This window comes from Nerophis lumbriciformis, linkage group LG09 (genome assembly GCF_033978685.3).
Source record: "Nerophis lumbriciformis linkage group LG09, RoL_Nlum_v2.1, whole genome shotgun sequence".
NCBI classification, from domain to species: Eukaryota; Metazoa; Chordata; class Actinopteri; order Syngnathiformes; family Syngnathidae; genus Nerophis; species Nerophis lumbriciformis.
The window spans coordinates 21,084,770-21,228,948 of NC_084556.2; the positions used below are offsets into that span (position 1 = coordinate 21,084,770).

The following is a 144,179-nucleotide window of genomic DNA, read 5'->3' on the forward strand; positions in this document are numbered from 1 at the left end:
CCACTACGGCTCTCATTGGGCCGTCTTACGCTTCCTGGCGGCCAATAAGAGAAGGTGGGATTCTCTCCTCTCCATAGCAACAACGCTCCTTTTCTCCCAGTCGAGCAATCTGCGAGGCGACACCCCTAATTTGATTTTTATGAATAATTGGGACTTAATAGCTTTGCAGCAGAAGGCGGGAAGCAAGCGCCCGTTTAGATGATACAGTTTCGCTCGCCTCCGCCTCCTCTCCGTCCTCTTTGAGCGTTCAGGCAGCTTCTGTCTGAGCACCTTAAAGGAACAGGCCTGCATAGTTGATGTCCCCCCCCCCCCCCCCTCCTCCCTGTCCAGAGGCATTGTGGGTGATGATCTGGACTTGTTGACCTCACAGTGCTTGAATGGCGGGGCCTCTTGAGAGGGACATGGAATACTTTGGCATGGACAACAAGCACGTCCTGCTCGTTGAAAGAGAAAGTACAATAACAACTATTCAGCTTGATTGAAGATTTGATGCCATCTTAAGTGATGTTAGTGGGGACAGTCTCACAGCACCTGTTGCCATGCTACCCCCGTGTATTTCGCCAGGCCCCTGACTCTCATCACATTCCTGTCGTCGCCCCACTGGGACAACATGCTGCAAAGTCTCCCAAATGGCCTTAAGGACCACGAGTGCAACACTTGCAACGAGCTCCTGTATAGCGTTACACTCCTTACAGTTCTAAAATTACCTTGCAGCCTTTCAGAAGTTGTCCATTTTGTTTGGAAAACGGTGCCTGGAAAGTCAAAGACCATTATCAAAAAGATAAAACACAAAAAGGTGTAATGCAGGGGTGTCAAAGTTGTTTGGGGCCACATTTTTTTTCATTAATTAAAATTTTGCTTGCAGGTAATAACCTGTGATTAATCATAAGTGATCAAAATTCCAGTGTGATGCATCTGATTAAAAAATATCTAACTTATCCGGAAAGTGTTCACTGCTCTTCCCTTTTCCCACATTTTGTTATGTTACATTTTTACTCCAAAATGGAATACATTCATTTTTTGTCCTCACAATTCTACAGACAACACCCCATAATGACGAGGTGAATTTGTATTTTATTTTATTGAGAGGAGAACCTTCCAGAAGGACAACCATATCTGCAGCAAACCACTAATCAGGGCTGTATGGTTTAGTGGCCAGACGGAAGACATTTTTTAGTAAAAAGTTTGAATACCTGAAAGACTCTCAGAACATCCATCCATCCATTTTCTACCGCTTGTCCCTTTGGGGGCCGCGGGTGGTCGCTGGAGCCTATCTCAGCTGCATTCAGGCGGTAGGCGGGGTACACCCTGGACAAGTCCCCACCTCATCGCAGGGCCAACACAGATAGACAGACAACATTCACACTCACATTCACACACTAGGGCCAATTTAGTGTTGCCAATCAACCTATCCCCAGGTGCATGTCTTTGGAGGTGGGAGGAAGCCGGAGTACCCGGAGCAGGGCCGGCCCGTGGCATAGGCCGTATAGGCAAATGCTAAGGGCGCCGTCCATCAGGGGGCGCCACGCCAGTGCCACAAATGTTGGAGAAAAAAAAAAAAAAGTTGGTACTATTATTTATAAATACAAAAAATAATCCCACGTTAATTAAAATGCAAAGTAAAGCCTATATAATAGAAATATTATTTGTTACAACATTACGAGGAGGAGAAATGAGAAAAAGACAGAGGTAGCAGGTAGGTAACGTTAGCCTACATGAAATTATTTGTCTGTTACAGAATGTGATAGTAACCTGGCTTTTTAGCATTAAGCTAATGTTACATGATTCGGCAATTGCTAATCAATAAATAGCTAGTTCTGTTTTAACGTCGGGTTAATATTGTGGAGGGGGCTAAATTGTCATGGAAAATAATAATGTAACGTTAGGTAATTACAGTACTCCCACCTTACATTCCTCAGGGACATTTGTATTAGATCTTTTAAGCAGGTGTTTTTTGTTTACATTGTTATTGCCTTCTGGTTAGCTATTGTTTGCCCTGCAGGTAATAGTCACTTTTCCACCCCTTTATATATTAGGTATAGTTGTGAGCCTAGTTGTTAAAGTGCACATCATTAATGTTAATTAAGCAATATGTATGTAAAAAATATTGTATTTCATATATTCATTTTTTATTTTTTGCATTCATTTATTTATTCATATTTTTTTTATCTTGTTAACTATTCTGATTGTTAATTTGCTTTCTTTAAGTAAAAAAAAGGTCAAAGACAAAGCTATTCGGTTTCTTGCGAGTATATACACTTCACTGCCGATGTGGGGGGGGCGCCACCTAAAATCTTGCCTAGGGCGCCAGATTGGTTAGGGCCGGGCCTGACCCGGAGGGAACCCACGCAGTCACGGGGAGAACATGCAAACTCCACACAGAAAGTTCCCGAGCCCGGGATTGAAGTCAGGACTACTCAGGACCTTCGTATTGTGAGGCAGATGCACTAACCCCTCTTCCACCGTGCTGCCCACTCTCCACCGTGCTGCCCACTCTCAGAACAGAAGAGAAACAAAATTCTCCGGTCTGATGAGGCAAAGATTGAACTCTTTAGCGTGAATATCAGGCATCATGTTTGGAGGAAACCAGGCACCACTCATCACCAGGCCAATACCATCTCCACAGTGAAGCATGGTGGTGGCAGCATCATGCTGTGGGGAAGATTTTTAGCATCAGGAACTTAGAGACAACTCAGGATCAATCAATCAACCAGAGTTTATTTAAAAAGCCCTTAATCACAAATGCTACATTGATAGAGGGAAAGATGAATGCAGCAATGTACAGAGACATCCTGGATGAAAACCAGCACTTCTTATCCAACCTGATGGAGCTTGAGAGGCTTGTGGCATCGTATTCAAAAAGACTTGACAGTTGGGTCATTTAAGACATTTCTGTGACCGTAGAGAGGAAAGGTCTGTTGTCATGGCGGGGGGGATGCAGACGGAACACTCCCGACAAGGCGTGCAGGTAGGAACATGATTTAATCTTCAAAACACGTACCAAAAACAGAAAACAAGTAGACAAGTGACCCTAAGGTATAAACTAGCACTGGAAGCATAAATTAGAAGCCAAGAAATATCAACGTAACCTGTTGCGTACAGCAAACAATGAAGCCAGGACGAGTGTGGCGAGAGAGGTGAATAAATAGCTCTCTGATTAGTGGTCGACAACAGGTGAATGTGCCGACCACTAACCAGAGGCAGGTGAACCCAATTAATCCCCATGGAAACTAAAACAAACCCAGAGGTGCACAAACAGGAACTAAGGGAATCCAGAACTAACAGAAAATAACAAAACATGATCCGTGCTACGGATCATGACATCTGTTTCTCAACACATTTGTCATCTAGGAGGGTTACTAAAAAAATTTGGCAGGGGTGATTTTTTCAAAATGTCGGGCAAACTTTGTGAGAGCCCAAAATCCTAGATGGCCGCCGTGGAAATTAACTTTTGAATGGTGCACAACACATGATTTCAGAGCTTATTTTGGTCAAGGAATACATATTTGGTGGTTATGTAATGAAATTACCTATTTTTGACCGTCAAATCCAAGATGGCTGCCAGTTTTGAGCTCAAAATGTTGTTTATTTTTATTTTTTTAGTAACCCTCCTAGATGATAAATGTATTGAGAAACGACTCTTTCCTCTCCACGGTCACGGAAATGTCTTAGATCAGTGGTTCTCAACCTTTTTTCAGTGATGTACCCCCTGTGAATTTTTTTTAATTCAAGTATCCCCAATCAGAGCAAAGCATTTTTGGTTGAAAAAAAGAGATAAAGAAGTAAAATACAGCACTATGTCATCAGTTTCTGATTTATTAAATTGTGTAACAGTGCAAAATATTGCTCATTTGTAGTGGTCTTTCTTGAACTATTTGGAAAAAAAGATAGGTTTTTATTTATATTTATAAAGGATTTTTGAATTGTTGCTATTTTTAGAATATTTTGAAAAAATCTCACGAACCCTTTGGCATACCTTCAAGTACCCCCAGGGGTACGCGTACCCCCATTTGAGAACCACTGTCTTAGATGACCCAACTATGAGGCTGTAATTGCTGCCGAAGGTGCATCAACAAAGTATTGAGCAAATGATGTGAATATTTGTGGATGTGATTTTTTTTATTATTATTGTTTTACTAAATTTGCAACATTTTTAAAAGAAAAGACTTTTCACATTATCGTTCGGGGCATTGTGTGTAGAATATTGAGGACAATATGAATTTATCCATTTTGGAATAAGTCTGTAACATAAGGAAATGTGTAAAAAAAAAAAAAAAGTAGTATGCTGTAAATACTTTATAGATGGATAGGGTCAATGATAAAAAATGGTGTAGTGTATAATGAGTGTATTTGCATACTACTCATCTGCTTGGAAATATTAATTTGTGTTTGATTAAACTAATCGCATTGCTCATTATACCTACCAGCCAAGCCCTTCCCTTCTATAATTATTAGAGATGTCCGATAATGGCTTTTTTGCCGATATCCAATATTCCGATATTGTCCAACTCTTAACTACCGATTCCGATATCAACCGATACCGATATATACAGTCGTGGAATTAACACATTATTATGCCTAATTTTGTTGTGATGCCACGCTGGATGCATTAAACAATGTAACAAGGTTTTCCAAAATAAATCAACTCAAGTTATGGAAAAAAATGCCAACATGGCACTGCCATATTTATTATTGAAGTCACAAAGTGCATATATTTTTTTAACATGCTTCAAAACGGCAGCTTGGAATTTGGGACATGCTCTCCCTGAGAGAGCATGAAGAGGTTGAGGTAGGCGGGGTTGGGGGTGCGGGGTTGAGGTGTTGGGGGTGAGGGGTAGGGGTTAGCAGGGGTGTATATTGTAGCGTCCCGGAAGAGTTAGTGCTGCAAGGGGTTCTGGGTATTTGTTCTGTTGTGTTTATATTGTGTTACGGTGCGGATGTTCTCCCGAAATGTGTTTGTCATTCTTGTTTGGTGTGGGTTCACAGTGTGGCGCATATTTGTAACAGTTTTAAAGTTGTTTATACGGCCACCCTCAGTGTGACCTGTATGGCTGTTGACCAAGTATGCGTGCATTCACTTGTGTGTGTGAAAAGCCGTATATATTATGTGACTGGGCCGGCACGCAAAGGCAGTGCCTTTAAGGTTTATTGGCGCTCTGTACTTCTCCCTACGTCCGTGTACCACTCCGTACAGCGGAGTCATACATTTTACTTTTTGAAACCGATACCGATAATTTCCGATATCACATTTTAAAGCATTGATCGGCCGTTAATATCGGCAGTCCGATATTATCGGACATCTCTAATAATTATCATCATATGTTTATTTTTTCTGTGGTGGCATCACAAAAAAATACACTAAAAAAGTATACAAATTCCATACACGTCAGAGCTTTTCTTCCTGACACTCACACACCAGACACATAGAGAGAAGCAGCCGTGAGGCAGAGACGTGCTGGTAAAAAGAAGAGTCAATGCAAGCTAGGGAACGACAGAGGAGGAGTTACGATTCTAATAAGAAGATAATCAATGATGTCACGGAACAACTGTTAAGCTTTTATTATAATATTTTTATTTTTGAAGTCAATTTCACTTATACTGAAAGCCTGATTTCAGCAAAGTTTATCATATCTTTGAGTTTGTGTTAACTATTCCTGAAAAATAAGTGTTGTCTTATATTCAGGGACACCTGTATATTCAGGTAAATACAGTAGAACCTGATATTGGGTTTCACTATGTAAAGCGCGTTGAGTCACTAGAGAAAGGTGCTATATAAATATAATTCACTTCACTACAATACACTTTGATAACATTGTGTCACTATCTTTAATGCTCATAAAACATACATTAATGAGTCTGACGACTATGAAAATATAGATTTACACGTTTATAAATATGTTTAATAACTCTTACATTCTTTAATTTAAGTTATGCTTTGCGTGAAAGAAGACATTTTCCCTCTTCAGTAACATTGATATTGTGATGTATCATTTACCCACACAATTAATTTATACATGCTAATATAGATATACAAATATATACATATACATATACAGTACAGGCCAAAAGTTTGGACACACCTTCTCATTCAATGCATTTCCTTTATTTACACAACTATTTACATTGTAGATTGTCACTGAAGGCATCAAAACTATGAATGAACACATGTGGAGTTATGTACTTAACAAAAAAAAGTGAAATAACTGAAAACATGTTTTATATTCTAGTTTTTCCAAAATAGCCACCCTTTGCTCTGATTACTGCTTTGCACACTCTTGGCATTCTCTCGATGAGCTTCAAGAGCTAGTTACCTGAAATGGTTTTCACGTCACAGGTGTGCTTGAAGCTTCATCGAGAGAATGCCAAGAGTGTGCAAAGCAGTAATCAGAGCAAAGGGTAGCTATTTTGCAGTTTTGCAGATATTTATAATATATATGTATATACTGTATATATATATATATAATATTAAATATAAATAGACATATATATATATATATATATTATAAATATTCATTATAAATATATACATGTATATTATAAATATAAAATATATAGATATACATACTAGGTGTGGCTGGCATAATTGGCCAATAGGTAATTTATATCCAAGCTCTATCAACTCTGCCTAGCAACAGGTGGCTGGTCAAACACATATAAATTATCTGTGTGAAGCTGCTGATGACATCTTCTGTAGTTTTGTTAAGAAATGTAGACGCAATGTGAAATTAAAGACAGAAATGGAACAATAAAGTTGAACTTTAGGTTGTTGGTGGTCCACCATTTAAAAACACCACCGCCCTAATACAGTAGCTATCATACTGTAGGACTATGTTAACCTTACACTTGCTGGTCCTGGTAAGTTTCGTACATTACGTCTTGTAGCTTGAAGGCCAATCAGGGCGGCATGCAGCAAGTACCAGGCAATTTGAGGAGCGGATAATTAACTACACACATGACCTCCTGTCCTTTGGCCATCCCTCAACGTGCCTGTGGATTGTCTCGCAGCAGGAGCGACTCCCCTACAAAGCTCATTTAGGCTGCTTTTCTAGACAAGGAAAAAGCGCTACCTTTGAAGTGTGTTCAAGTGTGCCGACCTGTCCGCGGCCCCGCCTCCTGTCCAGACCATCGGACCGTTACCGCGTTACTGTACGAGCCGTTCGGCGTGCAATCACCGTTCAACCTTAGGTGACCCTTGCTCCCTTTTGCATTCCTGGAATGCAGCTGATGGGAGGTTTTTAATTTTTGCACACACACACACACGGGCCCTCCAATTTGGCGGTGCAGCGTTAACACAAGCTGACACCGCAGATTAGCCACAGACATCAGGAATGCCACAGCCTTTTTTTTTTTTTGTGCCACGCCAACTTTGGCCAAAAGAGCCGTTGGCTGCCATGGCCACCGAAGGTCTGCATTGAAGCAGCTGCACGATGGGACGGTAGACATTCTTGTGTGGCCCATGCTCCATTGTGTGCTGCCCTCTGCAAGCCATGCTTGGGTGGGTTTGGTGTGGACCCACCCCATCAAGAACCCCTGGGACGAACCAGTAGAAAGATTGTGAGAAATCACTACCCTCTGACCTCACAGACGGACAAAAAGAAACGCCAACCTCACAAAAGAAGCAAACTCTATATACAGGTTTAACGCCACTTAAGAGTGTCTTTTTTTATTTTATTTTTTTTTTTTTAATGAATTTATTAATCAATCAACAAAACAATACACAACAATACCACAATAATGCAATCCAATTCCAAAACCAAACCCGTCCCAGCAACATTAAGAACAACAATAAACAGAGCAATTGAGAGCAATTGAGGACACACAAACATGACACGGAACAATCCAAATGTAGTGAACCAAAAATGAACATTATCGACAACAGCATCAATATTAGTAACAATTTCAAAATAGCAGTGATTAAAGAACCATGATTGATATTATCATTAAAAACATTAATAAAAAAATAAAAAAATTGGAAATGAATAATAGTGTCACAGTGGCTTACACTTGCATCGCATCTCATAAGCTTGACAACACACTGTGTCCAACATTTTCCACAAAGATATAATAAGTCATATTTTGGTTTATTTAATAGTTGAAACAAATTTAAATAATGGATCCCATATTCCAATATATGACTTATTATTATCTAAACTAAATGCAGTTTGTTCTACTGATATCATCTCCATAGCTTGTGTGTACCAGTCAGTATGAGTTGGACTATCAATATCTATCCATTTTTTAAATATTACCCTTTTTGTTATTATGCATATTGAAAGAAAAGCATTTTCGCTCTTTGATGACACGTTACTAAATTGAAAAAATAAAAAATAAAAATAAATAAAAAAGAGTGTCTTGAGATAAGAGCTTTATCCATCTTTAAGTCAAGCAAAAATTTCATTTACTGCCAATGTCCCACGTACCATCGGGTTTCACATTCATGAGAAGGAAGAAAGAGAGTGAGAGGACAAAACTGAGAAGAAGGTGGATGATATTTGTTGAATTAAAAAAAGAAATCAGCAAACATGACGGAGCAATTTGGGCGTATCGCTGCTGGTCTGCACCGTACTGAAGCAGAATGAGTCTAACATCTAACACCCAAATGTTAAAATAATATCCAAACGGTGGACATTTATCCATGAAATTATGGAGAAGCTGCTGATGGTGTGTTTGACGGAAAAGAGGCTGGAAGGAGATGAAGTAAAAAGTCCACTCTCCAAGGTGAATGCTATACATTATCATTACATTACTTGATAGAACTATGGTAGTTGTTTGTACTACATTCTATTTTATTGTTTTCATACAATATTTCTTATCTAAAAGTCAGTTTTTCTTTTTAAAAGGCATGTTACATGTTAAAATGTAACATGCCATGTTCATGTCTACTGCTCGCCAGTGTTACCATATCTGAGTTATTGTGCAGAAATATGGGGATTAACTACAAACGTGTGCTTCATTCATTAACAGTGTTACAAAAAATAATGTTGACTATAGAGAACATAAAATGATATATGCATATATATATAATTGAATAACGACAAAAGAAAAATACAGCAAAAATTCACTGATATGACAAAAAAGATTATGTGCAGTAAAAATGTTCATGAACTCAACTCACCTTAATGTGTGTTCCTAAATTTGTGTTGGACGTCTTGGATGAAGAGAGCAGTTATGATTTTGGTTTACAGTGTAAACAACTAAAAACTTAGGTTTTAGGCATTGTTTTCTCCAAAAGCATACATTTGTCTAAATATGGCCAAGGACACGCATTATTGTGGGTTTTCTACATGTTGTCTTCATCACCATATTTTTTTGGGGGCCTTGGATTCGCAGTCCACTTTCTCTATTTGTAGCTTGTAGCTTTGATGTAAGCTACAAGCTACATGGGTCTAAAAGTAGCTAAGCTACAGGAAAAGCTACTCGTTAAAAAACTAGCTAAGCTACTGGAAAATGTACCTAAGCTACGTAGCTTAGCTACATGTAGAATGTAGCTAAGCTACGTAGCTTAGCTACATGTAGCTGGTTACTGCCCGTCACTGGTCACAGGTTTAAATTAGTAAAATAACTTGTGTTCTATAAATTAGGAAAACTGTGACATTATCTGATCAAAAGGCCTTTGAAGGGTTAAAAAATATGGATGACATGTTTGTCATTTTTGTTAGGGCTGAAGTTGATTGAGAGATTTAAGCAAAAATAGTAAAAAAAAAAAAATGCCCTAAAAAAATTAAGGATTTACAGTACGTCTTTGGATTATTGTGGAATAACTGCCAGTGTATCAGAATGACCGGGGAAAAATACCCTCTTGGGAAAATCATGTATAATTGAATAACGACAAAAAAAAATACAGCAAAAATTCACTGAAATGACCAAAAAAGATTATGTGCGGTAAAAATGTTCATGAACTCAACTCACCTTAATGTGTTCCTAAATTTTTGTTGGACGTCTTAGATGAAGAGAGCAGTTATGATTTTGGTTTACAGAGTAAACAACTAAAAACTTAGGTTTTGGGCGTTGTTTTCTCCAAACGCATACATTTGTCTTTGATGTAAGCTACAAGCTACATGGCTCTAAAAGTAGCTAAACTACAGGAAAAGCTACTCGTTAAAAAACTAGCTAAACTACTGGAAAATGTACCTGAGCTATGTAGCTTAGCTCCTTGTAGAATGTAGCTAAGCTACTGGAAAATGTAGCTAAGCTACGTAGCTTAGCTACATGTAGCTGGTTACTGCCCATAACCGGTCACAGGTTTAAATTAGTAAAATAACTTGTGTTATATAAATTAGGAAAACTGTGACATTATCTGATCAAAAGGCCTTTGAAGGGTTTAAAAATATGTATGACATGTTTGGCATTTTTGTTAGGGCTGAAGTTGATTGAGAGATTTAAGCAAAAATAGCAACAAAAAAAAATGTCCTGAAAAAATTAAGGATTTACAGTACGGTTTTGGATTATTGTGGAATAACTGCCAGTGTATCAGAATGCCCGGGGGAAAATACCCTCTTGGGAAAATCATGTATAATTGAATAACGACAAAAAAAAAATACAGCAAAAATTCACTGAAATGACAAAAAAGATCATGTGCGGTAAAAATGTTCATGAACTCAACTCACCTTAATGTGTTCCTAAATTTTTGTTGGACGTCTTGGATGAAGAGAGCAGTTATGATTTTGGTTTACAGAGTAAACAACTAAAAACTTAGGTTTTGGGCATTGTTTTCTCCAAACGCATACATTTGTCATTGATGTAAGTTACAAGCTACATGGCTCTAAAAGTAGCTAAACTACAGGAAAAGCTACTCGTTAAAAAACTAGCTAAACTACTGGAAAATATACCTGAGCTACGTAGCTTAGCTCCTTGTAGAATGTAGCTAAGCTACTGGAAAATGTAGCTAAGCTACGTAGCTTAGCTACATGTAGCTGGTTACTGCCCATCACCGGTCAGAGGTTTAAATTAGTAAAATAACTTGTGTTATATAAATTAGGAAAACTGTGACATTATCTGATCAAAAGGCCTTTGAAGGGTTTAAAATATGTATGACATGTTTGGCATTTTTGTTAGGGCTGAGGTTGACTGAGAGATTTAAGCAAATATAGTAACAAAAAAAATGCCCTAAAAATGAAGGATTTACAGTATATGTCCTGTTTAGCTTTGGATTATTGTGGAATAACGGCCAGTGTATCGTACACCTGTGAAAGAATGACCGGGGGAAAAAAATGACTAAACTCGAATAACGACAAAAAAATACAGCAAAAATTCACTGAAAGGACAAAAAAGTCAGCCGGGGGGTAATTGTGCAGCTTTGGGCATGTTTAGCTTGAGACAAAATGGCAGTCACTTCTAAGATGGAGGAGGTTGAATGTGTGGGACTTCAGTGAAAAGTTACCCTTGTGTCGGCGTTCAAAGCCAGCCTGCCACTGACCACCTGTGTCGGGTTATAAGAAGTGAGCTGTGATGTGCAAATAAACACTGAGATTGGAAATTCTTCTGAAGTCAAGACGGAGAAAGTAGAAGCCCGCCTTGAAGAGGGAATAACTGCTTTGTAAGGGGGAAAAAAGGCTAAAAGATGCAAGCAAAGTGCAGAGGTGCCCGTGGGGGCCAGGGGGGGGAAGGGGGTAACGGGAGCGGGGAAATGAGTTTCCCTTCAGGTCCACAATCACATACAGGGGCCCTGTCTCATTTCTATGGCAACCTGGAGGCTATTATCATACCTTACCTTTATTATGAAAGGACTGAGGGTGGCGGGGGGTAAGAGGCGGGGTCATTGTGGTGGATTTTCTCTGCTGTGCTCACAGCTGGACGACACAATGAGAGAGTGTGAATGAGAGAGCAATGCAACGCTCAAAGACCATTTACTTACAGTATGAGACTTTGGAAATGTGCTTCCTGTTCTAGTGAGTTGTTTACCGAGTGGGACTTGGCGAGGGCAAGCTCAACATGCACCTTTGTGAGAACGTCTTAGACCGTTAGATTTGTTGACCACGCTAAATACCAGGTGTGTTAGAGAAGTTCCAGGACTGTTGACACTGACCAGCTTGTCTTCTGGCCCCGCGTTTGCTTCGTTCAGTGCCCAAGAAGAGGCGAGAGTTGTGGCAGGACACGTCCTGAGCCGGTTCACTTCTCACAGTGCTCGGAGTATCGATAATCAACGTGCTGGGGCGACCTCCCTACGCACCTGACCTGGCTCTGTGTCTTTTGTTTTTTCTTTCTTAGGCTCTGGGCACTCAAGGCCCATGGGCCAGATCTGACCCGCCACATCATTTTATGTGGCCCACCATGCCATTTAAAGTATGTTTGTAGTTGGTATTTCTTGTTTAGCACTATGCAATACTGCTACATGATGCTTAGTGTTTCACTAAAGCTGGATCTGTTTAGCAGAGCTTCTAAAACTTGTAGTTCATACTCATTGTATTCAGGATCAACAACATAAGTTTCTGAATCATAATTTGTCCCAAAGTAATCGTTGTTGGCTTTCATAAAGTCTGCATGATCTGCATTATTGTTGGTGGGGAAGAGGTCTGCGGTTCCTACCTCAACGTACTGCGATCATGTGACTGGCTTCCTCATCATCTCTCAAAATGGCTCGGGTATCTCCGTGAGATTGACACAATTTTAATCGTATCCATTTACTCAAAAACTTTCGGAGTCATACACGAGATATATATGATCTCTCAGTTGGCCTCAGACGAGCTTCCATCGGAGTCTCCAATCATTACGGTTCTCCATACACCCGGCCAGCTGCGTAGAGCTTTCAGCTCCCGCATCTTTCTTCAGGATGTCCACGTACGTTAGCGCGGGAAGTCCTCGCGATCGATGCTCGTGCGTTGGTTCCCATAGGACCAGCCTGCTGGCCGGGAGCTCCCGATGTCTGTGGCAGTGGCCGGCCAGCCTCATCCTCCGAGCTGTTACCTTCTTGCTGAGCCTCGGCAGTTGCCCGTACAGGTCCTTGTTGGTGATGTGGATGTTCCGGTCCACATTCAGAACAGCTTGTATCATTCTGGTGTAGCACCCATCTAGGGACTTCTGCAGGGTGGGCGTCAGGGTCCAGCTTTCGCAGCCATACAGGAGGAGGACAGACTCCACAGTGGCGGGGAATAGACTCAGCTTTATGTGTCGGGGGAGATTCGAGCACCGCACTCTTGACATACCGTTGAGGGCCCTCCACGCTAGTGCCTTCCTGACCTTAAGGTCTTGTTCTGTGGAGTTATATATATGATAATAGCTTCAATGTAGAGGAAAATTGTTTTTCCACTATACTGGTACTTTAACGTGGCCCACCACTAGTGATGGGATCAGCAGTTCTTTTGACTGAACTGAATCACTAGAATCAGTTCCTTAAATTGAGTCGTTCAAAAAAATATAGGGTGAACACGAGTCCCTGCACAGCTCTGTGCATGCAGTACACCAGGCAGTGAGTGACACAGTCAGCACAGTTCAGTACGTGAACCTGAATCACTTCTGCAGCAGCAGTTCTGTGTGCAGGTCGGCGAATCATGAGTCAGTCAGTAACAGCTTCCCCAGCGGCAGATCTCGGTGCGTGTCAGTTCGCGAACGACACAAGCCCTCAGTACCCAATGAACGATGCACACAGTGACTGAACGAGAAACTCAATGTGACGTCCTCCTCCGCGACACAGTCAGTTCTCTGTGTCAGTAGGTTCGCGAGTCCTGATTCTGTCGTTCACTGAGTGATTCATGTCGTTAATCCGCGGTGAACGAATCGTTCGCTCAGTCCCTCCCCCCGCCCCCATGATGAGTAGCTGGCTGCGTCGTTCGCCGACGTCATAGGTTCAGTGAGTCACAGAATGCGCCAGTTCCACTCATACCCGCATGGTCGCGGCGGAGCTCAACTGAACTGAGAAAGGAACGAATCAGTTCATGAAGTGATTCGGTTCAGTACGTTCACTCAAAAGATTCGTTCGCGAACGACTCAACATTACCCACCACGTCATTCAATGTGATCAGCCACATCATTCAATGTTGACCGCCACTCATTTAACATGGCCTACCACACTATTTAATGTGGTCCACCACGTCATTCAACGTGGTCTTCCATGTCACTTAAAGTGGTCCGCCACATTATTTATTAAGTTCTGCATTAAATGTGGCCCATCATGTCCTTCAATGTGGTCCACCACATTATTTAAATTGGTCCACCACTTTATTTAATGAGGTCTGCCACATCATTTAAATTGGCCTGCCAGGTCACTCAGTGTGGTCTTCCACCTTGTTCAATGTGGTCCGCCACATTATTTAATATGGCCCTCTGAGGGCAGCCGTAATTGCGATGTCGTTCTAAAAAAAAACAAGTTACACACCCTTGCTAGGTATTCATTACGGTAACCCGTTTTGAAAACTTTGACGACATCAAGATGGCTGTGACAACAAAGGCGCAGAGAATCCCTGAAGAATCCTTCCAAAAGTGCATGAAGGAGTGTTAGAACGGGCTGCGAAAGTGATTCCAGGGAGATTATTGTGTCCTGGGACTTTCCTGACACACCTTCTATTTCCCTTTAGACTTAGACATACTTTAATGATCCACAAGGGAAATTCCACTGATCCATACATTTTTTATCGCATGTCCCTTTGGGGGTTGCGGGGGGGCTGGAGCCTATCCCAGCTGTAGAGTCACCACCTCATCGCCGGACCAACACAGATAGACAACGTTCACACTCACATTCACACACTAGGGCCAATTTGGTGTCGCGATTCAATTCAATAATAATAATAATACAGAAGCAGAATATTGATATCGGGCTGATGTCAGAAAATAAGCAAGTATCAGATTACATCGACTAGCTTCTAAAATCTCCGATACAAGCTATGATACAAACCTGCAGATTGTCTATTTGTGCAAAGCTGGACAGACAGTTAACATCTAAATATCCTCCAAATAACACACAAGGGGGAAGCACGGTGGCAGAGGGGTTAGTGCATCTGCCTCACAATACGAAGGTCCTGAGTAGTCCTGGGTTCAATCCCGGGCTCGGGATCTTTCTGTGTGGAGTTTGCATGTTCTCCCCGTGACTTCGTGGGTTCCCTCCGGGTACTCCGGCTTCCTCCCACTTCCAAAGACATGCACCTGGGGATAAGTTGATTGGCAACACTAAATTGACCCTAGTGTGTGAATGTGAGTGTGAATGTTGTCTGTCTATCTGTGTTGGCCCTGCGATGAGGTGGCGACTTGTCCAGGGTGTACGACGCCTTCCGCCCGATTGTAGCTGAGATAGGCTCCAGCGCCCCCCGCGACCCCGAAGGGAATAAGCGGTAGAAAATGGATGCATGGATGGATGGATAACACACAAGGTGGGGCTTCTCTTGCATTTTAGTTAAGTCATTTACAAAAGGTAAAAATGGTAGACTATAGGCTACTAGGAGCCAGCAGCTACACGACTGCTAAGCACACAATAGCACACAAGCTACATTTACATAGTACGTGTCCTTAAATGAACAATACTGAAGTCTAAAACACAACATTTGTCAATATAAACAAATATCAAAAAATTATAGTTGCATATTACTTACACATAAAAAGTATCCAAGGCATAACGTTTCCAGTAACATGTGTCCGCATCATTCAACTTACATGAGCTTACCTAATGAATTATTGTGACCACTGGGCGTCGTCAAAAACAAATGATCACTTCATTTCAAATTAAAGACAGCATAATAATAATTTGCATCCATCTAACCGTTTTCAACCGCTTGTCAAGATTGTTAGTAATGAATAGGTGTGTGTTTTTCATACATACCATTGTTAACTGCTTGAATAATTTCACTTGAACAAACCTTTTCTGCATTCCACACTACAACATAGTAAAACTATGTACAAAGACTTATGCTGATATCGTATCGGTTAATATCGGTATCGGCCAATACTCGAGGCTCTAAAAACGGTATTCTATCAAACAGAACAAAATGTCATTAAGGAAAGGACAATCCCTTGATAATTATATTTGTACAGCACACAATGGATTATACTTTTCAACCATTTCTAAGACTGTACACACTATCAATGTTTATTATCATGAACGTATACATCTTTGCTCAAGTTGTCATCATAGCTAAGTTTGACAGTACTGAGGTCAGGGCTCTTAAGTTCTTTCAAGCCCATTCTTCCAATTGTTTCAGAACTAGGACACAGGTAAGAGCCTTCCATCAATTGTCCCAAAAAGTTGCTTGATTAAGAATAAGTCATTTTATGTTTACAAGAAGTACAAGCACAGTGTACTCCTGAATGCAAGTGTTATGGTTTGGCATCGACAAGTGCTGTATTACTTATACACTGTCGGCAGATTCTGCTCAATAAATCTGACAATAATAGACGTGGCAAAGCGCCATCTAATAAAAATGAAAATATAGACTGAGTCACCAACGTGTTCAGTCGTACTAAAACTTAAGAGTGTGTATGAAAACGCTGAATTGGCATCTCCAAGTTCGAGTTCATGGTTCTCTCCCAGAAAAAAAAGAAAGAAAAAAAAAAAAAGAGTACCACCTCCAGGTTGGGGATGAGATCTTGCCTCAAGTGGCGTAGTTTAAGAACCTCGGGGTCTTGATCTCAGGTAAGGGAAGAATGGATGATGAGATCGAAAAAATAAATACAATACATATAATTATTTAGCACGCACAGGGCCTAATTTACTAAAGGTTTGCGTATACCAGAACACGTACAAACCTGATGCAAATATAATTATTTAGCACGCGCAATGTGACTTATCAACGCTCATCACCGATTTATGAGCACTATTTTGCATGTTATTTAGGAAATAAGGCGGTCTGGTCAGAATGGCTCCTGAAGGCCTCCTTGGGGAGGTGTTTAGGGCATGTGTAGGAGACAAGGTGGAAGACCCAGGACATGTTGGAGAAACTATGTCTCCCAGCTGGTCCTGGAACAAAGAGTTGGACAAATTAGATGGGGAGAGGGAAGTCTGAGCTTCTCTGCTTAGGCTGCTGCCCCCGCGACCCAAATTTGGATGAGCGGAAGAAGATGGATGGACGGATGAATGGCCTGCACCACTTTTCAATTGCACAGGCAGTCTTAGTAGATCACATGCAACACGCCCACTCAGAGTACACACTAATTTATTTGTTGCATACGCTGTCTATCCATCCATCCATCCCTTTTCTACCGCTTATTCCCTTTGGGGTCGCGGGGGGCGCTGGAGCCTATCTCAGCTACAATCGGGCGGAAGGCGGGGTACACCCTGGACAAGTCGCCACCTCATCGCAGGGCCAACACAGATAGACAGACAACATTCACACTCACATCCACACACTAGGGCCAATTTAGTGTTGCCAATCAACCTATCCCCAGGTGCATGTTTTTGGAGGTGGGAGGAAGCCGGAGTACCCGGAGGGAACCCACGCAGTCACGGGGAGAACATGCAAACTCCACACAGAAAGATCCCGAGCCCGGGATTGAACCCAAGACTACTCAGGACCTTCGTATTGTAAGGCAGATGCACTAACCCCTCTTCCACCGTGCTGCCCGCATACGCTGTCTAGCGTGTGGTAATTGGATCTTAGTAAATCAGGCCCACAGTGTGATTTATCAAGGCTGAAACTGTTCTTTGCAGCTTTTTTGCATCTTTATTTAGTATGTCTAGAAAGGATGTGCAAACTGGTAGTTGTGCACTAATAGCTGTGAGAAAGGAGGCGATGGCACTGCAGCTCCGTACCGTGTATGCTTGTCAACATATATGAACTGTCAAAAATACAAATATTATACATATTGTATTTCAGCAATATCTTTTTAAAAGTTTATAGCTGCTGGAAGACTTAGAAGGTTCATACCATGATTTTTTTCTTTGGTGAAAAATGTGCATGGATTTTGTTTTACAGACATATTTTCAAGCCATTTTTTTCTGCCATTTAAAACGTCTTTCTTTTTTGAGAGGCGGAGCTGTTTTATGCAAATTAACCCCTCAAGCTCAGTAGGTATTCCTCTCCACCCGGTAGAAATGTTTTGTAGTTTTTAGGTCTCTTTGCTCTTATTGTGCACTTTGGACATCGGTGACCGCCACAAGCCATCTGTTTTGAGTGACAACACAACATCCCAGATGATATAACGAGATCAGCGGCTCACTGAGTTTTGTTGCCAGCACTACTTTTTAATGCTATATCTTGGACGTACACATATGTATATTAACAATAAATGGATTTTCTATTCACCATCATGTACATAACTCGGCTGCTTTGAGTTGTAAACAAATAGAGGCTCAAGGCTACAAGGTACGCTATGAGCGCTTGTACGATACGAGCAACATCGCAAACGTAATAACGGATAATATAACCTACTCGTCCATTGCCAACACAGTAGGCATTGATCCAATTAAAAGTAGTTTTTAGGAAAATCATTCTTTATTTTGCCCGTGGATCGTGATGCTTTTGTCTTACAGTAGAAGGCTAAGCTAGCTACAGCTCAATTTTTGTTTCATCTGACATCACATGGACAAAGATAAGACCTTCTGGAGGAAAGTTCTGTAGTCAGATGAAACAAAAATTGAGCTGTTTGGCCACAATACCAGCAATATATTTGAAGGAGAATAGGTGAGGCCTTTAATCCCAGGAACACCATCCTACCGTCAAGCATGGTGGTGGTAGTATTATGCTCTGGGCCTGTTTTGCTGCCAATGGAACTGGTGCTTTACAGAGAGTAAATGGGACAATGAAAAAAGAGGATTACCTCCAAATTCTTCAGAACAACCTAAAATCATCAGCCCGGAGGTTGGGTGTTCCAACAGGACAATGACCCCAAACACACGTCAAAAGTGGTAAAGGAATGGCTAAATCAGGAATTAAGGTTTTAGAATGGCCTTCCCAAAGTCCTGACTTAAACATGTGGACAATGCTGAAGAAACAAGTCCATGTCAGAAAACCAACAGATTTAGCTGTCAAGAGGAGTGGTCAAAAACTCAACTAGAAGCTTGCCAGAAGCTTGTGGATGGCTACCAAAAGTGTCGTATTACAGTGAAACTTGCCAAGGGACATGTAACCAAATATTAACATTGCTGTATGTATACTTTTGACCCAGTAGATTTGGTCACATTTTCAGTAGACCCATAATAAATTCATAAAAGAACCAAACTTCATGAATGTTTTTTGTGACCAACAAGAATGTGCTCTAATCACTCTATCACAAAAAAATACAAGTTGTAGAAATGATTGGAAACTCAAGACAGCCATGACATTATGTTCTTTACAAGTGTATGTAAACTTTTGACCACGACAGTATATGCTAAAATTTTGCAAGATTTGCTGAGGTTTGGCCTGATTACCTGCAACTTCAGGTTTTTGTTTTTGTGCGACTTTAGAGGTGAATCTCACCCAAAACCTTTTGCTCAAACTGAAGGGGACTACCTACCTTTAACAAGCCTGTGACTGCACATGAACCTATTTTGGCAAACACTCAATACCGTGTTGTGTGTAATCAGACAATAGGGTTAGGTCTCCTTTACAACACAGTAATGACACATGAATGCTACATGTTGAAGAATAAATGCTGCGTAATTTTAAGGGCAGGTAATGCGAGAATTAGATATGCTTTGGAGCGATTCGTAAGGATTTACTTAAGTTAGTCTCAGCTCAGCTCTTGTAAAAAGAGCTCAGCAGCGCATGCACTTTTTGCGTCGGATGAAAAGAGCACAGCTCCCTCCCCCCATTCTCACCACATTCTACAGAGGCACTATAGAGAGCCTGCTGACCAACAGCATCTCTGTCTGGACTGGAGCCTGCAATGCCTCAGACTGGAAGTCTCTCCAGAGAGTGGTGAGGACAGCGGAAAAGATCGTCAGGACTCCTCTTCCTCCTATCCAGGAGATTGCAAAAAGCTGCTGCCTGACCAGGGCTCAGAAAATCTGCAAAGACTCCTCCCACCCCCACCAAGCACTGTTTTCACTGCTGGACTCTAGAAAGAGGTTCCGCAGACTCCGAAGCACAACCTCCAGGTTCTGTAACAGCTTCTTCCCTCAGGCCGTAAGACTCTTGAACGCATCATAATTAAATTAAATTATCCCCTCAACTCCCCCCAAAATGGATTAACTCGCTGGAATAAAAAAGACAATATAACATACATCCATAAACGTGGACACATGTGAAAAAGTGCAATATATTTATCTGTACAGTAATCTATTTATTTATTTATTTATATATATATATTTATTTTATATATATATTTATATATTATTAATATATATTTATTTATCTATAAATGCACCTTATTGCTTTTTTTGCTTATGTAACGAAATTTCGTTCTTATCTGTGCTGTAAAGTTCAAATTTGAATGACAATAAAAAGGAAGTCTAAGTCTAAGTCTAAGTTAGGAGTGCAGTTAGCTGGCAGTATCATGCTCTATGTTACTGTTGTGTGTGTGTGTGTGTGTGTGTGTGTGTGTGTGTGTGTGTGTGTGTGTGTGTGTGTGTGTGTGTGTGTGTGTGTGTGTGTGTGTGTGTGTGTGTGTGTGCAAGGTTAGTGTGACAGTGCATTAGCAGCCAGAGTCCATTCTCTCCGTCCCCAGAGAGACCAGATCGGCCATATTAACATTCTTCTCAGAAAGGCCACAGGATCTCCTCTCAATGCTGTCTGACTCCAAACAAAAGTCGTACGTGTGTGCGTGCGTGTGTGTGTGTGTGTGTGTATGCGTGTGTGCGTGTGTGTGTGTAACACAGAGACAGGCTGGCGGTGTATGTAAGTGTGTGTAAGATGAGGAGGAAAAATACTGGGAGACCGAAGCGAGAGAAGAGGCTACAGTAGGAGGATGAGTTTGATTCTATAATGTATATTTTCTTCAAAGTGTCACATACGTAGGTAACTTAAACCAATCCCTATTAAGTCCAAGCAACATATTTGAGAGGAGCATTTGGAATTTGCATATGCACTTAACGCACTCGTTCTATTTTTGTCCATGCGCATGCATGGATGTGGTGCGCTGCTTTCAAACAAGCTGTAATGTGAGCGAGATGGTGCTCTGTTAAATTTGATTATACAGTAAATACCGGCGCCGGTGCCTGCGTGCATCACCGTCTCACGCAGCAGCAAGTGTAGACAATCCACATCCTATGCACAACTCCAACATCTGGACTCTATTATGGAGAACGTTTGAAACGTGCAAACTGCACCCTGACAGGAAGCCTACTGCAGTCTTCATACTTGAACATATCCGCGACTATTTTGTGCACTACAGCAGTGTTTTTCAACCTTTTTTGAGCCAAGGCACATTTTTTTCATAAAAAAAATACAAAGGCACACCACCAGTAGAAAAGGTTAAAAAATGAAACTCCACCAGGTTGTCGTGCCTTATTTTGAGTTTGTTGTTGTTTGTCGCTGTTATTTTGGTGACTCTTCCTGTTTTGTTGGTGTTCTCCTGTAGCAGCTTCACGCCTTCCTTTGCTATTTGAGTGCTATTGCCTGCACCTGCTTTGTTTTCGCAATCAAGACTATTTAAGTTGTGGGTACGCTATCCTTCCTTGTGGGGACATTGTTGATTGTCATGCCATGTACGGATGTGCTTTGTGGACGCCGTCTTTGCTCCACACACTGTAAGTTTTTGCTGTCGTCCAGCATTCTGTTTTTGTTGACTTTGTAGCCAGTTCAGTTTTGCATAGCTATGCTTCAGTGCCTTTTCCTAGCGGGACTTGTCTTTTGTTCATTTTTGGTTTAAAGGGGAACATTATCACAATTTCAGAAGGGTTAAAACCATTAAAAATCAGTTCCCAGTGGCTTATTTTATTTTTCGAAGTTTTTTTCAAAATTTTACCCATCACGCAATATCCCTAAAAAAAGCTTCAAAGATACACCCGTCCATTTTCCTGTGACGTCACATAGTGATGCCGATACAAACAAATATGGCGGCTAGAACAGCAAGGTATAGCGACATTAGCTCGGATTCAGACTCGGATTTCAGCGGCTTAAGCGATTCAACAGATTACGAATGTATTGAAACGGGTGGTTGTAGTGTGGAGGCAGGTAGCGAAAACGAAATTGAAGAAGAAACTGAAGCTATTGAGCCATATCGGTTTGAACCGTATGCAAGCGAAACCGACGAAAACGACACGACAGCCAGCGACACGGGAGAAAGCGAGGACAAATTCGGCGATCGCCTTCTAACCAACGATTGGTATGTGTTTGTTTGGCATTAAAGGAAACTAACAACTATGAACTAGGTTTACAGCATATGAAATACATTTGGCAACAACATGCACTTTGAGAGTGCAGACAGCCCAGTTTTCATCAATTAATATATTCTGTAGACATACCCTCATCCGCTCTCTTTTCCTGGGGGTCTGGCGGCAGATTTCTTTGACTTTATCGTTGGAAATGCATCTGCTTTGAGTGTCGCAGGATATCCACACATTCTTGCCATCTCTGTCGTACCATAGCTTTCGTCGGTAAAGTGTGCGGAACAAACGTCCAATTTCTTTGCACTTTCGCATCTTTGGGCCACTGGTGCAACTTTAATCCATCCTTGTTCGTGTTGTTACACCCTCCGACAACACACCGACGAGGCATGATGTCTCCAAGGTACGGAAAACAGTCGAAAAAACGGAAAATAACAGCTGATTTGACTCGGTGTTTGAGAAAATGGCGGATTGCTTCCCGATGTGACGTCACGTTGTGACGTCATCGCTCAGAGAGCGAATATTAGAAAGGCGTTTAATTCGCCAAAATTCACCCATTTAGAGTTCGGAAATCGGTTAAAAAAATATATGGTATTTTTTCTGCAACATCAAGGTATATATTGACGCTTACAAAGGTCTGGTGATAATGTTCCCCTTTAAGCGTTACATACCTTTTACATACCAAAAAAGGTTGAAAAACACTGCACTAGACAACGGCACATTATTATAATTATTGATTTGCAAAAAATATTTTTGGACCAATTAAGTTGTTGCATAATTTCCCACGGCACACCAGACAATATCTCACGGCACACTAGTGTGCCGCGGCACAGTGGTTGAAAAACACGGCACTACAGTATATACCAGGAACGTGCGGTCGGGGCAGGCAGGTGAGGCTCAGTCTCACTTGTCATGATGGGAATTAAAAGAATAAAACCATAAAATAAATATTAAAATTTGTCCATTAAATTGTCTTGTACATGTATTTTCTGTATGATTAAAATCGCTTTTTAACATTCACTATTAAACAGGCTTCTATGTGTGTTGCCACTTCACCTTCTTGCTTGTGTATGTGTGCATGTGCATGCATGTGTGTATGTGTGTGTGTGCGTGTGTGTGTGTGTGTGTGTAAGAGCAAAAAGGCGTAGGTTGGTCTGCTTGCAGAATGTCGCTAAAATAACGTTTGCGGATACATTTTTACACCATGAATTTCTAGTTTGTACACAGTGGAATTTACAGCATGTTTGATATTTTTAATGTAAGTGTGACATCATTATTCTTGATAATCAGACTTTAAAAAAGAGGAGGGAGAAGCTGGACGCATAAGTCCTCCGATGCCAAAGCAGTACTCTGGGAGAAGTGGGGGTGATCGAGCTAGAAGACGCATTTCTTTACAATGTTTAACCAGCAGAAGCCCGGGTTTTTTTTTCAAACAACTTTATTAATAACAAACACGGCATTTGTCATACAGGAAGCTAGAGTTCATGCTTTTTTTTTTGTCAGATCCAAAAACTTTGTTTTACTGCTTTGAATAAAATAAAATGAAATAAAATTAATGAATGGGACTGCTAACAGGAAGGATTATATATCCAAGTTTAAATACTACTCTAAACTGGACTTAAAGAGAAAATGAATGTGATCATAAAAAAAAATAATGACGAGGATGGAGTATAGATAGTGCTGCATCAGATAGAAGTACAGAAAGGTAAAAAAAACCCACTTCAAAATATTTTATTAAAACAAATGTGACCAAAAAGTATTTGATAACATAATCATATACTTTATGGTCCCATTTATCATATCATAATATCATTAACGTAACGTTTTTATGAAAGTTAATTACTCCCTTCTTTTTTTGTTATTTTAATATGCAACCTGTGTTAACAAAGATTAGTGAATATGAATTTAGTAAGTAAACTCCAAAGGCATCTATGCCTCACCTGGTGTAGAAGTCTCCGCAGGTCACTGCTATATACTACTATTGTACATTGTAGTGCCTTGGTTTCTGTACACACCGCTTTTTGTGGGAGTCAGTTTTAGACAAAAAAAATGCCCCAAATGATATTTCTGTCATTTTACAGTATATATTCATTTATTTTACCTGACTAAACTATTATATTCTTCCACTTTGCTACTGCAACAATCTCACAACTTGCTATTACTGTTGTTTTTGTAAATGACTAATTTGATCTAATTGTATCAAAACATAATCTCCTTTGTTACTTTAGTATATCATAACATATACCGTATTTTTCGGACCATAGCATGCACCGTATTAAAAGGTGCACTGCCGATGAGCAGGTATATTCAGGTATTTTTTCATACAAAAGGTGCACTGGATTATAAGGCGCATTAAAGGGGTTATATTATGATTTTTTTCTAAATTTAAAACACTATCTTGTGGTCTACATAACATGTAATGGTGGTTCTTTGGTGAAAATGTTGGATAGATGATGTTTTACAGACCATTTTCAAGTAGCTTTCTGACAGTCGCTTCAGGATGCGCCGTTTTGTGGGCGGTCTTATTTACGTGGCTCACCCTAGACGGCGTCTTCTCCCCGTCATCTTTGTTGTAGCGGTGTAGCGTGCAAGGACGGAAAAATGGAAGAAGTGTCCAAAGATGGAGCTAACTGTTTAAATGACATTCAGACTTTACTTAAATCAATAACGGAGCAGCATCTCCTCATCCGTGGCTCAATAATGCAACATCAACACAGGAAATGTGTCCCGTGAAAAACCGTCCGACCGTAACCCTCTAATAACTAAAGTTCCGTGGTTGAATTATGTAAACTCACTACAGTTTTTAGCGCTTTGATAGCTAGTCTTCTGACAGATATAAGTAAGAACTTTACGTTACTTTATATTAGAAGATGAATGCCACATAAGAATGTAGAGAAAAAGAAGAAGCTTATGACTATGGCGTCGGCACGGACTACAATTGTGGAAGCGTGCACATTTTCAGGACTTACACATCAGCGGGTACCAGAAGGTAAGAAAAGTTGGTTTTCCATAATATTGCGAAACAAAACACCAGATAATATGTCTGCTAACAGGTGCCATTTTGCGGTCCTTGTACACACACCATAATAATACTCGTATGTTTAATGCGCCGACAATCCATCAAGCGGTGCGGCTTCATAGCTAACCGAAGTCGTACTAAAAACATTTTGACAGATTTTTGAGCGCCGTGTGTAATGATCTATATTCTCAATGGAACATTTAACGTTTTGGTGTTGTTTACTGCCATCATATTGCAGTCTACACGTATCTCTTATGTATGACTGCCATCTACTGGTCACACTTATCATTACACCATGTACCAAATAAAATTGCTTCGAGGTCGGTTAGCACAACCAGAATTATGCCGTATGTATAAGGCGCACTGTCGTTTTTTGAGAAAATGAAAAGATTTCAAGTGTCCCTTATAGTCCGAAAAAAAATAAATAAATAAAAATAAATAAATAAAAAAAATAAAATATATATATATATATATATATATATATACATATATATATATATATATACATATACATATATATATAGACATATATTGTATGTATACATACTAGAGATGCGCGGTTTGCGGGCACAACCGCGGAGTCCGCGGATTATCCGCGGATCGGGCGGATGAAATTAATAAAATTAGATTGTATCCGCGGGTCGGGTCGGGTCGGGTGGTTGAAATAAAGAAAAATTAGATTTTAAATAGATTCAGGCGGGTGGCAGTTAAACCAATTCGGAAATATATATACATAGTTAAATGTTGTTACCCACATACGAAAAACGAGCAGGCACCTGCAGCATATGCCACAACAGAAGGAAAAAAAAAAAAGAGATGGACACTTTTACGGAGCGGAGAAGGGACGCCTCGCCGAGGTCCGGGACCGAGGCCCCTTCCCCCGAGAGGGCCCCACCGGGAGCCGTAGCTGAGGCGATCCGCGAGAAGGGCCCGACGCACGTCCAGGGTCACCACCGCGGCCACCGCACCGACACCCCGCCTCGTCCGCCTTCGCCGCGGCCGACGTCACGCGCAGCAGGTAAGCAGCTCACCTGCCCGCCACCCCCGTAACAGGGGTCACTCCGCGCGCTCTGCCCGCGCAGCTTACCTGCCCGCCACCCCTGTTGCCGGGGGCGCGTAACAGGGGTCACTCCGCGCGCAGTGCGCTCACGAAAGGGGTGGGGCTCACCCTGGTTGATATAGACAGCAGCTAGGACGGTGGCCATGGAAGTTGGAACCCGCTAAGGAGTGTGTAACAACCCACCTGCCGAATCAACTTGCCCTGAAAATGGATGGCGCTGGAGCGTCGGGCCCATATACCCGGCATATCGCCGGCAGCGAGACGCGCTTGGAGGTGCGCTCAGCGCGGCTCCCATATGATTGCGCACTGGTGTGCGTCTGGGTCGTGACAGCGTGGCACGCGAATGTCTGTGCTGCATTGGATCAGTCTCCTTTCTTTAACAGGCAAAAGCTTTATAACCTCACTAATGCCTTGCATCGTCTATATTAGATATATAACAACGGGCGGATGCGGTTCTGATCAAATGTTAGATCGGGTGGATTGCGGATGGTTGACGACTTTCTGATGCGGTTGCGGATGAAATAATTGCCTATCCGCGCATCTCTAATACATACACATTTATAGATACACACATATGTATATATTATTATATTATTCAGTTTGAATAATTCGCATTGTTTTATTCATTTTAATATGTGAAAATGTGTATTCCTTTGTTTATTTATTTATTCAATACATCCATCCATCCATTTTCCACAGCTTGCCTCTGTCGGGGTCGCAGGGGTTGCTGCAGCCTATCTCAGGCGGGGTACACCCTGGCATTTATTTTTTATTTTATACATTTTTTATTTTTTTTGGGGGGGTGTGGGGGTGTGGGGGGTGCGGCGTGGGTGTTTCCGCTATTAAAAAAATTGGGAAAAAAACCTGAGCATTATAACTTTTGTTTTCCTATGCTCTGTGTTGTACTACATTGTTGATGCTAAATGAATCTTATAAAAAAATGCCCCAGTTTTTGTATGTTAATTGACACTGTGGTACGTTTAGTGGTACTCCAAAGAATGACTTAATTAAATATTCAAGCAGTTTTACTGTTAAACTGTGTGTAAATTTACAGTGGCCAAAAATATTAAACCTCTGTCTTGTTTTAATGAATACTTAGGCCTTCTATGATACTGTATTTTAATGTTGGTCGTTATGGTGGTACTTGGAGAGCCAAGTGTTTTCTGAGGTGGTACTTGTTGAAAATAGTTTGAGAACCACTGATATAGGTCAAACTACTGTGGTCTGTTTGCTTGCGTATCATTCCGCGGAACAGAGAATCCCACACGTTGGTGACTCGGTTTCGGCTTTTTTCATTCTATTGGGAAGTAAGACACCCTGGAAATACTTTATGCACTCTATTGTAAGCATGTTCAAATAAACCAATACCAATACAATGGGACAGTACCAGCACTTCGATGAAGAAGGTGAGAAACACAATTGAAAGTGGAGTGTGTTGACCCTTTCCTGTCCTCTTTCCTCACAGCTTATCACCCTCTTCACCAAAAAACATTTTCAATAAAGGTAAAAATTACGTTAAATGTTTGTTATTCTATTTCAATTTATAAATACATTTACAGTTTATCTGTTATATGTACTTCCCATTGTTTTCTGCATGTAAAACTGTATAATTGCTACAATTTGTTTTGTGTTTATATTTTTGGTGTCTGGAACGAATTAATTGGATTTATGCCAAATAATTCTTCAAATATTGCGGCTTCACCACAATGCAGATTTTTTAAGCGTATGCTATAACATTTTTGCCTTTAATTAAGCATTTTCGAGCAAAAAATCGCTAAATGAATTTAAAATATCAATACTAGTAACTAGTATTGTCAACTAGTTCGATATCAATTCTGTACACTGCTGCTGGAATTTTAATTTTCCTGGGGGAACTCTCCTGAAGGAATCAATAAAGTACTACCTATCTATCTATCTATCTATCTATCTATCTAGCTATCCATCCATCCATCCATCCATCCATCTATCTATCTATCTATCTATGGGAGACCAAACATCGAGCACTTTGTTCAGTATCGTGGCCACTGATTGGATCAGCCTCATACAGCATTACTATATTCATAATGTGGAAAAATGGTTTTATAAGCAAGTTAACATGTTTTCAATGTGCTAGCTATGACAGTATTTGATTAATAAGTAATGATACTTTACAGAAATTCATTTAACGCAGTCATGTCTGGAACCAATTAACAGTAATTAACGAGCAATTCAGACCCTTTGGAATTGAACATAAAATGAATTAATTTCGGGGAAAAATAGTGCAAGAAAACATGTTCTGACTCAGTTTTGACTGTATATTATTTGTTGTGTGTTTTTAAGTCACCGTTCAACTTGATTTGATCAGGGGATGTCGTTGTGGTTTGTGAAGCCCTTTGGACACTTGTGTCTAAGGGCTATAAGTGTATAATATTTACAGTATTTATGTACAGTATATATGTGTATAAATAATATGTACAGTATTTGTTATGTTGGCTGACAGGGTGACGGTACAAAAACTTTGCTAATATTGCTTATTGCCAATATGCATTGATGTATTACTCACAACAAGTGAGCATACAGGCAATGAAGGAATGTATTTGGCAGCAAAATGTAATCTAAACTCAACATATAACAATAAATTATGAATTAGATTGGGAGTGTATTTTTTTATATTATTCTCATTGTTTTCATAAATATGACATCTTTCTCCAAGTCTACATGGACCGCCACCCACTCACATTCACTTGTTTTTCCCCCGAGCACACTTTAATACAGCTGCAATGTATTAATTTATACACAAATAACGTTTAATTTGCTATGTAGTGTGCTGTACTATATATATTACTCTGTACAATGCCTTTGGAAAACTAACTTTAGGCCAATTATTTTGGGATTTTTGGTGTGTTGCATTCAGTTATGTTATAGAATGTTATAGCACGTTATTATTATTATTACTGAGAGTTTATTGCGTTAGGAAGGTTTCTAATACACATCTGCCTGGGTGCAGCACTGTAGAGTGATTACTAGCTGCAAAAGAACAATTCCTGATTATCGATGCACGATTCAAGTAGTGAGGCGACGTCGGGTGAAGCATTTAGTTTGAGCGCTGCTGAGGCGAGCAGACCACCATCACATGCACTAACAAGATGGCGGCGGTCTGCAGCAGACTAGTCATCATGTCCAGCGAGGGCAGACAAAAAAAAAAAAAAAACACAGCGAGCTACTGATGGCACCCAGATGCCAAGTAACACAGTGATTTGGAGCATGTCCATTCCACAGGGTGGGGTGGACAGAGTGGCGCCCTCCGCCCTACTTCACCTAGAACATCCTTTTGCTACGAACAATAGAATGGCTGCCTCCCAGACAGAGCTGCATCACCGCAGTGATAAGGGAACAGGAAGGAGGGAAAGAAAGAGAGAGGATGAGGAAGGGGGAGGCGGGGGGTGGCACATAAGGTAGACACACCTGCTTTTCTGCTGCAGCTGCTGGAACAAGTGCAGCCCAAGCAGGCGACACAAGCGACTCAACCAAGAGGGCATCTCAGGACGCCGCCTTCACACACGAGTGAGACCGTGGCGTGTTAAGATGGAAATGGCTGAAGGGAGGACAGCACGCTAACACGATCGCGCTTGCTCGTACATGCACATAACATGTACTAATGCGGCCAACAAAAAAAATGGTATCATAAATATTAATGACTGCATCATACAACAAATATGTTTCCGCACTGTACTACAAAATATAAACTGTACAGTACATGCTAGGAGTAATCTATTTTAAACACCCAGTCAAGTCAACAAATATGCTTCCTTGCCCCTAAAGATACAGTACTAATGCACCAAATACAGTCAGCCAACAACAAGAGTGGGTGTTTGGACTTCATCAATATTTTGATTTAAAGGTCTTCAGCCTTGATGTTTCAGTAATAAGGGTGGAGGTAAAAGCTCAAAGTGTGCAACATGTTAAATATTCATATTTTGGTATGTGATCATATTTTCTTTTGCTTTGGTTTATTCAGTGTTATATTTCTACACTGACACCGTGACCTAATACTGCAGTGTGCAGACCCAACTGCATACATTTGCATATTACTGCTAAATATTTCAAAGGAAATAGCAATTTTTTTTACACTAAATCCACTACCGTACATGCAGGGGGCATTCTTCTCAAACTTTTTTTAATTTAATATCCATCCATCCATTTTCTACTGCTTGTCCCTCTCGGCGTTGCTGGGGGTGCTGGAGCCTATCTCAGCTGCACTCGGGCGGAAGGCGGGCTACACCCTGGACAAGTCGCCACCTCATAGCAATTTTTTAATATACATTTTCCAACATACATTTTCTAACTTCTGCAATGATTAGTCAATTAAATCGACTAGAAAAAGCCTTGATTTATATTCTGTTGCTTCGATTAATTGTTTAATGAAAATGTATGGAACTTTAAAAATGGCGACATTAGGGCTGCAACTAACGATTAATTTGATAATCGATTAATCTGTCGATTATTACTTTGATTAATAATCGGATAAAAGAGACAAACTACATTTCTATCCTTTCCAATATTTTATTGAAAAAAAAAACAGCATACTGGCGCCATGTTCTTTCAACTTGCAAATAAAACAAGGAAAATGTTACAAAAATGCACACTTTTGACACCCCTGCTATAGATAATAACAAATTAAATCGACAAATCTATGGATAAAAAGCAGAGCCTGACGACGCATGCGCGTTTCTCACAACTCTCTTGCTCTCTCTGTCTCTGCCCCTCCCTCACGAATGCTGCTGCACGCACAATTTGTTGTGTTTTTAACCTTCTTAACCCTGAACGTACATTGAAAATACACGCAACCCTAACTCAAAATGCCGGACATTTGAGGCATTTAAGAAACACCGCCCGGACAAGCCCCGCAAAAGAGGACATGTCCGGTGAAAAGAGGACGTATGGTCAGTCTATCCTAGCCCGTTAGCTGCTAGCATGGTCAGTATGGTCAGGACCGAGCTCGGTCGCTGCTAACATGCTATCACCGGACATGTCCTCTTTTGCTAGCATGCTAGCAGCTAACGGGCTAGGATAGACTGACCATACGTCCTCTTTTCACCGGACATGTCCTCTTTTGCGGGGCTGTCGGGCGGTGTTTCTTAAATGCCTCAAATGTCCGGCATTTTGAGTATTGTTTACACAACGTGCAGTGCGCTACTTAATTTGTTCGTGTGGAAACTCGTTCGGCACACCTCCGCACCCAAACAAAACCCCCGTACCGAAACGGTTCGATACAAATACACGTACCGTTACACCCCTATTATTTTGATTATTGTTTCTCAGCTGTTTGTAAATGTCGCAGTTTATAAATAAAAGTAAAAAAAAAAAAAAAAACCTAGCCTGTGCGCATGCGCATTGCATAGATCCAACGAATCGATGACTAAATTAATCGCCAACTATTTTTATAATCGATTTTAATCGATTGAATCGATTAGTTGTTGCAGCCCTAGCCGACATAGTTTCCGCACGGCCCCTGCAATAAAGTGCACATGAGGGCGGTGGTGTGTGGGTGCCGTGATCTTTGTGGAGAGATTAAAAAATATATATATTAATGCATGCATGTTAAAAATGCATGTCCAATATTGATGATGTGCATTTATCAGAAAAAAAGAATGCCGGTTATGGTAAGTAAAACAATAATTAAAATATTTTTCCTAAAATCTGCATCGAAGCTAAAAAAATTGTTTAATCCCATTACTCAATTAATCATGCAAAATAATCGATAGATTATTCGATTACTACAACAATCAATAGCTGCAGCCTTAGTCACTATAGTATAGAAGAGGCAAACAGAACAATTTTAGGGCATTTTCATTGGCAGGTTTCCTTCTCTATTAGTTCAAATGCAAACGTCAAAGAGAGCATTTTTTTAAACTCTTGTACGTATAAGCATTTTGGCATATTCTCTAAATCTTTGAAAGGATTTCTGATCGCATAGAATTACCACGGTCAACGTTTGTATCAGGGATATCCAACTCACAGCACTGCTACTTTAAGCTATTTTAGGTATATTTACTTATGAAGAATATCTTCAGTTAAACAATTGTCTTTATACTATTCTGTGGTAACTTGTCTATAAATGTAGGCTTTAAAAAATATATAAAAAAACTAAGATTTTAAGCAAACATTCTACTAATTGGAGACCCCTGGCTGATAGTGTTTAATGCAAATATGTGTTTGTTTGGTTTTTTTGTTTTTGTACAGTCATGCCTCGCTACAACAGGATTCGAAGTTTGCGGCTTTACTCTATCGCAGATTTCTTCTTAAAGTATGTTCTATATATTTTTGGCCTAAATTAAGGAATGTCAAGCATACAAATGGATAAACAAACTAAAAATATAAATACCAAATTAGTATTGACAACTAAATGAGACTAAACCAATCAGGGTGTGCTGCTTACTTTCGTGGACACTAATTGTCTCAGTCTCAGGCAGCATTACTATATTGCACAAGTGTGACACTCAAGGCCCAAGGGGGCCAGATTTGGCCTGCCACATCGTTTTATGTGGCCTGCCACATCGTTTTAGGTGGCCTGTCACATCGTTTTAGGTGGCCTGTCACATCGTTTTTTTATGTGACCTGCCATGTTTTATGTGGTCTGCGAAAAAGGCGGAAAATAATGTTTTTCAATAAACTTCAGTACTTCATTCTTCTTACTAAAATTCAGGGGTGCCTAAACTTTTTCCACCGGGGGCCGCATACTGAGAAATGAAATAACGTGGGGGGGCCATTTTGATGCACAAATGCTAACACCAACTCAGTGTAGATCATTATATGCTAAAATCCATTGTGACGGTGTGGCGCAGTTGGGAGAGTGGCTGTGCCAGCAACCTGAGGGTTCCTGGTTCAATCCCCACCTTCTACCAACCTCGTCACGTCCGTTGTGTCCTTGAGCAAGACACTTCACCTTTGCCCCTGATGGGTCGTGGTTAGCGCCTTGCATGGCAACTCCCACCATCAGTGTGTGAATGTATGTGTGAATGGGTGAATGTGAAAATAGTGTCAAACCGCTTTGAGTACCTTGAAGGTAGAACCCATTTACCATTTGAAAACAACATTATCTTTGCTTTTGTGTTATAGGAGACACAGCAAATACCGGTAGTTGTTAGTGTTACATGTAGATATAAAATGTACCTCAGTAATAATGAATTAATTTCATCTTTAGAATATGTCGAGGGCCAATAAAAAAACAAGCTGCAGCCCAAAAAAGGCCCCCCGACTGCACTTTACTAGTTGTATTCGCTCTTTCAATTTTGACAGAAGAATTGCATTTGCTGCATGCTATTGCATGTCTTTTAACATTAATATTAACTGATCATGCAGCAATCAAATTAAAATATGTTCCAAACATGTTTTGTTATCCATCAATTAAAAATATAATCAAACGCATAGGCATATCATGAGGTGATTATACATGAATATTCATAAATATTTTTTGTTACAAGCCACCTATTGAGGGCAGCCACATGTGGCTCTGATTGAAAACAAAGTTTGACACCCCTTCTATATATTGGAGTGCAAAGGTGACTATTTCATTTCTAAAGGGCTTTCATTATGTTAAAATCGTACCTACAAAGTGGTAAAAAGTTTTTTTTATGCTCAAGCTATGAACAAATTAGATTTATGATTAATGATTCCTACTTTGCGGAAAGGCCTGGAACCATTTAACGGCAACCCAGGGTTTCCTGTGTAGCAGACCTGGGCATTCAGCGGCCCGCGGGCCACATCCGGCCCTTTGTGCGTTCCTGTCCGGACCGCGAGTGAAGCCAATCATAAAGAACAAAATACATTTTAAAAAGTATCTATGTCTAGTGTGCAATACAACGGTGCTGCTTTTGTTTTGAAAAGCGTTATTTGCATTACTTCCGTGTGGACGTATGCGCGTGTGTGATTGCGAGTGAATGTGAACAGCGGCAAACACAAATTACAAAATAAAAATAAAAACATCTATGTTGTGCGTGCAATACAACTGTGCTGCTTTTATTTTGAAAAGTGTTATTTATGGGCGTATGTCCGAGTGTGACCTGTGAGTGAAGGTGCACAGCGACAAGTGATAACCGGTTACCACCGAGATGTCAGTTTACGCTAAAAAAGAAAAGTTGATGACGAATGCCGTTTTTTCAACAAGATATGGACTGCCAAGTATTTCTTTACAGAGATGAAAGGTAAAGCCGTGTGCTTAATTGGTGGTACACAGGTTGTGTTTAAAGAATATAATTTGAATCGGCACTACACGACGAAGCACGAGGAAAAATTTGCCAAATTTCACACCCCCAGATTTGCAGCCGTCAGGACAAGTTTCGTAATTTCTCACAAAATCGCCAGAAAAAGGAAGGCGTTTCCTGATGGAAAGTTTATTAAGGAGTGCTTATTGGACTCTGTTGCGCTGATATGCCCGGAGAAGAGGGGCGCATTTGAGAACGTGTCACTCTCCCGACGCACTGTAACGAGGCGGGTTGAGACCATCGCTGGAAACTTGGAGCTTCAGCTGAAGAACAGAACGGCCGACTTTGACTGTTTTTCGCTGGCTTTGGATGAGAGCTGCGATGTACGTGACACCGCCCAGCTGCTCATCTTCTTACGTGGGATAACTGCAGACTTTCAAATCACGGAGGAGCTGGCAGCCATGCAGTCAATTAAAAAGACAACCACAGGTAATGACTTGTTCACATAGGTAAATGCGTGTTTGGACATGTTAGGACTGAAATGGGACAAGCTGGCAGGTGTGACAACAGATGGTTGTCCAAATCTGACGGGGAAAAATGTTGGACTTTTAAAGAGGATGCAGGATAAAGTGACATAAATTGACATTTTTGCATTGTATTATACATCAGGAAATGTTCTGTAAGACAGTGTTAAAAATAAAACCATCAAAAGCAATCTGCTTTTGTATAAAGTTAAGTTAGGTTAAATTAAATTATTATTATTATTATTATTATTATTATTTATCTTACGGTATATCAAAAATAGTTTGAGCAAAATGTAATTGAAATATTGTCGGTGTGGCCCTCCAGCAGTGCTCGGGTTGCTCATGTGGCCCCCGGTAAAAATGAATTGCCCACCCCTGCTGTATAGTAACACATTTGCTTAAAAATGCGCAATTGTGTGTAACATATTTACAAGCTTCTGGTTCCACACATAAAACAGAAATTAAAAGAATGAAAAAAAAAATTAAATAAAATGAGAGTCTGACTTAAAAGTCTGAGAGTCATTGGCGAGTCCAATCAATGTTTCTTTTATTTGTGTATTCACTCATTAGGAGCATCCATACTGTTTTTGTGTGATCACTAACCTGCGCGGGTAATTCTGGATGAAATACGACGGCATCATCCTGACGGTGAACTAAAAAAAGGCTGCAGAATTAAACATCATGTGATCACAGACCAATTATAGACACAGACATATGCCCCCAGACACATTTCAACACACCTAACGGCAATTTTAGGAGAACTGAGCAGTGAGGCAACATGACATGCAGAGCTTCAACTAAATAAGTAAAATGTGGACCTTGTCTACTTAGATAACTGCTGCTGCTCTTGTCCTATAATCCACTTGTGTATCACCCATACTGCATTAAGATCTACCTATTCTGCAGTGGACATTTGTTTTTGGTCAGTTTCTTTTGTCAGAGTTTAAAATTTCCGGATAAAATAGCCGTGTTATGCAGAACACAAATGTCCACTGCAGAGGACACTGGTTCTGAGGGGTATACACACAAAGCGCTGCAGGTGTAATGAGGATTGTCATGAGGTCAAACACACGTGTACCGAGCTTCGAGTGTCACGCTCTCAACAGTACTTTGTGTTGCTCTCAAGAAGAAGCATGAAGTTAGTTACGTACTACTTGAATGAACGGCGTGATGTAATACAGCTTTTTGATGCTATAAGGTATATCTGTGTACAAAGATATCGTAGAGCTGTACAGTGCTGCGTGTCTTTACAGCTGTGGGGACATTATTGTGCCTGGCTAACTCAAAAAGAGAGAAGAATACAGCAAATGTGTCAGCATTTGGTCATATCACCCCACCTCATGTGGACATCCCTCCATCTTAGTCACGTGTCCTTCATACCCACATTCCTCTATCTGTCCCCTCCCCACCCCTCACGCCGTGCTTGCCACTGAGTCCGTAACCCGAATGAAAGCCAATGTTATACACCCTTCGATCGCTCACTTTGTCGCCAGCTCAAATTAACCTCCCATGTCAAAACGCATCACTCCATAAGGCGATGATGTCCTTTCTTTGTTGCGCTTTCCGCCATCTTGGTGGTTTTTTTTTTTCTTGGTTTGGGTTTTTACAGTCAAAAGATGCATTTGTGCCCCTCGCAGCTCCCAAGAACCCAACCCGTGCACATCGCAGCAAAACGTCACAAGTTAGGGTCTCAGGGAATGAGAGAGGTACAGATTGTTGTCTGGTGGCATTGGCTGTTTGCGACATACTCAAAGATCATCGCGTTGACCATGACTACGAATGGTATGGCTGAGACTAAAGCAGACAATTGCACTCTCCTCTTTCCTTACATGATCTCAGTATGTTCGGACGCATAACTTTTGTTCAGTAGCTCCATAGCCTTGAGTTCAATGCGGACAAAAACATACTGCTGAATGGCCATACACACCCAGTAAGGTATCTCTCATCACATGACATTCATAAGAAAAGCTCTGCCTCTGCACATCCCGGCCTCATTGTCGCCGCAACATTTGCTCTAGAGAAGCATGTCATGGTAATCAATGGTACTACACAAGCATGCGTGCTGGCCATGTGACAAGCACAGATTAAAACGTGATGCCGTGACAAAAACCCAGGCAAAGTTCCTTTTTTAAAAAAAAAGCATCTCGTGCAAGGCTTGAGCCTGCACCTGTCAATCATGCAGCTCTGACTTTCTAAAGGGGAAAGCTCATTCATATGGCGAACAGAATAAGCTCACAGAGGAGGCAGAATGGGAGGCTTGGAGAGTGATGAGGAGTGAGGAAGGAGAGGAGACGACTCACCCGGCTGACTGCCGTCTCGATGGCTGCCGCAGTCGTGTCCGTGTGTCTCTCCTGCTGGTCAACCCTACTGGAGCAAAGGATGCAGCCCGACAAAATGACAGGAAAGCCATCTCTGCGACAAAAAGAGGCAAGAGAAAGATATTTTAGCACAGCTTGCTTGGGCTTTGTTGAAACGGATGAGAGTAGCACATGAGGCTGCTATAGCAGATTGCTGCTGTCTAGCCGTCTGCTGCTCAGACATGCAGGGGGACTGTACCATGTGCAGTCAGAGACAGACACGGGAAAGATTTACAAAAGAGGTGCACAAGAAATATTGTCAGAATCAATATAGAAACCAAGACATCCCAGTTTAGAAACTAAGGACGAAAGATGATGTTGGAAGATAAAAAGCAGCAACAATAACATTAACAATCAGAATTATAATAAAACGCAACATTTAATGCTTTGCAGATAGCGACGGCAGAAAGATGAGAACAAAGAGCAAATCGATGAGTGCATGCTGCTGTTGCAAATGAATGACAACTAATGAACGTAAGCAGAGACCAATGATGCAGCATGCAAGAAGAGAACATTGAGAAAAAAGGAACATTCTACAGTTGTAAAAGGATGCATGCATTAAACAGACTTCACGTGAGGCCACATTTTTTCAAATGCTGCTTTTTCAACAAAGGGTAGTTCCCATTATCATCAGATTCTTACCGATTATGAAAAAAGACCCACACACACTGAGTGGTGAATAATAGCAGAAAAATGTCTAACGCCTGTTGCTGCCTGCTGCTCCCCTCCTTTCCTCGACGCATGTGACACTACTACACTGTTTCTTCCCTCGACGAAATGTCTCACACTTTCTTTCTGTCATCGCTTCCGTCTTGCCATATCACACCTCTGTGGTCTGTTCCCCTCCCCTTGCCTTCATACACTGCAAGCTCAGGTCCCCGGGGCAGAGAAACTATGGAGCCTCTACTCGCCATTCTGCCTGCTACAAGGAGCGTCGATACAGTCAAAGCAGAGCGGGGAAGAAGAAATAAATATCTTTTCATCTCCTTTCAAACAGCTGAAATCACTCAAAGGGCCTAATGTATGCAGCAAAAGAGCGAAAAAGAGGGAGGGAGAAAGTGAAAGGGAGAACAAGAGCATACAGAAGTAGCACAGGAGACAAAAGAAAGAAATCAGGTTTGTCTTACGATCCTTCTTTTCAAGCTTCTTTTTTCATTTAAGAAAAGAAAAAAAAGTCCTTCCCCAGTCGGCAAGTCCAGTATTCTGTTCCTGTCTCTCGCTCCCTCTGTGTAAGTGTGTGTGTGTGTGTGTGTGTGTGTGTGTGTGTGTGTGTGTGTGTGTGTGTGTGTGTGTGTGTGTGTGTGTGTGTGTGAGTGAGTGAGTGCCTATTACAGCATGTGTGGAGAAAAAAAGGGAGGGGAACATGACGGGGTACAGAGGGAACAGGAGAAGAAAGGATGGTGCAAAAGAGAAGAAAACCTACAAGTTCAAAACACGTTAGAGGGAACATAAATATCAGGAAGTCTGACGCGCCAGACCTAAACTGTAGCTGTATTAAACGTTGTAAATCAAGCTGCGAGGGTTTGTGAAACGGAACAGGAGACAAGATGGTAGGAGAGCGGGACAAATAGGGAGAAAAGGGAATTACAGCAACAGGGTTTCTCTGACGGACCACATATGAGGCTGGGATCAGTGACAGCACAAATATGGCGTGTGTGCTTCTGCACGCAAACACTCTTTGCGACTACACCTTTAAATATGTTTCTAATGTATTAATACAGAAATACATACAGTATATTTAAAATAGAATGTAATGCAATAAATGGAATTTCAATTTCTGACACATTTTGTCAGACACAAAGAGCTAACATTAAAACATGTTTAAAAATGTTCACTTAGATTCCACAATGGTAAATCAGTGTGTGTGTGCCGTCGGTAAATATTCCCTATGACTGTAAGTTGCTGCTTGCTCGCTCGCACTGCAAACAACTGCCCCTTACAGTAGGCCCCCATTTCTTCTGGCCAAAAAGACCCAGCAACCCCCACCAAACCACTCCCTCCCACCCCACCTTCATCGAACCCGGTGGCCTTGAGACAGAGAGCGAAGAGTTTAAGTGGAAACAGTCTTTCATCATCGTACCACTCCCTGGACTGCACATCTGCACACAGCAGCCCACCACACTACAGCACATCCATATCACAGTGCAACACCCAGGGGCTCCTTTTATCATCTACATTACTTCAGATACAAATTAAAAAGAAAACGTTTATTTTATGATAGAAAATAAACATTTCAGTTATTTACTTAATGGTGTGCATAGGAAAAGTAACACAATTCACGAAAAGAAAAAAAATGCCAATCATCTAAAATATGTTAATAGAAGTTTCAATCACAATTTATTTGTATAGCCCTCAATCACAAGTGCCTGAAAGGACTTCAAAAACCACAATGGCATGATCTGAACACAGTAAGGTAAAATAACTATATAAAACATAAATTCAGTGCAAATTCACAAGAGAAGTTCAGGATTCTGTGGTTCTGTGAAAAGTTATTATTGGCTCTTTAGATCCCAGCAGTGCTTTTACCACATGGCTGCACAGAGAAAATACATCATATTGGTTAAGTGAAACTGACCATTGCACATAATTGGCCGCCAAGACACAGTTCTTTCCCCTGCGGTTGCATGGTGGTTCCCCTCAGTTGCGTCTCTTTCATTAGGCTGGTCCATAGAACTTGCTGCTACAGCGTGTTGGTGCTATGTCCAGATTGCCACATTTTTGTTCACTTTATTAACCGCTGTAACATTTGAATACAAAAAGCACCTGATTTAAAGAGTGGGGCTGCTTTTGTGTTACAAAAAACGGTGCTCGTTAGAAGGATCCAAATAAAGAGAGGTGGTTCCTCAGGGAAAGCTAGAAGGCTGTACAGTTATCTCCTGTGGTGTCACTCTGAACTATACAACCTACTACCTCAGCCTGCGGACCACTGGAAGAAAAAGCTGCAGGGATCCTTTCCTTAAAACAATCCTTAAAAGGTAAATATTATAATATGTACATTTATAGCTAAAATGATTTAATGTCATTGGATAAATTATCTGATTATCGTTAAACCAATTACAAGCACTGCTGTGGCACATTGACCCAGTACCTATTTAACTGTGGGACGCTCAACTTTTAAGATCAAAATGTTAACAACAATGGCAAACACAGCTTCGTGTTGAAAATGAAATTTCCTACAGATGATCCACATGATTTTAGCGGCAGGTGTTGCTTCTGCCAAGGAGACACATACCTGTAGATACGAGCTTGTGCAGACTGTCACCACAAGTTCGGATCTACGGGTTTGTGGCAGCTGGCATTATCACTTCAGGAGCAAACACGGGGGAAAACATCATATTGCCTTGAACCAATAAACCCTATTAACATATTGCTCATATCACTCACTAGAGTCTATTTTCTGTTGTTGGTCTCAAATGGCGTCATGCAGAAACAAAAATACAATGCTAAACAAAAACAGGCTGGCTGAGCTCATACAAATCAGATGTTTTTCTAATAATAAATCGCGATACACTAAAGCTCATGACTGCTTTGTTTAAAATGTGATTTTTATTGTTTGTGGTCAGCGATAGCTTCTAAAAGGAAATATAATTCTAAATGTAGCCATAAATGCAGTGAAAGAAATGAGAAATTCCAATCATAATCATGTGAAAATGTGAAATACATTAATCAAGTTGAATAAAGAAGTATTGTTTAAATGACATTGAGTTTTTGACGAGCATCGATATTTTAAAATGATTCAAATTTCTTAATGTGGGCTGTTACGAAAAAACATACATTAATAAAAATGTAATAAAAAAAATCTAATTAAAAAGTATTATATTGGTGTAAAAAACATTCTCATTCTGGGAATAAAATAAAATTAACTAGTATCAAATAGAGCAAAATAGACAAATTATGTGCATTAGTACAGTTTTTCTAGCCTTTAATATATCGTCTAAAATTTAAAGTAATAACAAAATATCATAGCCTCTGTGCCGTCCAGTCTGCACAGTGGAAAGTATTCCAAATGGCCAACATACCAACAGGGCACAGGCTGGACACAGACGATCAAACATCCTCTGGTGTCAGATGGACTCCCGCTTCGAGATCCAGTGCAGGCCAGCGCTTCGATGTAAATCTACAAACCTGTGAAACAAACACAAAACACTACAAATTGAATGTAAGACTATAAAGAGGAGAGACTAACATTAACAGGTAAGAAATCAGCGCGCCCACGTTGTCGAAACTTTTAAACACGCGTAAGCTTAAAGAGAAAAATAACTAAAAAAATAATTTACTAGCAGTTCAGTAAATAAAAAGACAAATAATAACCACAAGTAGATGAAAACATCCTCTCGTTTTGCCTCGTTACGCCCTCCTAACCAGCTGTTCAGTCCTTATTTTCCAGGCTTCAAAATCCTTAAATCGTTTAAAAAAAATGTACGGCAAGAGAGAAATGGCAAAAGGTTGTAAGCAGTAAGATGTGGATGAGGAGGAGTCGCAGTGCTGGCCACAGAGAAAGTGGAATTTGTGACTAGGCAAAGGGTGGTGTTTTTTTTTTTTTTTTTTTTTTGGTGCCTCATTTTGCATGGCTCTTTTGGATCCCAGCAGGATTCTTGGCTGCAGCTCCGTCTCTCCTTAGTGAAGCAAAAATTGGACATATTCCTTTGTGTTTAGGAGTAAATCTACTCAATTTGAGAGCTAAGGCACAGCAAGTGTGAAAGTGAACTGCATATGAGAGGAACAAAGCAGGAGCAAGAAAACTGAAGAAAAAAAAAAGAATAAATAAAGTGGAAGACGCTTCCCCCCTCCACCTCTACTAACATATTATCTCTAAAACGCGAGCTGCGAAATATGCGTCCTCTACTACTACAAATACGTAGTCAAAGCCTTTCCAAATCTACACCACGTAGTGAGAGAAGGAGAGGCAGGCACTTTTTCCTCGCTCCAAAATGGCTGAGGGCCGGGCGAAAAGCAGCTCTGAGCATATGAGAGCAAAAGCGCTTCTTGCCGTCCCGCTTCAGGGAGGGCTGGGCAATTCAGCGAGCATCTCTCCCAGGTTTCCCTCTACTCATTCAAATTCTTTGTCCCCTACTTAGACCAGACCCAGGGTGTACACAGCTGGGTCGCCAACCCATAAGAACCAGTGTTAAGCTGTGCAACAAGGACTGATAAATTAATATTTGTACCACATGACAACAATGTTTTATAGTCTAATGTATGGTGAATCAAAAGTCTATTCATTATACTGTGGATGTAAAAATTAAGGAAAATGTAGTTTATGATGTAATAAACTCAGAGCTACAGTGCACACAATAGTCACAAATACAGAATTCCCTCATAAATTGTTTCTAGGGCACTGTTGAAAAAATATTTATTAAATCAGTGAGCAAAAATAACCACTAATTCACATGGAATATGTCAGAAAGCATTTTAGGCAAACCTGATTTAATGCAAAACGTTGTGGAATGACTACAGTGTATATAATATTGTCTTTGTTAGTTTTTGTGTTTTTAATTCATTATCCTGAACAGCCCTTTGGTATATTGGTTATTTTTTAAAGTGCTCTCCAAATTAAGTACAATTATCTTCATGTCTGATGACTTATTATCATGCTTTTCTGTCTTCTGTGGACTGGTCAGATTTCTCCCCTGTGGGGTCACCTATATAGGCCAAATCAGCTTTGTAAATGTTAAGAAAGGAAGAATTGCACAGAATATTAAGCCTCTCACATACTAGTTTAGCCACAGCATGACAATTGGCTGCTGTCTGTTCTGTGGTCACCACTTGAATCTAAATGAACAGATTTGACTTTCAGGATATTGCCAAAAAACCCAGTCACAGTGCCGACATGGACAAGGGCCTCTCCAAAACAGAAGGTTAAAGAAAACAGAGCCATTGACGTGGGCATAACCCCAATCCTTAAAGCCACTCTCAGAGCCTGGGAAAGAGGCAACAAGAACAACGGTTAAACAAAAGACTACATTTTAGATAAAGCAACATAACAAGAAGGCAAAGTCTGAATTCAAATCAAATACGCGTAAGACAGCTGAGCCACAAACAGTGCAGTAAAGTTGTATGCGTTTTAAACTGACTACCTGCACAGTGTGTATCTGAACTTCATTCAACAAAAGACATCCTTTTAACGTGCAATCTGAAATCACAGGGGTCTCTTCCAAATCTATTTTATCTGAAACAACCCTCCACTTTTTCTGTTTATACTACTGCATTTCTGCTTTAAATTTGCAGCAAAGTATTTTGAGAGCCATGTTTGATAAAGTGAGGCTTGTCAAAAACATTTGAGAGCAACATAACTGACAGCAATAAAATATTGGGCAAAGAGTGAAGCTTTAAAAATGTGCATAGTCCTCAAGGAATGTGAATTGGGTTACATTCTAAGGATTGGCCTTTATTGATAAAGCAAGGAATTTGAAAGTACTACCAGATGCTGTAACTATAAAGTTGTTGTTAATAACTGGTCTTAAAACGTTGTTGAGAGCTGTCAATTTGGCACATTTAGGAGTACTGATGCACAAGTGTGTCTGTTTAGTGCAGTGGTGTCCAAACTATGGCCTGTTGGTTAAATGCGGCCTGCCAGCGTCTTCAATCTGGCCCACGAAACATCACAAGTTTAATAAGGAGTTTGGCCCGCAACATTTTCTGGGTTACACTTGCTGCCATCTTGTGGATGACGGTTGTAAATTTGGTAAAGGTTTTACTCTGAAACGTTATAGCATCAATCTCTATGACCCAATCCAAACAAGCTTTCCCGCTCATGGTGCAAATAAACTATATCCAACACAGAAAGTCAACATACATGGTCTCACATAACACACACAACCTGGCCACTGAACTTTGTGAACATTATAATAAAATATCTCAGCAGTAGGAATGTATATCATTAGAATTTTATCGATATCAATACACACATCAATATTACTTATCGATACCGGTATTCATCTGTACTTTTATCGGCCCTATATTTATGACATTTATGTGCATAGCACAGACCTTTTACATGGAATATTATATCAATTATATAATATGAGTTAATCAAATCAATCAGTATTTTAGGTGGTGTGCATTTTGTAACAATAGGAATTGTTATTTGTGGTAAAGTTGTACACAGACGTATTTGAGTGAGAGACAATGTATGTCTGTGTCGTGTGTGTATTATATAAATAAAAAGACCCAATGATTATTAACATTTTTGACTTTTTAAGGTGAATTAAGGTGGATTACCCGATCGTTTGGATGAGAGGTTCACTTCAAACTGACACTAACTCTTCTTGGCGTGCGTGACTTTGAGGGACGAGAAGGAAATATTATGTTACAAACTATAGTGTGGTGTTGCTTCCTTATTTGTGATTATACCAAGCTGATTATCAAGTCCTTCCTTTGACTTTTTTTATGCGTAGCACCTGAAGTGAATGTGATAGCCTTTCATAGTTAAGACAATTAGCTGGATAAAAAAAAATACTGATAGCCGTATCATTAGTCCAGAATCATAAGGATCTTCCTGGACCGACCCAATTAGGAACCGGTACCAAAAAATACCTGTGCACTGTATGCATTACTACAAAGCAGTATACACAATTTAAACTTACACCCATGTAAATCCAAGCATAATGGGTAATATGCAAACACTCTATACACTTGACATGTTGGAAACCTTTTAGCTGGTTCACATTTCTGATTGATTACACAACTTTAAGGAGGTTGTCACGAAAGTAAACAAGGTAGGAGTCAACAGTTAGTTATGTGTTGTTGTTAGTCTCTTAGCTATAGTTTGCTTAAATCAATGCAAACTGAAATGTCTCTAATAATCCATCCATCCATCCATTTGCTACCGCTTGTCCCTTTCGGGGCAGCGGGGTCTCAGCTGCATTTTTACTGATAATATTGTAAATCATACATTCTTTATTTGGGTACAATTCATTGTTGCTACGTCACAATCAATGCTCTGCTGAGTGGAGAAAAAAGTGTTGTTTGTGTGTGCATATCTATGTATGTGTGGCTTTGAGTGTGTGCATTCTGATGAGTATGTAATGACGATTACCTTGGAAAAACCGGGCTTTATTGCAGGTTGTACTGTATCTTTATATATTTGGTGAACTTTCCTCTTCAATTTGGTATGAAATTAATATGCAGACTTAAATCATTGCGGTCGGCGATGACGTGTAAAAACATAGGCATTCGATCTACATGAGAGCACACAGAGTTGAAATAAATAATAATAAAAAACTGTGGTTTTGCCTTAAAATTGCCACTACAACTGAAGTTAGTGTAGTGATTTCGATATCAAATTTATTTAGATGCTTTATCTAATTACATTACATACATATTTAATGTCTATCACTACACTAACTTCAGAACTATATAAATACATATTGTTTATACATTGTATATATATATATATATATATATATATATATATATTTTTTTTTTTTTTTAATTATATTATATATGTAAATATTATTATATTATGTATGTTTACTGATATATTTATAGGCTATTCTTCACATTAAATCAACCGCACTCACACGATCATTCAGTCAGACATTTAGCTTGTTATGGACCTCATCATGGAGAACACACAACAGAATGCATACGACGCAGCCCCAAAGCCGAAGGCAATCGACCCGGCAATCGGAAAAGGAAACAGTCACCGCACGAATCAGAAATCCAACACCACTATTGTGCCCTAAAAGGCAGGAAAAGGATAAGGACAAAGACCAATTCTTTGGGACGGCGACTGTATGCTGTGTTACAGGTCTTTTGACACATTTGTGAATAAACACAAACATCTTTGTAAACATTTCATATTTCAATGTATTCATCTGCGGCCTATAGACTTGTACGACCAATATGTACAATATAAAAAAACATTAGGTGGTCGTTGGTGGGGGTCTATAGCGCGGACATTACAGTAATCGTGTTTATTTCCTGGATTTCTATAGCAATCCCAAAGTAAGTTTTGACTGTATGACAGATGGTTAGAAAGTCCATAATAACTTGTCTTTTGATTCTTCTTTTCATCTTAACTGTAGTTATTTTTCTCATACAGTAAAATAACTAAACTTGACAATAACTCGGCAAAGAAATCAGAAATTTAGGCTAAAATATAAACTTATCTTACATGGTCCTCTCCTCTTTGCTTTTGGGTTAACAACATTCGTTATAAGACTATTCTAGTATTTTTGGGAAAAATTACCAGCTGAGTTTATTGCCTCCCAGGGGGGCAGGCACTAAAAGTGGCTGAGTCCAATTATTTGGATATAGCAGTTAAAACAAAAAGGAGATAAACGCCCACGGTCCAGCCTGTCATTGTTTGGTGCTGCATGCACAATTGAGTGAAACTGGTAAAACTACTTAAACAGACATCAATAGCGCTGCTGCAGGGGGAATGATTGGTTGTGGGTGATAGTTGTCAAAAATACTGTACATGTTAAACGGTTTTGAGGATTCATTGAGTATGGACTGGGTTAATGGAACTATGATATCCTACGTCTCAATCTGATTGAGAATCATACGTGGTAATGGAGGGCGGTGTGGCTTGGTTAGTAGAGCGGCTGTGCCAGCAACTTAAGAATTCTAGGTTTGATTCCCGCTTTCCCAGTGCCACCCACACTGGTTTAAATATAGCTTAAAAATTTAGATAATGTGTTTCGCTATGTAATGTGCTTTGAGTGTCTAGAGGAAAAAGTGCTATATAAATATTACTCACTTCACTATTAACTATATAAAGCAGGTTGTAGTGCTTTGGAAAATTGTCAATGCATTCGTAGCCTGTCAAGTAGGAATGGGTACCAGATTCGGTACTTTTGTAATTCATACTAACCGAATTCCGTGGTAACCACCGCGTAGCAATTCAAAACATGAGAAATCACACAAGCAGCAGTCAGAGCGGACTTAACCAAACTGCTTTTAGAAAATGTTGCAATTTTAAATGCCAACAAAGCAAACATTATGCCTGATAGAAAACGCTCATAAATAAAGTAAGTCTTCTCTTTTCCAAAATGCGCTAGCTTGATGCTAATTTACTTTGGCTTTGCCAAATACATGCAACTGATAAGCATTAGCGATTTCCCATGGCAATTTTAACACCTCCAAATTTGGTAATGAAAGCTACAAAAAAGATGCCCATTATAATGAAACAGCTTGTGTGTAATAAGTACACTACTTAGGACCTGATTTACTTAAGGTTTGCATGTACTATAACACGTGCAAACTTGATAGTAGGGCTGGGCGATATGGTCCAAAACTAATATTCTAGTATTTTTTAGGCTGAATGCCAATATACGATATATAGGATAGGATAGGTTAGACTTTTATTTATTCCACAATGGGGAAATTACATTGTTGCCTTGCAGGTTTTTACATACAGTAACAGAAGTAAAGTGCAATGAAAAACAAATATAGTAATAAATATTACATATTGCTCACTAATATGTATAGATATACCGGTACCTTAAACTAAACATGCAAAGTGCTTAAGGTTGCCTAAGTTTTTGTTGTAAGTAGTAAGTATGTAGTATTCTTATAAAGTAATTGGTTAGCCGGTATTATGTGAAATCATTTTTTGCACATTGTATTCATTAACGTTAGGTTTATAGCCTCACGATTATGCACAGTGATAGATGGAGCTTCTACTCTCTCACTGCTCACTGCTGTTCAGTTTAAAACTTTTTTTTAGCCACCCAGCACTAGGTTCGTCCGCACGGGCTATTGGGAGAGGTACTTTCACACTGAGGAGCAGCTAAACATTTGACACACCAAGTGAGCAGCAGAGAAGAGCTATCGCTAGCTGCTGTGCTAAGTGGCTAAGTGGATTGTATCTGTTAAGTGAGAAGAATAGGGCCATTTTGCATATCTGTCTTAATTAATATGCAAAAAATATGCTGAACATCAAAACGTCCACAATACTGGGAGGAGAAAATGCTAATAGAATTATTTAGCATAAGCAATATGATTTATCAAGACTCATCACTGTTTTGCAAGCCTTATTTAGCGTTTTATTTAGCACGTGTCAGAAGCACATGCAAACTGACCGTTACAGCTGCAGGATCAGTGCTCGCTCTGCACAGAAAGACGATGGACAGATGAGAATCCTCCTTTCTACACGTGTGTCAACATTTTGGACGGTCAAAAATAAAAATAAATATTTGACATATCTACTATTCAGCAATTTCCTTTTATAATCTTATTGCTGCTGGATGACTTATGGAACTGTTTAAATATAGTTCAATTTATACGTTTTGGTGTCTGCTGGCGTTTTGTTTTTATATAGGAAATATATTACTATAAATGATGTCCTACATAAAAGGACGTCTTTCATTGTGCATTTTCTTGCGTTTGAGTCATTCCAGACGCACAAACTCGCTGGTGATGCGATCTACAGCCTCGCGCCCAGAATTAAGTGTCAGTGTGCATTTGTGTGTGTTGTCCAGATTGCGATTCAGAAAAGGTGTTACGGATTAGAGATGTGTGCTGCTGGTTAAACACATTGCACATAGGTAGGAGCATGATAACATGAATGTTCAGAAAATGAAAACCAGGAGGGTGTGCCTGAGGAAGGATGGTTTCGACCTATCGTAACGAGAAAAACAACTGTTTTGATGCAAATGAATAATCCTACTGTCAAAACCAACGAACGTCGTTGAAGTGTAATTTCCCTTCGTTAGCATTGAGGTATTGTGTGGCAGAACGATTGGTGTTGATCGACTACTACCAGTCCAAAATAGTCGGAATCCTGTGCTTAAGTATTCCACTAATTTGTAAACAAATGGCACAAATGGCATACTGGTCACCTTCTGTGACCAGAATGTTTCTAACTCCTGTTATATGTTGGAGGGAAAATTGCAGAGTCTTTAAGGAATAGTTGAAAGGACAGTGTTGTATGTGGGAGAAAGGGGGTGTCGCAGACCACCTCCTCTGTTCAGGGATGGTTTTTCAATCTTGACATAGATGGCTTCCCTCACTGCTCTTTCATACCATCCGTCCTCCCTTGTCCAGAATCTGTACATTTTTGTTCTCAAAGGAGTGCTGTTTTTTCCTGAGGTGCAGGTAGACAGCAGAGTCTTGGCCTGAAGAGTTTTCCCGTCTATGTTGTGCCATGCGTCGGCTTAGAGGTTGTTTTGTTTCCCCAATATATGAATCAGTGCATTCATCATTACAATGGATAGCATACACAAGATTGTTTTTGTGGGTGTGGGGTGGCCGGTCTTCAGTATGCACTAATCTCTGTCTCAGGGTGTTGCCTGGTTTGAAGTGTACTGGGATGTTGTGTTGGTTAAAAGTTCTTCTGAGTTTCTCAGATACACCTGATACATATGGAATGACAACATGTCTGCGTCTGTCACATTTTTCCTCTTCATCCACTATGTTCTTGTTATTTCTGGAACTGGATGCACATTTCACAAACAACCAGTTGGGGTAACCAAAGCTTTTGAGTGCTTCCCTCAAATGCCTATGATTTTTATCTTTGGCCTGTGGGCTGGTAAGAACATTATCAGCTCTGTGTTGTAGGGTTCTGATAACGACCAGTTTGTGTTCCAGTGGGTGGTGTTAGTCAAAAAGTAGGTATTAATCGGTAATTGTGGGTTTTTGGTAAACCCCGACATGGAAGCCCTGGTTTTCGTTTAGTAGATCCACAGCGATTGTTCTGACACAATACCTAAATGCTAACAAGGGGAAATTACACTTTAACAACTGTTGTTGGCTTTGACAGTAGGATTGCTCATTTGCATCAAAACAGTTGTTTTTCTCACCATGATAGGGCGAAACCATCCTTGCCCAGGCACATCTTCCTGGTTTTGGAATATAAACATTTGGGGTTTTGGCACCAGCCGCTAGACTAGATCTGACTAATCTAATTCCAGGAGCATGAACTGATGAAGCCTATTCGGATGAGAGGCGAAATGTCTTCCAAGTCAAACCAAACAGTCCAGTTGCGTTCACTTCGTTTCACCTACTATATAATACTTGCAAATGAGACTCAGAAATGTTATAAGAAAACAATATGTAACAACAGGAAAGCACAGTTATCATAATCAGCTTATTTTTAGATGTTTCATAAAAAAATGTAATCTTATTATTAAGCAATTAACATTCATTAACATACACAATGACGATTCCTATATGCCAGCAATTGGTGCCGTATCAGTTCAAATGTGAAAGGTATTCTACTGTCAAGCATATGTAAAATAATGGTTTAGTCATTCACCCATAAAAGTACAATTACAACAAGGAAAAGCGTAATCCCAAATGTTAACTGGTCGTGAAGTGAACACAACAGGTATTTTTTTTTATAAAACATAAAGTTTACATCATACGGAGATAGCCATACAAACTGTGCATTATGCTTTATGTTGTGCATAAAAGCTAAAAAAATGATTTAGTATAGATGCCCTCAAAACTGAGATGGCCTATGGTGAAAGTCCAGTTTTACGCAAAAAAGTGTTTAATTCAGAAAATGAAGTTTTCTAAGAAGGTATGTAGTCATATAAGTATCGCTATTGCAAAACTGATAAATATAGTAAAAATGTAGCTAAATGATAAACGTGTTTGTGCAAAAACATAGACCGTTCTGTTACATTTCCTACATTAGTTATCTGGCAAACTCATACAATTTGTGTGATATTTCCTCCAGGGTACTTGACAGAGAAGTGGGCTGGGCAGCCTGTAGCTGATGCCTGCGTGTAAATAGCATTCTAATATCCAGTGAAATGCCTGGATAAAGCCTGCAGTGAGATGGATAATGTACCAGACGGGGATGTGAGAGAGCAGTAGTATTTATTACTGCAAGTTCTCATTCAAAACATCTTTAGTCTGTGATGTTTCAATATGTTTTAATATATTTTCCCCGCTTTCATCTTTTCCATCTTTTGCAGTTGCTTGTCCCACCCTGATCCCTCCACTCACTTCCCCTCTCTAATATTCTGCTCACGCACAACTGCGGCAGCATTTCTCCAGTCCTCCCATTAATCCACACCACAGACATATTGGCCCACTGTCTTGTCTCTGGAAGTCTGGGCCATTTCAACCGAAGAGTGTTTTTGTTTTAACTACACTGGCACTGCTGGCAATACAGCAGATAGAACATGGACAATGATTCAAAAAGAGGTTTACAGTCAATGTTTTACAGTATTAAGATAAACAGTATGCTAACCAAGAAACTCTTTCTAATATGCATATTGTTAGGGGACGCTTTGCAAATCATGTTCACATTCAAGAAAACTTCCATAAAAATCTTTGAAGCTTGTTTTAAGTCAGGTCTGGTCAGGCCGTAGTATTGCAGGGTTTGCCCTATGTGTATTTGATTGTGGTGCACCGTCACAGCAAAAGAAAAGCTGTTACACCTTCAAAATACAGTTTTTATTTTCACATGAAAACACATTTAAGTAATATAGTGAATGGATATACTGTATGAAGCCTATTATTTACATACTATTGACCATAATAGGTTGAAAACCATTGCAAATGTCATCAAAATGTTCCTCTATGCTTTATTTAAAAAAACAACAACAACAAAAACATACATCTGAATCGCCTGTCAGACACGCTACACGCTACGTGCTGTTTAGCGCACCTAAACGGAATGGACACCCAGCAAAAGTAAGGAGAAAGTTGAAGAGAAAGGTATTTCAGGTCAATTAATACATTTATTGTTTAAGTCTGTGTAAACTATCCTAGTTTTGACATTACCACCGACTATAACGTCTAACTTTACAACGGGTACGGAGGATTCCTCCCACATTTGAAAAATATGCATGTTAACTTCATTGGAGACTGTAGGTATGAATGTGAGCGTGAATGATTGGTTGTCTGTATATGTGCCCTGCGATTGGTCCTACTAATTATTGTTAGCATGTCAATGAGCTGGTCCATTATATTTTAGCATTCGATTAAGTTAGCGACATTTGAGCCCACTTTCACCCTGAATAATTGTATTGCTCTTTTCAGTTTAATCCGAACTGTACTATTAATTTAACATGATTCCTACATGTATGTGCACTTCATGTGTATATATAAAGTACGTTCCTTAGTGTACTTAGTTTTACCGTGACTTCATTGTGGAGAATATCGATAAACCATCTAGTTATTTTTTCCATCTCTAATTCAAAGGACTCTTAATATATTTGGCAAACTAAATTCCAACATTCAGGGAGGGCAGAATATAGTGTACCCTGTGTTACCTTTTACAATATGCAGCAACATTGAAAAATAGAGCAAAACAATGTAATATAAGAAAAAATATATTATTACTAATAACTAATAACACAGGATAGATGGATGTAAAATATTTGTTTAGCCTTTTAAAAAAATATGCATCATTGCCAACCAAATTAATCATGACATCATAAATATGTGATTTCATATTGACCATACCCCTAGCCACACCCCCGCTGCCACATATATAGTGGCAATCTGTGGGAAACCCTGTACTGTTCTTTGCTGTACGTAGTTCAGTTGGCCATTTCTTTCAGGTGGTAAAGCTAAAGATATCATATCACAATACACTACATTGATACCTTTTGCTTAGCACACATGACAGAATTTGAGCAGTAGGAATTAAATGTAACAGGTCTTTGTTCATATATATAACTGCATTGTTGATTGAGGGATAACAACATCAAGAATCAAGTGTTTACGATCGTCATGAATTTAAGATCCAGTTTGGGTCAAGTACTAGAGATGTGCTGGCATATTTTAACATGAAAAAAATATTTACGTATCCAATACAGTACTGTGATCAGAATGTTTCCATTTTCATAGCGCGTTCATTAGCAGTTTAAGTTAGTCAAGTACACCACTTGAGCAATAGGCACTAACACAATTTCACACATGATAATCAATTTCTCAACTCAGGTTAAGTTTGCAAGCTGAAGTGTGTACAGGACAGTGCAATCATTTTCTAACGCTCTGTCTTTGCCGATTAACACTCAGCAAGATATCCCTATTAAATGTTTTTGCACTCCAATTTGGACAGTAAAATCTTACTTACAGACTTGTCTGTAACAAAACACAATTTAGCTTGTTATTTTTTATCTGATTATGCAGGCAATGACTGTTTGGAACAAAATGTCAATGTGGAGGATGTTTTGGTTCTTTTACAGCACTTAACACTAAGAAATAAGGATGCATCAAAATTAAAATTCTTAGCTGAAAGCAAAATTGAGGAAACCAAGGCCGAAAATCGAAAACACTGAAATAAATTATAATGCAAATTATTATTACCATTGCATTTACGGCTATGACTGTGTACTATAAACCTCACTAAAATCAAGGCATTGGAATTGAAATTAAAATGACTATTTATCATTCAAAGAATGAAGGATTATAAAATTATAAAAACAAATATTTCCCATTGGTATTGCAACGATAAAAAAATAACATACAGGCCAAATACTGAATGGCACCACATACAGAGTCAACACAATTTTCTGTGTGGTGCTGTATGATGATTTTAATCTACACTTTCTTCTGGTCTAGATAATATGTTTTGGATATGCTTTGGTGTAGATTTTTCTCCACAGTCGATTTTATAACCAGGGGATTTTGACGAGCAGGGAAACCTGCGAAACAGGCTTGTAGGGATGATATAGCCTCTGTTTTTTCCTGACCTAAGGTATATTCCGCTCTACCCCGGTATTGAGCACTGTATAACGGATAAACCACAGAAACCTAATGTATACATATATATATATATATATATATATATATATATATATATATATATATATATATATATATATATATATATATATATATATATATAAACATATATATATATATATATATATATATATATATATCTTGAAGTTATCACCGCTATTTCTTAAGACACGGTCGAAAATAAACTTCATAAACATTATATAGAATCAAATACACCTGTACACTCGCCAATCGAGTCGGATATGCATGAAAAAAACTGCTTTTAGCTGCAATTATGTCACTGCATGTTGCACGTTACAGTTAGTATGCACATGTTTTGATAAGTTGAAAATAATACTTTATCCTTCCTTATTTTCTGTTTCCTCATAGCATGGAGCAGAAGGGGAGTAGGAGCTCTTCCCACTCTGGCAGAGAGCCTTACTTAATGTTAATTACCGGTACTTTATGTCCAAATAAGTATGTCCACCTTGCTCTGACGTCACGACGTAGCCAGAATGCAAACCCCGAGAACAGAGACATCCAAAACTTCCTGCTAGCTCACGCCAACATGTATGAACCTTATGACTTGTTGCTTTGGCATTGTTTAACACAAGTATCCAACATTGTAACACCATTTAGAATGTCATTATCTGGCAGCTATGCTGCCGCTTGTCTGCTTTTTGTTGGTTTTGTTGGCCTGGTTTCTGGGTCACGGGGCGCAGCCACCTGTGCGCACACCTGATACTAATTTCCTCCTGACTACTTAAGCTCTCCAGTCCATACACTTAGCGCCAGTAAATTCCTGATGTTTCACCCTTCCAGTCTTCTTCATCTCCTCTGCTTTGGCTCCAATCACGCTTCTCGTATTCCTGTGGCTTTGTCCCTGCGCTGCCGTGCAGTGTTAACCGTCTCCTCTCCACATCTTTTGTGTGCATTTTCTGTTTTTTCACACCATTTGTATGCATCGTTAGTTATTCTTTTCTCACTTCTTTTTGAGTGCCCTTTTTGTTATTCTTATTATTTTTGCTCTGCGTTGGGGTCCTACTTGGCTAAGCCGATCGTAACATATAAGTCAGAAAAGACGAAATTCATCATAGGTCTCCTTTAACATAATTAGAATGGCATTTGGATGTTTGGATTTCAGGTGAGTAAACCTGATAACAAGGTGATATTTCCTCAATGTACGTTTTTGCAGATCCCTGTCTTTCTCGGATATACTGTATTAAAGTACTTCCACACCGCAGACAGGTTGCATCCCCTCCAGACAAGCGCATGCTTCCTGCTTACATCATCACAACATCCAGTTTCGGCAGTGTTGTTTTGGTGATGAAAGTCTTCCAGTCAAAAGCCGATGGGCCAAACATTTTTAGAGGCCGAAAATTTGGTAATATCTACCATTACCAATATGCAATCTATAACACAAATCTAGAAAACCAATATGTAATCTATAACACAAATCTATAACAGAAAAAAAATCTATTTTCCTATAGGATGCGTTTAATAACAAGCTGTTGAACTTGAAAACACACCTGCCCATAGGGCTTTTTTTCCAAGATAAAATACTGTTTTATCCAACATATGTTGGTCTGTGATAACAATTACCTCAGTTGGTGGAAGTCAAAGTAGCAGAGTAGAAAGTTCAATCACTCATAATGGGTAGCACACTGCCAAATAAAGATGTTTGTCAAAAGGATTGAGAGAAGATTGAGAAGAATGATTTCGCAGCGGTAAGGGAGTAGGAATAAAAAGCTTCTAATTACTTAACAACTTAATTTATTTTTTATTTGAAGGATCTGCTGGCCTTAAGAATTCGCAGATATAATGGTAAAGAATGGTCAATATTAACACACCATTCATGACAGGAATGTGTGATAACAGGGAATTAAGGTGAATTTTTCTGACAAAAGCAAGCCGACATTAAGAAAAAAATTCTTCATTTTATTGTAAGTGCTCATTTTTTTAAATTTATTCTACCTGGTGTGGCAGGCTGCAGAAGCAAAATACAGAAAAAACAAAACAATAATTTCAAGGTAGAGTCAATTTTTTACTTCGAAATTGCTCACGTCGCCTCAACAACCACCCTTCGTGTATTCAGGTTCTTTCACCTTCCACTCCATTTCAGAACCTTATTTTCCTACCCTCCCTCTCTCTCTTCATTCAGTTAATTTTGAACTCTGCAATGGTAGACAGGCAAAGAGGGTAGGCTCCATGGTTACCTGGCACCAGGCCATCTCATTACACTGCCAATTGATTCTGGCCTGCCGCCATGTCCGCTGCCTCACCCCCCACACCGTCCACCATCTCTGCATCCCAGACTGTCTGCAGCAGGGGAATTTCAACACACAGCTCCAAGTCATGCGTGCCACCGACAAAAAAATGCAAACACAGACTAAAATATGTTTTAAATAGCTTTTTCTATAACCGCACACTCCATTCAGTGTGAATTTTAACTTTTGCTCAAGCACTAGGCATATCTAATAATTACAAGGACAAACCAAACTTGAGTTTTGTATACAGTTTTTACACTGCTAATGTACATGGCTTGTTAACTTTGACTGAAAATGCCAAAAAGACCCATTATTTTTATTTATTTTTTGTTGAAAGAAATGATAATGTTTTTAGCTAAAAACATTATCATTTCTTTCAACAAAAAAAAAATAAAAATAAAAATAATGGGTCTTTTTGGCATGTGTGGCGGAGAAACCCTGAACAGAAAGCAGATTTGTCAATACAGAAGAGTGTTGTTCCTTTTTATAGTAAACACTTCATTGATAAATGTTTGAATCACTCATTATCAATCAGGAAGTGCTCCCCCTCTACCATCAAAACACAAAATAAAATAGTTTCAAACATTGAAGCTGATGCACTGAAGCTATCTTAATTTTTGCCAAAACCTTAGTAAAATGTACCTAAACATAATTTACCACAAAGCAAGTTCTGTCAAAAATCCCCAGCTGAGTAGAAATGGCCATCCTTGTAAGGGTACATTGAGCAAACACGAGGAGATGTTTAACTTCAGACTCATATTTTAAACTACACTGGAGACACAGTTCATAGCAGTTTTAGACCAAACAGAATCCTTACATGGTGTTCTCAATAACTAAACTGTCTGCTACAAATATTTGTGTGCAGTTTGGAGCCAAAGTCTCTCTTGGATCAATGTCTAATGAGTCATGTTGCCCCCAAAAAATATCTTATTCTGTAAAGTGAAAGGCAGTTTCACTTTTCTTACATATCATCTGTCTCGGTTTGACTCACATTGGTACATACGGTAGCTGCCTGCTCCTTCTGCCACTGCTGACAGATGCAGAGGTCACGGCTTCTTGATCACACATGATTTGAGAGTAACTGGAGTCAAAGGGATCATAAAGCCATTCGACAAAGTGGCTGCTGTGCATTCAATTTTAAGATACCAGTTTTTCATACTACAATGACAAAGACAGTGTCAAATAAGTAAAAGATAAACAGTTTGTTTGATTAACCTTAAAATACTATATAAAGTCAGGCAGATAATTGTCACCATCATGTTTGATATTCTGACTACTATCTGCAACAAAAATGAATTTCACCCACTTTGGCATAAACATGTAGGCTAAAAGTTCAATGATAATTTAGTCTTGAAAGTGTACTGAATTGCCAATTAATTGATAAAAAAAAAAAAACTGAATACAAGCAATGACCCCGACAGTAATTAAATACCACAAACTGAAATATTTTAAAAGTAAAAGGCTGTTCAATTAAACACAGCAGTTACAAAAATCATTTTGACACAGGAAACTATTTTTGGGAAACATGTAGTAGGAATGAGTACCGAATACTCTTAAAGGTACCGACCAAATTTCTTTGGTACTACCGAATACCAATTGAAGTAAAATCAAGCATGTCAAACTTAGATACCTGAGTTGCAGGTAAGAACATTATCAAACACAACATATTCATAACGGACTCTGCCTCTCTGTAATGTTGAAATTTTCCAAGCCAACAAAATAAATAGAAAAAGCTCGAAAGTTAGGCTCAACTCTTTAAGCTCGCATGATGCTAATTTACATTGGATATGCCATATACATGCTACAGATTAGCATTAGCAATTTTACATGGTGATTTTACCAGCCTCTAAATTTGGTAATCAAAAATACAGCTAAGATGCACGTTACAATCAAACAGCTGGTGTGTAATAAGTACAACATATACAGTATAAACACTTTGTAGGGCTCAACAAAAGCTAAGACTGGCACGTTCAATATAACGCTAATTGATTACTTCCTGGCTATGGAAACACACCTAAGACAAACTGAAATTGCACAAAAATGTTAGCATTAATCATGTTTACACCCAGAATAATCACTCAATTAATTTTGACTGCACATGCTCCTTTACCTTTCCACCATCAAATAAGTTTAACACAAAAATTTGAAGGGGTCATATTATGCTTTATTTTCTACATTTAAAACACTTCCTTGTGGTCTTAATAACATGTAATGGTGGTACTTTGGTCAAAAAATTTTTCTTTGATTATGTTTTATAGACTATTTTTTAAAGACGCTTTCTGACCTTCTCTTCAGGATAAGAGCGTTTTGTGGGCGGTCTTATTTACTCTGCCTCTCTGTAATGTTGCAATTTTCCAAGCCAACAAAATAAATAGAAAAAGCTCGAAAGTTAGGCTCAACTCTTTAAGCTCGCATGATGCTAATTTACATTGGATATGCCATATACATGCTACAGATTAGCATTAGCAATTTTACATGGTGATTTTAACAGCCTCTAAATTTGGTAATCAAAAATACAGCTAAGATGCACGTTACAATCAAACAGCTGGTGTGTAATAAGTACAACATATACAGTATAAACACTTTGTAGGGCTCAACAAAAGCTAAGACTGGCACGTTCAATATAATGCTAATTGATTACTTCCTGGCTATGGAAACACACCTAAGACAAACTGAAATTGCACAAAAATGTTAGCATTAATCATGTTTACACCCAGAATAATCACTCAATTAATTTTGACTGCACATGCTCCTTTACCTTACCACCATCAAATAAGTTTAACACAAAAATTTGAAGGGGTCATATTATGCTTTATTTTCTACATTTAAAACACTTCCTTGTGGTCTTAATAACATGTAATGGTGGTACTTTGGTCAAAATTTTTTTCTTTGATTATGTTTTATAGACTATTTTTTAAAGACGCTTTCTGACCTTCTCTTCAGGATAAGAGCATTTTGTGGGCGGTCTTATTTACGTGCCTCCACTTTGACTGCGTCTAGTCCCTGTCAGCAATGTTGTAGTTTTTAGCGCTTGCATAGCAAGTTTAAGACAGATATAAGTTAGATCTATACGCTTTCTATTAGTAATGGTAAAAGCAGAGGATGCATGTGCATGTACGAGCCAGTCTGACCCACAACAAAAGGATAGAGAAAGAGAAAGAGCTTATTGACTACAACATGGTACTACAATGGTGGATTTGCTAAAATCGCATGGGTAAATTTATATCATATATGGAGATATCTGCACACGTGAAACTTGGGAAAAACGTCACCAATTGGGCAAATTCCAAACGGCTCATTTGTTGGCAGTATGAAAGAAGGCGAAATTGTTTTAAAAATATCACCGCCATGCCTACAGGGTTTGATTTAAAATTTTCGGGACTTATGCAGATTCCAAATACACAAAAACAGGTATGAATCGGTAAGAAACGTTGGTTTTGCATATTAGGTCCCGTAAAAAAAAAAAAAAAAGACATGTTCTTTTATTTTCATATTGAAGATCCATTCAATTAGGCAGCACGGTGGTACAGGGGTTAGCGTGTGTGCCTCACAATAACAAGGTCCTGGGTTCTATCCCCAGGCTCTGGGTGTTTCTGTGTGGAGTTTGCATGATCTCCCAATGACTGCGTGGGTTCCCTCCGAGTACTCCGGCTTCCTCCCACCTCCAAAGACATCCATCCATCCATCCATTTTCTACCGCTTATCCCTTTCGGGATACTAGGCCCACCTCCAAAGACATGCACCTGGGGATAGGTTGATTGGCAACACTAAATTGGCCCTAGTGTGTGAATGTGAGTGTGAATGTTGTCTGTCTATCTGTGTTGGCCCTGCGATGAGGTGGCGACTTGTCCAGGGTAGACTCCTTCTTCCGCCCGAATGCAGCTGAGGTAGGCTCCAGCACACCCCCAGCGACCCCAAGAGGGACAAGCGGTAGAAAACGGATGGATGGATCCATTGAATTGCCCAGGACCCACTCATAACACCACATGTGGGTCCCGCGGACTCACTACATTGAAAACTTATCAACATTACTGACATGGTAATTCTGCTAATCAGTCATTGTCATATCATGTTTTCTTACACTTCTATGTCTCATTTGCAAGTATGCATATGAATAATATTAGTTAACTTGTTTTTTTGACAGCCCTAATAAAAAAAATTAACAACCTAGTAAAGCATCAGAGTTTAATCTATTAAACTATAGAAATGCTTTATTATCTGACTGGGTGTTGTGTTCTTTTGCTCAGTACTTTATAGATAAATACATACAGTATGGGAAAATGTTTCCATCATAAAAAAGGTGTGATCCTATCCTAAAATAATTGGAATAATAATAATAACAATTTGTCCAAATTCTTGTTAAACATTATTTGTTATCTCAGCTGCATCCTTATACTGTACTGTATGTTAGATTTAAAGCATTTATATGTTTACATGGTTGTCACCGTACTCCCTTTGACATAGAGAGGGCAATAAAGACATTTTCTAATGCAAGTGTGCCTCTCATTAAAAAAAAGATTAGGAGATGTGACTCCCCAACTTTGGACCCCTTTCCTGTACATGCACATGGGTTGTTTAAGGACACAGTGAACTAGGCTACCCGATCAAGTAAAGGGGCCGTGCAGGGGGAGTAAAGACAGGACGGCCAAATGGAAGAATTTTCATGGAATCCAACGAGCTAAAGCTGCTGGCTTAATACGTGGAGGGCGTGGAAAGCGGTGAAAGAAAGAGAGTGGATTGGCTGAATCTGAACAGGGAGGGAGGAGCCTGTTACCCAGGAGGAGCGGCACATAGGTTTGTGGTTGGCGGAGGATAGTGGGTGTGCTAGTATCTACCAACAAGACAAAAGTTACAGTAAAAGTGAGAGGCACCATAGAGACACTGTGACATGAAACAGCCGTTTGAAGACTTCAGGTGTGATTATTTAAAACTCCAGATTCAAGCTCAGTTCAGAGCAGTTTCATGTCGATCTGGTTTTGAAGTATACACCCCGTTCCACCTTCGCTCTCAGGAGAAGAGAAGTGCCACAAAGACATTCTCCTGTTGCCCCCTTCTGTTCTCCATTTTCCTCCCCCTTGTTACCTTGTCTCCCCCTCTCCAAGGTCCCTCTCCTGTTGCTCCCCTTTCTGTGTGAGTGTGTCTGGGTCCTGCAGGAGAGGCTTTGTCTGTGAACACTGGAGCCCAGACCGGCTCATGGGGGCCATATCCATGAATACCCACACTGTTAGACCCGCTCTTTTACTTCACACCACTTTCTCTACTGGAATGCCTGGGCAGTGAGGTAAGAAACACACACACACACACACACACACACACACACACACACACATAGACACACACACGCACACACCAGACACAAACTGAGTGAGTCATGCAGTGATGAAAAGCCAGTGTTTTGTGTGTGAACCCGCTCACCCTGGACTCACATCCTGAGATCCTTTCTCCTCCATCAGTCCCTGCCAAGTTCTCCCTCTAATTAAAGACTATTGGGTCCAATAGCAGTGGCCCAATCGCCCCCAGACCAAGCCTCATCCCCAATCCAAAGAGTTCCCGAGTATAGCCTCCACGGAATGTGAATGACTGGGGTGATTAACAAATTCTCAGGGTTTCTAATTCCTTTGTTCATGGTGTACTTGGCTACAAGATCCTTGGTAGCTTTACAGAAAATATGTCCAAATAAACAACCTTGAACCGAATAAAAAACTCTAAGAAGGAGCTCATTTTTTAAATAAATATTATTGACTTAAAGGAGGTTGAATCATGTGACTCAAACATGGATACATTCAACTGATGATATAACTGTATCTCTGGATTTACACTTGCACATACTTCATATGACAAAATAAAAAAAATTTTGCTCCCCAGAGGCAAAAATATGGGTCATGGCAGCGTAAACTGTCAAAAAATGCTTGGAATTGGACATCATCAGGTCAGAATCAGGCTGGATGTCTATTTAAAAAATGATAATGACTGCTGTATGAATCGATCAATACGGATTGATATATGGTGATCAATGACAAGCAGGTCTACATAGTCAATAAAAACAATTAATCGAACAATAAATGAAAATGAACTCGTTTAGTTTTCCGGCATCAATAAATTGACGTTTGATTGTCTATGTGTGTTTGTTTTTTTTCAACCCTCAGCAACTGAGCGTGTTTATTCAATAGTAGGATGAAATGAACAGAGTGAATCTTCTTATCAGTCATCCACAGTCTTAGTCTCGGTGGGCGGAGGCGGGACCGCTAGCTTACACACATGCACAGACAGAGCCTCGCTAGTTGCAAGTGAGAAGCACTGGAAAATAACACAATTGAGGAGGAAAAAGTATGATTACAGAGACAAAAAAATCAAATGAGCAAGATGAGCTCATCAACACAGATGAACAAGCCAATAGGCCAAATTTGTTGGAAAGTGATGGCAAGAACAACAACAAAAAAACAACTAACTGGCTAGGATGGGAATCAAAAACCAGTTCCTGTTCAGAACCGGTTCGCAGTGTATCAATTCTTTGGAACCATTTGTCATTTTTTCAAACGATTCCTTTAACAATGTATAAGGGCAAGAATGACGTCATGACGCAACATGAATAGTGACGTCAGAAAGCAACATGTCGCCCATGCCGCAACAACGCTCCAAAGTTTGGCTACATTTTACAAGAAAAGATTGCAACAGCGCTACCTATAATAAATGCAAGCGAAGGACATACGAGCAATATGCTGAAACATTTGAACTCACAGCATGCGATAACTATAAATGAATGTTGTGATTTTGAACTGCATCAATCTTGTCCCTGTAGCAGTCATCTGGCGTAACTAAAAGGTACTAACACCGCCTACAATGTTAGCGCTATTACCTGTTAACTTGAAATAAATGCCTTCTCATTTAGATGAGCATGAGGAGAGACACATTTTGACTGTTCACGTCTAAGGTCCCACTCTCCTTCCACCACGGCAGGGAAGAGTGGAATGACTCAGGCCAGGATAGACGAAATTCATCGAGCTTGCATCAATTTGCCACAGTGCTCTTGACTTTCGGTGAGTGAATGTTCAATTGTAGTCAGAGAAAAGTTGCATGTTTTCCTTCAACCAAATTTTTACAGTCATTTCCATTATACAGGTGGAACTCATAAATTTAGAATATCGTGTCAGAGTCAATTCATGTCAGCAATTTAACCTCAAATGTGCAACTGATATGTTATATTAACTCATTACATGCAAAGTAAGACATGTCAAGCCTTTATTTCTGATCATGTTGATCATTATGGCTTACAGTTTTTGAAAATCCTACATTTTCTGGGATTTTCAATTCAAGTGTAAGCCATAATCATCAAAATAATATCAAAAAAAGACTTGAAATATCGTGAGTTGCATGTTATGAGTTTATGTCATATTTTAGTTTCACATTGTAGATCTAAACAACCCTTTGCACAATATTGTAATTTTTTGAGATCACCAGGATATTTTCGAGGGAGATTCCTAAAAGTATTTAAAATGTTAATAAGTATTAGATTAATGTATAATTTCCACATATGTTTTTTTTTTTTTTTACTTCTACAGAATAATAATTTATTTGTTGTATTTATTTATTTTTAAGTTGTTTTTATCTATGCTACTGTGCCTCTTAAGACCTCACTGTTGGCTTTGTTAGGTCACGTTACCTCTAAACTAAACAAAATTGATGCTAATCCACCTTTTTGTTCTCTTTTTTTTCCCAAATGAGAATCGATAAGAGAACCGATGAAGAACCGAATCGTTAAGCAGAAACGAAGTGGAATCAGAACCGGAAACATTTTAGCAATTACCATCCCTACACCTGACCCAGTTCTTCAAACTGTGGACAAACTGTATTTTAAGACGTTAAATATTTTTTAAGTGCAAGTCTTACTAACAGAGAAAAAAAGTCAATTTTACTTTTATGTTTGTTTATTTATTTAGAATAATTGAAAGGTATTCACTTTCCAATTACTGTACAAAAGTAAAAATTAAATACTACTGACAGATAAAAATGTATTATTACATATTATTACATTATTATTACCGTATTTTCCGCACTATAAGGCGCACCGGATTATAAGGCGCACCTTCAATGAATGGCATATTTTAAAACTTTGTCCATATATAAGGTGCACCGCATTATAAGGCGCGTATAATAGACGCAACAGTAGAGGCTGGGGTTACGTTATGCATCCATTAGATGGAGCTGCGCTTAAGGGAATGTCAACAAAACAGTCAGATAGGTCAGTCAAACTTTATTAATAGATTACAAACCAGCGTTCTGACAACTCTGTTCACTCCCAGAATGAATAAACAGCTGTTTTATTATTTTCCCCGAGGTAAAGTCAGTGACGTGGTGTTTTGTTTATCTTTTAACAACAGCAAAGTATAACATGTAGTGCAACATTTATATCTCATAGTAGAGGGGAACTTTTCCCTGATTCAATAAACACATAAAAAACAGTGATACTGTTACGGTAAATCAAACGTTAGTGCAATCACAATATAGTAACACTCGAAATAGTGCAGAGCAATAACAATATATCAATAACTCAACGCTGCTCAAACGTTAATGTCACACAACACAACACACAAAATAAACATGTAAAGCCCACTTTATAAAGTTCTTCTTCATCCACGAATCCCGCAAATTCTTCTTCTTCAGTGTCTGAATTAAACAGTTGGGCGGATACGGCATCCGTCTCGTCGAAGTCGTCATTAATCGAGTCAGTGTCGCTGCTGCTCTATTCCCGTGTTCTACTGCGTGACTGATCGTCTTAAGTTTAAACTCTGCGTCGTAAGCGTGTCTCTTAATAGGAGCCATTTTGGGGTCTTTACATAAAAAAACTAATGGAAATGAAACGGCACGCCTCGTGCAGTCATATATCCCAGCATGCACCGCGCGCTTCGTCTTCTACGGGGGCGGCTGCTTATTGTAGAAGAAGAACTTCTTCTTCTACGGGGGAAAATTAAGACATGGGAAAATTAAGTCAGTGGCTGCTTACCGTAGTTGCGATTGATTGATTGATTGAAACTTTTACCTGTTGGAGGCTCAATATTGGTCCATATATAAGGCGAACCGGAATATAAGGCTTTTGACAAAATTGGAGGTTTTAGGTGCGCCTTATAGTGCGGAAAAAACGGTACATATTATGTGTTACGTCTGGGTCACATGGTTTTGCGGTGGTCGCTTCCCCAAGATGCAGAAGGACGTCAGGAAGCAGTGTGCAGGTAAGATAATGATTTATTCTAATAACAAAGCAAAATAATGTAGAAGGTTGTGTTGCTGGGAAAGTACACGTGAAGCTCGAGGATAACTTAGCATAGCAAAATAGAGACAATAGAAACAATAGTTGTAGTGTAAAGCCAATACAAACAGTCACATGTAACGAACAAGACTGCCAGGACGAGTGCAGGTATAAATAGCTCTCTAATTAGTGATCAAGAGCTGGTGAGCATCCCGACCACTAATCAGAGGGCAGGTGCAGAGTATCAGTGTCCATGGAAACTAAAAAAACTAAAGAGGTTGCTGAAAACAAAAATAAAAAATGAACTAAGGATATTATAAACTAAACGTAACATTAACCGGCCAACAGATCATAATGATTACATTATAGCTTATTTTGTTCTCAAAATAATTCTGATCATAATGTCGTTTATCAGCAAAAAATTGTGGGACAATATATCGTAAGGCAAAACTTTATCGGCCCAAGCCTATGTTTACCCAAACCTATGGGCAGGCAAATCAGCTATTTAGTATTTGGAAATCACTCTGCCATAGCCTTGCAATGATGTCAAAAATGTAAATCTCAAAGCAACATTTATTCATCAATGACAGCTTAGTGACAATTTAAAACTTGCTGAGTAGTGTTGGCACAACTGTCAAGAAAACAAAGCATGTGAGGACAGATCGTGACAGACCTGTCTTAAAACCTTGGTTTCTCGAAAACAGGTAAGGACACATCAAAATGTAACACCTTCTCATGCAGCCTTATGCTCTTGAATATAGTGGTATGATATTATTTCATGTGGAACATGAAACAAATTGGAACTAAAATTTAAAATATAACAATATGGTTCTGTTGCTTCATAATGTGTTTATTTGACATATATTCTTCATGGCCCATCAAAATTCTTAATGTTGGTAAAAGTAGCAGGCAGATCTTTACAAAAATGTGAATTGGAAAAGACAGAGCTAGGTTGGAAAATCTCCTAGGTTGGAAAATCTCCTTTCACAAACCTGTGGATGATGTCATAGACACTGGGCCTTTGCAGCATCTACAGTCTGCGGTCACTCATTTCTTCCTCAACAAGCTACTTCTTTTCATTTTGGACAACGCTCTCCAGAAATTGCGTCACCAAGACATTCTAGTAAACAACTTACAAATGACTCCGGTTTGGAAAATGCCAACTATTACACAAGCATTACCAGACTGTTACAAATGTTTGCCATGGAGGCAGAGTAAGCCAGCCAATGAGCTGCGTCTAAGCGGTGCCACTAATTACAACGAAAGAATGAGACCAATGAGTGTATCGAAAACAAACAAGTGCCAATAAGCCTTCGCAACTTGTCATGAAATAAATGTTTCAATGACCGCAAGTTCAACTCAACAAGTAAGAATGGCACCAACATTCGATAGTAAGTGGAACCATTACTCCAAGTTTATATAAACAAGGTTAATCTGTAAAAACCTGAATAGTAAAATTGTTTGTACCTGACAAGTTTCGGCTACCTTGCCTCTGCAGCCTTCATCAGAGGTATCACGTGATGTTGTTATGACGCTGTCTGTGATGAGTTATATGGGTTGTACCATCCCACCTGAGGTAGTGGGATGGCAGTAGCCGCACTTTGCTGTCTGATGGTTTGTCGGACAGCCAGGAAAAGCCCTGTCGGACTGGGTCCTAGGTGTGGAAGAGTTGGTAAGCTCTTTCATCCCGGTTTACAATGTTTTGGAGCCTGCTTACTGATTTCAACCCAGGGCCGGTTCTAGACAGACATATAGAGGGGGCAGTCAGAAATGTGAAGGGGGCATAATGTGTACACGCTGTGCTAATACATTGTTTTGTTCATTAAATTTAGTTGTTAGCTATGAACTTTACACCTGTAAAACTTGGGTGTACCACCTGAAGACTAAGCTCCTTCAACTACTGGTATAAATCTTAAAGTGGCAATCCCTCAGAGGGGATTGTGGGGGGACTAAAAAACGAAATAAAGTATCCTTCATCCACATTTTATCACCCATCCCAACATTTATCTTAACTGGATAGCATAATTATTAAATTTTATATAACCTTAAATAGGACTTCACACACAATAGTCAATATTAACAGAAAGGTACAGTACTCTTATGAATAACAAAAAAACATTCTCCTCAAACTAGTTCATCATCATGATAGCTGCATCATGCCTCAAAGTTTCAACTTCAAAACTATTATTTACGCTACACCTCTGGCAAAGCAGGTATGCATGTGTGTTGTGAAATGGAGTTACGATACATGCCTTCACCATAATGTGTTCATGAACGCAGGAGACCCGGAAATAGCAAATACACATATCTACATAACTGTAAGTTAAAGATGTCCCGATGACTTGCTTGCTGATAGCATCATATAATGTCAAAAATAAAATGTGTCTGCTTCACTTTCCCTTAGATGTACACAATACGATGTGGAACACGTTAAATCCATACGCTTTTGTTTTGGCGCCGCCAGTGAGAAAATCAACTTTCTCATCTCAAAAGAAAAAGCATCTGATTGGCACACCTTCGTAGCTAATCTCCACCCTCTCTCATATGTACACTATTAAAGAACTGTGAATGAATATATTCGGAACTCGTCGCACCCATCTACAAAACAACATTAAATATGATAGGATTTAGCTTCTGACAACATTTTTGTGTCGTTTTTATTTGTCGACATTGGTTTACTGAGGGCCGAGTAGAGGGGTGTGTCTGTCCGTGTGTATGCAGACTCGCATAGCATGACACGGCGGACGAAGGGACGGAGATGAGATACTATTGTATCGTTTCCTTTTTTTGCGGATTTCTCCACTACTGCCAATAATTTTGTCAACTTATAATATATACGTTTTTGTGATTATATTGAAATGTACTTCCTAAACTTTAAAAGTTTTGATTTGAAGGGGAAAGACATTTACTTCTTGCTCTTATGTAGAGCCGGCGTCGTTTCAACCGCCTCTTTGATCCATCGGTGGAACATGACATAAGGCCCCTGTTGTTCCGTATACAGGGTCCATTAGGGCTGATCTTGCCAATAGTTTTACTCAGTGGCCTAGTGGACCTACTCAGTGGCCTAGTGGTTAGAGTGTCCGCCCTGAGATCGGTAGGTTGTGGGTTCAAACCCCGGCCGAGTCATACCAAAGACTATAAAAATGGGACCCATTACCTCCCTGCTTGGCATTCAGTATCAAGGGTTGGAATTGGGGGTTAAATCACCAAAAATGATTCCCGGGCGCGGCCACCGCTGCTGCCCACTGCTCCCCTCACCTCCCAGGGGGTGATCAAGGGTGATGGGTTAAATGCAGAGAATAATTTCGCCACACCTAGTGTGTGTGTGACAATCATTGGTACTTTAACTTTAACTTTTAACTTTAATACAAACCCCGTTTCCATATGAGTTGGGAAATTGTTTTAGATGTAAATATAAACGGAATGCAATGATTTGCAAATAATTTTCAACCCATATTCAGTTAAATATGCTACAAAGACAACATATTTGATGTTCAAACTGATAAACTTTTTTTTTTGCAAATAATCATTAACTTTAGAATTTGATGCCAGCAACACGTGACGAAGAAGTTGGGAAAGGTGACAATAAATACTGATAAAGTTGAGGAATGCTCATCAAACACTTATTTGGAACATCCCACAGGTGAACGGGCAAATTGGGAACAGGTGGGTGCCATGATTGGGTATAAAAGTATATTCCATGAAATGCTCAATCATTCACAAATAAGGATGGGGCGAGGGTCACCACTTTGTCAACAAATGCGTGAGCAAATTGTTGAACAGTTTAAGAAAAACCTTTCTCAACCAGCTATTGCAAGGAATTTAGGGATTTCACCATCTACGGTCCGTAATATCATCAAAGGGTTCAGAGAATCTGGAGAAATCACTGCACGTAAGCAGCTAAGCCCGTGACCTTCGATCCCTCAGGCTGTACTGCATCAACAAGCGAGATCAGTGTGTAAAGGATATCACCACATGGGCTCAGGAACACTTCAGAAACCCACTGTCAGTAACTACAGTTGGTTGCTACATCTGTAAGTGCAAGTTAAAACTCTCCTATGCAAGGCGAAAACCGTTTATCAACAACACCCAGAAACGCCGTCGGCTTTGCTGGGCCTGAGCTCATCTAAGATGGACTGATACAAAGTGGAAAATTGATCTGTGGTCTGACGAGTCCACATTTCAAATTGTTTTTGGAAACTGTGGACGTCGTGTCCTCCGGACCAAAGAGGAAAAGAACCATCCGGATTGTTATAGGCGCAAAGTTGAAAAGCCAGCATCTGTGATGGTATGGGGGTGTATTAGTGCCCAAGACATGGGTAACTTACACATCTGTGAAGGCGCCATTAATGCTGAAAGGTACATACAGGTTTTGGAGCAACATATGTTGCCATCCAAGCAACGTTACCATGGACGCCCCTGCTTATTTTAGCAAGACAATGCCAAGCCACGTGTTACATCAACGTGGCTTAATAGTAAAAGAGTGCGGGTACTAGACTGGCCTGCCTGTAGTCCAGACCTGTCCCCCATTGAAAATGTGTGGCACATTATGAAGCCTAAAATGCCACAACGGAGACCCGCGGACTGTTGAACAACTTAAGCTGTACATCAAGCAAGAATGGGAAAGAATTCCACCTGAGAAGCTTAAAAATGTGTCTCCTCAGTTCCCAAACGTTTACTGAGTGTTGTTAAAAGGAAAGGTCATGCAACACAGTGGTGAACATGCCCTTTCCCAACTACTTTGGCACGTGTTGCAGCCATGAAATTTTAAGTTAATTATTATTTGCAAAAAAAAATAAAGTTTATGAGTTTGAACATCAAATATCTTGTCTTTGTAGTGCATTCAATTGAATATGGGTTGAAAAGGATTTGCAAATCATTGTATTCCGTTTATATTGACATCTAACACAATTTCCCAACTCATATGGAAATGGGGTTTGTACTTTTATACCCAATCATGGCACCCACCTGTTCCCAATTTGCCTGTTCACCTGTGGGATGTTCCAAATAAGTGTTTGATGAGCATTCCTCAACTTTATCAGTATTTATTGCCACCTTTCCCAACTTCTTTGTCACGTGTTGCTGGCATCAAATTCTAAAGTTAATGATTATTTGCAAAAAAAAAAGTTTATCAGTTTGAACATCAAATATGTTGTCTTTGTAGCATATTCAACTGAATATGGGTTGTAAATGATTTGCAAATCATTGTACTCCGTTTATATTTACATCTAACACAATTTCCCAACTCATATGGAAACGGGGTTTCCATATGAGCTCAATTCAGAGCTTTTGAAAGTGGATTCCTGATTCAAATGCAATAAGCTCTCACTTAATGTTAATAAAACACATTTTATTTTATTTTGTTCTAATAAAAACCGGACAAATACTGAGCACTGCCATATCAACATCAATTGGCAGGAAATACAGAGAGTGAACTCCACCAAATTCCTGGGGGTCATCATTGACGAATACCTCAATTTCAAATGTCACATTAGCCATCTGTTAAACAAATTATCCAAATATGTTGGCCTGTTCTTTCACCTTCGTCATTATCTTCCTCTTTCTGCCAAAAGTTTTTTCTAGCTTATTTGGGGGACCCTTTCACTTACCACCATCCTTAAATTATATTCACTACTATTGTAATTGTTCTATGGTATTGTGAATAAACTTGAAACTTAAACTTAACTTGTTGTTTGCCATTCTGTTGAACTTGGCCGCAAGGGTTATCTTTCTTGCAGTGGTCTGAAATGGCTGATTTAATTTTTTTCTGCATTGCTTTCATTCTTATTTTACAGGTGAGCGTTCCAACTGTTTTCTTTTCACATTCTTTCTGGTGCTCCTTTTTTCGTGTGCTGAATTGTCCGCCTGTCTTCCCGATGTATGTTTTATTGCAGGTTAGTCCAGGGATCTCATATATTACATCAAACTTTTTCTCAGGAGAGATCTGATCTTAGTTGAGGTAGGAATCTTTGGGCACCTAACGACAATCATTGGTAAAGAAGAAGAAAGAAGATTTGATTACGATTCAGTACCTACGATTCGATTAAAAATTATTGATGCATCTTCAATTTTTTGATGCAGTTTTACATTTATTTTCGTTTCACAAAATAAGCGTTTATCACTTGCAATTGCAGCGCATTTTCAATAAGAACAAGTTAAATTAATTTCAATGACATTTATTAAATTATTGGAAATGTGTGCAAAACTGGAACATAAGTGCCCTAAAATAAAGGAGCTGGTCCGATCACCTGGTGAGGTGGCTCACTGTAGTCAGCCACATTTTAGAACTGTATGCATGACTTTATTTACAATGAATAAATTGATTAACAATTATTTACACTTACTAATTAATTTTATAATCCTCCATGTCCGAATTGCAATGCATCTACAAATCGATTAGCTCCCCCAGTTCCAATCTTCCTAGGGTGTACTAAGATTTGGCAAAGCTTGATGTGTGGCTTCACTGGCGTGCTGAAAGACGGGGGACACTGCCATCCCGCTACCTCAACGTCACAAAAATACAAACCCCGTTTCCATATGAGTTGGGAAATTGTGTTAGATGTAAATATAAATGGAATACAATGATTTGCAAATCCCTTTCAACCCATATTCAATTGAATGCACTACAAAGACAAGATATTTGATGTTCAAACTCATAAACTTGTTTTTTTTTTTTGCAATTAATAATCAACTTAGAATTTCATGGCTGCAACACGTGCCAAAGTAGTTGGGAAAGGGCATGTTCACCACCGTGTTACATGGCCTTTCCTTTTAACAACACTCAGTAAATGTTTGGGAACTAAGGAGACACATTTTTTAAGCTTCTCAGGTGGAATTCTTTCACATTCTTGCTTGATGTACAGCTTAAGTTGTTCAACAATTCGGGGGTCTCTGTTGTGGTATTTTAGGCTTCATAATGCGCCACACATTTTCAATGGGAGACAGGTCTGGACTACAGGGAGGCCAGTGTAGTACCCGCACTCTTTTACTATGAAGCCACGTTGATGTAACACGTTGCTTGGCATTGTCTTGCTGAAATAAGCAGGGGCGTCCATGGTAACGTTGCTTGGATGGCAACATATGTTGCTCCAAAACCTGTATGTACCTTTCAGCATTAATGGCGCCTTCACAGATGTGTAAGTTACCCATGTCTTGGGCACTAATACACCCCCATCACAGATGCTGGCTTTTCAACTTTGCGTCTATAACAATCCGGATGGTTCTTTTCCTCTTTGGTTCGGAGGACACGATGTCCACAGTTTCCAAAAACAATTTGAAATGTGGACTCGTTAGACCACAGAACACTTTTCCACTTTGTATCAGTCCATCTTAGATGTTTACCAATTTGAACATCAAATATGTTGTCCTTGTAGCATATTCAACTGAATATGGGTTGAAAATGATTTGCAAATCATTGTATTCCGTTTATATTTACATCTAATATATTTACATCTAACACAATTTCCAACTCATATGGAAACGGGGTTTGTATAACGTGACATCTCTGATGAAGGCTGCAGAAGCAAGGTAGGCGAAACTTGTCAGGTATAAACAATTCTATTATTCAGGCTTTTATAGACAAATCTTGTTAATATAAATGTATTATCAGTAGGCCAAATAAACCTCTTCACTACATTACTCAATGTTTTTTTAAGGAAAAGCGCGACTCTTAAGTAGTTCTGTATAGTCATTGAGTATAACTTTAACACACCTCACAGTTTAATGGCTCCTTTGTACGTTATTGTAATAAGATTTAAAGTCCCCAATTTTCATTTCTGCGCTAGCCTTGGAGGTAAATTCATATACAGTAGTGAAAGGATTCATGTGACCCCATTCCTGGGTGGCTCTTGTGCGAGAGGAAGAGGGAAGGTTTATAATTTTGCCATGCACTCTGATAAAAATTATGGAAAGTGCCAGTCAATATACAGCTACCGCTGCAATCAAAGTTGAAATTGCCACATTGGTATGTTTTTATCTACAAAACCATTCTGGGTATCACTCCATCTTATCCGTCTTGTCTTTTAACAAAGAAACAAGGAAGTCACAATCTTCGTTCAATGAATGTTCTGCAATTTGTCGTCCCAAAAGTAAGAACTGAACTGGGCAAGAAAGCATTTAGGTTTTCAGCACCGAAGGCTTGGAATAACCTACAATCGAATATTAAACTTCAAACCCTTGTTACATTGAATGAGTTTAAAGCTTCTGTGAAAGGACTGCAGTCTACCTTGTCTGTATGCACATGTGTCATGTGAGCAAGTTTTAATGTTGTAAATGTGATGTTTTATGTGTTGTTTACTGTTTTTTCATGTAACCTTGCTGCTGCCCTCTTGGCCAGGTCTCCCTTGGAAAAGAGATCCTTGATCTCAATGGGATTTTTACCTGGTTAAATAAAGGCTAAATAAAAATAAATAAAAAAGCCACAAAACACATTTTAAGATATGCAACACTCTACTGCCATCTGGCAGCTGAAGTGGGTAGTGCAGCCCCCAATTTGTTGCGTTTCATGTGTCAGGTAAACCACAACGAATACTTACGCCTAAAGCCCACAAGGTTAAACGTCTAATTGCACTAATAGCAATCGTCTGTAATCTTGGTTTTGGAATAATGGTTGCATAAAAACATCCTTCAGATAAAACACATTTTTTAATATTGTATTTAATGAGCTACCACACAAGCAAAAAGCCATTGCACTCCAGGACTCACGCTGCACTGTTGTTGCCATGGCAACCAACACTTTCACCCTTGTTCACCCCATCCAACAGCGAGCCTCGCCGGCCAGGGCAAGTTGGGTCTGCTGGCCTGGTTTTACACACTGATAGTCCAAAAACACCAGCCAGGCTCACGGACTATCATTCATCAGCTTGCAGGGGGAGCAATCGCATTAACTGTCTTTAACAGGTGCATGAATGTACTTTCGATTGAGCAAGCCAATGTTTTTCGATGTTTTTGACTTGATATAATATATTATTTTAAGTATTTCTATTAATTTCACACAATTCCCCTTCTGAGATCTCCCATGAAGAACAGCAGAAAGACGATTAGATGCTTCTTTAAAGTAGAACAAGAAAACAATTACCGGTAATTGAATAATATACAATTATTAGGATTGTGAGATTAAACGTGACAATATGTCTTGTTTGGAGAAAATTTGTCTTGCGGGCAGAACGTAGTTTGACGTTTTTGGGGCTTTATTAAATAGCCAGAAGCATATTTCTGTCTGGCCGTGCAGAAAAGATTGTAACTGCACATTAAATGCTTTACGCAAACTACAAACTGAGAGCTAACAAACACGGCTTCCCCAAGCAGCAAGATGCCACCGCAGCAGCCCAGAGGTATGACAATCAGTGATACACTTGACAGCTGAGAAATGCAAAAGACTCCATAAGCTCATCAAAACACATATTTATTTATATTTTCTTTATTTTAACTTTTTTAATTTTTAATTAGGCCTGCGCGATACATTGATTTTGTCGATAAAATCAAATGTTTTTTTCTCCTCTTGCTCCAGCATATTTTTTGCCCTCATGACCTGTCATAGCTCTCGCCCGCACTCTTACTTCCTTAGCGGAGATTCAAAACATGGCTAATGCTAACGCTAACGAGAGCGAGACGTTTATTCCAAAGTCAAGAAAAGTCTTGTCTGTACTTTGGTAACGGTGCAAAATTTGTTTGAAAAAGGCAGCAGCACAAACTTATTCCAGCATCTGAAACCAAAGACTCCGGTAGATTGCGGGCAATGCAAATCTACAAGCCGAAAAAGACGGCAACAACATACACACTCCGGTTAAAATGGCCTATTTTTTATTTTAGGTTTTGTTTGTGGAAACAAGTTTTAAAGTTAAAAGCTCATGCCTGCAATGTTATACATTACTTCAAAGTGCAAGTTTTTGTTATACTACATTGTCATGTTCTTAAAAGCAGGGGCACTATCAGGAATTCTGGGACCCCAACATTTTTGAAAAAAACCCCATTTAATAAAAGTCCATCCATCCATCCATCTTCTTCCGCTTATCCGAGATCGGGTCGCGGTGGCAGCAGCCTAAGCAGGGAAGCCCAGACTTCCCTCTCCCCAGCCATTTCATCCAGCTCCTCCCGGGGGATCCCGAGGCGTTCCCAGGCCAGCCGGGAGACATAGTCTTCCCAACGTGTCCTGGGTCTTCCTACCGGTCGGACGTGCCCGAAACATCTCCCTAGGGAGGCGTTCGGGTGGCATCCTGACCAGATGCCCGAACCACCTCATCTGGCTCCTCTCGAGGCTTTACTTTGAGCTGCTCCCGGACGACAGAGCTTCTCACCCTATCTCTAAGAGAGAGTCCCGCCACCCGGCGGAGGAAGCTCATTTCGGCCGCTTGTACCCGTGATCTTGTCCTTTCGGTCATAACCCAAAGCTCATGACCATAGGTAAATTGAGAGCTTTGCCTTCCGGCTCAGCTCCTTCTTGTATTTGATCCCAATTAAAAAACATGGCTTAGTACTTAGCAGATAAACCGTTGTTGATAAGCACAGAAGTCAGATGTTTCTTATAGTGACCAGGGTTGCACACAGCTCAGGAGAGATTTTATTAGAAGCCGAATAATTCCACCTCCATGTTTGACAGTTGTGCTGTTAGTTGTTGGGCCATACTCAGCATTTCTCCACCTTCAAACACGTGGAGAATAGTTGATGCCAAACAACTACATGTTGGTCTTAACAGACCACATGACATTGACAACTGCACCTGTGCCTTATCAAGCAGGGGGACCTTGCGAGCACTGTAGGATATCAATCCATTACAGCGATTTTGGTAAAATGCTTTTTTCTGGTGACTATGGTCTTAACTCCTTTTGAGATAATCCTCTCCTGTATTTCTGGGCTGGTCTGTTTCCTTTATCAAAATAAAACTTTGCATAGAGCTCCAGAATCAGGGCTACTGACTACCATCTTGTATTTCTTCCATTTCCAAATGGTTGCATTAAGCGTAAGCTTCTTGCTTGTCTGTTCCAGTCTTGAACAGGTCTACAATATTGTCCCTGAGGTACTCTGACAGGTCTTTGCCCATAATGGTGGAGAGGTTTGTGTTACGGTTCAAACACCTGCCGCCTCACACTCTGCTGTGCGCTCTGCTGAGCGCACCTCTGGACACGCCTACGGGCGTTCCTGTTCTACAGCAGCCGCATCTCAGCGCAGCTGCGCTCACTCTGCAATCAACACACCTGACGCTGATGAGAGCACCCCTGCCTTCTTAAGCCAGCGTGTCCTGCATTCCAGTGCCAGAACGTAGCTACTTGTACCAGTACAATAAACCTTACACATCTAGCTTTCCTCGCCTATGTGCTTCCTCGCTCTTTGTGTTTCCCCTCCTTTGTGCTCATCGTGTCTTGTCCTGTGTCGTCATCCAGCAGCTCTGCGTCATTCCCAGGTTTCGAGCTGTGTGTCTCGTCTCCCCGGATTCCCTCTGGACCTCCTGCTGCCTCCCCGGATCTTGACTTCTCGCCTGCCCCCGGACAACGACGCCTCGCTCCAGCCCCTGACCACTTGCCTGTCCCCGGACCTCCGAGCCTGCCTTGCCCTTTCTGGACTTCCGCATCTATCTCAACACGCGCCTTCAACACCTCCCGGTAACCCTCAACATATAATCGCTTCACATAGTCACACCAAATATATTTGGATAAATTACACACATCATTCTTGTGTATTAATACATACACTTCAAGCTAAGCGACGTCCCTGTCTCCCTGCCTTCTCCTTCTCCACTGTACCGTTACAGTTTGAATGCTATGGCAATGTTTCTGTTACAGGCGGCTTTTATTTATACAACAAGCTGAGTTAGGAATACAGTAACTACAGGAACGAGACCAATGTGTGTTTTTCATTGACACATACAGTAACCAGTCTGTGGCGGTCAGAATTTGTTCTGGTTTTTGTTCTTATTTCCCTCAGTTAAATTGGCGCTTAATATCTAATATTGAATATACACTGCAAACTAATTTATAGCCTTTAGATAATATCATGGAAAATGGATTGGTTGTTTTTAACAGTCCGTCTGTCTCTGTTATAATAAACCGGTCATACAAATTCTTGACTGTTTATACAGTAAACTTACAAAATCAGCAAGAGGAAACAATATTCATTTTCTCGACTGTAAATAATAATCTGTTTATTTTGCAGTCTTCTAAAGTGTATTCTTGGGATTTGATAGAAAAAAAAAATATATATATATATTTTCTGTAGTTTTCTGTAAAATCACACTAAATACGCTAAATTTTGCGGTGTTTTGTAAATTAAGAGAAATGTAGATATATGTATTTATATATGCGTGCTTAGTCAATTAGGAGTTATCTTCGAGGTTATTTTTAAAAGGTCAGTAGTTCAGCTGTATAAATCAAAACTGTCGCGTGTCAGTCTTTGACAAATTGTTGTTTTTTCCACCAGGATCAATAAATCAGAGACATTTCCTCAATTTGTCTTGCCTGTACTGCCTGAGACATGATTCGAAACAGTGTTAAGCCATGACAAAGAAAACATTCCCGATATTAGGAATCGAGTTACCCCGTGTGTGTGTGTGTCTGTGTGTTTTCACTATTATAGCACTACAGGGCATGTAGACACCATTCTGGCTTCCTCTACTATTGTGTCTGTGTTTATCTGACTCGGTTGCACTTTCGCTTGCAATGAGGGCATTCAACATATTTGCCATTTAATCACACCACCCAGCTTGATTTATATCATTGGCCACACACACACACACGCACGCACACACGCACACACACACGCACGCACACACGCACACACACACACACACACACACACACACACACACACAGCTACAACATTATTTTGTTATATATAAATAAATAAATTGGGTGGGTGGGTGGGAGAGAACGATAAAATTGTAAAACTGTTGCATATCTTCCCTATGCAACTACATCTGCAACAAATGCTTTTCAAATTAGCATATGCAAAATCAACCTCACTAAAATTAAATAAGCATCTAATTTTTTTTTTAATATTTTGTGGGTTTAGATGGAAAATAAGACAATTCAGTCACATTCCTGAAAGGCTATAAGTGAACATTCACCAGGCGCACCCTCCATATGAATTCCATCCACTACTGTCCATCCGACATGCTTCTGCTCTTATACGCAGAATAAAACAAGCTATTAAGAATCTTTACAATTGTTAAAGTAACTTTAACATTGACATTATTTCATATTTTATGAAGAAGGCTTTTTTTCGTATAGAATATGGATATAAGAAACTAAAGACTGCGAAAAACAGTCACGGTATGACTCACTATGTTTATAAAATAATGCTTAAAAAAAATGCCCCACACTGCTTACAAACGTGTTAAAAACTAATTAACTTAATCCCTCCCATCAAAACAAATGTTTAATTTTAATCTTTCCAGCATACCCAATTGAAATATGTTTCATTTATATGAATATCCTATTAGTCCAGAACATAATAAGGTAATTTATTCAACATTAAAGTGTGAACAGTGAGTATTTCCCCGTCACATGACATTACAATTGTAATCAGAGCAAGTCATATAAACTATTTTCAAGCTTTCTTTAAATGTTCTTGTTTGACGTCAATACCCGTAAGTATCCAGGAGGAAAAGAACACATTTAAATAAAACGCACTTGTACCCAAAAAAACAACAACAATGAGAGAATGGAGTCGTGATCATGTTTCGGAATCGAGGTGTGCTGCAAATATGCACACACGTAGATTTGGAACCCCTACATGCTCTTGTTGATGCATATCGTAATCCCCCAAGTTGTGAAGGTTCCTAAGCCTTTTTACAATATAATATATTGTATTTGTTTTGTTTGGCCATATTCAGAGTGTAGCGACATTTAAATTAATTAGGTACAGCTTTCACATTCTTACAGTAAATACGCCTTTCGTTTTCCATTCTGCTAGGTTTTCCCCTTCCTTTCTTTCTTTCTTTCTTTCTATACAACTGCTGCTGTCTTTGCTGCAGTGAGCTGTGATTGGCTGAATATGTGAGTCAAGTAACTTCAGTGCTGTCAGGGTACGAAGTGTTATTGGCTGCTGCTCCTCCTCCACTCCACCCCTGCCAGCTCCCCACCTCTAGGCAGTTTTAGTGTGGATGAGCGGGCATGCAGATGTGTGCATCAGGTGGGGCTGATTTCGTATAGAAGAAGAGTAGGAGGAGGAGGAGGCGACACTCAGGGCCACCCAAGGTAACAGTATGCTAGCCTCACTACGAGGACAGTGGAGCAAACAGATGCTCGTTATTCCCTTTGACATATTTTCATTCACAGAGGGGCCTCAGTAAGGATAGCTGGGGGATTTTTACCACCTGTGCAGAGTTTGTAGAAGCTGCACAACTTAAGTAATCAAATAGGGATTTAAAAAAAGATCAAATATGGTCTGACTTTTAACAATGTTGGTCATTAGTATTAAAACATGTTGTTGTTATGTTCACTCAACACATGGCAGGACAAGAGATACAGTCAGTTCACTTCAACCTAGCATGCAAGTCAAACTCTATTTTAGCAATCGCAGACTAAACACTCTCAAGTTCCAAGCTGCACATTAAGGCTCAGCAGTATTAGCAAAGCATGCCAGGATCACACATAGACTTTACAATGACACTGGGGTAAAAATATGTGGGTCAGGCCATTGCTGTAAGCCACTTCAAGGGGTCTCCTGTCACACACTCTGAATAAAAATAGCAACAACACATAGAGACTAAACACAATCTATGGACCTCTTCTCAATGCGGTAAAAAAAAGTGTTGAATCATACAAAACGCTGGAGTGAAATGTGAAATAGCAGAGGAATCCTTTTTCTAAGGGACGCTGTTGATGATGATGCAGTATGTGTGAGTGATTTCCACCTGCAGGACAGCCCAGGAAGTGTGATGCTTTGTAAAGTCTGAACTTACCAGTGTGGACACATGCTGCCGTCTAGCCGCTGCAGAGGTTCACACAGCCACCTATACAGGAGAGATACATCAGAGTTATAAGCTATAAAATACAAATATGTCAAAATCAAAACTCTGTCTCACTGGTGTATTGCTTAGTGCACTGTATTGCGCAGCACTGATATGATTATTTGTAATCAAAGAGGTTGTTAGCAGATTGAGGTCTAAGTGTTGCATAACTTGCTATATGGACCTGAATAATTGTACAAACCCCGTTTCCATATGAGTTGGGAAATTGTGTTAGATGTAAATATAAACGGAATACAATGATTTGCAAATCCTTTTCAACCCATATTCAATTGAATGCACTACGAAGACAAGATATTTGATGTTCAAACTCATAAACTTTTTTTTTTTTGCAAATAATAATTAACTTAGAATTTCATGGCTGCAACACGTGCCAAAGTAGTTGGGAAAGGGCATGTTCACCACTGTGTTACATGGCCTTTCCTTTTAACAATACTCAGTAAACGTTTGGGAACTGAAGAGACACATTTTTTAAGCTTCTCAGGTGGAATTCTTTCACATTCTTGCTTGATGTACAGCTTAAGTTGTTCAACAGTCCAGGGGTCTCCGTTGTGGTATTTTAGGCTTCATAATGCGCCACACATTTTCAATGGGAGACAGGTCTGGACTACAGGCAGGCCAGTCTAGTACCCGCACTCTTTTACTATGAAGCCACGTTGATGTAACACGTGGCTTGGCATTGTCTTGCTGAAATAAGCAGGTGCGTCCATGGTAACGTTGCTTGGATGGCAACATATGTTGCTCCAAAACCTGTATGTACCTTTCAGCATTAATGGCGCCTTCACAGATGTGTAAGTTACCCATGTCTTGGGCACCCCCATACCATCACAGATGCTGGCTTTTCAACTTTGCGCCTATAACAATCAATCAATCAATCAATCAATCTTTATTTATATAGCCCTAAATCACAAGTGTCTCAAAGGGCTGCACAAGCCACAACGACATCCTCGGTACAAAGCCCACATACGGGCAAGGAAAAACTCACCCCAGTGAATCCGGATGGTTCTTTTCCTCTTTGGTCCGGAGGACACGACGTCCACATTTTCCAAAAACAATTTGAAATGTAGACTCGTCAGACCACAGAACACTTTTCCACTTTGTATCAGTCCATCTTAGATGAGCTCAGGCCCAGCGAAGCCGACAGCGTTTCTGGGTGTTGTTGATAAATGGTTTTCGCCTTGCATAGGAGAGTTTGAACTTGCACTTACAGATGTAGCAACCAACTGTAGTTATTGACAGTGGGTTTCTGAAGTGTTCCTGAGCCCATGTGGTGATATCCTTTACACACTGATGTCGCTTGTTGATGCAGTACAGCCTGAGGGATCGAAGGTCACGGGTTTAGCGGCTTACGTGCAGTGATTTCTCCAGATTCTCTGAACCCTTTGATGATATTACGGACCGTAGATGGTGAAATCCCTAAATTCCTTGCAATAGCTGGTTGAGAAAGGTTTTTCTTAAACTGTTCAACAATTTGCTCACGCATTTGTTGACAAAGTGGTGACCCTCGCCCCATCCTTGTTTGTGAATGATTGAGCATTTCATGGAATCAACTTTTATACCCAATCATGGCACCCACCTGTTCCCAAATTGCCTGTTCACCTGTGGGATGTTCCAAATAAGTGTTTGATGAGCATTCCGCAACTATATCAGTATTTATTGCCACCTTTCCCAACTTCTTTGTCACGTGTTGCTGGCATCAAATTCTAAAGTTAATAATTATTTGCAAAAAAAAAAAGTTTATCAGTTTGAACATCAAATATGTTGTCTTTGTAGCATATTCAACTGAATATGGGTTGAAAATGATTTGCAAATCATTGTATTCCATTTATATTTACATTTAACACAATTTTCCAACTCATATGGAAACGGGGTTTGTATTAGTATCTGACATTGAAGTTCAATCAGCAGTCTTGGAGTTGAAAGGCAGACGACTGCGGACTGCTGCAGTGTTTTCTGACATGCCCCAAAGAGTTTTCTTCTTGTTGACTAATTCTGTTCCAACCTTTAACCATCAGACTGGCCTCTCCCATTGTACAACCCATGCTTTTGTTTCCAGCATTTGTTCCAATTCCTTTATCGCAATTGTTGCACTCAAACACTTTTGCTTCCTCATTTACCCTAAATGTGACACATTACCAGACATAGCCCCAGATACACAAACAGGATAGAACGATAGTTAAGACAGATAAATGGATGGAGGATTGATTTCATTCATTTTTTGCTTATAGAATCAAAATGGTCTTCTTTATTTGTCACTGGTGGGATTTTTTTAATCGCCCTTGCTCTGGAAGGATGGGATGTCTGCTTTGGTTGCTATGGCACCAGACAGCTCCTCATTTCCTCAGACAACAACTAACTGTGATTGTTGTCTGTGTATTTGCATGCGTGTGCAATTGTGCACAAGAGCAAAGTAGACACGTGTGAGGCTTCCTGAGGGTAGCTTGATGAGGCGCAAAAAAAGTGATTTTGATCAGCGCCTATGTCTAGCTTACTGTGAAATTACTGCGGATAACAACCACTTGGGTTATTCATGAGGGGTAATAGGGTGCAATGTTTAGAAAAGGCTTTAAATCTAATACCTTCATTTACTCACACATTAACAAGATGTGTGTGTGATTGCAAAAAGAAAACTATTTAAGTATATGACAATGAGTTGTACATTGAGTCAGTATTTGGTGTGCCTCTGTAAATTGTCGTGGTACCCAGATCATCCATTTTAACCCATTATTTTTCCCATATTTCACATCCAGCAGAGGGCAGTGTCTGTGTTTTTTCTGACACTGTTGGTAGCAAGTTTCACCAGACCTAGTGCATATACACTAAACCATGTTAAATTACTTTTTGAATAAAAAATGAGGCCACATTTGGATAAAAATGTTAATAATTACCTGTATAATTGAATTGAAATAGTATTCTATGGAAAATAATATACTATTTTATGATAAATTCTACAGTATGGTTCAAAAGACACATGAAAGGCAACCAACTGCTTAAAATGTGATGTAACAATTTTATAAAAAGACAAAAAAAAACATAAGAATAAATAAAAGCCTTTTTAAAATAATATATATATATATATATATATATATATATATATATACATATATATATATATATATATATATATATATATATATATATATATAAAAGTGTTATAACTTATGGTTTTATGAAATCAAATTCACTGTCCAAACATACATATACACATACTGTACATATACAAGCACATATGCATACAAACACTCATGCATATAATCACATTTCATCAAACATATATTATCGTTGTTCCCCGAGGGGAAACTGGATAGCACACAGCACACTGACAAACCTTACCGATTGTACTATAACAATCTACAAGGTTATTACAGTTTGCTTCTCTTTCTTCCCCTACATGTATCTGCTATCTTTTGTAATTGAAGTTATCATTACATATATGTATTGTTGCATTTGAAACAATTGTATTGTAGATAATAGAGGTAATTATTGTTATTATTCATTATCAATAGTGCTATTTCTATTGGTATTTGTATTGCTCCATTTGTAGTGCAATAATGTTCATTGTCATTTTGTGTTATTAATATTTACTTCACTAACTTCACTACTTCTTTGCTATCACTTTTTGTAACATATTTGTACATATCATACTTGCTGATGCTGTTATGTTGTTGTTGTGGTTGTTATTGTTATTGTAATTGTTGTGTGAGTTACTGTTGTTGTCTCTGTCTTATCCCCCTCTTGTCCCCGCAATTATCCCCTCTGTCTTTCTTTCTTCTATCCCCTCCTGCTCCGGTCCGGCTGCGCCAAATAATAATATAAATCAATTCAATACATTCAAATACAAATAAGGCAACAAGAGAAGTATCCCACACTTCTCTTTTGTAAAGTAAATATGTACAGCAAATATGTGCATCGACATCCATATTATGATTTGCCTGGGTAGCTGGACAAAAAAAAAAAAAAATCAAGTTCAAACGATACAGCCTTAATTCCTCAAGGTATGCATATTTGACCCCGCAAAACTCCACTGCATGTACAGGATTCTTAGCGCTTTGACCACAGGTGCAGGGAGTTCAAGTACAGCTTCAAATACCAATGTCAATTACAGAACAAGACCTTCAGGCATCTGCTAGCAAGGTGACGATGAAGAGAGCCACAATGCAAAATAAGAATAGTGTAACATTTTGGATGGTTGAACAGCGAACGCCCAAACATAAATTAAATTGCACTGAAGAGGGCTGTGCATTAAAGTAGCAGTAACATAGGAAAACAAGTTGCCTCTATATTGAAGCTATTATCATCTTATTTATGACACTAAAAGACTAACAAAGTTTGCGAGTAAATAGATATGATCAAAATAGTATTAATCTCACGGAGATACCCGAGCCATTTTGAGAGATAATGGGCAATCCAGTAACGTGATCTGTGAAGTAGAGTTAGAAACCAGAGATCCCTACCCCATCAACAACAATGCTAATCATGCAAACTTTGTGGGAGCCAACAATTTTTTGGGGAGAAATTATGATCCAGAACCTTATATTTTTGAGCCAGAATACAAGGTGGGTCAGCGATAAGTTTTAGAAGCCGAGTGCTAAACGGATGCAGATTTATTGAAACACTATAACATCAGCAGCATCGCAAGGTGCTAAACATACAAACTAACCTGTCTACTACCAGGTGAGAGATGCAAGAATTATACTCTAGAATTAACTTTTACCAAGTTTGAGACAAAGCAGAAGCAGCTGCCGGCTCAGTGTGTCATTGATAGCAGCGAGTAGCATTAGCTCACTGCTATCAATGCACCGCTAAAATAGGCCGTTTGCATTAGCGCTTATAATAACAATATCACTCAAATTTGGTTAATATTCAGGTCATGACATGTAAATGGAATATTGTTGGCGGTTTTGGGGTGTTTTTTAGAGGGTCTTATGGGCGAAATTGAAGACCCTCGATCTGCTGACTCAATTGTTAGCTATTTATTTTTACGATTCAAATGCATTAAAAAAGCCAAGCATATGTGTTCTTGTCTTACATAAGGATTGTGAATGATAGACAATTTTTGTATATTTCCAGTATGACTGATCTGATGATATGGTCAGAGTGAAGAAGCATTTCCATCCTGACGTCATCTGTCCTCAAATTTACGGAAATTGCTGAAGATATTCGGAGCAGAATATTCAAATTGTCCGTCTGAAATTGTGGTGATTCTGTGATGTTTCAACTGTATTTTCACATACTTTATGAATTGTAACTACAATTGAAAGTGGTTTTATGAATACAGTAAAACACAATTGAGGTGGCGACTTGTCCAGGGTGTACCCCGCCTTCCGCCCGATTGTAGCTGAGATAGGCTCCAGCGCCCCCCGCGACCCCAAAGGGAATAAGCGGTAGAAAATGGATGGATGGATGGATAAAACACAATTAAGCAGATAAAGTCAAACAGTTTTTCCATTCTGCTGGTACTTTAAAGATACCGATTCAACGTTACAAATATGGAACAGTTTTGCAAAGATTTACAGTAAACATTGGAAATATGAACCATTTGGCCTGAATGCTGTAGTAATACTAGAAGGGGGGTCTAATAAACATTGCACACATCTGGATTTTTCCCTGCTTTTAATTCTAGTTATTTTACTATTTACCAGACAAGACAATATACAAACACAACTACTTTACTTACCGTATTTTTCGGACTATAAGTCGCAGTTTTTTTCATAGTTTGGCCGGGCTCCAGTGCAACTTATATATGTTTTTTTCCTTCTTTATTATGCATTTTCGGGAAGTGCGACTTATACTCCGGTGCGACTTTTACTCCGAAAAATACGGTAATCTTCTAAATAATGCACATGGTAAAACAGTTGAAGCTACAAGTTAGTGTTCTGACACAAAGCAGCACTTTTGCACTATAGGTACTACTGTACGTGTGTGTATGTGAAGCTGCCGGTGTTGGGTGAAAGAGGTGTTTTTTTTCCACCCTGAGGGGCCTCAAGCTGCGGCAGGGCAGGGTGGAGCTTCGGTGAGGCGCTGCATGGGGCGGGCTGTTTTGGCTGAACTCAGTGACTGTAACAGCACTCGGGGAGCGAGGTCACAGAGTCCAGCATTCCTCTGGAGTGCTGTCTGTTTACACGACTGCTGCTGAGCCTGGGGGAGGCGGCAGCAACGCATAACTACTCTGTCAGATAGCTGCTCAGTCATTTATGTTCATCATCGACCGCGGAGATAAGGATTATTTACCTATAATATAGTATTCTAGGATTTATATCTGTATGCTTGGGCATTTACAGTAACTGATGTATGTGTTTACAGAGCTGGCAAGGTATATGTAAAAAATATCCCACTCCAATAAATCAGAGGAAAAGAAAATTTATTAAATCTGCTCACATAGGGAATGCTTGGACCAATTTTCTATGACTAGCTCCTCTGTGCTGCTGCGTTCACAGTCTAGAAGCCAGATGGTCAGCTCTAGAGGAGCACAACAGAGATGGGGAGTGACACCCAAGCCATGGAGAGACAGTGCTCTGACTGTACTGTGGACTAGGGAGTGGGGGGTATGAATGTCAAAGGCGCCATTGTTACACACACCAGCGTTGTTTCACGTGCAGCGCATGATTCTTACTTTGGGTCTGACCTTAACTGTCCGGTAGGATGTAGCTGTGGCCTCCTGTGCAGGTTAAAGTATAACCGTGTCCGTGTTTTCTCAGGAAAGTGTGTTTATCTAGAGGACCAACGCGGAGGCCCTTTTGTTTAACTAAGTAGCGAGGCTCGCCCTAAAAGTAAAGCTCTGTGAAACGTACAGGAACCAGGTGGCTCTCCAGTCTTCTATTCACTGCAAGTTACTGTAGGTGCATGCAGTGTGCGTGAGGATGTGTTTGTTGACTTACTGTGCAGAAGTAGAAAGCTGATACATATCACATGTCAAAATTTGAGTATCTGGAATATTTGAAGAGAAGCAGTAGCTGAGATTGCAAAAAAAACAATAGTGCAATCAAAAGGAATCCAAATTACATGGTAAAAAAAAAAAAAAAAGTCTTCTTCTTTAAGGTTAGTGTTAGACTCCTCTCCAAACATGCAGTAAGAGTTGTTAATCCTTCTAAAATTAGGTTTGACAACCATACCATTTCTATTCTAATACTGCTCGACATCAAATGTCCTAAAAGACACACTTCATAATGGGATTTCCTAATGTCTTTCCTCTCTTTCTGCTGCTAACTTGAATCTAATTACCGGTAAATTTGAATTTACACAAGGGGGGCCTCAATTCTTCCTCATTTGCCAATTTACAGTAAACCTATTTTGACACTTTATGATAAATAAACATTTCAAAATACCTCGGTACCAAAACACTGCCTATTCAGTTAAAGGGGCCATATTAGAGTTTTTTTCTACATTTAAAACACTTCCTTGTCGTCTACATAACATGTATTTGTGGTGCAATGCTCAAAAGTTTGCATGGATTTTGTTCAAAAGACGATCCTTAAGCCGCTTTCCGACTGTCTCTTCAAAATGCGCCGTTTTGTGACGGTGTCTCCACCCCGTCAGCCATGTGGTAGTTTTTAGCACCTTCCATATCGATGTCGACTTACAGATATAAGCTAGAACTATACACTGAGTTATAGTAGAAAAGGCAACAGCGGAGGATTATAGGATGCATGTGCATGTATGAGCCAGTCTGCCCCACAACAAGAGGATAAAGAAAAATAAGGAACTATTTGATTACAACTTTGGAATACAAATTGAATAAAAATGGCAGAGTCGCACAAATCTCTTTGGTTAAACATCTACCATGTATGGAGATATCCGCTGATGTAACTATGGCAAAATACGTCACAATCGCCTCAAATTCCAAATGGCTCGTTTGGAATGAGGTGAATGTGTTAAATTAATTAAGAAAGATAAGTTTGTTTTTCATAATATGACCCCTTTAATACAGGCTTTAAGATTTCACAGCTTAATTGTTTCAAAATTCAAACAAATCAGAGTTGAACCAGCATCCTAGGTTGTATGGTGTTTAACCTCAGAGTACGTATCCAGTTTTCCACTTGTGTTTGACAACCACCGTTCGTGCTTTACCTACTACAGTAGGTAAAGCACGAACAAAATGAAAACATATTTGTTATTCATTATTCCATTCTTCTTTCTGCAATACAAAAAAAGGCATAAAGGTGGGTCTGCATTGTATTGAAAACATTATAATAGTATGTCTACTGCCATGACTGATATAACATGGAAATATCTTTCAGAAGATTTCATCATATTCACAAAACAGGGTTGGGTGTTGGCTGCTGTTTAACAAAATCCCTTCAAGCAGCTGTATACTTTCATGCACCAATACACAGTCATACTTAAAAAAAAACCTGGAGCAGTTTTCTATTTCAAGATTTGGCTGATATGGAATGCATGTATATTTGAAGAGATTAGATAAACTATTGCACCACAATAATGCTCCCTTCAGACGTGAATAAAACTGTTTTGACCTTCACTTTCTTTTGATTAAATTTGAAATGATGCTAATAAAACTGCTGGGTCAGAAATACATTATAATTACGTTATAATCTGGGGAATGTTTTTCTGCCTCCAAAGAGGATGCACACTTCACAAGTATAGCTGGCAGCAGATATGATAGTACTGATTCATTTTTAATTGTACAATTTTTTACCTTTTACAGTTATTTTATCACCATAGAGTGTGTGCTTTTTGTGTGATAAATCAAAAGTACTAAAATGCAAAAATAATTTTGTTCGTTGGTGCAATCCATCTTTGAACAATTTTGAACAGTATTTTAAGTCAAAGCATAATCATTTTGTAACATAAATGTACCAATGAGTACTTCAAGTAAAACGTGCTTATGTAAGCTGGGTTTTTTTTTAAACCTTTATTTTGTTAGCGCAGTCAGACCGGATGTTGTGCACAGCATTATTATTGTGAATGCTGGACGTGTGCTGCTGTTTTGAAGGGTGCTAGTGCCTATAAAGTTATGTTCAATGACCTGGCATCTGTATTATTGTCCACACAGTGGCCTAGTGGTTAGAGTGTCCGCCCTGAGATCGGTAGGTTGTGAGTTCAAACCCCGGCCGAGGCATACCAAAGACTATAAAAATGGGACCCATTACCTCCCTGCTTGGCACTCAGCATCAAGGGTTGGAATTGGGGGTTAAATCACCAAAAATGATTCCCGGGCGCGGCACCGCTGTTGCCCATTGCTCCCCTCACCTCCCAGGGGGTGAACAAGGGGATGGGTCAAATGCAGAGGACAAATTTCGCCACACCTACTGTGTGTGTGACAATCATTGGTAATTTAACTTTAACTTTTAACACAACAACACAAACAGATTAGATGTGTTGCAGGAGTCTGGGTTCGTAGTTAGTTCGCAGACTTAGTCAGTGTTTCAAGTGGCCGTTTTCGACATAGTTTAGTTCAAAGAGGGGGCAGGAGTGTTTTGGGGACGAATGAGCAGTCCCCTACACATAATTTCCCCAGATAATTGCTCCTTCTCCTCACAATCACATCATTTCAGTATCATTTGCTGTATGACAATTTCCGTGATATTCCGCATTTAACAGTAGATTACGATTTTATTGGTCAATTCCGTGATTCGGTCCACGATTCTGTTCAGGGTGGCGAGCTACCTGTTGGAAACCGGTGATGCAGAAGCTGCTGGCAGTAAGAACAAGACCCTTAACTAAAATTACCACAATACAAATTATGATGCTACAATTTTTACACAGTAATATTTAACATTTAAATCCCATCTCAGGAACAGCTCAACCAACCATGACCAACCTTGACCAGAACTAACTTCCGCCTTAACCGCTTAAAAATAAGCAAGAATATTGTAAGCTGAATTATTGAGCACAATTCCCATTATTAGTAATCAAAATGCATTAAGTCAAGCTTCTGTTTTTGGCTTGTCTCACTACCTCTCACTACCTTACAACGTCTACGGATCTCAGCTTTTGTTGGGCTATGGCAGGACTTCAGGGGGACGCAATGAGGTGTAATAAATGTAACTTACTTCACCGGGTATTATTTATTTATTTTTATTGTGATTACTTATGGAGTATATTGTGAATAAATTGAGAACAGGAAGTGAACAAAAGTTTTAGCAACTGTTGTGTAAAGGAAAAGGGGTAAGATTAAATAAGCTATGCTTCTTCCTACTCCTTTTCGAACATGTTGAATAGAGAAACTGGAAATTGTGCTGTATCATGCTGTACGCATGCATGTTCGAAATAAACTCAAACCTAAACTCAAACAGGCAGAGGTGACTTTCAGCATTAGTGTCTTTCTCCACAAACAAATTAATATTATCAGGTTCTCTATAATATTACAACCCAAGGAGAGCGTGTACACATTTTTTATTGAGAACCACTCGGCTCGAGTAATACATTTTACTTTTTATTTAGCATTCTGTTATTTGGTGATGTAAACACTGCAGTAACCTTTTAGACCACGCTATTTAATAACCATCGGATCCTAAACAAAGCTCCATTTCTAAAATCTAATTTCAGATGGATTACACAGCTTCCAATAAATACCATTGGAAGATGTTTCAGTATGACATCAGCAGCAGATGGTTTTCTTCTTGCTGTGATGCTCGGGTCAATCGTAACATCTAGGGGTCAAGGATGGCAAACATAGTGAAGTAGGTTCACACATATGAGTCACGATTGTCAAACTTTTAACTCGTCAGATGAGCCATCAGAAAAGGACAGAGATGCAACATCTGGTTCTGAGGGGGTAATTACAGATGCTCGTCAACACTCTCAATGCGATGCTTATTCTAGTACTGCTAAAGAGACTGATTTCTTGAAAGCAACTACTATTTACAGTGAATGACTGCATTATAACTACTAAGCAAAGCAAAAAATATGAGTTGTGTTGCAACGACATGATGTGGTGTGAACAAACAAGAGCAAAGACCAGGGGCAAGGTATTAATGTTAAAAGTCACACCAACAAAACCACAACAACAACCATCTTCAAGTTGTCATTAGTTCAACTGGAGTTCAAGTTGGGAAGTAAGTGGACTAATCTTTGTTGCTTATCGTGCCTATCTTGTGTGTCTTAGGCCAACAAATGATGACCACATGCTGTTGGGCTAAGGGCAAAGAGGAGAACAGCTATGACAAAGGAAAGTTATCGACAAAGGCACATGGAAACTTGAAAGGACAGCTGTACAATGAAGAAGATGAAGATAAAGAAATAAAGAAATTAAAAAAAGATGTGAAGAGGTTAAAGCGGGGGTCGGCAACCCGCGGCTCTCGAGCTGCATGCGGCTCTTTAATGCCGCCCTAGTGAACCCCTTGGGCATTTTTAAAAAAGGATTGAAAATGGAAAAAGACGGGGGGGAAATAAATGTTTTTGTTTTGGTATGTTTTTTGTATGAGGACAAACAGGACACAAATCTTCCCAATTGTTAGAAAGCCCACTGTTTAATATGTTTGTGTTTATGCTTCACTGATGAGAGTATTTGGTGAACATCCTTTTGTCCTAGTAATTTTGGCGTTTTTTGAACTCACCATAGTCGGACTGTGATGCAACAGTTTGCTTACATGTAAAATCTTCCACTCCTTCTTTGTCTCATTTTGTCCACCAAACGTTTAATACCGTGCGTGAATGTACAAAGGTGCGCTTTGTTGATGTTATTGATTTGTTGGAGTGCCAATCTGGTCAGTGCAGGACTGCAAGCTAATCAATGCTAACATACTATTTAGGCTAGATGTATGTACATATTGTATCATTATGCCTCATTTGTAGGTATATATGAGCTCTTTTAATATCCTTTACTTTTATCCTCTGTGTATTTAATTTATATTTGCATCTCTCGTGTCACATTATCTGTATGTAATATTGGCTACATTTCTGATAGTTGTTTGTGTGCCATGTTGTTCCAGACCACATCAAACATTACCCAGCTTGCCAAAGATTGTAAAAAACCTATTAAAAGAAGACAGCCCACCATTTCCTTTAACTTGGACACACACATCTATACCTTTGGCCATTAAAAGCCAGCAATTTTCAGGAGTTATCTCACCTTCTTAATAGTCTTTGATTTACTAATGGCTTCTAATGTTGTAAAAATGTGAAGAATAAATATTACATTTCAGCATTTCTATCAACAAAGATTGCTTCAGCCTGCGACACATAGTCATATGACAGTAGGCTATTATAGCTAATATAGACACTTACGTCATGTGTTGCCTTCATTATAAGACTTATATACGGCTTTTCATTTTTTGCGGCTCCAGACAGATTTGTTTTTTGGTATTTTTGGTCCAATGTAGCTCTTTCAACGTTTTGGGTTGCCAACCCTTGGGTTAGAGGGATGGGGAGGTACAGTAGGTAAAGATGTATGTTAACGATTGTCAAGTATTACTCAGTGAAAACGTAGACACTAGGGGTGTAACGGTACACAAAAATGTTGGTTTGGTACGTACCTCGGTTTAGAGGTCATGGTTCGGTTCATTTTCGGTACAGTAAGAAATCAACAAAATATAAATTTTTTTGGTTATTTATTTACTAGGGGTGTAACGGTACACAAAAATTTCGGTTCGGTACGTACCTCGGTTTAGAGGTCACGGTTCGGTTCATTTTCAGTACAGTAAAAAAACAACAAAATATAAATTTTTTGGTTATTTATTTACCAAATTTGTAAACAATGGCATAACAGACATATACACACAGGGTCCATTGCCAGGGTTAATGTGGTCAACATATATAAAAAAAAAAACTAAATAAGATAAGGCTCAGAATGGTTTCTTAACAAAACTTTTCTACATATAAAGTGCTTTTTTTGATTGATTGAGACTTTTATTAGTAGATTGCACAGTACAGTACATATTCCGTACAATTGACCACTAAATAGTAACATCCCAATAAGTTTTTCAACTTGTTTAAGTCGGGGTCCACGTTAATCAAGAGCTGGACGAAGTGGCTGAGGAGAGGGAAGTCTGGGTTTCCCTGCTTAGGCTGCTGCCCCCGTGACCCGACCTCGGATAAGCGGAAGAAGATGGATGGATGGAAGTTGTTGCTCAGATTAAATAAAATGACAAAACTTTTCTTCTACATAAAAAAAGTGCAACATTAAACAGTTTCAAGTCAATTCAGCCTCAGATTAACTTTTCTTTCCCCCCGAGCTTGGCTAACTTGGCAGTAAGAGGTGGGAGCTGTTTGCTCATCTATCTTTGTTGAAGCGATGTTCACTTGGGGGTGGTGCCGCTTCAAATGGGTTAGCACGTTTGACGTGTTGGCAGAAGCATGCCTTACCGCTGCTGAACAACGTCGGCAAACCTCCGTCCTCCGCACCGCACAGCCGAAGTGTTCCCAAACGGGAGATCATAACGAGGCAGGAGGGTCTTCCAGCTCTGGCTTTTACATGTTGTCGTAGCCCGATCGTTGCTAGCATGCCGTGTGTTGTGCCTCAGTGTGCATTGTTTACACAACGTGCGCTACGCTACTTAATATGTCCGTGTGGAAACTTGTTCGATACATCTCCGGACCGAACCGAAGCCCCCGTACCGAAACGGTTCGATACAAATCACGTACCGTTACACCCCTATTATTTACCAAATTTGTAAACAATGGCTTTATCCTTTTAACATTGGGAACACTATAACAATTCTGCCCACGTTAATCAACATTAAACTGCCTCAAGTTGTTGCTAAGATTAAATAAAATGACAAAACAAAACTTTTCTTCTACATATAAAAAGTGCAACATTAAACAGTTTCAAGTCAACTCATCATGCTTAATTTATTAGAGCATTTGGGAAGCCTGTAGTTGATTTTTATTATGTAAATGTTATATTTTTATCAACATGTGATAGCAGGGACCCTGCCATTCAAAACTAGGCTGCTCCATTACCAATGATTAATGTAACTATAGCTGAAAAATGAGTACATTAGCATTAGGAGAGACTATCATCCCTGAACACCATGGAGTTCATGTAGGCTTTATGATGCAGTTACATTATTATGTCAACTATCAGAGACAGAAACTCTTCATTTAACATAATGTCGTTTTTTGCTGCTTCAACACAGCTCAATCAACACAGAAAAAGGTAAAGTGAAATAACAGACAGACAGGGCTTTGCTGTCCGTAACACACACACACACACACACACACACACACACACACACACACACACACACACAAAAACGCAAAATGAGCTAACGTTACGCTAAAAGCGAATAAGCCTTCACCTCAAGCCAGGACTGCGAGCGAGCTGAGCTGCCTTTTATATTTCTAGAAGGTCAACGGGCTCATAGTGATGTTACTAGTAGTTGACTGGGAGGTGTTTATCATAATTTGGGGAGAGTCCGCTGCCAGATGCTTACCTGCTAAACGCTAAGTACTGACTGCATGCGCTCTGAATACGCACTGCTGATTGGCTGTTACCGCTCTGAATATGCACTGCTGATTGGCTGTTACCGCTCTGCGTGTAACCAATCAGATGGTTGTGTGGGTGGGACAATGCTGGGGGCTGTGTAGAGTACTGACAAAGAAGAGGCAGAAAGCGGAGCAGCTTGTTAAGACTTTAGCTACTTCATATGTTTGTGTGGAAACTCGTTCGGTACACCTCCGAACCGAACCAAAACCTCCGTACCGAAACGGTTCAATACAAATACACGTACCGTTACACCCCTAGTAGACACTCAGTAGTCTTGAACTATAATACCAGAAATTGATATTGATTTTACTGCAATGATAAATTGGTACAATAAAAATGCAGAATATTTTAGATACCACTGTGCGCAAAAAGCACTACAAAAAACATAGGGCCTGATTTACTAAGATCCAAATACCATGCGCTAAAAAGCGTGTACAATCTACATCATATCTATACAATCATTGGAGAGAGGCTGCACTTACTCCACTCAAAACGCAAAAAATGCAGAGTTAAAACTTTTTTTTTTTTTTCTTACAACAAAAATGTTCATAATATATATTTTATGTGAAAAAGCGGACAAAATACTAAAGGACACCAAAACGCATCAGTTTAATTGGTTTTATTCAGCTCCTTAGCCATGTGTGGAACTGTCAGTTTGCAAGTCCTTCTGACACGTGCTAAATAAAACGCAAAATAGTGGTGAGTGATGATAAATCACATTTCGCGTGCTAAATAATTATATTTGTATCTTCTCTTACCAGTATTGTTTGGCGTTTTGATGATCGACATATATTTTGCATATGCCTTATTCTGCTCACTTAGCAGACACAATCTACTTTGCACACGTTTTTTGCTATCAGAATTGCACGTCTTTTAGTACACGCAAACGTTTAGTAAATCAGGCCCGTACAGTAGACCAGGGCTATTCAACGAATTGTTCTCGAGGCCACATTTCCAAAAAGCTAAGGATTGGGGGCGTCAGACTTTTACCTTCACCATTATTGTTATTTTGAGAACCAGCATCCTCTGTAGTGGACATTTGTTTTTGATATTTTTTTTTTGTCAGACTTAAACATTTCTGAAAAAAAAATATCCCTGTTTTTTAAAAAACAGGTGTCTATTGCAGTGGACGTTAGCCATTATGAGGTTAAAATCAGTCAAGTTTTACCAGGTTAGACTGATCCAGGTTACCTCTTATTATACTGTATTTAATTTGCTGCAAAAATGTTAGTCTCCGTCTTTGAACTGAACTCATGGGGGTCTGGTGTCATTCCAGGGCTGAATTAGGCTCCTGGACCGCCAGTTGAATAGCACTGGCATAGACCGTATGCTACAGTATCTCATATCATGTTCTTGTATCGCACGCAGTATACTGTAAATTCAACACTGCCATTATTCCCTAAATAGCTGGCAAAACAAGTGAGTACCAAGATAGTTGTGTCTTGCCTTCTGTCAAGAATAGATGTGCCTTGCTCCAGGGCTGCATGAGTGCTGCCTGCTGCGATTCATTGAGGGGAAACAAGAATTACAACATGTACTGTGCCATTTCCTTAGGAAACTGGACCGCATGGCAATTTTCCAACATGATAACGAGCCCAAACACATGGCAACTGTCTTGCTGAAAAAAGGTAGAGGCGACTATGACTCAAGGCCTTTTTAACATGCACCAGCTCATTTACGTTATCATGGAGCAGTGGAAGAAGAATCGAGTAACAACCCGTGCAGCTCTAGTAAATTCCATAGGCTCCAAGAGCATTAAGGTTGTGCTAAATAACAATGGTGCTGACACAAAATACTAACGCTTATGTTATCACTTTGGACATGCTTGTTGCAAGGTGTACTGTGTATAGAGTTAATTCAGCAAATCTATACTTATACGGCTTTCAAAGCTGTACACTGACTATTCTAAGTTATATAATAAATATAATTATATTGTCATATGATGTGAGAGCCCCGCAACCCCAATAGGGACAAGTGGTAGAAAATGGGTGGAATGGATGGATGGATGGATGATGTGAGGGGTTTTGCGACATGAAGTTTGACATGCATACCAGAAGCCAACTTGAAAATCTCTCTTTGTTGTCTCAAGTCTGGGAACAAACACTTGAGTCTCAGTACTAGCCTGTAGGTGAGAAGTTGATCTCCAACCTAAATGACTTGTTGAAAACACTGCACAGCATGAGTCCTGCCTGCCTTTGTTTTCAATAAGCACACCAGCCCTTTTACCTTTGAACAAACTTAAAAAGCTGCTGCAGACCTCAACGTGTCCAAGGCACCTGCTGTTGCTCTCTCAAGAGATGGATGGACCAACAAGGTCATCAAGAAATATTTAACAGACGCTGTCTTTTACATCACCCCACAATAGGAAATTATAGCCAGTTTTCTGCAAAGTTGCTTCATTTTAAAGGAACAAAATATAAAGTCAATCAAAAAGTTGAGGGCTCTAACTTAAAAGCCTGAAGGTTAAAGTCATACAAAACCCTCATCATGTGTATGAACCCTGTTGACGTTTAAGAGAATATACGCACACGAGTCGCTTGACAGAAACTATTCACTGCTTCCAAAAACAGGCATTGATTTATTTTCTAAATTATAATTTCCAGATGTTTAATTTAAAATGCTTCCAAATACAGTAAATCATGTTTTAGTAAGTAAAAAAAGGTTTAGACACTTTTTGTATAGAGCTCAATAAAGACACACTTCTAAAAGATTACATCTACATGCACGTTTATCTTGATTTTTTACTTTTTATTTGGGCCGTTCTTATGATTCCACTACAGTCGGGTACCAGAGGTGACAAAAGAAGAAAATAGAACAATAGAAGTGTGTGAATGTGTGTGTGAATGGGTGAATGTGGAAATAGTGTCAAAGCGCTTTGAGTTCCTTAAAAAAGGTAGAAAAGCGCTATACAAGTATAACCCATTTACCATTTATACATTTAAAGCAATACAATATAGCCAAGTAGACAATAATCGATCATAACTACATAGGGACTCAGTCATCACTAGTGTTCGGCATATAACTTTAAAAAAAGGTAAGTACAGTGGTGCTTCAACTAACGAGTGCCTCCATTTTTGTGTGTTTTAAGATACAATATGTCTCTCAGCTAACTGTTATGCTTTAAATTCTGAGAAAGAAATGGAGTTACAAGCATCCCCAACGATAGTTGATGTGGCAAATGTGAGAATGAATCCTGGAAGATCCGCCCAAAACATCCAGTCTTACTCGCTAGCATTAGCTTATAGCTGGAGATGGACATAAGTGTGTTTTTCCAACCATTGGAGAGGAGAAACTCAGTGAGACAAACACTGCTGATAAGAAGCAGCAGAAGATATACAGTTGCGATCAAAAGTTTACATACACTTGTAAAGAACATAATGTAATGGCTGTCTTGAGTTTCCAATACTTTCTACAACTCTTATTTTGTTTATGATAAGAGTGATTGGAGCACATACTTGTTGGTCACAAAAAACATTCATGAAGTTTGGTTCTTTTATGAATTTATTATGGGTCTACTGAAAATGTGACCAAATCTGCTTGTAATTAATAAGTGACAGAGGAACAATTATATTGATTGTACAACATATCTAGGTTGGGTGTCCAAAAATGTGCTCTTGCATGAGAAACTAGTCAGGGGGCGACCAGGTGGCACTAAAGCAACTTCAAAGCAAAGTATTAATCAAAAAACACGACTCAGAACCACAAGAGTAATCTCCTCAAGCATGTACCAGAATTTACTGTATGTATTGTAATCATTTTACAGTACTTTGCAGAGGAAAGAGATCCTAACAGCAACAATAGAGGCATTGAGTGATGGTGGAATCTAAATATCCTGGTCCGGTCAATAAATCAGTCATGACTACTCTGTTTGGTAAGCTGTAAAAGGGGAACTGTACTTTTTTTGGAATTCTATATATGCATACAGATAATGGGAGTACTATATTGCACTCATAAAGCCCTCTAAAAAACAACCAAATCCTGCCAACAATACTTAATTTACATCTCGTGACCTGAATATTACCAAGTATTAGCAATATTGTTGCTATAAACGCTAATGCAGACGATCTATTTTTAGCGGCGCAGTGATCACAGAGAGCTAACTAGTTTATGCAGCTACAGTATTAACATACTGAGCTGCTGCTGCGTTGCCTATGGGTTGGTAAAAGTTAATACTATATTATAAATCATGCCTCTCACTTGTATAGTACAAGGTTGTGGCCATAAACCGGGAAGTTGGTCAACTTTGACATTCAACTTAGAACTGGAGATGGCGAGAAAGACACAAAAAGACTCTCGTTGGTGCTCACCTGTTTTTTTAACCTATGTGAGGAGGATTGTTTAAAACTTCATCTAAACGGGACAATATAAACATCCCATCAGTCAGCATCTAAGTGAGAGCAGACATTGTACAGTAAGTGATTGTTTTATGTTTTTAGTTACGGTAGTTATTTGTTTAGCATTTAGCAATACTGCTGCATGATGCTTAGTGTTTTACCAGAGCTGGATCTGTTTATCACTCACTGTCTAAAACATGTAGCTCATCCTCATTATATTCAGACTTAAAACTATAAGATTCTGGATCATCATTTGTCTTAAAAGTAGTCTTTGATGGCTCTCGTGAGGTCTGCCATGATTAGTAGTTGTTGTTGGTAATGTTAAAGAGAATAGTGAATGTTGTAATGCATCTGTGAAATGAATACATCGCCATATGCTTAAAATGAGCAAAATGCGTAAATATTACATGTTATATGAGTGTGCCTGTTATTACATTTTATATATACTCACAGCATGCATATAAAACATTAATGGATGTTTTTAGATGTTTTAAGGTGCTTTATAGGTGGAATATACTTTTGCTAGCATTTGTTTACAAGTTAAAATGCATTTAAAAAAAAGAAAAACATATGTGTGCTTGTCACACAAAAAGATTGCTAGTAAAATTTGAGGTTACACCATGCTCAATAATGAGCTATATGTATGTATGTACCGGTACGTAGATTTTCAATTTACTTGTCCAGCACGCTTATATCCATACCGCCCAATGAACTCCTATACTGCTACACCTGCAAGAGGGAACATTTTGTAAGAGGGAATAGTTGTAGAACAATGGAGATTTATATCAAAAAGTTATGTCACTTAAAGACAGCAAATTGAAAGTGTTACATACAGTATATATTGTCACTATATCTAAAAAACTCCAGTCAGGTTTTCTTTCCCCTGCACGAATGCAGCTAGTAGTGCCATGGTGCCTTTGGTTTGTTATAGGATTATTTAGTGAAATGGTGTGTGATCATTGCAAGGATAGCGCCTATTCAGCCCTTAAACCTCATGATAATATAGGAGATTGATACATTTATTTTTGATCCACCGCCTCATTTTAACTACTATAACTTTAACTTCCAAACAAGAAACTATTTTTCTGACAGCAAAAACTCTACAATTGTATTTATCATGTTGAGGCATTGTTGGTTAATGTCTCTTTTCATTAACAAATCCCCTGATAAAACATTTGCTAATAATCTACAATAATCCCTGAACAGCAGCATTAGGACGACAAGTGAAACACATCTAAAGCATACAAATGCAGAGGGGAAAAACCACTATTCATGTATTGTCTGATGTCTAATGATTTTATGACAAAATTGCCACCTTCTGACATTACGTTAAATTAGTAAGCGGCGATATTAAGGCAAAATATTTCAAAAATATTCAAGAATGTAATCATGGCAAGTGCGACTGTGCTTATTTTCCATAGAGGTCATCTGCTAAGAATGTGAAGCATGCAAGGCCTTCAACATATAACCTTCTTTCCAACAATGACTTCAGTTTTTTGCAAATGATTATCATTCTGATCCTCACAAAAAGTGTGCTTAGGTTTAGGTTTGGAATATGTTTGAAATTGATGTAAAGCAATTTTCCAAAGTGCCTTACTGGTGATCATTTTCTTTAGCAATTAAAAAAAGCATTGTTAAATGGGCTTTATTGTGTATTTTCTTAACATGATGCCGATAATGAAGCCTGAAGAAATATGCTGTGCTTACACCTCTTCCTGAAAACAGCAATATAATTAATAGCAGTGATCAGGGTGATGAACAGCATGAGCAATTCACATTTTGTCTCTAAATATAGATGTGTGCAAGAATACAATATTGCTTGCAGCTACCTACCAACCTTTTGCACAGGCCTGAATTTGACCTATGGGGTTCTTGCGTTTTTTTCCTCTGAAAATGTTTTTAAAAAATGTCACATCTCGCAAACTATCAGGATGCACCCCAAAATGGATTGTTCCCTGGTTAACTACTTTTACTAGCAAACAAACAAATGACAATTGAAACACTGAGCTTAACAACATCTCGGGAAGCAGCGTCCTCTGCAATGGACGTTTCTTGTTGGTCCAATTTCAGGAAAAAAATGCTTAAATGTCCACTGCAGAGGACGCTGTTTCTCAGAAGAATACGGCAACTGTTTATATTTACAATACTTGATTGTGTGACCATAACTTGATCATAACTAATGAAGAGAGTATTTTTGACACACTTTAAGGAAGGTATCCCTCCTTTTTTAAAATCAATAATAGCAAAATTGACATCGTTTATGAGGAAAACCAAATGACTAATTAATGTGTTTTTTGATGTGTGGTTGTCCTTATAGTGTAGCAGCTCTTCTTAGCAGTTAGCACATTAGCTATTAGGCATAATTGAATCAAGTATGAAAAGTGTAACACATTTCTTTTAGGTATTTCTTGGGACTGCGATTAATGCCTACATATTGTTTGGCTCTGTGCAGAAAGATAACTTTTTCCCTGTTGCAAAATCTTCCAACACATGTGAGTTACTTAAATAGAGTATGTTTATAAGGCATTAAAACTATTTGAGTGTACATTTAACCTTTTCTGCAAGTTGGACTAGCAGTAGTGAATGTGGTCTGCTATGAAGCAATACACCACTCAGTCATTTTACTTCCTGTGTTTGCCCGAGTGTGTGTTTATTCCTGTGCCAGAGAGATGTAAATAAACCAGAGCAGCTGAGTTTAATCCAAAGGTGAAACCCAAGCCCCAGTCATCATGAAATTCAACAAACAACGGTGCACTTATAAACACACACAACCACATCACTAGACACTACATGTACACACTTAAAAAAGCTTGTGTGAAGACTCACGAAATAAGTGCCGCCTGTTTTGTGTGAGGCAGCAAATTGTTAGGAAAAGTCAAAAGCGTGTCACAACCTTCAATAACTATTTGTAAGGCACCTACCTTTTGTCACACCGCTCTGCTTGCTGTCAGCGCTTGACTGCTGCAAGGAAAGTTGGTCCCCTCAGATTTCTTTCGACTCAAGATGGAGGCAGAAACTTCCCAAATACATTCCTTTGTTATGTTCAGTCTGTCAGGTCCACTTCTGCCTCTCCCCTGCTGACTGCTGCACGAGCTGCTAACATGACAGCATGGGTAAACAAGCAGTTGAACTGAGACACATACACGTACACACACACTAACACACACACACACACGCACATACACACACACACACACACACGTACACACAGGTGCATGCTGACCCCCAGCGAATACAAACAGAGATGCACGGCCAGCTAAGAAGAGCACAGTATGAAGCAGCCCCTTTGCCAGTGCTCTTGTGTTGAAACTCCAACCTTACTCCACTTCCCTTCTCCTCCTCCTCCTCCCCACTCCCTCTCTCCCAACAACTCCAGGACAGAACACAAAAGAAAAACACTCAGAAAGTTCCAGTTTTCTTATGCTTTTGCCGTACATTGCTGTAAATTAAAAATAAATAAATGAATAAATAAAAAACTGTCATGAGATTCTCATGCTGTCTTATTGGATTTGGAGCAAATCGCTGCAGGATAAAGTTGAAGTAAATGTTATCGGAAATAAACTTCCTCCTGAGAAGCAGCGTCTTCTTGAGTGGACGTTTTCACATTTCGGGGAAAAAAATAGCCATTTTATGCAAAACATAATTACCCACTGCAGGGGATACTGAAAATATAATAGTTTCATTAAGTTTGGACAGTTTTGAAAGCTTATCATCACTCAAGTTTCCCGAGGCGGTGTTTACAAGAATGGCGGTATTTGAAATTATTCAATTTGAGCTTTTATGTCCACAAGCATCAAATTAACATGCTTTTTGCAATGTCAGTTTGGAAAATACTTTGATGGCCATGTTGATTGTTGTTACAAATTCTGTCGACAGTGTGGAAATAGCAGCATTGAAGATTTTTTTTTTTCTCAACAATAACCACAAAGCTTTAGGCATTTTATTTTGATTTATGTCACATGTGAAGGGCATGTTAAGCTTTTCTGTGTTTATTAAAAGCATGGTTATGGATTTAATTTATGGTGAACATGCACACAGTTACAATATAGTATGACATATATTTCCACTTTCTTATTACATTTGTTCACTTCCTATGCTCAAATTGTACCACAAACACATTAAATAAAGACGTAAATAATCGATAAAAGTTTGCATGAATAAATGGTTGTTTGTAAATTGTGATTCCCATAATGATATTAATAAGATGACCCTATTTTAAGGTTCAAAATGTTTATTTGGATTATTTCTCCTTGTACTTTGTAAACACTTGTGACAAGCAATAAACCTTTCATGATTAAACAATAGCTGCAAAAATATTTATTTTAAAATAAAGATGTGAGGGAAAAACAATGTTTTTAGTGTTTCCTTTGTTTTCAAAATATATTGTTTTTATTAACATTTAATCAGTCCATTGTTCACTGTATTATCAATTTACCTAAATTAGTCAAATGTCTTTTTAAAGCCTTCTGTTTTGATGCTCTTTGTGCTGTTAAATTTATATTAAACACTAATTTCCTTTTTTTGCTGTTGTTGTTGTTATTGTGCCTTTTCCAGAAACTAATAAAACGTAATAGTGATTAGCAAAAATGCATTCATTGCAATGGGGAAAGACTTAATTTAAAAGGCTATTGGCATGTTTTCAACCCTTGAAAAAAATAAAATAAAATATATATATATATATATATATACATACATATATATATATATATATATATACATATATATATATATAACCTATAGCCTTTTAGATACTTAAGATAACACTCTTAGCAAGTTCTGAGCAAATACATTATGTATATTTAGTATTTAGCATGTGATTATTCACAAAAACGTATCGAATTTAAGATATTTTAGACAACTGTTACCATGTTTTCAACAAATAAATTACATATATTTAGTAAAAAAATAAATTATCTTGTATATGACATTCTGACAATAAAATCGCATGCCTCCAAATATTGGGGTATCTTTCAAAGTTATGCAAGCAAGTAATTTACTCGGATTATCACGGTATAAAAGTGTGATTAATCTGATTAAAAAAGTAGTATGTGTAAATATATACATATATATATATATATGACTCATACATAGTTAGTTTTAAACTGGTTTTATGATAACTAACACAATAAGGTAAAGCTTCTTTGTCCGAGTTTAAAGTTAACTGAATAAAATACTAAAAAGTTTATTCTACCGTATTTTCCGCACTATAAGGTGCGCCTAAAAACCTCCAATTTTCTCAAAAGCTGACAGTGTGCCTTATAATCCGGTGCGCCTTATATATGGACCAATATTGAGCCACAACAGGCCTCTACTGTAGCGTCTATTCTATGCGCCTTATAATGCGGTGCACCTTATATATGAACTAAGTTTTAAAATAGGCCATTCATTGAAGGTGCGCCTTATAATCCGGTGCGCCTTATAGTGCAGAAAATACGGTATGTATTTTACATATAAATCAAGAATCTTAAATGTTGCAAGAGTTAAGGGATTTGGTTCATCACGAGCTGGAGAAACAAGCATGCGCGTTTGCTCCAGTTGGACTCAGACGTCCGTTCTAAGCCTCCCGAGACGTGGCCTCTAACTCGTGACAGCTGTGTCAAACTCCATTAGCAAAGAAGATGACTGTCTCTGTTGTTCAAACGCTGCACATCTTTCTAAGGTATATGCATTTGACAGTAGCACACGAACACAAGTGCACTGGTATATACGATGTATTTATCAGGGCCCCTAACTTTAGGTGTTCCCACATTAGATGGAAAATGAACCTGCCTAGTGGCACAGGGCTGGAGTCCTACAGTGATCAAAGGTTAACATGACCAGCAAATGTAATTTGTAGTTTGGCCAGAAAATGACCTCATACTCCTTTGACACCGTCTCTAAGGAAACTAAACTCTCAGTTCCTCCAGTGTCGTCGCTGATGTCATTATAGCTACCCCAATCTAAGCAGGCTGAATAAAACAAAAATCCCCTCACCAAACTCTCACCTGCACCAAGAGACGTATGTGGACCGCTATCAAGTCAGACAGGACAATGTTTGGGCAGGAAAATATGAGGATGGAGCTCCATAACCTAATTATATGCAATATTAGGAGGTGAAACAGCATTTAAATTAAGATGGAAAAACATAGACTCACTGTGGTAAAGCAATAAAGGTTCTATAAATCACAACAAAATATTAGCTATCATTGTACCTGTGACTAGCACAATTATTTAGTAATGTATTGTATTTGCTATATTTCACATGTAAATACTACATTTTATTCTTTTAGAGTGACCTTTATCATCTGTCTATCATGGTTGCAGAAATATTTATTAATATGCGCTGTCCCTGTAACAAGTAAACTAAAGTGTTCAAAGTATGAAATACATATTTAATGAAAATACAAAGGCAGACAATTAATGTGTAGTCTAAAACACTGCTGAAACAATGCAACTCAATTAAATCTACAAATGTAATACATTTACATTTGGGGGAAAAAACAGCAATTTAAAGAACATTTGTTGTTTTGAACTAAGATGACATGAAGGTGAGAGATGCTGATCTTTGCTGCTATATGTGGAATTAAATTATGGAATGGATTAAGCAAAGCAATCAAACAATGTACTAATATGATCCACTTCAAGAAACTCTTCAAACTTAAAGTGTTTACAAAGTACAAAGAAGAAGAACCATGATAAACATTCTGAATTTATTTAACTCATCCATTCTTTCATTCTTTCACTCACAAAATAATCTTACTTATCTCAACATATGAAATGTAACTTACTTCACCAATTATTATTTATTTACTTATTTTATTGTGATTACTTATGGAGTATATTGTGAATAAATTGAGAACAGGAAGTGAACAAAAGTTTTAGCAACTGTTATGTAAAAGAAAAGGGGTAGGATTAAATAAGCTTTGCTTCTTCCTACTCCTTTTCGAACATGTTGAAAAGCGAAACTGGAGATTGTGATGTATCATGTTGTATACTTGCATGTTCGAAATAAACTCAAACTCAAACTCAAACTCAATTATGTCGTCTGCTGTAGGAAAACATCTGAATAAGTTGGTATTAAGAAGGGGTGTCAACTCGTTTTCATTGAGGGCCACATCACAGTTATGGCTGACCTCAGAGGGTCACTTGTGACGGTCAATAATATGAATATGAATGTTTAAGGTTTCGCTTCATAATATTATTACATGACTGTATGCGTTTGAATTTTTTTAACGAACACTCCAAAATCTGTGGATAAATATAATTTTTAATTTTTTTTTCATTTATTTATTTATTTCAGGCAATGACATAAAAAAGTACAAAGTTGACAACACATAATATAAATTAATATAGTGCAAAAGGTAATGTATAGTATGTAATGCATGATTGTCCAGTTTTGCCAATATTTACCTTTTTACAGCATTTAACAGAAAATGGAAAAATAGTACCACTGTTTTACAGTTTAAAAAAAATCAAATTTACAGTGTTTTTTTATCCAGCACTACCTTGAGCTAATGCAACGAAATTGCGTTCTTATCTGTACTGTAGAGTTCAAATTTGAATGACAATAAAAAGGAAGTCTAAGTCTCTAAGTCTAGTCTATATTATTAGTAAATAGAGAAAGAGCAATTTTTTTTATTTTTACTGTAAAATTCTGTCAATTGAGTTGCCAGTTTTTCTTTACCATAAAATCTAAGGTTGTTTTTAAAATGTATTACTGTAAATGGAAAAACGGTACCACATTTTTTTCCAATGATAAAATGGTAGTTCAGTTGCTAGAATTTTCATGTAAAATCAATTTGATGGATAACTTGCTTTGAAATCATAAGTCAAGCAGATATCTAAGGTTTTGTTTTTTTTAAACATGTTTGTATTCTATAATATGTTGCTGCGTTATTAGACATTATTAAAGTTTTAAAAGACAGGCGATAGGTACATTTTTTCAGTCAAAATGAAGAAAAATAATACATTTAGTAAGAAAAGATTAAGTACTTTATTGATGAACATTATTTCTAGGCTTTTGTGGGCCATATAAAATGATGTGGCAGGCAATATCTGGCCCCAGGGTCTTGAGTTTGACACCTGCAGTATAAAGGAACAAAAGTTACACAACACTTAAAACAATGTAATTATTAGTACTGTATTTAAAATAATTTTATGAAGGATTGACCTCCTGGCCTGTTTTTCAAGTTGCATAGGTTGCAACATTCTAAATTTAAATAACATTTTAGACATACAGTAAGTGTTGTTTAGTATCTTAATGTTTTGTACTTTTTCAAATTTTACCCCACAACAAAGAACAACCGAATCAAACTAGGGTAACAATATGCAACTCAAACAGAACAATACAGCGAGCATTATGTGTGAAAGTAAGTGTTGAATGTAAAGTCGTGGCTCTCATAAAGTGATCCTCTCGACGAGCTGTTCACTGGGGAACAGGAGGTAGCGCCATCTAGTGTTCAAACCTCATATAGCTCGGCGATATAATAGTGTGCTTTTAAAAACATAGTTAACATGTAATTGAACTGATTATTTTATGCAATGTAACGACCGCCACAGCACAGAAAATAAATTTTTTTTTTGATTAAATAATGTTTTACTTACTGTGAATAATATACATCGAAGCTTATTACAAAGTTGTATGCCCCCTCATACCTGACAATGACGCAACCACCTCGAAAATACTCTTAAATAATCATAAAACACTGTTTTGACCGATAATATTAAGCAAGGAAGCACTTTTTTGACAAGTTGTATAGGCCATAAACCAGCTATCGACGAAAGTCCCGAGCTAGCTAGCATATGTCAAACGTTCCCCTTTACATCAAAACATAGTTATCCAACTCATTTAAAGTGAACACTTCTTTACTCAAACTCACCTCTGCTGGAAGACAACTTCAAATACCATACAGTATTTGCATTAGTTGGACTAAATGCATGAGATAATTGTACCTTTACCTTTCAATTGGCTGTGTGGATCGATCCAAATATCGATATGATCGATTTTAGTTGTATTACTGATATTGTTATACGTTTGGAAAAACTCCATAGGAAAAAGTCCTAGGACACAACCAAATGACTAAATAATATAGTTATGATAAAAATATCAATAAAAAATGAACCAATGGTAGTTTTTGCTTGTTCATGTTTGCACTGCAGTGCTGACAATTTTTCCTCTATTGTAAAAGGAAATTACTGTATTTTTAAAAAAATATTATTTTTATAAAATATTTTTTCTGGGGTGGCCTAAAATATGTGTTTTATTCTGATAAAAGGAAATGAATGTATTTTTTTCTAAATTATTATTATTTTTATAAAATCTATTTTCTGGGGTGGCCTAAAATATGTGTTTTATTCTGATTATATGATCTCGAAAAATATAGAGTAGAAAGTATTGGTATTGACCGTAAAGAAATAAGCACTTTACAGAGGCGAAAATGAGTCAGAATCGTCATTGTTCGTATACTCTCTGTATTAACGTATAAACCTGAATATAAATAAACAATAACAATTAAAATAATTCCACACACATACAAATACTTTGTATCGCTTTAATATTAAATGCAGACTACAGTTAAATGAAATGTGATAAAAGTGGAATAAAAAAATTGAAAAGCATTATGGTTGCAAAGCCGATTAAATGAATGGATGTCATAAACATCTGACTTATTTAGTAGTGGAGGTTATTAAAACTGCATGGCGTCTTTATTGTTCGTGGCCTCATAATAATAACTGTTGGTGGAACAGAATGGCAAATGATATGACATTTGTTGGAATAAAAACAGGTAGAATAAACAACCCACTTCCGCTATGTCAACAATGATAAGTTCCTCCCTGTCAACATTTCTTTTGTGCTTTTTTTTTTTTAATCGCCACTAGTCAAATAATAGTTTATGTCATATGGAAAATATTCCTGCAGTACAAGTCTCTGTCATCTGTCACAGTGTATTGGTGGGCAAGAGAACACAAAGTGAGTCTAGCTACGGTTTGCTGTGATCTTCACATTCCTGAGCTGTGCACCTCAATACGTTTACCCCCTCATTGACAAGATGCCTTTCCTGGAAGCCAGACACGTTTCGTTTTTTTCTTGTTGTTTTGGCGTCATTGGGTTTGAATTGAAGCAGTGTAGCTAAAAATAAATATTGATTTTTGCAGTTCCAGAGGGTAAAAGGAAGCGGCGTGTTCTTTAGTCTTGCATTAGCATTTCCCTCCAGTTGAAGCTATGATTTGGTCCATGTGTCAGCGGCAGGATGGGCGGGTCAACCAGCTGCCACACACCTGTCTCGCCCATTTCTTCACAAGCACAAAATCCCAAGTAGGGAATCTGCACAAAAGACACCGCAGAGTGTTATTGCGAGAAGAAGAACAATAAGAAGCTAATAGAGTGTGACGCAAGCAGCATCTGGCTGACCTTCCGCACAACTTGGACGAAGTCCTTGGAGTTTTGTGGGCTGAGTCCTTGTATCTGGCGAGTGCAGGCCTCCAGGGAGGAAGCATGGGCCACAATCAGGACCTTGTTTCCTGTGTCAGAGGTAGAGATCAGAGACGCAAAATGCACAGAGCCTGCTATATGCTGTATATGGGCCAGTCCACAGAACAACAAGTTTGATTTGTAAATCTCAAATCAAACTTACATCCCTGTCTTTTTTTCTAATCGAAATCTGATAGTACACATGTTGAACTTCTCTCAGGCAACTTTATTTAAATGTTGTACATTTCCCCTAAGGCAATATGGCTCATTTGAGTAACAGGACTGAAAGCAACAGGAATTATTTTTTAGCAGAAAAGTTGCTCACATTAAAGGGAGTCCACAAAATAAATGGGAAGGGGGAAAAAAAATAAACATCAAGAAACAGTCTGTCTTTGAACCCATTTGTAGTTTTATGAATTAGTTATCAATATTTCAAGTGTTCATTGTATCGTTAACCTTAAAAAAAGCAAACTATATCAACACAAATTGGTTTAAAAAACAAAACACTGTATTGACGTTTTACTCGTTTTTTACCACAATGATTTTAAAGTAGACACCAGAAGGAAGTAAAATCACATACTCAGATCTCCTTGTCAAATTACTGTATTGTTTCAATTACTGTATTTTTCGGACTATAAGTCGCAGTTTTTTTCATAGTTTGGCCGGGGGTGTGACTTATACTCAGGAGCGACTTATGTGTGAAATTATTAACACATTACCGTAAAATATCAAATAATATTATTTAGCTCATTCACGTAAGAGACTAGACGTATAAGATTTCATGGGATTTAGCGATTAGGAGTGACAGATTGTTTGGTAAATGTATAGCATGTTCTATATGTTATAGTTATTTGAATGACTCTTACCATAATATGTTACGTTAACATACCAGGCACGTTCTCAGTTGGTTATTTATGCGTCATATAACGTACACTTATTCAGCCTGTTGTTCACTATTCTTTATTTATTTTAAATTGCCTTTCAAATGTCTATTCTTGGTGTTGGGTTTTATCAAATAAATTTCCACAAAAAATGCGACTTATACTCCAGTGCGACTTATATATGTTTTTTCCTTCTTTATTATGCATTTTCAGCCGGTGCGACTTATACTCCGGAGCGACTTATACTCCGAAAAATACGGTAATTACAAGTATTAATAGTAGTAATAAAATATAATTAAGAGAAACGCCACCAAAGGCTTCCTTATTGTCCTCTGTCTGCTCTGCCGACCACAAGTTGCAGACATTCTCCGTGTACGTTTTACACTTGAAAACTGCTTGTCTATCTTTATGTATTATGTTCCAACACATTTACCCAGACAAGTTAAGACCATTTCAGAACTTTGAGAGACAAAGAGAGATTATCATCACACTTCAACATCTCTGTCAGGTAAATGCATTGCAAATGAAAATGCTTTTAATTGTCTTACCGTGGACAAATAAAGGTTAAATAAATATATAAATAGATTAAACTAGGAAGTGAGGACGCCAATGTGTTGTTAAATATATGCTACATTACCCAGAATGCTTAGGGGCTGTAGCGAGAAGCAGATAGATGTCTGTGAAATTGTGCCGATTGAGCAATAAAGAGTTGATATATTGTATTGTTCCTGATTGGTCTACACAGGAAACAAAAGTTATGATTAGACAGTTGACACGCGCTTGATTGATAAAAATGATGCTGAGTGGTCAAAATGTACGGGGAGGTTGCGAGTATTGAACAAACCTGTGAGGCAGCTCATAATTCACAGGAATTGGTTGAATTTGCGTAAAATGGCGCAAATGGAACATTGCAAATTACTGAAGGGACGGAAAAAATAATTTAAGTAACAGGACTGTGCTTAGATTTTGAGATAGCAAACGTATATAATGCAAAATACTGTGAATAATGTGACGAGTGACATAGCCCACATTTTTTTTAAAGGGGGTAATGATTCGGGATGGGCAGTGTTTACATTTTAACTGATACTAGTACAAAATCAGTAATTGAAATACATTGGCAGTGTTTAAACAGTGCCTGAATCGATACTAAAAAATTGAAAAACAAACATTTTTGTAAAAAAACTGAACAAAACAAAAACATTTATTCCTTTGGAATTGTTTGATATTCAAGTTGAAACTCGTAATTGAAATGCTTTGATTATATAAATCAGGTACAAAAATCCACAACGAATTGTTACAATTATTGCAGCAATATAGAAACCAAGAGAACGTGCAAAAAGCGACTTTTGTAACATTCATACTCCTAATTTCGGGGGTTCGTGAATGCAACCTTGCTTGACTTAACCGTCATCGGTGCATTATGAAAGTGCTGTTGTTTTTGTGGCTACTGGCGAGCCTAGCGCTGTAGTGCTAGCGGTGGTATGAGGGCTTCTGTTGGCCTGGTAAGGTCGGCAGTAAAGTTTGAAAAGAGCGTCAGACTGTGTGGTTCTTTCGGGACGCTACATTACTCACAAGTCGTTATTTGCACAATATCATCACCATGCACTTGTTGCAGTTGGTTGAGACTGCATTCATTCAGCACCGAAATGAAGCACTGATAGCTTCTTCTTTTTTCCGTTGGTACCGTTTACATTGGGACCGGTGCCATCATGCAACTGTCTTTAGTGCCCATCCGTACGAATACGACTGAGTAACACATGTTAAAGTGAATTGTTCTTTTTTTTGTTTGTTTGTTTTTAAAGAAAATAAACTTTAAGTGTATTTGGGATAAGAAGTAAAAAATAATGGGTAAAAATGACCAAATCTGAAGCATATAAATGATTATATTTCATTGTCAAATCTATTTTGAGGAAACATTCAAAGGAAACAAAAGCTATTTTTCAGATCAATGTGCAAAACACTTTGCTTAATAAAAAACATGTTTTACTCAATTATGTTGTGTTTTTATACATTTTATTTCTTGGAGACGTAAATGGCACAGATTCAGTGAAATGACACTCGTATACATAAATATACAGTACATATAAGCGGTAGAAAATGGATGGATGGAATATAACATGCAACTTGCAGCACTTGCATATAAAGAGTGAAAAAGCACTGTGTTTAAAGTGTTCAATTTAAAAAAATAAATGTTACCCAGGTTTTTGCACTCTGACAGGATTTCCCGTGTCACTTGGAAGCTCCGGCTTATGTAGGTGTCATAAGACTCAGAAACCACCAGCTTGTTAATGGAAATATGAGGTCTACAGACAAAGGATTGGAAGAGGGCATTAGTATTTGTATTGGGTAATTAGCATACTGATGTCCGTACCTGTAGGTTGTGTCCACACCCAGGTTTGCAGCAGCAAGCTCTGTTGGGGGGATCCAGGTGGGTAAACTTGTGCCTGAAACCCATTTGGTCCACTCAAAAAGTCCGGGTTCCACACGGATTTTTGTCTTGCCCTCCTGTTGGAGACCTGAAACAAAAAAAGCAGTCAGAGCTAGCCACAATCTTGTCCCAATTTGTTACAGTATAGTTAGAGTTATGTGAGCAAGATAGGACACAATCACTTTGACTGTTCAGTGGGAAAAATTATTGTCAAAAATATGTCTCTTTTCTTTTTGTATACTGTCTGAATTATTGTGCGGCCAAACACTGCGCCTATCAAACCAGCCTGTTTGCCCGCTTCTCATTCGATGGAATAAAGTGCCCAAAGAATCCCACATGTTGGTGACTCAGTCTTGTTGAGTTAATCAGTTGAATTACGACATCATGGGGTGTGCCCTAAATTGGCACGTTTGGTATGTTTAAAATAGCCATATTAGAAGCCTCCAAAAAGCAATAATCACCTCAGACAGAGTTTATGTAAATGAATCAATGTGTGGATCAACTAAAGTTTACAAATTTGGGCTATTGAAGTTTATTTAACATGTTAATTTGAGACAAGCGACTATTTTATCAGTTATGTAATCTGGGTGGACAGGAGGGCCAAATAATACAATAAACTGATGCAATGTAGTGTATTTCCAACATTGTGTTGTATGTATTTGCACAACTAGTTATGTGGCTATGTGGTACATGCTGTTGGTTTGAATTAATATACATATGTCTTCCAGAGTGAATCATAATTAGGGATGGGTACCGAATTCAGTACTTTAACAGGCACTGACCGGATTCTGCCAGGTATCAATTCACGTAAAATCAAACTACATATTTTGATACCTTTGTTGTACGTGACGTCACGTTCGGTTGCAGACTCAAGACAGCGAGAACACTTGGCGAGCAAACAGGCACTCAAGCAGCACTCAGAGCAGATTCAGTCGGACTGCCTCTAGGTAATCTTACAATTTTACATGCCAAGAAAGTAAATATGCTGGATAAAAACACTCTGAAGTACAGTAAGGCTCCACTTTTCAATTGGATTTCTATAGACATTCTACCGATTAGCATTGGCGATTTTACATGGCGATTTCAACCCCTTCAAATTTGGTAATGAAAACTAAACTAAGATACATTTTGCTACCAAACAGCTAGTGTGTAATACATACAGTATTTACAGTATAAAACACTTTTAGGGCTCAACAATAGACTGGACTTAGCTTAATTGCAAAGACTACTTCTTGACTAGGCAACACTCTGCAGTCTGCACACTACTGCCATCCAACATCTTCGATTTGAACCTGCATGCAAAGTATACTACGGCATATAATACAGTACTTGCAAATGAGACTTAGACGTGTAAAAAAAACAAGATATAAAAATTGGACAGCACAGTTATTACTTCACTGTTAAATGTTAAAAAATAGATTTCATTATTAAACAAATCAACATTTAGTAACACATGAACACAGACAGAAGTACCAAAAATTGGAAAATTGCTATCATTGAGTATCGATTCCCAGGTATCTGGAATTGGTACCGTATCAATTCAAATGTGAAAAGATATCCAACCCTATTCATAAAACCTTTTGAAAAACATACACATTAAATTTGCATAACCCATGCTAGAGTATTAATAAACCGGTAGATACCATAATATATTAAAGTTGTATACAGTTATGCATGAGTAGTTTTATACATATTTCTCTTATATAAAGATGCATGTCTCTATTCAGTCATTCACAAGATGAGATAAGTAAAAAATAAAAACACTCCAACGACAAGCTGAAGATGCTTCACTGTGTTACTGAATGAATAATTAGGCTGGGGTCCTACCCTGCAGAATGTGCTGAGCAGTCTGGACGCAGCGAAGTGAGGGAGAGCAATAAACAAAGTCTACTGTGGTGTGGCTTTCCAACAAGGCTTCACCTGCGATGGAGCAATCACAGTATGATTAAACCTGCAGGAATAAGTCACATCATTGGGAGGATCTTGCTTCAACTGACAATACTGATCTCCCCCTTTATGTGTCTTTTGTCTGAACTATACCAACCTACAAGACGGGCCTGAGTGGAGCCAAACACAGTAATTGGACAATCTTTGTCATAGTCCCGGTGACCCCCGCTTCTGGATGGCAGGCTGGACGGCATGTTGAGATTTGAGCGTATGTATCGACCTACACATGCAAACACAATAATCTTCAGTGTGCTTAATCTTAGCATGTTTAGCATCACGTGTGTCATTTGTCCACACCTTTAGCATCAAAGCACTGAGTCACCCAATGTTTCCCAAACACAACATCCATCCTCTCCCCGTGTCGACACACAAACAGTCTCATCCTGGACAGAGACGAATGACCAGCTGCCCGCGTCACCTGAAATAAGGAAGACAAGAGGTCAGTCACACCAGAGGTCTTCAACAAGCGGGTCGTACAATATTTGGTTGATTAGACTTTTAACATTTCCCCCACAATCTTTCCAAAAAATTACATGTTTTAGAAATGCACATTAACATTGATCCAACACATTGTAGTGAACAGATAAAAGGAGGCAGAAGACATCTTTCACATTCAGCTATACACAGGAGCGCTTGCAAGCAGGGCGCCTTTTTTTTCCACCTGTCTTCCAACAAGAAGGACCAGCCCGTATCACCAAGTGCTGTCAGGTTTCCTGTAATTGACCCGTGAGCCCATTTTTAGCGAACAAAAAAACACAAGCAGAACAGAGATAAGACCCGCCCAATAACCAAACAATTGCAAAAACTACTTTTTGCTGCCATTTAAAACATTTGAGTTTTGCCTTCAAAGCCTTCTTGTATCGAGAGACTTACTTTCTGAGTTTGTAAACAACAACAAAAAACACCAAAAAATCATTTTGTAATAAGAACAAGAAAAGACAGTATTGTTTATATACTGATACTGTACTAGGTATCAATAGCATCGACATCTGGATCGATCAACCCCACTTTACATTGAAGCTTTAGCGGTTAGCTTCTTACACCGTACTGCTCAGTGTCCGTGTGTACCATGCTTAGCCATTACATTTCCTTTAGTCCTCCAGTGATTAAACGTAAAAGAAACTCAGTTTGTATTACACCATGGTGATGAGGATTAGTACCTTAGAAGTGGCTTCGAATCGTGGATAGACAACGTGTTCGATTTGAGCCAGTGATCTGGCAAGACACGCACCCTAATGTAATTAATGCAACCCCTACATGTGTGTAACAAAGAATATGGAAAGGTAATTGTGGTAAAAAAAAACAAGGTAAAACATTTATTTTGGGAGCGAACGTCATCGCATATGTTTGAGTTGCATAACAAAAGTTTTATTCAAACACTGAGGACATGTTAGCATCTACAAACATTTGTCCCTTATCATACTATATCAGATATACTTTTTTTTTAGTTTGGTTCTTTAAGACTATAAATATGGTTTTATTGTATTAGTTATACTTGTTCATTTTCATCTGGATACACAAGTTTGTTTTTTTAACATTTTAAGTCATGTAAAAAAAATAATATATAGCAATGCTCTTGTGGTAAATGTGCAATTTCAATATTATGTACTTTTATGGAAAGTTTATTTCAAATATTTTCCAATAAAAATAGACATTCAGGCTTAAAAGTGTTTTTTTTTTTCTTTCAATTAATCGAACAAATTAATCAATAGATTACTCGATTACTAAAATAATCGATAGCTGCTGCCCTATAGATATTTGAAGAAAAAAAAACACTGCATGCATCCCAGCATTTTATTAGTCTACTTTTTTAACCATCCATCCATCCATCCATCCATCTTCTTCCGCTTATCCGAGGTCGGGTCGTGGGGGCAGCAGCCTAAGCAGGGAAGCCCAGACTTCCCTCTCCCCAGCCACTTCGTCCAGCTCCTCCCGGGGGATCCCGAGGCGTTCCCAGGCCAGCCGGGAGACATAGTCTTCCCAACGTGTCCTGGGTCTTCCCCGTGGCCTCCTACCGGTCGTACGTGCCCTAAACACCTCCGTAGGGAGGCGCTCGGGTGGCATCCTGACCAGATGCCCGAACCACCTCATCTGGCTCCTCTCGATGTGGAGGAGCAGCGGCTTTACTTTGAGCTCCCCCCGGATGACAGAGCTTCTCACCCTATCTCTAAGGGAGAGCCCCGCCACTCGGCGGAAGAAACTCATTTCGGCCGCTTTTACCCGTGATCTTGTCCTTTCGGTCATAACCCAAACTCGTGACCATAGGTGAGGATGGGAACGTAGATCGACCGGTAAATTGAGAGCTTTGCCTTCCAGCTCAGCTCCTTCTTCACCACAACGGATCGATACAGCGTCCGCATTACTGAAGACGCCGCACCGATCCGCCTGTCGATCTCACGATCCACTCTTCCCTCACTCGTGAACAAGACTCCGAGGTACTTGAACTCTTCCACTTGGGGCAAGATCTCCTCCCCAACCCGGAGATGGCACTCCACCCTTTTCCAGGCGGGAACCATGGACTCAGACTTGGAGGTGCTGATTCTCATCCCAGTCGCTTCACACTCAGCTGCGAACCGATCCAGTGAGAGCTGAAGATCCTGGCCAGATGAAGCCATCAGGACCACATCATCTGCAAAAAGCAGAGACCTAATCCTGCAGCCACCAAACCGGATCCCCTCAACGCCTTGACTGCGCCTAAAAATTCTGTCCATAAAAGTTATGAACAGAATCGGTGACAAAGGGCAGCCTTGGCGGAGTCCAACCCTCACCGGAGTCCAACCTTCACCGGAAACGTGTCCGACTTACTGCCGGCAATGCGAACCAAGCTCTGACACTGATCATACAGGGAGCGGACCGCCACAATCAGACAGTCCGAAACCCCATACTCTCTGAGCACTCCCCACAGGACTTCCCGAGGGACACGGTCGAATGCCTTCTCCAAGTCCACAAAGCACATGTAGACTGGTTGGGCAAACTCCCATGCACCTTCAAGGACCCTGCCGAGAGTATAGAGCTGGTCCACAGTTCCACGACCAGGACGAAAACCACACTGTTCCTCCTGAATCCGAGGTTCGACTATCCGGCGTAGCCTCCTCTCCAGTACACCTGAATAGACCTTACCGGGAAGGCTGAGGAGTGTGATCCCACGATAGTTAGAACACACCCTCCGGTTCCCCTTTTTAAAGAGAGGAACCACCACCCCGGTCTGCTAATCCAGAGGTACCGCCCCCGATGTCCACGCGATGCTGCAGAGTCTTGTCAACCAAGACAGCCCCACAGCATCCAGAGCCTTAAGGAACTCCGGGCGGATCTCATCCACCCCCGGGGCCTTGCCACCGAGGAGCTTTTTAACTACCTCAGCAACCTCATCCCCAGAAATAGGAGAGCCCACCACAGATTCCCCAGGAACTGCTTCCTCATAGGAAGACGTGTTGGTGGGATTGAGGAGGTCTTCGAAGTATTCCCTCCACCGATCCACAACTTCCGCAGTCGAGGTCAGCAGAACACCATCCTCACCATACACGGTGTTGGTAGTGCACTGCTTCCCCTTCCTGAGGCGGCGGATGGTGGTCCAGAATTGCTTCGAAGCCGTCCGGAAGTCGTTTTCCATGGCCTCGCCAAACTCCTCCCATGTCCGAGTTTTTGCCTCCGCGACCGCTGAAGCCGCACACCGCTTGGCCTTTCGGTACCTGTCCGCTGCCTCCGGAGTTCTATGAGCCAAAAGAACCCGATAGGACTCCTTCTTCTGCTTGACGGCATCCCTCACCGTCGGTGTCCACCAACGGGTTCTAGGATTACCGCCACGACAGGCACCAACCACCTTGCGGCCACAGCTCCAATCAGCCGCCTCGACAATAGAGGTGCGGAACATGGTCCACTCGGACTCAATGTCCAGCACCTCCCTCGTGACATGTTCAAAGTTCTTCCGGAGGTGGGAATTGAAACTCTCTCTGACAGGAGACTCTGCCAGACGTTCCCAGCAAACCCTCACAATGCGTTTGGGCCTGCCAGGTCTGTCCGGCATCGTCCCCCACCATCGCAGCCAACTCACCACCAGGTGGTGATCGGTAGAAAGCTCCGCCCCTCTCTTCACCCGAGTGTCCAAAACATGAGGCCGCAAATCCGATGACACAACTACAAAGTTGATCATGGAACTGCGGCCTAGGGTGTCCTGGTGCCAAGTGCACATATGGACACCCTTATGCTTGAACATGGTGTTCGTTATGGACAATCCGTGACGGGCACAAAAGTCCAATAACAAAACACCACTCGAGTTCAGATTCGGGCGGCCATTCTTCCCAATCACGCCTCTCCAGGTTTCACTGTCGTTGCCAACATGAGCGTTGAAGTCCCCCAGTAGAACGAGGGAATCACCCGGGGGAGCACCCTCAAGTACTCCCTCGAGTGAATCCAAAAAGGGTGGGTACTCTGAGCTGCCGTTTGGCGCGTGAGCGCAAACAACAGTCAGGACCCGTCCCCCCACCCGAAGGCGGAGGGAAGCTACCCTCTCGTCCACCGGGTTGAACTCCAACATGCAGGCTCTGAGCCGGGGGGCAACAAGAATTGCAACCCCAGCCCGTCGCCTCTCACTGCTGGCAACGCCAGAGTGGAAGAGAGTCCAGCCCCTCTCGAGAGAACTGGTTCCAGAACCCGTGCTGTGCATCGAGGTGAGTCTGACTATATCCAACCGGAACTTCTCTACCTCGCGCACTAGCTCAGGCTCCTTCCCCCCCAGCGAGGTGACGTTCCACGTCCCAAGAGCTAGCTTCTGTAGCCGAGGATCGGACCGCCAAGTGCCCTGCCTTCGGCTGCCGCCCAGCTCACACTGCACCCGACCTCTATGGCCCCTGCTATGGGTGGTGAGCCCATTGGAGGGGGGACCCACGTTGCCTCTTTGGGCTGTGCCCGGCCGGGCCCCATGGGGACAGGCCCGGCCACCAGGCGCTCGCCATCGTGCCCCAACTCCGGGCCTGGCTCCGGAGGGGGGCCCCGGTGACCCGCGTCCGGGCGAGGGAAATCTGAGTCTCGGTTCTTGCATTTCCATAGAAGTCTTCTTTTTTAACCAATTGTCCTTATTGGGGTCACAGGTATGATGGAGCCTATCACAGCTGACTTAGGGCAGGAGGCAGGGTATACCCTGGACAGGTCACCAGCTAATCGCAGAGCACATACAGACAATCATTCAATCATTCACATCTCTTATTACCGGTAATTTAACATGCCTTTCTTTGTGGATGTGTGAGGAAACAAATCCGTACAACACGCAAACTCCACACACACACAGAGTCCGCAACAGAGCTCAAAACCCCCAATCTCCTGCCACAATGCTGAACATTTGGCCACAGTGCAAAAAAGCATATTATTATTATTAGTATTAACATTTTACGTTTTTATCAGTACATTATGTCCTTTTGCTGTTGTTTGTGTTTGGTTTTCTTGTTCTAGCGTACTTTTATAATGTCCCGAGGTGCAAGCCCCAAATACAGAACATACACTATGGTAGTGCTTTTCAATTATTTTCTGTTACGCCCCCCCAAGGAAGAAGAAAATATTTTGCACCCCCCCAACTCTCCACTATGACTATAAATAGAATGATTTAGCTATAAAATTGTTATAACTATACCTTTGCATAACATTGTAAGCTTATTAACATTAAAGGAACCAACACGCTGGCCTTTCCTCGTCTCCCAATGTATTGGGACAGCTGTGGATTTCAATGTCAAGCAATGACCACATAATCCTACATGGCTTGTATAGTACCTGTATGGTAGGACAGAGGCCAGTGAGGCTGGGAGGATCCACCAGACTGTCAAGCAGACTATCAGTGTGTTGCCCATCAAATAGTAATCCACTAACGGTGCTGCCGGAGTTAGACGCAGCAGTACAGTTGAGAACAGAATGAGATCTAAAGATGGAACACAAGATGCTTTGTTTATTACAATTCAAAAATGAGTACTTTATGAAACATTCTTCTCCTTCTCACCCATGGACAACCCAAGTGTCCGATTCATCAGCGCGACTGACATAGTTTTCAGGCAGCAGGCCAGACAGCCCCGTGTTCAGCGAAGTGCCGTACACCCAGCCCTCACTGGCACTGCTTTGCTCCATTGGAGCCATGAAGATGAAGTCTCCAGGCACCAGCTCGAGCTCGTCGTCATTTTGAGGCACGTAGGGGTACATGACTTGCAGTGTCTAGCAGAAACAATTATAGAAAAAGTGGAAGTAATTGTTTTGAATGTTAAGAAAAAAGGGGTGTCAACTCAGGTCAAATTCAGTCTAGAGAGGAAGCAGCCCTACTTCGTGATTAGCAAAGCGAATATCCCTAGAGAAGAGCACGGCCAACCAGTCGCAGCCTGTCGACACGTCCACACTCTTGGCCAACTTCTCCAAGATTGGAAGATGGCTGGCTTGGAAGTGGTAGGCCAACGTGACATGCAGCTGTTTCTTGTGAGGCTCAACATGCACATCTGTTGATAAAGTGTGCACTCCAATGACAAATTGTTTTGGCAATTGACTTTTAAAATGTATAAATAACGCTGGTATGGTAAGGTAATTGTGATGCAGACTTAAATAATAAGAACCTGCTTTAGTTTCCGCTTCGGTGGCAAAATCAGCCGCAAAACTCTTCAGCACCTCTGCAACCTGCTCATCCACGAAGAGGCCGATAAAAGTGGAGGAGGTGTACAACTCCAGGGGCAGGGGCATGGGGACACGGCCTTTCCACTTGGTCACGGTGGACTGGAGGGCCTCGGACAGAGCCTCCACCTTCCCATCAGCACACTATGAAGTCAATAAAACAGTGGAGACATCAACTTAAATGGTAAGAAAACAGCAAAATCAAAGATTTAAAATGTATTTCTTGAACAAAGAATTCCACGTCATCAAACAAGTTGTTACAATGTTGTGGCTAACTAATGTACACGATACATCAGTCCGCAGGGGTCTTCAACCCGCCGCTCGTCCATGCCTTTCAGAATAGCTTGGCAGAGGGTTTTAAAAATGTGACATGCTCTTAGCACGGTTAACACATCTGCTATACGGTGGCCGAACGATCAAATATTTTAAATGGCTCTTCTACATGAACAATGGGTACTGATTCACACAATAGTATAAGATAGTAACTGGGAATCGGTTCTCAAAGTTCACTTATCGCCAAGGATGGGTGATATGGCCTAATATCTATATTGCGATATATATTGCAGCCTCTTGCTATAACGATTCGCATCATGATATATTATTTGACATATAAATGATAGAACATTTTTAAAACAGATTACAAAGGCTTCTGATGTGGCTGCTGGTCTATGCAGTAATAGTGTGTGTTTTTCCAGTTGTATTATTGTATTCCAAATAATAATGTACTGGTAATATCTGGTTACTATCTGTTGTAATATGGTTATATCTACACTTCTGTTACAATGTAATAAGCACTTTATCTTCTGTTGTTTGGACACTTTACATTAGTTTTGGGCAATACTACAAATGTGGGTATCAATTCAATACCAAATAGTTACAGGGGCAGTATTGGTCACACCAACGCAGGCACTTAACATTTTCAAGATCATTGAATCATTGCATTTTTTTTAAATCACAATTTTTAGCAGACAAAAACAAAGGGCGTCTGTGAAACAATATCAGTTAATTCCTGATATCAACTCTGATTTAAATCCTCTGGCTTTTGCCCATAAAGTCCTCCTGTGTCCTTAGACTTAATTCCTGAGTTTGTAAACAATAACAAAAACGACAAAATATATATTGAACCACAGTGGAAATGATCTGACATCTGATATGTTATAATCATTATTGTCTATATATTATTGATCTGCCTACCGCTGTTTATTTTCAAGAGCTCTAGCCTAGCGGTTACCGGTTAACATTTCCATCTAAGGTGTGTAGTGTGGCATGTTTAGCTATTCATTGTCCTTCAGTAATGATACTTGTAAGAAATGTATTTTGTTTTCCGCCCTGTAGGTGAGGATTAGTGATTTAGAAGTAACTGTGGAGGGACCATAGCCACTAGTTAGCTCTGCAGTGCATTGACGACACGTTTGTTTGCTTGTCAATGTCAAATTTGCAGGACTTAACGAGAGTGTTTCATCAAAATGCATTATCATGATATATGACGATAGTATTTTAAAACTATTATCGGCCAAATTTATATTATTTATTATGTATATCATTTATATTGCCCACCATACTTATTGGCGTTCAAAATGTCATTCATTAGCGAATGTCCCATTACTCAAACAAACATTGAACTCAAAGCAATTTATTAAATACATAAACCAAAGTGATTGCATGTGAAGCTGAAATTCAATCCTTTCAAACAGAATAATTGCAACATTTGACTGCAATAAAGTTATGCATGTATATTACTTATCTATTTATCAATGGTCGAGTGACATTTTATCAAAATATGAGCATGTAAAAAAATATTTTTTAACCAGAATTATTGGCACGTTCTGAAATGTTTAGCTAATGAAACGACCATCTGTGCGTGTGCTTATTAATGTCTATGAGTGTGCTGCATTATGCTATTTTAAGTAGTGAGTAAACAAACACAAAAAAGATAAAACATTTTCTCTATGTGGAACATGTCACTGAGTTGGGATAAATAATAAATATACCAAGTTTTGTAGCTTGGTAACACCAATAATGTAACTTCCTTTAAACTGAAGGTAGGAAAGTGAGTTGGGTATCAAATTAAATATATGTTGATGCTTTATTTGAATAAGTAGAATAAAGGCTTGATATTAGACCTCTTAAAAAGGTTGTATCATACCTATATATATACTGTATACAGTATGTACTGCGTGTACTGTATAATAAGCTGTGATAACCATACCAATAAGAGGCAGAAAACTTCATATGTTCATGATGTATGTGAGACAGTTTGGTTTGACAAATGTAAACAAGTGTTTGTCTGATCTGCAGTGCATGAGTCGGTAAAACATGTAATACTGAGCATAATTTTACGGCATGCATGTTTTTACTTCATAAAATGAGATACACCAGAAAAAAATGTACCCTGAAATACAGGATGGGGGTGAACAAAATCGTTTTTTTAAGTTTTAATACAAAATATGAGTCATGGATAGCAACTTTTTTGTCATGCTCAGACAAAACAAGCTTATTTAGTTTGTTCGGGTTTAGATAAGCTACGCAAATAAATGTTACAAAAATGAGTAAATGAGAAAGTAAAAAGGTTGGCAACCCCTGCGTTACAGCATATCCCTCAATAGTCATTTGGATGCTTAATTATTTGGCGTGTGGCAACAGCATAACATCAATATTGTGTCATTACTTCTCAGTCCCTGACCTAAATAATACAGCATAAACCTAAATATAAAGTGTTTCTAAAAATTAAGAAATTATACGTGTACAGATTTATACAACAAAGTAAGTCAGAGCTTTTCTTCCTGTCACTCACACAAACAAGTGACCTTGGGAAACATGGGTGCGAATCTGCGACACATGTGGAAAAAGTGTCTCACAGGTTGAGAATGTTTGCAAACAACAGAGGAGGAGTTATGACGCTAATTTAAAAGATAACGGTGATCAATGAAGCAGTCATCAAACAACTGTTGAGTAGTTAAGAAAGTAGTTATTTTGCTGGAAAAACAGTTATCAAACAAAGGTTAATTTAAAACAATGTCTCCATAAACAGGCCTCAAAACAATATATACTGTATGGTGATATGAAAAGTAGCGTAGAAAGATGAGCGATTGCAACTGACCATGAAGAACTGGCAGAGAGTAATGTGGGGGAAGATGTTGTGTGCCTTGTTTTTGCCGCAGGAGACACGAGACTGCTGCCAGAAGTGAGAGAGTTGCTGCAGTAGTTGCCCACTGGGTCGCAGATACAGCACATACTCTCTGGGCAGAGGGTCATCCAGGAAGGGGTCGTCCACGTGCGAAAAGAGCCTGCAGCAACACACACAGTCACACATGAGTTCAACATTTGCTACTAAAGGGAGTGTCCAACAGAGGGCAGAACTACAATGCCAGCACAGTGACACATTAGCCCTCTAAGGGTATCCTATGTTTATCATTACACACCACTGTTGCATTAGTACAGACCTGGGCATTCTGCGGCCCGCGGGCCACATCCGGCCCTTTGTGCGTCCCTGTCCGGCCCGCGTGAGGCCAATCATAAATTACAAAATACATTTAAAAAAATATCTATGTCGAGTGTGCAATACAACAGTGCTGCTTTTGTTTTGAAAAGAGTTATTTGTATTACTTCCATTGGGACGTATGCGCGTGTGTGATTGTGAGTGAATGTGAACAGCAGCAATCACAAATTACAAAATACATTTTAAAAAACATCTATGTCGTGCGTGCAATACAACTGTGCTGCTTTTATTTTGAAAAGTGTTATTTATGGGCGTATGTCCGTGTGTAACCTGTGAGTGAAGGTGCACAGTGACAAGTGATGCACGGTTACCACCGAGATGTCAGCTCACGCTAAAAAAAGAAAAGTTGATGACGAATGCCGTGTTTCCAACAAGACATGGACTGACAAGTATTTCTTTACAGAAATTAAAGGTAACGCTGTGTGCTTAATTTGTGGTACACAGGTTGCTGAGTTAAAAGAATATAATTTGAATCGCCACTACACGACGAAGCACGAGGCAAAATACCAAAATCTGTCTGATGAAGAGCGCGCAAGGGAGGCTGATGCGTTGATGGTAAAACTGCAAACTTAACAAGGTACCCCAGATATGCAGCCGTCAGGACAAGTTTCGTCATTTCTCACAAAATCGCCAGAAAAAGTAAGGCGTTTTCTGACGGAGAGTTTATTAAGGAGTGCTTATTGGACTCTGTTGCGCTGATATGCCAGGGAAACTTGGAGCTTAAGCTGAAGAACAGAACGGCCGACTTTGACTGTTTTTCGCTGGCTTTGGATGAGAGCTGCGATGTACGTGACACCGCCCAGCTGCTCATCTTCTTACGTGGGATAACTGCAGACTTTCAAATCACATGGTAGTTGGCAGCCATGCAGTCAATTAAAGAGACAACCACAGGTAATGACTTGTTCACATAGGTAAATGCGTGTTTGGACATGTTAGGACTGAAATGGGACAAACTGGTAGGTGTGACAACAGAATGTTGTCCAAGTCTGACGGGGAAAAATGTTGGGCTTTTAAAGAGGATGCAGGATAAACTTTAAATTAACCCTGTGCAGAAATTGAAATTGTTGCATTGTGTTATACATCAGAAAGTGTAGTGTAAGACAGTGTTAAAAATAAAACCATCAAAAGCAATCTGCTTTTGTATAAAGTTAAGTTAGGTTAAATGAAATTATTATTATTACTATTAATTATTATTATTATTATTATTATTTATCTTACGGTACATCAAAAATAATATTGAGCAAAATTTAATTGAAATATTGTCGATGCGGCCCTCCAGCAGTGCTCGGGTTGCTCATGCGGCCCCCAATAAAAACTAATTGCCCACCCCTGCATTAGTAACTGATGAAAGGGTCTTCACGATTATGTTCATCCATCCATCTTCTACCGTTTGTCTCTTTCGGTGTCGCGAGGGGGCTGGAGCCAATCCTAGCTGCACTCGGGCGGAAGGCTGAGTACACCCTGGACAAGTCACCACCTCATCGCAGGGCCAACACAAATAGACAACATTCACACTCACACACTAGGGCTAATTTCGTGTTGCCAATCAGCCTATCCCCAGGTGCATGTCTTTGGAGGTGGGGGGAAGCCAGAGTACCAAGTGGGGAGAAAATGCAAACTCCAGTCCACACAGAAAGACCCTGACTGTGAGGCACAAGCGCTAAAAGCTATGCCGCTGTGCTGCCCTCAAGTCAATGTGTATGTACAAATAAAGGTGGGAATCTTTGGGCACCTACCGATTTGATTACGATTACGATTCAGTAGCTAAGATTCGATTAAAAATCGATTATTGATGCATCATTATTTTATGCATATTGATGCAGTAATATATTAATTTTTGTTTCACTAAAAAAGCATTTATCACTTGCAACTTAAAAACATAATTTGGAATAAGAAACAGTTCAATTAATTCCCACATTTATTAAATTAATACAAATGTGTGCAAAACTGGACCATAAGTGCCAGATAGTAAAGGAGTTGGTTGGATCTCTCGGTGAGAAGGCTCGCTGCAGTCAGCCAAATTTTAAAACTGTCTGCATTACTTTATTTGCAAAAAATACATCGATAATCGACGTTTACTAATCGATTCGATAATCTTCCATGTAGGGCTGGGCGATATATCGATATACTCGATCGGGTTTGTCTCTGTGCGATATAGAAAATTACTATATTGTGATATTCGAGTATACATTCTCACGCAGTTGCTTTTAGCTGCGGGCATTACACTGCATGCGTTTCCCACTCTTTCTTGTCTCTCCTTCTCACAGAGACATAAACCAAGAGCAACTTCTTACACACGTCACGTGTGCAACGTCACACGCTCCCGCGGAGCACAGAGGTAGCGACATGGTAACGTTAGCTGTGATGCTAACGGTGAGGTGCGGGTGGTAATACGAGAGAGAGAAGGTGCAAATCTGGTAACATGGAGGAAGAATTAATTCCCAAGCATCGTCCAGCGGTGGTTTGGCTTCAAGCGGGAATATGTTCAACATTTATGCGGCAAAAGCGTTGCTACAAAAAGTAGCAGCACTGCTAATGTAGCATCATTTGGAAAGTCATCCGCTAGATAATAAGGAGTGCTTAAAACTCTGCATGTCAACATCTCCGGCCGGTGCCACACCAACAAAATGCCGAAGCAACTATTTCCAGATCAACACCGTATGAAAAAAAAGTCAACAACAGAAGGAGATAACGTCCGCAGGAACCTATTATGCAGCTCATTTTTATTTGACAGTTATTGAAATATCTTGTGACATCATGCACAAAAGTACACTTTATTTGTTTTTAACTATTGTAGTGGCGTTCTGTACAAAAAGTACACTTTAATTTAGTGTTGTTTTGATATGTCATCTTGGTGACATCATTCACAAAAGTGCAGTAATAGCTTGTTTTAAAATGCCTCTGACAATCTTGCACTTTTCTGTTTTGAAATTACATGAATGTTTGTGCCACTGCTTAATAACTGTTTAATAAATACAGTTTTGGTAAATTGACTTAGTTGTGATTTCCCTCTCTGCATGAAAGTTTAAAAAATGAGCATATATTAATACAGTATGAACAACAATGTTTTAATGTAGACACATAGAATCATCATACTGCTGTGATTATTTGCATCAAGTGTTCATTCAAGGCTAAGGCAAAATATCGAGATATATATCGTGTATCGTGACATGGCCTAAAAATATTGAGATATTAAAAAAAGGCCATATCGCCCAGCCCTACTTCCATGTCCGAATTGCGATACACCTACAAATGTATTATTTCCCCCACCTCTATGTACGCGTGCGTGTGCGTGTGCGTGTGTGTGTGTGTGTGTGCGTGTGCGTGTGTGTGTGCTCACCAGTCACAAGCTGCTTGGACATTTTTCCCTCCTGTTGAAACCAAAGCTTTCAATCTGTCGAGACAAAGATCAAGAGAAAACAGTCACACAATCAATAGTTTCTCTTCCGGCCCATGTTTATTTGGAGGCAATTGCTTTGCACCATGTGACAGTGAAAAGAGAGCACACATCCTAAGAGAGCAGTAAAATGACAAGAGACACTCAATTATTCATAGCAGGAACTCCTGAAACCGTACTTAAAGTGAAAGTACAAATCATTGACTTGGAATGAATGGAGAAAAACATTTTTGGTTAGATGAAAACTGTATGTTGAACATACTTTAAGGATTCTGTCCAATACATGCGGAAATGTGACAACGATTTCATTATTTAGCTTTACATTTTTGAGTTTGTGAATATTGCCCATAATAAAAATGTGAGTCATTGGAACAAAATGATATTACAGTAGTTGTATATATTTCTTATAAAGATTTTAGGGTTGCTACAATACCAGAATTTCAGTAATCAATAACGATACCTGAACTAAGAATTTCCATGATTATCGATACTCATTTGATACCACAATAAAAACCTTTAAGAACTAAACCCATGAACTGCACTTTTAAATTCACTACATTATGGAAGTGTTTCTAAGTGTCAAGTATTTAAGACCACTGTGTTTCAACATCTTTTTTGCACAAATTTTAAATTGCAGTATCAGCTGCTATACATTTAAAAAAGGACAGCAGTGGCATATAGCCTCGAAGAATATCAAAACAAACAATATTGTGCTTAAAAATATGCTCAAAAATAACAGTCAACTATTTTAAATGTAAAAAGAACAGCAGTGGTCTATACTGTAGCCTTCTAATATACCGAAACAATGTTGTGCTTATAAATAAGCTCAAACAACATCAGTAAACTAGTTTACATAAAAAAAGAACAGCAGGACATGGAGTTGTCAAATACATAAAACAAACAATATTGTTTTTAAAATTATTTAAATATGGTGGTACATTAGTATGATGTAGGCTAATAAAATATAAAACAATTATTCCACACACTTGTGTTTTTAGTTATTAGTATCAACATTTCAGCCCTTTCTCATTACATTATGCCCTTTTACTCCATTTTTGCATTTCTGCTTGGTTTTGTTTTTTTCTTTTACCGGTATTTTATTTTTCATTATGTTCCATGGGCCCAAAAAAACAGCTGCCTTCAGCAAATGTTCCCCAGGACACACCAAGCCTTCCTGGTGAAATAGGTAAACCAGTAAATCTCAAAGATGTGTTATCTTAGCACTTGGAGGAGATAAGGGTTGGGTTACACACTTCTAGAGGTTTATCTGCACACTCCATAGGCTTGTGGTGGCAGATTTCCACTCTTTCTAGCATAGAGAATACTTGTGTATTTGAGTACTGAATAAATGGATGATGCAGACATACCTCTCTTTCACTTTAATATATACCGGTACCTCTACTCGCTAAATATAGCGACACATTTATTAAAGTGCATCTCAGATCATTTCTGCTACGTTGAGGTGTGTTGTGAAGCTGAGTTATGCCAGTCCTCCAGTTACGATACAGGGCCCATTAAAATTTGTTTATGAGCAAGGGGGAATCACAAGCGCCAAATGCGCATTGGGGACACAGTGCTCACATGCCTCGAATTTTCACGACTTGCGGTGGAAAACGTGTTGTACAGTATTCGGTACAGACGATACTGAAAAAAGCAGTCATTGATGGATTTTTTTACGTGTTGGTATTTATTTGGTATCGAAGTATCGATACTTTTGATGCATATGGTATAAATATGTTCACATTTTCACAAGGTGCTGTGTCATTGAATACAGAGACTATTTACGAAACATTCATCTTCTTTTGTTTTATTTCTTGCTTATTTGGACAGTAAAGTCATACAATTGCCTAAATAAATTAATTAAAAAGCACACAAAAAAAACCACACTAAGGGACTGCTTTCGCGCAAGATACTGTTTGTCACAGTTCTGAACAGAAACAGGAGGATTACTATTTTCAATTGGGAATGGAAGTCAATTGAACACACTGGATTATTATGAGCATGTGGTCAAATGAAAGTGCACATTTTTATTGTGCCACTGAATCATGCACATTCAATAAGCTATTTTCATATATGGCCCACTGAGAGGGTCCTCCATTCGGCTCCCAACCCTGGGGCAGTGTGGCCTGACCAGTTCCTGTGTGTACAATGGGGGATGCAGAGACTACAGAGTCACCAAGTGATTGGCCCAGATCTACTAAAAAGTGAATTAATTATTTTTCTACTGCATATCTTCCTCAGGGTCACAGGTGAGCTGGAGCTGATAGGAGGGTTGCATTTGACGTCACATCCGTTTTTCTTCTTCGCGGCTTAATACACACGATGGTCAAGCAGCTTGAGTTTAGCATTGAAACAAGTGAGAGTGAGTGTAGACTTTCATTAGAAAATGCCATATTGTTGTTCTGTTCTTGGGTGTTGCAGTCATTCAAATACAGCGATAAGAGCTTTCATAGAGTCCCGAAAGAAGTGGCCCGTAAATGTAATAAAGTCAGGGAAAAACGAAAGTGCAGGATTTATTTTTTTTTTTTTTTAAATATCACTTTCATCATCTTGTGGAATACATTTGGACCACTTGTGTCTGCAGCCATTTCTTTATAAAATGTGTGTTTGAACATTTTATTTGTTTGAGAAACTTCCTGTAATGCAACCGAGTTTATTCTCTACTATATTAGTAGTGTTTTAGAGCAGAACTAAACGTAAAGAAATGACAATAGATCACATTAGTTTTTTGTTCTTTTGTGGTTGCTATGCCTAAATATGACTTTGAAGACCTGGTTGTACAAATAAACTAACGTCATGTTATGTACCAGTAATAAATGTTGTGATTGTTGGTCCAATCCACCGTACTTTTTTGTTAATTTTAATAACAGAAACTAAGAGCTTTACTCGACACGGATGATTACATTATAGCATCTTTGATGATATTTGTTAGCATCAAGAAAATATCCTTAATAGTATTAATAAACTAGATGAATAATATACTGAATCTTGATATCGCTAGCAAATATTGCTGAACAAAAGGAACATATACAGCGAAATAATGAGACAAAATATGAACTTCACAGGATAAAAACAACTGCAGACATGAATTGTAGATGAGACTAAAATTTGTAGCTGCAGCAATCTTTTTCTCATTTGCGTCATGATAATAGGAGCACTGCACTTATGTCAATTAAATAAGTTACTTACCAATGCACTAATAAGTCCAACTTTGTCTTTCACCGATTGATGCTTAATTTGTGGACCCCTCAGATGTAAACATGATGTGCCTCCAATCCATTCTTCTCTAAATACCATAAGTGTCAAACGAAGTGAGGTAGCAGTAACATCTTGGTGACGATAAATGGTTTAAATCTTTTTTTTAATATATTTCTTAAGAGTGTAAAAATCCACTTAATTCAATTTTAAATATTTTTTCATGATCGCTTTTATATTTACCTCTAAACCTTTCAAATTAAGCCTAAATCTGCACGGATTCAGGTAAATAAACAGTAGCCTGATGGGGCTTAGACCATCGCCTGAAACCCAGAAGTGCCCTGATGTGGTCATGTGATTGCAACCCACCTATACTAGCTGATTTTGGGCAAGAGGCAGTTTAGACTGTCAGGTTAACCTAACATACAAGTTTTTTGGTCTGTGGGAGGAAACACAATGGGGGAGAACATGTAAACAAAGACGTCCAAGCCAAGATTCATACCCAAAACCTCCGACCTGTGAGGTAGACATACCTACATTCTACACGAGTGCTGCCGACAACTTGAAGTCTAACATAATACCACAAAAATAATGTTAATCTGGAATATGTCAGTAGATTGCATAGTAGCAATTCAGTTCAATCTAGTTCTATCCCTTGTGAACCACATCTGCTGTTTAATCTTTTAAGTCTTTTTCCCCATGAGTTCAATGCTTTAGTTTTGTGTGTTCCACATAGTAAAATCAGCCACAGACCTCCCGTCCTGAATAGCTGCATACACCAAAAGCTTCTCCTTTGCCCCTAGCAGGAAAAAATGTGCATGTTATTTATAAACTGCATTTCCTGTTCACAGCCAGACGAAGATAAGGGTGGGAGAGAGCTGGCTGTAGAACATCTATGACTTTAACCTAGAAATGATCATTACTAGATACCTTAACTTGCACTTGCATTAGACCATGTCGGGAAGAGCCTTTCCTTTTAATCCCTTTTTAGTTCCCCTAACAACAATTTCCCATATGAAATAAATATGTTGGCTCCCTGCCTATCTTTAATAAAGCCACCTATTCTGAATATGACTGATATAAGATTTTTGGAACCCAGGAGTGTGTAATCATGAGGTTTTGCTACTCACAACAAAAATATAAAGTGAAAAAAATTACTCAATGGTATCCCAAAATGTGTTCACCACTTGCAACTATATGCACCCAAGAACCCCTTCAGGATCAGCTCTGTAGAGGCAAATTAACATTTCCTGTTTATAAGGCGAAAGTGGAACACCATGACTAAAACTGCTCATATCGCTCCAACAGCACCAAGAATTTCCTGCTGTCAAACGCCACAGAAAGAAAGAAAGACGTGGGTCCCCCCTCCAATGGGCTCACCACCCATAGCAGGGGTCATAGAGGTCGGGTGCGATGTGAGCTGGGCGACAGCCGAAGGCAGGGCACTTGGCGGTCCGATCCTCGGCTACAGAAGCTAGCTCTTGGGACGTGGAACGTCACCTCGCTGGGGGGGAAGGAGCCTGAGCTAGTGCGCGAAGTGGAGAAGTTCCGGCTAGATATAGTCGGACTCACTTCGACGCACAGCAAGGGCTCTGGAACCAGTTCTCTCGAGAGGGGCTGGACTCTCTTCCACTCTGGCGTTGCCGGCAGTGAGAGGCGACGGGCTGGGGTGGCAATTCTTGTTTTCCCCCGGCTCAGAGCCTGTACGTTGGAGTTCAACCCGGTGGACGAGAGGGTAGCTTCCCTCCGCCTTCGGGTGGGGGAACGGATCCTGACTGTGGTTTGCGCTTACGCGCCAAACCGCAGCTCAGAGTACCCACCCTTTTTGGATTCACTCGAGGGAGTACTTGAGAGTGCTCCCCCGGGTGATTCCCTCGTGCTACTGGGGGACTTCAATGCTCATGTTGGCAACGACAGTGAAACCTGGAGAGGCGTGATTGGTAAGAATGGCTGCCCGGATCTGAACCCGAGCGGTGTTTTGTTATTGGACTTTTGTGCCCGGCACAGATTGTCCATAACGAACACCATGTTCAAACATAAGGGTGTCCATATGTGCACTTGGCACCAGGACACCCTAGGCCGCAGTTCCATGATCGACTTTGTAGTTGTGTCATCGGATTTGCGGCCTCATGTTTTGGACACTCGGGTGAAGAGAGGGGCGGAGCTTTCTACCGATCACCACCTGGTGGTGAGTTGGCTGCGATGGTGGGGGAGGATGCCGGACAGACCTGGCAGGCCCAAACGCATTGTGAGGGTTTGCTGGGAACGTCTGGCAGAGTCTCCTGTCAGAGAGAGTTTCAATTCCCACCTCCGGAAGAACTTTGAACATGTCACGAGGGAGGTGCTGGACATTGAGTCCGAATGGACCATGTTCAGCGCCTCTATTGTCGAGGCGGCTGATTAGAGCTGTGGCCGCAAGGTAGTTGGTGCTTGTCGTGGCGGTAATCCTAGAACCCGTTGGTGGACACCGGCGGTGAGGGATGCCGTCAAGCTGAAGAAGGAGTCCTATTGGGTTCTTTTGGCTCATGGGACTCCTGAGGCAGCGGACAGGTACCGACAGGCCAAGCGGTGTGCGGCTTCAGCGGTCGCAGAGGCAAAAACTTGGACATGGGAGGAGTTCGGGGAAGCCATGGAAAACGACTTCCGGACGGCTTCGAAGCAATTCTGGACCACCATCCGCCGCCTCAGGAAGGGAAAGCAGTGCACTATCAACACCGTGTATGGCGAGGATGGTGTTCTGCTGACCTCGACTGCGGATGTTGTGGATCGGTGGAGGGAATACTTCAAAGACCTCCTCAATCCCACCAACACGTCTTCCTATGAGGAAGCAGTGCCTGGGGAGTCTGTGGTGGGCTCTCCTATTTCTGGGGCTGAGGTTGCTGAGGTAGTTAAAAAGCTCCTCGGTGGCAAGGCCCCAGGGGTAGATGAGATCCGCCCGGAGTTCCTTAAGGCTCTGGATGCTGTGGGGCTGTCTTGGTTGACAAGACTCTGCAGCATCGCGTGGACATCGGGGGCGGTACCTCTGGATTGGCAGACCGGGGTGGTGGTTCCTCTCTTTAAGAAGGGGAACCGGAGGGTGTGCTCTAACTATCGTGGGATCACACTCCTCAGCCTTCCCGGTAAGGTCTATTCAGGTGTACTGGAGAGGAGGCTACGCCGGATAGTCGAACCTCGGATTCAGGAGGAACAGTGTGGTTTTCGTCCTGGTCGTGGAACTGTGGACCAGCTCTATACTCTCGGCAGGGTCCTTGAGGGTGCATGGGAGTTTGCCCAACCAGTCTACATGTGTTTTGTGGACTTGGAGAAGGCATTCGACCGTGTCCCTCGGGAAGTCCTGTGGGGAGTGCTCAGAGAGTATGGGGTATCGGACTGTCTGATTGTGGCAGTCCGCTCCCTGTATGCTCAGTGCCAGAGCTTGGTCCGCATTGCCGGCAGTAAGTCGGACACGTTTCCAGTGAGGGTTGGACTCCGCCAAGGCTGCCCTTTGTCACCGATTCTGTTCATAACTTTTATGGACAGAATTTCTAGGCGCAGTCAAGGCGTTGAGGGGATCCGGTTTGGTGGCTGCAGGATTAGGTCTCTGCTTTTTGCAGATGATGTGGTCCTGATGGCTTCATCTGGCCAGGATCTTCAGCTCTCACTGGATCGGTTCGCAGCCGAGTGTGAAGCGACTGGGATGAGAATCAGCACCTCCAAGTCCGAGTCCATGGTTCTCGCCCGGAAAAGGGTGGAGTGCCATCTCCGGGTTGGGGAGGAGATCTTGCCCCAAGTGGAGGAGTTCAAGTACCTCGGAGTCTTGTTCACGAGTGAGGGAAGAGTGGATCGTGAGATCGACAGGCGGATCGGTGCGGCGTCTTCAGTAATGCGGACGCTGTATCGATCCGTGGTGGTGAAGAAGGAGCTGAGCCGGAAGGCAAAGCTCTCAATTTACCGGTCGATCTACGTTCCCATCCTTACCTATGGTCATGAGCTTTGGGTTATGACCGAAAGGACAAGATCACGGATACAAGCGGCCGAAATGAGTTTCCTCCGCCGGGTGGCAGGGCTCTCCCTTAGAGATAGGGTGAGAAGCTCTGCCATCCGGGGGGAGCTCAGATGAGGTGATTCGGGCATCTGGTCAGGATGCCACCCGAACGCCTCCCTAGGGAGGTGTTTAGGGCACGTCCGACTGGTAGGAGGCCGCGGGGAAGACCCAGGACACGTTGGGAAGACTATGTCTCCCGGCTGGCCTGGGAACGCCTCGGGGTCCCACAGGAAGAGCTGGACGAAGTGGCTGGGGAGAGGGAAGTCTGGGCTTCCCTGCTTAGGCTGCTGCCCCCGCGACCCGACCTCGGATAAGCGGAAGAAGATGGATGGATGGAGTGTGTAATCATGAGGTTTTGCTACTCACAACAAAAAGTCAATATAGTACTAAAAAAATATAAAGTGAAAAAAATTACTCAATGGTATCCCAAAATGTGTTCACCACTTGCAACTATATGCACCCAAGAACCCCTTCAGGACTCAGCTCTGTAGAGGCAAATTAACATTTCCTGTTTATAAGGCGAAAGTGGAACACCATGACTAAAACTGCTCATATCGCTCCAACAGCACCAAGAATTTCCTGCTGTCAAACGCCACAGAAAGAAAGAAAGACACCGTCAGGACGACACAGGCCTGGAACACACTCAGTCACACACATCCATTTAAACAAGTTTTTGAGACCACAAAATAATTCTGTGGAATAATAAAAAGTGTTAAGTGGTATATAGCTCCAAAGTTTGTAACTTTAAAGGGGTCATATAATGTTGTTGTTTTTCTATTTTCAAAACACTTCATTTTGTTTTTTATAACATGTAATGACGGTTCATTGGTCAAAATTTTGGATAGATTTGGCTGTAAAGACCTATATTCATGCCAATTTTTGCCTCCCTTCAAAAACAGTTTTGAGAGGCTGAGTTGTTAGATGCAAATGAAGCCCTCACTACCTCGCCCCCTCACGCAGACTAGCCTTTTGTCCACCCCAGCGGCCTTGTTTACTACAATTGTTGTTTGTTTTGTCAAGACCATATGGAATATGGACACTGGTGATCGCCACCAGCCATCTATTTTTACTTGACTTTCACCACAACACAACATCACAGATGATAAAGCAAGACCATGAGGCCCACCGTGGTTTGTTGTCGGCCGAAGGAGGAGACGACACAGCGGACACAAAGTAAGGAAGCCAGGTCGGAAATTTCTGGTACGAAACGCTGGCTAAGGTTAAACTTCTACCGAGTCATTATCTCTCGAATACTAGATCCTGGACATATGCATGTGTATAATGACAATAAAATGATAGTCTATTATAATATTATATTTCATGTTGATATGTTTACTGCACAGCTGCTTTGAACCCTTGTAAACAATAGAGGCCCAAGCCGGAATACAGTTAGCTATGCTACGGGCTACATAATCCTTCGCGAGGCTCGCGAACATAACGGATTATAATACCAACTGGTCCATTGCCAAACAGTACACACTGATCCAATTAAAAGTAGTTTTTAGGAAGATCTATATTTATTTTGCTGTGGACGGTGATGCTATTGTCTTACATTAGAAGGCTAAATTAGCTACACAACAAATTGAGCTAACATTGCTAACATATCATTCACACACTTCAAACCTACTGTTATTACTTGCCGTTTCATTGTCTCCTTCATTGCCATAAATAGTGGTCAAGAAGCCTGCCATTAAAAGTAGTTTTTTTTCTTCGGAAAATCTATTTTTTTGTGAAGGTCTGTGGTTGAAACAGGGCTAATCTTTGCACACACTCAAAGAGAGTTCCTCACAGTGGAATGCACATTGACACACATAAAACAAAGTTAAAAGTAAGACACTTTTTACTTCAGATGAGGCTGAAAGTTTGTGTGGTGACTTGTGCTGGTTAAAGCAAATAGAGCATTGGTTTCATCGTCGACATGATGTTGTAGCACAGCAGGTTTTACATAAATTTAAATTGGGGGGGTCCTCCATTCGGCTTGCGTGTACAATGAGGGATGCAGAAACTACAGTGTCACAAAGTGATTGGCCCAGATCTACTAAAAAGTGAATTAATTAATTTTCTAATGCATATCTTCTTCAGGTTCACGGGTGAGCTGGAGCCTATAGGAGAGTTGCATATGACGTCACATCCGTTTTTCTTCTTTGCGGCTTAATTCACACGATGGTCAAGCAGCTTGAGCTTAGCATTAAAACAAGTGAGAGTGGGTGTGGAGTTTGATTAGAAAATGCCATATTGCTATTCTGTGCACATTATAGCATATTTAGTGACATTTGTTAGTATCAAGTAAATATCCTTAATATTATTAATAAACTAGATTAATAAATCTCTCGAAGGCTTAACAGCATATAATGAATCTTGATATCGCTAGCAAACATTGCTGAACAAAAGGATACAGCTAAATAATGAGACAAAATATGAACTTCACAGCATAAAAACAATTGCAGACATGAAATGTAGATGAGACTAATATTTGTATCAGCAGCAATCTTTTTCTCATTTGCGTCACGATCACAGCAGCACGGCACTTGTTATGTCAATCAAATATGTTACTTACCGATGCACTAATAGCTCCAACTAGGTTTTTCACCGATTAATGCTTAATTTTTGGTGTCCTCAGATGTAAACACATGATGTGCCTCCAATCCTTTAAATAAACAGTAGCCTAATGGTGATGCTATTGTCTTACAAGCTAGCTACACAACAAATCGAGCTAACATTGCTAATGTATCATTCACACATTTCAAACCTACAGTTATTACTTGCCGTTTCATTGTCTTCTCCATTGCCATAAATAGTGGTCAAGAAGCCCGCCATTAAAAAGTATGTGGGATTTTTTTCGGAAAATCCTTTTTATTGCGAAGGTCTGTGGTTGAAGCAGGGCTAATCTTTGCACACACTCAAAGCGACTTCCTCACAGTGGAAGGCACATTGCCACAAATAATAAAAGTTAAAAGTAAGGCACTTTTTACTTCAGATGAGGCTGAAAGTTTTGTGGTGACTTGTTCTGGTTAAAGCAAACAGAACATTTTCCTTAATTTGGTTTTGTCGTCAACATGATGTATACAGGTTTTACATAAATTTTAATTGGCTGACTCACGCAAGGATGTTTGGGTAAATGTCTACCGTATATGGATAATCCACTGGAGTCACACTTTAACAAAACATCATACTTGAACAAAATTCCAAACGGACCGTTTGTAGAATTTACGACGAAAGGTAAGATCTTTTTATAAATATCTCTGCAATGCCCCCAGTTTGATTTCAAGCTTTCGGGACTTGTGCAGATCCCAAATACGCATAAGCAGGTACCATCAGGTAAAAAAAAAGTTTATTTTGTATAATAAGACTCCTTTACACAAGTTGACAAGTCCCTATCATTGGATCAGATCCGATGTCCGATTGTTTACATGGTTAAAAATAGGCACTCACGTGGCTAAAGATTGTACTAATGTAAAAGATTTATTCGAAAGGGATGCACGCTCAGGGAGAAAGTTACTTTTCCGCATTCCTTGTAACACACATGCAGGAGTTGCATGATTTGATTACAAGAGGTTGCTGTCTTTCCAGAGGACTGGTTCAAATTGAATGAATGAATGAATGAAATAAGTTTATTTCGGTCATATAATCAACCATCAACCATTAACCATTTTGTGTGACCAGTTTAACAGTACAGATTATACATATTTAACAATCATACACATTTACCCACAAAAAGAAAGTAAAAGAAAAAGAATGACCAAAAAAGGAATAGGCTGAAGCCAAAGCTTATATTTGCCTATCCTATACCTCCACTGAAAATAAGATTGCCTGGGACATCAACATTTAAATAAAATAAAAAATCAATGGGATGAAAGTAATTGTTACTATATTTTATAATTTTCAATTATTTCACCTTTCAAGGTTTTCTTAAACCTTAACAAAGAACTACATGTCTTCAACTCATCACTGAGCTTGTTCCACCATTTAACTCCTGAAACTGAAATACATTTGTATTTTATATTCGTTCTTACTTTACCTATTTCAAAAATCAATATCCCCGTAAATTTTAGTTTTCTCCTCTTAATTGAAATAACTTAAGAATACAAGCTGGAAGGCTGATGTTCTTTACTCAAAACATAATTTCAATTGTTTTTAAAAACACAATATCTGAACATTTTAACACATTAGAACTTATAAATAATGGATTGGTATGTTCATAGTAGCACGCTTTGTGTATTAATCTAATTACCCTTTTTTGAAGTTTAATTATTGGGTCTATGTTTGTTCTATAAACATTTCCCCAAACTTCAACACAATATGTTAAATACGGAAAAATAAAAGAATAATATAACATATGCAGACATTTCTTATTCAGCATGTGTCTTACTTTATAAAGAATAGCAATGGATTTGGATATTTTTCCCTTTATATATTCAGTATGCGGTTTCCAACATAATTTATGATCAATTATTATTCCCAAGAATTTAGTTTCATATACTCTATCAATTTCCACTAGATTTAATTTAAATTTTGCTTCACAATTTATCCTTGCACCACTTAACACCATAAATTTAGTTTTCTTATCATTTAATGATAACTTATTAATATGAAACCATTTTTTAGCTGAATCAACTCAACCTCTATTATCCTCAACACTTCTTTCAAGTCTTCTCCTGAACAATATACATTTGTATCATCTGCAAACATAATACATTTAAATTTATTAGATACTGAACAAATATCATTTAAATAGAGTATAAATAACTTAGGTCCCAATACCGAGCCTTGTGGAACCCCACAAGTTACTCTTCTTGGAGAGCAAGCTGCAATGAACCACAGTGCGAAGCCATCTAAGATATTAATCCTCGCCTATATGGCGGCAAAGTTTCTTCCAATCACTGGAGGGCGAGAGAAAAAGGAATGGCTAAGCATGCTTCACACCAATGTTCTCTTTAATTTGTCGTGTGTGTGTGAGCAAACGCACATACTCCCTGAGCATTCAGTGGAGCACATGTGAGCAACATCAGACGTGCACACTGTGGCCACACCAGCATCAAACCTATCCCAAACCTGACATCATAACAATGTAGATGTTTTATTATAACAATAAAATGACAGCAGTCATTGTCATGAGATTATTTTATTATTTGGTCCTCTTACAATGAAAATAACAAAAAAAAAGTTTTTCATGAGCTATGTGCTAGTATTGTATGTCTGGCTGGGGGTCCTGTCTCGAAAATAAATGTTACCCCTTTCAGAGATTACATTTAGTTCCTATAACTTCCTATCTGTAAAATATATCTTTCTTTTAGCATTTATGAAATCTACTGACAGCATTTCATGAATAATATCCTTAGATTAACATTCTTAATAAATGGCAGTAAAATAAGCACACATCTGATTGAGGAGTCATAGTGTTACAAACTGGCATTTACACTTTGTGTGGTGTTGGTAAGGCTGGGCGATATATCCAGTTTGTAAAATATATCGATATATTTTTAAACAAGATATGAATTAAGAAAATATCGTAATATCGATATAATTTATTTCATGTTCAAATGACCAAACATCGCTTATTTGTTGTGTTCCTTGTTCTCCCCCGCCTTCCACTCCCACAAAACTCCATGGGCTACGAAACCCCTGCCCTTCCTCCTTCTAAGACGTGCTTGCACTATAAGAGCATCCATGATTGGTTGGTTATTTACTAGGATGAGTCACGATTGGTTAAGATTAGAGCAAAACATTACGGACAGGCCAATCAGAGGCAAGATAGGGCGGTCATCGAACCAGGAAGAGAAATCACAACAGACACGCACATCAAAAATAACGAAGAGAGAGTCGGAGAATAGAAGAGGGAATTTTCTAGCGGGCGATTTATATATTTAAAAAATTAGTGGAAGATGACCAAGGGATTCTCTTCCTTAGAATTTTCTTTTAGCGATGTAGAGGACGTCCAGGAATGCGCTACTTGGCCACATTTGGACAAATGTATGCGTCTGGACAAAACATTAATTTAAATTGTTTATCACTTAAGCCCAAATCAAATCCAGTTGCCAAGCCAGGCATATTCCGCACGAGAAATGCTGCCAAAAATGTATGCCAAAGTGAGAAAGATCATTGCCGCACAATTAAGTAAAGTCACTTATTTGGCACTGACCAGAACCGTACGTGTGTGACAGTCCAATGCATCGTCGACTGGAATTAAAAAGTGCCTGCTTGCAAATTTATTTTTTATCTGAGTTTGACACATTTTGTATTATTTGCACAACTATGTTATTTATTTTACGTAGAAATAATATGTTTCTATTTTATTTATGTTATGTAATTCTGTGCTATTTAAACAGTTGTTTTCTGTGCTGTTAATACCCATCTTGACTAACTGGGTTAATAAAAGTGCCATTGACTGTTTACAGCAGAGGTGTGGACTCAAGTCACATGACTTGGACTCGAGTCAGACTCGAGTCATGAATTTGATGACTTTAGACTCGACTTGACAAAATGTAAAAAGACTTGCAACTCGACTTAGACTTTAACATCAATGACTTGTGACTTCACTTGGACTTGAGCCTTTTGAATTGACATGACTTGACATGACTTGCTACTTTCCCCAAAACCCAAAGATGAAAAAGTTATTCGGGAGCGCTACGTATTTTTCATTGTGTACTTGTCTATCAGCGTTGCGTGTGTCAGCTGGTGTGCGCTCAGTACAACAGCCAATCAAATTAGATCTACTTTGTTTTCATCACACAGCATTCATCCAATCAAATTGCAGGACAACCAACGAAGAAGACATGTCCAAACCACACGCCAGTGAACAAAAAATGATACCTAAAATAATTTTGTTTGGGTATAAAAATTACGAGGTGGTCAACACAAAACGGTTTGCAGTATGCAACACATGCGGTTCGAAAATGACTGATGGAGAGGCAACAACTTCCAACTTCGTCCGGCATTTGAAGTTGCACAAAGAACGGTAAGTTTTGAATGTAAGATAACGTTTATTGGCTAAGTAACGTGACTTTTATTTGCTGTGTAGTTAAAGTGAGGCTGTAAACTCACTGCTAACGTTATAACGTTATTGCAAACACGGAAATCTGTTGCAGTTCACTACCTTATTCATACTTTTTGTTCAGTGATTTTTTTAAGCAGGGTTACGTTAGTCAATATATCACACGTAACGTTAGACGGCGGTCAGCAGCACCGCGTATTTTAGCCACCTAAAAAAAGACAAAAATAGTAAAATAAAGGTCAGTTAAAATGTATACTATATTATGAATATGTGTACCGTTTTAGCTAGCTTTCTGACATACTGTTGGTTGTTTACCTCAGTGGTCCCCAACCACCGGGCCTCGGCCCGGTACTGGTCCGTGGATCGATTGGTATCGGGCCGCACAAGAAATAATTTTTTTTTTTCTTTTTTTAATTAAATCAACATAAAAAACACAAGATACACTTACAAGTAGTGCACCAACCCAAAAAAACTCTCTCCCCCTTTTGTTCTGGGCATTGAACATGAAGACTCTTCCTTCACTGTTCCGAGTGGCCATGAGAGTCTTGGCAGTGCCTGCCTCCAGTGCTCCAGTGGAGCGAGTTTTCAGCCATGGTGGCATCATACTACGCCCCCATCGTGCACAAATGACTGACAGACTCTTGGCTAATTTGGTCTTTTGCAAATGCAATGCAGCATAGGGCCCTGACATATAATAAGTACAACTTTTTTGTTATGTTCACGTATATGTCATGTTTTTTCAATGTTAACACTTTTGTACAAATAAGTACATTTGCACTTTATTTTTCAATGTGTTTGTTCTGTAAAGGAATGAGTTCATGTTTAAAATGACTGGTTAATAGTGCTATTATAAAGTGCAATGTCAGCACAATTGTATTTCCTGCAATTTAAAATGCACTTGTTTTAATAAATAAATACAGCGTTTGAAAAGCATACACAATCTGTGTTAATATATTAGTCTGTGGTTAAAAGGACTTGAAAGGACTCGAAACTCAAAATGCAGGACTTAGGACTTGACTTGAGACTTTCCAGTCTTGACTTTGGACTTGACTCGGGGCTTGCCTGTCTTGACTCGGGGCTTGACTTGGACTTGAGGGCAAAGACTTGAGACTTACTTGTGACTTGCAAAACAATGACTTGGTCCCACCTCTGGTTTACAGTACAGTTGTCATTCAGTTCAATTTCAGTGAATCTCGCTGTATACTTTCACTGGAAAATATATCGAGATATATCGAATATCGAGTTTAAGTAACATAGAGATATACTTTTTCGTCCATATCGCCCAGCCCTAGTTGTTGGAGTTGTCCGACTTTTTGTGTGGCCATAAATGCATCACTGGCTAAGTGCCATGAGTGCGTGTGTTGGTGCAGGTGAGAGAAAATTAGCGGCTTCTGTTGATATGACAGAAGACAAAGAGTTGGTTTAAGCCTGGTTTGTATGGCAGAAAATAACCAGTTTTTCTAGATAGGTTTTTTTTACTAATGTTTTTGGTGTGGTAACAGTTTTGCTCAATAAAGTGAATGGTGGAATTCCTGTCTTTAAAGCGTCTCAACAGACAACAATTTGACAGTGTTGACAAACATTTTATCCGTTACGGCCACTCTTGTCACCTGTGACTCACAGAGTTGCATTGCAAAATCCTACTCAGTGGC

General features: G+C 39.5%; 1 protein-coding gene and 1 long non-coding RNA gene across 2 annotated transcripts in view; both read right to left on the reverse strand.

The window, feature by feature from the left end:
- Positions 1–40,815: 40,815 nt before the first annotated feature.
- Positions 40,816–102,260, reverse strand: LOC133607551 (uncharacterized). Its single transcript, XR_009815425.2, has 3 exons — positions 102,001–102,260; positions 80,294–80,344; positions 40,816–41,376 (listed from the first exon to the last, which is right to left on the reverse strand). It is a non-coding gene; the product is annotated as an uncharacterized lncRNA (long non-coding RNA).
- A 6,335-nt stretch (positions 102,261–108,595) lies between these two features.
- The window catches only part of ubash3ba (ubiquitin associated and SH3 domain containing Ba), a 51,533-nt gene continuing 15,949 nt past the window's right edge, over positions 108,596–144,179 (reverse strand). Inside the window, exons 3-15 of the mRNA XM_061962281.1 lie at positions 128,261–128,314; positions 124,522–124,708; positions 121,367–121,565; positions 121,083–121,252; positions 120,769–120,977; positions 120,546–120,690; positions 115,083–115,203; positions 114,883–115,005; positions 114,666–114,758; positions 112,782–112,926; positions 112,607–112,713; positions 109,470–109,579; positions 108,596–109,382 (exon numbers count right to left, since the gene is read on the reverse strand). Of these exons, the coding sequence (XP_061818265.1) occupies positions 109,245–109,382; positions 109,470–109,579; positions 112,607–112,713; positions 112,782–112,926; positions 114,666–114,758; positions 114,883–115,005; positions 115,083–115,203; positions 120,546–120,690; positions 120,769–120,977; positions 121,083–121,252; positions 121,367–121,565; positions 124,522–124,708; positions 128,261–128,314 (1,801 nt within the window). The 3' untranslated portion in view covers positions 108,596–109,244. The remainder of the gene's footprint in view (positions 109,383–109,469; positions 109,580–112,606; positions 112,714–112,781; positions 112,927–114,665; positions 114,759–114,882; positions 115,006–115,082; positions 115,204–120,545; positions 120,691–120,768; positions 120,978–121,082; positions 121,253–121,366; positions 121,566–124,521; positions 124,709–128,260; positions 128,315–144,179) is intronic.